The sequence below is a fragment of the Melospiza melodia genome, chromosome 24 (assembly GCF_035770615.1).
Source record: "Melospiza melodia melodia isolate bMelMel2 chromosome 24, bMelMel2.pri, whole genome shotgun sequence".
In the NCBI taxonomy this organism is placed as follows: Eukaryota; Metazoa; Chordata; class Aves; order Passeriformes; family Passerellidae; genus Melospiza; species Melospiza melodia.
Genome location: NC_086217.1, coordinates 10,397,470 through 10,536,870, shown reverse-complemented (window position 1 = coordinate 10,536,870; position 139,401 = coordinate 10,397,470). Strand labels below are relative to the sequence as shown.

The 139,401-nt window shown below is 51.4% G+C and overlaps 5 protein-coding genes and 3 long non-coding RNA genes across 12 annotated transcripts; 3 read left to right on the top strand and 5 right to left on the bottom strand.

Annotated features, from left to right (window-relative positions):
- Nucleotides 1-8,428: 8,428 nt before the first annotated feature.
- LOC134428966 (uncharacterized) lies at nucleotides 8,429-13,881 on the bottom strand. Its single transcript, XR_010030510.1, has 3 exons — nucleotides 12,916-13,881; nucleotides 9,205-9,843; nucleotides 8,429-9,102 (listed from the first exon to the last, which is right to left on the bottom strand). It is a non-coding gene; the product is annotated as an uncharacterized LOC134428966 (long non-coding RNA).
- Nucleotides 10,785-31,296, top strand: FAM20A (FAM20A golgi associated secretory pathway pseudokinase). The gene is given in 12 exon segments (XM_063176052.1): nucleotides 10,785-10,914; nucleotides 10,917-11,082; nucleotides 18,267-18,451; nucleotides 20,591-20,641; nucleotides 21,746-21,824; nucleotides 23,347-23,439; nucleotides 25,097-25,212; nucleotides 26,316-26,496; nucleotides 27,025-27,134; nucleotides 27,584-27,665; nucleotides 27,789-27,848; nucleotides 30,607-31,296. Coding segments are annotated over 12 exon segments (1,518 nt in total). The 3' UTR covers nucleotides 30,872-31,296.
- A 2,716-nt stretch (nucleotides 31,297-34,012) lies between these two features.
- On the bottom strand, nucleotides 34,013-51,448 carry PRKAR1A (protein kinase cAMP-dependent type I regulatory subunit alpha). Of its 2 annotated transcripts, XM_063176056.1 has the most exons (12): nucleotides 51,365-51,428; nucleotides 50,397-50,460; nucleotides 48,126-48,304; nucleotides 42,670-42,843; nucleotides 41,955-42,046; nucleotides 41,699-41,760; nucleotides 41,179-41,225; nucleotides 40,509-40,667; nucleotides 40,022-40,082; nucleotides 39,634-39,755; nucleotides 38,983-39,064; nucleotides 34,013-36,536 (listed from the first exon to the last, which is right to left on the bottom strand). In XM_063176056.1, the coding sequence occupies exons 3-12, from the start codon at nucleotides 48,300-48,302 to the stop codon at nucleotides 36,364-36,366; spliced, it is 1,149 nt and encodes a 382-aa protein (XP_063032126.1). In that variant the 5' UTR covers nucleotides 48,303-48,304; nucleotides 50,397-50,460; nucleotides 51,365-51,428; the 3' UTR covers nucleotides 34,013-36,363. The 2 variants fall into 2 exon arrangements, with proteins under 2 accessions (XP_063032126.1, XP_063032127.1); XM_063176057.1 differs by lacking the exon at nucleotides 50,397-50,460 and having other exon boundaries at nucleotides 51,365-51,448.
- A 9,337-nt stretch (nucleotides 51,449-60,785) lies between these two features.
- On the bottom strand, nucleotides 60,786-61,670 carry LOC134428726 (uncharacterized). Its single transcript, XR_010030445.1, has 2 exons — nucleotides 61,589-61,670; nucleotides 60,786-61,420 (listed from the first exon to the last, which is right to left on the bottom strand). It is a non-coding gene; the product is annotated as an uncharacterized LOC134428726 (long non-coding RNA).
- Nucleotides 61,671-61,876: 206 nt separating this feature from the next.
- Nucleotides 61,877-82,825, top strand: WIPI1 (WD repeat domain, phosphoinositide interacting 1). Its single transcript, XM_063175671.1, has 13 exons — nucleotides 61,877-61,968; nucleotides 63,679-63,761; nucleotides 65,341-65,510; nucleotides 69,134-69,230; nucleotides 72,894-72,991; nucleotides 73,983-74,075; nucleotides 74,321-74,391; nucleotides 75,065-75,172; nucleotides 75,529-75,693; nucleotides 75,811-75,918; nucleotides 77,286-77,407; nucleotides 78,110-78,210; nucleotides 82,296-82,825. Exons 1-13 carry the CDS (start codon nucleotides 61,898-61,900, stop codon nucleotides 82,341-82,343), a joined length of 1,335 nt encoding a protein of 444 aa, XP_063031741.1. The 5' UTR covers nucleotides 61,877-61,897; the 3' UTR covers nucleotides 82,344-82,825.
- LOC134428745 (uncharacterized) lies at nucleotides 78,552-81,043 on the bottom strand. The gene is made up of 3 exons (XR_010030449.1): nucleotides 80,506-81,043; nucleotides 79,185-79,307; nucleotides 78,552-78,991 (listed from the first exon to the last, which is right to left on the bottom strand). It is a non-coding gene; the product is annotated as an uncharacterized LOC134428745 (long non-coding RNA).
- Nucleotides 82,826-83,669: 844 nt separating the features above from the next.
- On the bottom strand, nucleotides 83,670-131,431 carry ARSG (arylsulfatase G). 3 transcript variants are annotated; one of them, XM_063175665.1, is made up of 14 exons: nucleotides 131,269-131,431; nucleotides 129,893-129,993; nucleotides 128,943-129,013; nucleotides 106,262-107,222; nucleotides 105,776-105,963; nucleotides 104,937-104,984; nucleotides 104,747-104,858; nucleotides 104,018-104,158; nucleotides 100,638-100,828; nucleotides 99,456-99,536; nucleotides 94,999-95,107; nucleotides 90,087-90,207; nucleotides 84,868-84,958; nucleotides 83,670-84,212 (listed from the first exon to the last, which is right to left on the bottom strand). In XM_063175665.1, the coding sequence occupies exons 4-14, from the start codon at nucleotides 106,462-106,464 to the stop codon at nucleotides 83,893-83,895; spliced, it is 1,605 nt and encodes a 534-aa protein (XP_063031735.1). In that variant the 5' UTR covers nucleotides 106,465-107,222; nucleotides 128,943-129,013; nucleotides 129,893-129,993; nucleotides 131,269-131,431; the 3' UTR covers nucleotides 83,670-83,892. The 3 variants fall into 3 exon arrangements, with proteins under 3 accessions (XP_063031735.1, XP_063031737.1, XP_063031736.1); XM_063175667.1 differs by having other exon boundaries at nucleotides 104,018-104,155; nucleotides 131,269-131,429; XM_063175666.1 differs by lacking the exons at nucleotides 128,943-129,013; nucleotides 129,893-129,993; nucleotides 131,269-131,431 and adding an exon at nucleotides 115,641-115,753.
- On the top strand, nucleotides 114,802-124,042 carry SLC16A6 (solute carrier family 16 member 6). 2 transcript variants are annotated; one of them, XM_063175668.1, is made up of 6 exons: nucleotides 114,802-114,889; nucleotides 117,208-117,449; nucleotides 118,347-118,490; nucleotides 119,137-119,265; nucleotides 120,124-120,945; nucleotides 121,487-124,042. In XM_063175668.1, exons 2-6 carry the CDS (start codon nucleotides 117,215-117,217, stop codon nucleotides 121,729-121,731), a joined length of 1,575 nt encoding a protein of 524 aa, XP_063031738.1. In that variant the 5' UTR covers nucleotides 114,802-114,889; nucleotides 117,208-117,214; the 3' UTR covers nucleotides 121,732-124,042. The 2 variants fall into 2 exon arrangements, with proteins under 2 accessions (XP_063031738.1, XP_063031740.1); XM_063175670.1 differs by lacking the exons at nucleotides 114,802-114,889; nucleotides 117,208-117,449 and having other exon boundaries at nucleotides 118,352-118,490; nucleotides 119,009-119,265.
- Nucleotides 131,432-139,401: the final 7,970 nt, after the last annotated feature.

Genomic DNA, 139,401 nt, shown 5'->3' with positions numbered 1-139,401 from the left:
ACCTGGGAGAGAGGAGGATGGTTTGGGTTTTTTTTGTCCCCAGGAATTAATATTGTTTGTTTGGAACATCTTAGAGTCTGGGAAGGCATCATTCTGGATCATAGCTTATTGAAAGACAAAGTTTATTTTTAAATTATATTTGGAATCAAACTCACCTTATGCCTTTCAAGAAGCTGCTGCTTTTCCTTTTAAACCTCTAACTTTGACCCTTTCTGTCAGAAAAGCTGCTGCTTTTCTTCTTAAACCTTTAAATTTGACCTTTTTTTGGGTTTAAAATCTGCCTGTTTGTGTCCCCAGCTCCTGAGTGCCCCTGCCAGTGCTTGTAGCACAGAGCTACAATTCTATAACTCCACAAAATGTTCTTTTAATGGTCCCACAGGGGCACATTAAAAATGGGCTTTAAAGTATGAATGTAATGACTTGGGATAAAATTGAGTTTGTGTGCAATATCTGACTCTGAAAGTGTGTAAATGTTTAATTAATTTGTGCAGGGGGAAGGGAAGGGAAAAGGGAAAAGGGAAAAGGGAAAAGGAAAAAGGAAAAAGAAAAAGGGGAAAGGGAAAAGGAAAAAGGAAAGAAAAAAGGAAAAGGGAAAAAAAGGAAAAAATGGAAAGGAAAGGAAAGGAAAGGAAAGGAAAGGAAAGGAAAGGAAAGGAAAGGAAAGGAAAGGAAAGGAAAGGAAAGGAAAGGAAAGGAAAGGAAAGGAAAGGAAAGGAAAGGAAAGGAAAGGAAAGGAAAGGAAAGGAAAGGAAAGGAAAGGAAAGGAAAGGAAAGGAAAGGAAAGGAAAGGAAAAAGGATTATAATGATGTAATAGGAAGATTATAAGAAGTATAAGAAATTATAAGAAATTATAAGAATTATAAGATATACTAGGAAAACTACAATAATTATAAGAATAAGTTATAAGAATTATAATGGCATCATAGGAGAATTAAAATAATTATTAAATTAACAGAATCCATGCTGATGTGAGATCCCACCAGGAGCAGAAGGGAAGGAGTTCCCAGCCTGGCACTCTGGCCATGCCCAGCCCTTCCTCCCCACCATGCCCACATCCCAGCAGGCTCCTGAGCACCAGCAGGGCTGTGCCCAAGCCCAGAGCTATTTTTGCTCTGCTGAAGCCCCTTGGAGCCTGTGCCAGCTCCCACAGGAATATCCAGAACATCACGGGACAAGCTCAGGCCAGGCAAAGAAAGAGCTCCCCTCTCACCTTGCTTTCAAGGGCATTTTGCAGCTTTCCCCTGCTTTCTGTGTCTCCTGAGCAAACAATGGCAGCCCTCAGGAGATGAGGATCCTCGGGGATCCAGCAGAGTGACGGCAACCTCGGCTGTAATTATGGCCCTGCAATCTGCATGTCATGAATAAATTGGGAGTTCAGCAATAGCTGCAATCACCACCCACGGTTTGATGGGCAAGATGGGCAGCGGTTGGGTAAATATTCATTTCTGATCTTTCCCTGACAACAAAAAGAGGGATGGAGTGCAGGGCCTGTCCCCTGAACCCCCAAAACTTCTGCACCCTTCAGCTGGGCTGGGAAGAAATGTGGATAATTTAGAAAATGAGGAAAACCTTTAACCACAGCTACAATTGAGGCTTTTCTCCTCCTGTTTTGGAGCCATTTGGTTCACAGATGTTTTTAGCAGCTCTCAGAGTGTGGCAGTCAGAGCCAACAGGGCACCCACACCATGGCCAAGGGGAAAACTTGCTGTTCTGAGCAAGCAATTTCCCTGACAGCTTCTTATATAAATATTATATTTAATATTCAATATTAAATAAACATTATATTAAATATAATATAATATAATATAATATAATATAATATAATATAATATAATATAATATAATATAATATAATATAATATAATATAATATAATATAATATAATATATATTATACATAATATAGTATATCGTAGATATAATATATAATATATAATATATAATATATAATATATAATATATAATATATAATATATAATATGTTATATATTCTATTCTATTCGTTTATATTATATTAGTTTATATTCGTTTATATTCGTTTATATTAATTTATATTAATTTATATTATATTATATTAGTTTATATTATATTAGTTTATATTAGTTTATATTATATATTTTAACATAAATATTAAATAAACATCCCCACATAACATCAACAGCTTCACCAGGCAGGACACAATGACTCCAAGTGCTCCTCAGCTTTTTGCTTCCCACCACCACAGAAGCCAAGGGCAGCAGGAACAAATCCTTCTCTGTGGTTACTGCGCCCAACAAATGAGCAAAGGTACCTCTCTGGATGAGCAGCAAGGGCAGGGGGATGAAAAACCCAAGGACAAGCACAAAACCCCCCAAGAGCCCTTGGAGCAGAAATGGGATTCTCTGGAAATGGCTCGAGCTGCAGCTGAATCCATGTGTGAACAGGAATTGAGTGGAATTATTCACTGTGCACTGACTTTCACCACGGGCCCTGGTGCTCAAACCCATGTTCTTTCCAAATGGCTGTAATTTCCAGCCCATCTCCTGTGATGAGGAACACAGCCAGCCTGAAATTCCCCCACGGCGCTTGAAGAAATACTTTAACCTGAGATATAATTTACTGAGATTTAAATGCGAGCTCGGCAAGATCTATTTCTGCTGCGGGAACTTGTGCTAAAATTGGCACCAGCTCTCTCCAAGGCTTTCTCCATCCAGCACACTGGGACTGGAAAATTCTACCTGTGTCCTTCTCCGTGGGCTGCAGAGGCTTGAAAATGTGGAGAGAAACAAGGTCGGAGGTGTTTCCCATCCCTGGAGGATGAACAGGGATTAAACACCCCCTGGTCTCACTGGTTGGTGGCAAAGGGTCAATAAGGAACGACAGAGCTGAAAAACAGCTGAATTTGCTGCTGGTAAGAGACCCGTCCTTCTGAGCCCCATTAAAACTTTCCTATTTTAATGCTTCAAAAGGAGTTTCCTGGTGTGAAATGAGATGAACCAAGCAGAACTGGAGGGCAGCTTCAGCCCAAGACCGTTGCTCTGGCACAGGAATTCATGTTTAAAGTGCTGGGGAGTTTTACACAGAGATATTTGAACCTCCATAGGGTCCCAGCACCCTAATTCAATTTAAATTTGATCTGGACACAGGACTGTGCTGAAAACAGATAGAGAACATTCCCAGGCTCAGCAGGAATTCTGTTACTGCAAGGGATTCATGGATTCTCCCTGGTTTATGTTCTACTGGTGATAAAAACCTCAACATTGGTGCTGCTTCCCAATGAAGTGAGAAAACAGGAAACAAAGCTGCTGAGCAGGTAAAATCCAAACAGTTTGGTTGTCAGAAGGGCAGAGGAGGTGGCAGTGACCAGTCTGGTGTGAGCAGCCCCATCCTGCACCACATCCAGCCCAGCTCCCTCAGGAATGGAGTTGAGCTCTCTCAAGGCCCTTCCCAGCCTCCTTTTTTTTTTTTTTTTATTGTTTTCTTTCTTAGTTAGTGCCACATTTATTGCAGAATAAGCTGCTGGACAAACCCCTACATGAGCACAGTGTTCCAAAATCATTACATTTATTACCCAATCCTGTGTGCACTGAGACACCCCCCCAGAAAAGTCATGGCCAACACAGGGCCAAGGCTGAGGTGACCCTGGTGGCAGCAGAGATTAATAGGGGCAGGAAAGGGAAAAACAAACACATACACTAAAATAAAAACCTCTGGAAAAGGTGAGCAGGGCAGTGATGTCCCAAAATCCCAAAAGCTGCCTGGGAAGTGGAAGGATCTTCCCCCCTGGCTGACATTGTGCTCACACACACCTGACCACTCTGCAGCTTGCTTTTGGCCATCCCAATTTATGTGTTAATTAACAATTTCCACTCTGGACTGAGGATGAAAATTTCCCTCTCCCTTCAGTACAACAAACACTGCAAAACAGTTTGGGATTAACACATTCACTCCCTTTCCTTTTCTTCCCCTGGCAGTTCTGATACAGGAGGGCATTTCCCAAAAATCAAGGTGTAGAGAGGTGCTGGAATGAAACAGCAGAGGAGGAGGAGGAGGAGGAAGAGGAAGAAAAATGGAAAAGGAAAAGGAAAAGGAAAAGGAAAAAGGAAAAGGAAAAGGAAAAGGAAAAGGAAAAGGAAAAGGAAAAGGAAAAGGAAAAGGAAAAGGAAAAGGAAAAGGAAAAGGAAAAGGAAAAGGAAAAGGAAGGTGCTTTCTCCTTCATCCCATAAATGACCCCTTGGCACTTCCAGTGCCATCCAAGGTCCTTCCCAAACCCTGATCTCACCCACAACATGTTCCCAGGATACACAACATCCATCCCCACCTCCTTCAGCAGTTCCACTTTATCTTCCCACCAAAACCTCATTTCCCAGCCTGTGCTTTTCCCTGGGATGAGATGGGACATTGCAAGAGCAAACAGCACCCAGGGTTGTAGAATTTCCCCCTCTAAATAGTTGAAATCAGTGTTCCTGCAGACACAGAGGGGTCAGGCAGCCTCCTCCATGGAGGGACACAATGTTCAATTAACTCCTGAGGCAGCTCATTAGCTACTGGAAATTGATGCTGCTCTTCTCTTTAGAGGATTTGCTTTTGAGGACAAAGGTTGTCCCAACGTCCATCACAGCCTGCCCTGCCCCACAACTGGAGCTTGGCTGTTTTCTTTTGTGGTCAGGATGAACTGGGGCTGGGCTGAGAGCTGGAGGTTTGGGATCCATCTGTGATTTCCCCATCGCTGGAAGGAAGCACAAAGCCCTTCATTTTCTCTGGTTTGTACACAATCCTTGCCTCATCCACTGTCCAGATTTCAAATTATTATACAGGGAGTCCCACCCCAGCCCTCAGTGGTTTTACTGAGAAAGTGCTGGGCCGAGGAGCCGTTTCAAGATTTGGAAAATGTTACAGCAGCTTCAGAGAGAGGTTCAAACCCTCTGCCCTGGGTTTGGGGCCTGGCCCAGCCAACAGCAAAGGGAACATCTGTGCCTCTCCCAGCCCTTCTGCCTGCTAACAATAGACAAATAAAACAATAAAAGCTCCTCTCTTCAAAAGCCATTAAAATAAAATAAAAACCCTCTGCAAACAATCTGCGTTTTATCTTCTTAATGGCCCCAAAGCCTCCACTTGTCTACAAAAACAATTTCACTCAGCAAGGGTTGAGGAATATTCCTTTCAAATGGTGCACCAGCTGTCCCACAGAGACCACTATGCAGTTAACTACCATTAAAAGCAATTCCACAAAGTAAATACTCATTAAATAACGCGTGCGCAGAGCCCGGCAGGCGAGGGATGGGATTTGCTGTGATTTAACCTTTAATGGCTCCAGCAGGCTGTTCCCATCTCCGTGGCAGGAGCCCATTGCAGAGGGACTGTTTTGTTTGTGCTATCTTGGAAATCAGATCCCATAAACTGAGCACAGGCTGAGCCCTGCCCGGCCGGACATACCCCGGGGTTGCTCAAGAGGTCGGCGCCGCTTTCGGGTCAATCCCAGCGTGTCCAAGACAAACAGCCCGGTGACATCTGGGCTCCACGTCACCCCAGCCCTCCAGGGACGTGCAGCTCGCCCTTCTCCACCAGCCCTGCCTGCACAGAGCTTCTCCAGGCTCCCAGGCTTGCTGCCCACTGTCGCAGACATCTTTTATGAAAAATCCTTTCCTTAGGATTTTTCCTCCTGAGAAGCTGAGAGGCCTCAGGAACAAAATGTAAACATTGATTATCTGCTGCTGTGGGATGCAACAGGTGCATCTGGGATTGGTCTCATGTGGTTGTTTCTAATTAATGGCCAATCACAGTCAGCTGGCTCAGACAGAGAGCCGAGCCACAAACCTTTGTTATCATTCTTTGCTATTCTCTTCTTAGCCAGCCTTCTGATGAAATCCTTTCTTCTATTCTTTGAGTACAGTTTTAATGTAATATATACCATAAAATAATCAATCAAGCCTTCTGAAACATGGAGTCAAATCCTTGTCTTTGATTTGAGCCTCATCCTCAGACCCCCGTGAACACGGTCACATTCCACCTGTTGGATTTCAGACAGGAGCACTGAGAGCCTTCCCAGCCCCACACACCACACAAGGGTTCATATCTCACCCCACCCTCCTGGAAGAGGATGGTTTGGTGTTGGGATTGACCATGGGTTTTGCTCTAAGCCAGCTGCAGGGATGCTCAGATGGAGGGAGGGAGGGGGGAAGCAAAGCTGTGCTGGAGGCCCCAGCACACAAGAGCAGCTCGCTCAGACCACGGAGGTGCTTTCCTCTTGTTTGTGCTTAGCTGTGCAAGTTCACTGCCAAGAGGGAGAGGATCCACCCAGATTCCCCAGCCCTGAGCAGCTGGGAGCTCGCTGAGGCCAAGGGATGAGCGTGGAGCAGCAGCCAGGAGAGCTGGATGGGAGGAGGGAAATGAAACCACGATGGGAGCTGCTGCCAGGGATGGGGAAGTGTTGGAGGTGTCATGTCTGGGGCACCTCTTCCCTTCTGCCTTCCCTGTCCTGTGGTGAAGGATGCTTCCGACTTATTCCTGCTTTTTGGGTTTCTAAATATTTCCTTTTATACCCTATAATCGCATTTTTGTACCAAAAGCCCTCTGGAGTGAACACGCTCCTTCCCTCCAGACTCCTCTGCAATGCGAGCAGAGAGGCACTGATTGCCCTGTCAGGGTCTCCAGGGCTCTCCTCAGTGTTGTTAGCTATCAAAAATGTATTCTTAATTTGAGCACTTGGCCCAAATATTTCATTTTTAATTACAAGCTGAGACAGAGCATGAGACAGCCCAGAGCAGAGCAAGAGCTCCTCCCAGCAAACCAGCAGAGACTGGGAGGGCTCCCACACCATCCTGGGGGGAAAAACCCAGCCCTGGGGGTGTCAGGCAGAGGGGAACCCCCTGTGAGAGACACCACCTTGGTGTGAGGCTGTGCCAGGGTGGGAGGTGCCCTTTGGGGACCATGAGGACAACGAAAACAACCACCACCATCAGCACCACCATCACCACCATCACCACCACCACCATCACCACCACCACCACCATCATCACCACCATCACCATCATCACCACCATCATCACTACCACCACCATCACCATCATCATCACCACCATCATCACCATGATGACCATCATCACCATGAGTACCACCATCATCACCATCACCATCATCATCACCCCATCACCACCATGAGCACCACCATCATCACCACCACCACCATCATCACCATCATCACCACCACCAGCACCACCACCACCGTCATCATCATCAGCACCATCACCATCATCTCCACCACCATCATCACCATCACAACATCACCAGCATCACCATTATCATCACTATCACCACCACCATCACCATCATCACCACCACCATCATCACCATCACCTGTTGTAAAAGCAGGGCAATGCCAACGAAGGCAGGAAATGTCAAGGAGGACTTTATTTTATTAGAAAGTTAATTAATGATTTTATTATACTATATTATTTTATATTACATTGCATTTAAACTGGATCGGTACAAATTTTTAATTTAACTCAACTGCTCAGAATTTTGTGACTCTCTGCTGACCTGCAGTCCGCACACACACCTGGGCCTGATACTGTGGGTAAACAATCTCCATATTGCACTTTACTGTGGCATTTACTTTGGCACAACACAGGAGCAGCCAACGAGATAAGAATTGTTTTGATCATTCTTTTCTCTGCTTCTCTCATGTTCAGAGAATGTGAATCCCACAACTACCATCACCATCATCATCACCATCATTACTATCACCACCATCATCATCAGCACCATCATCAGCACCATCACACCACCATCATCACCATCACTGCCATCACCATCATCACCACCATCATCACCATCATCAGCACCATCACACCACCATCACCATCACTGCCATCACCATCATCACCACCATCATCATCACCATCATCAGCACCATCACACCACCATCATCACCATCGCCGCCATCACCATCATCACCACCATCATCATCATCACCATCATCAGCACCATCACACCACCATCATCACCATCACTGCCATCACCATCATCACCACCATCATCATCATCACCATCATCAGCACCATCACACTCCCACCATCACCATTATCATCACCACCATCATCACCACCACCATCATTATGATCACCGCCACCAGCATCACCACCACCATCACCACCACCATCACCGCCACCACCATCACCATTATCACACCACCACCATCACCATCATCACACCATCACCACCACCATCACCACCATCACCACCGTCACACTCCCATCATCACCACTATCATCACCACCATCACCACCACCATCACCACCACCATCACCACCACCATCACCACCACGACCATCACCACTATCACCACCACCACCATCACCATCATCACACCACAACCACCACCACCATCACCACCAGCACCATGCAGGGAGAAGATGTCCCTGCTGCTCTGAGTCCCAGCTGGAGCAGGAGCAGGAGCAGAGCTGCAGGATTGCTCCTGGCACGTCTGTGCCCTTGTCAGTGAAGCAGCAAATGCAGAACTTGGCTCCCCCAGCTGATCTTTTCCTCTCCTTTGTGATGCTGTGTAGCTGCCTTGGTGTTTAATCCTCCTAATTAAGGGCAGTGAGAAAGGGATAATTCTCACCTGCTCCCTTTTGCAAACATGACAATCTGCAGGGTGGGACCAGGCAGCTCTGCAGCATTTCAAGTTAAAAAGACAAAAAGCAGCAGACAGAGGCATTTACCTTTTGGCAAGCCAAAGGCATCTCTAAGGAAGATGGGTTTTAAATCCATACTGTGTGAAAGAATTTAAATTACATACTTAAAACTCCAAATATTGTAAGCTGTGTGTCTGGAAAAACAAGAGGAATATCCGTTGTTTATTAAAAAATGACTTTGAAAAGGCCCTGGCTGGCTCCTATCTGAAATACAAAGGAAGTATTTCTTACTCTGAGATGTCATCATACATTTATTTAAAGCTTTAATTACATGTTTTGGGACATCATCTACGCCTGAACATTTCTCCACTGCAGTTGTCTGGAAGAAGGAGCTTTTTTTTCCCCCCTGTCTTTAAATAGTAAATGAGGCAAATTATCTCATGGTAATTCCAAATGGTAATTTGGTTCCGCTGGAGCTGTCAGTGGCCTATCAAAATAGAAATTCCAGGTTAATTTTAGGAACACATCCACGCTTTCCAGAGGGCTGGGATGAGTTCTGCTGAGCCCTGGGGTGGGGAGTGATGCTCACCTGGAGCCCAGGGACCCAGGCTGAGCAGGAGGAGCCACAAGCCAAGGAAGCAGAACACGAGGAGATGCCCAGGAATGCGTGTGGGACAAGCTCCAGCAGGATCCCCCTGCTCCAACAGGACACTGGAATTATGGAACCATCACTCTGGCAATATGGAAACATCACTGTGGTGTTATGGAGCACCACTGAGTTGTTCTAAATAACACCAACAGCAATTTTGCATTGCAGCCAGCTGGGAGCTGGCAGTCCCAACTGCTTTGGGAAGGACTGGAGCACTTCAGTTTATTACAGATTAATGGGATTGATTTATTATTTTTTTGTTTCTTTTTAATTAGCCTCATTAAAAGCCAAACAATCTTCCAAACAAACAGGGGCACGGGCCCAGGCACTGCTGGTTCCTGGTGCCTTTGTCCAGAATTAGTGTTGCAAACCAGGGAAGATTTATTAATGGTTCCTGGGAGAGATTGGCAACGGGGAAACAGCTCAGGGAGGATTAGGAGCCAAGCAGGTATCAGCCAGTTTTTGGTGGAGTGTTTGTCACAAGTTGTTCTTTGAGTTTGAAGAGGGTGTCCTTCAACAGGCTGGTAGCCACAGAGCAGGGCTGGGGATTCATCTGGGTTTGCTGAATCCTGGGGCAATCTTTTAAAAAATAAGTTTTAAAAATAGAAGAAGAAGAAGAATCCTATTGTTAGTCCCAGGCTGTTGCTTGATTTTGGGTTTATGATGTCACTGTCTGGGGGAGCTGCCAGGTCACCTGGCCTTGGAGGGCTGAGGAGCAGGGTGTCCCCAGGCAGAGAGTGCAGCAGCACACACCCTCTGCTGTCCCCTAAGGCACCTGGCAGGGAGCTGACACACACATCCCCCTGTTTACATCCAGCTTCATGTCCTGGAAGCTCCCTCTCTGCTCCTGAAAGTTCTTTCTCTCCTCCTGAGAAGGATCAGCTCTGTGCTTTCCCATCCTGCAGACCCCAGCCCAGCACCTCTGAGCAGAGCCCCTGCCTGCCCCACACCTTTCCAGTACAGCACCCTAAAACTTCCCCTCTCAACACCTCACGTCTGGTCTGGAGCCTGAAGGGATCCAAGTGCAATCATTTCACCATTTTTGCCCCCAAAGGGCACAGAAGTGGGGCACAGCTGGTGTCCCCAAAACCCAAGCAGTGTGGGGAGCACATCCTCTCCTCCCACTGACGGAGGAGCCATCTGCCAAAGCTCTCCCGGGCCGATTTTCCGCTTTGGGGAGAGGGGCCGAGGTGCCCGAAGGGGCTGGCGGGGGCCGCGGCACCTGCGCGGGGGCTGCGCGGGGCGGGCGGGCAGAGCCCGGGGGCGCTCGGTTCGGTCCGCGCCGTGTCCGTGTCCGTGTCCGTGTCCGTGTCCGTGTGCGGGGGAGGCTCCCCGGCCGCCGCGCCCCCACCCCCCGCTCCCCTCGCCGGGCCCCGAGCGCCCTGCCCGGTCCCCGCCCCGAGGTGCCCGCACCCCCGGCTCCGCCGCTCGAGCTCCCCCGTGCGCTCTGCCCCGGGAGCCGCCACCGCCGTCCCCGTCCCCATCCCCGTGCCCGTCCCCGTGCCCAGCCCGCCCCGGCCATGCCGGGCCCGCGGCGGGACCGCCCGGCCGTGCTGCTGCTGCTCGGGGCGCTGCTGGCCGCCGATCTCTACTTCCACCTCTGGCCGCGGGCGCGCCGGGAGCTGGGCAGGGTGTCCCCGGGCTGCCCGTGCCCCCCGGGCCCCGCCGCGCCGCGCCCGCCGCTGCCCGCGCCGCCCCCGCGCTGCGCCGCCTCTTCGCCCACCCGCTGTACCGCGCCGCCCCGCCGGGCCCCGCCGAGCCGCTGCTGGGCGCCCGCGAAGCCCTGCGCTACTACCGGCGGAAGGCGGCTCGATGGAACAGTGTGCGTCCCGCAGCCGCGCCGCGCCCGCAGCCCGCGCACCCCGCACCCGCAGCGCCGCGATGCCCCCTGCACGGGTATCTCCTGGGCACCCCCTTCCCGGGCACCCCTTTCCTGGCTATTTCCTCGGCATCTCCTCCTTGCCCGGCACCCCCTTCCTGGGCATCTCCTCCTTGCCCGGCACCCCCTTCGGGTATCTCCGGGGCACCTCCTTGCCTGGCATCCCCTTTCCGGACATGTCCTGGGCACCTCCTTGCCCGGCACCCTTTCCTGGCTGTTTCCTGGGCATCCCTTTCTTGGCACTCCAGTGGCTGCTGGCACTCCTTTCCCCTTCCCTTCCCTTCCCTTCCCTTCCCTTCCCTTCCCTTCCCTTCCCTTCCCTTCCCTTCCCTTCCCTTCCCTTCCCTTCCCTTCCTTCCCAGGTACCTCCTGGGCACCCCGTTCCCCAGCACCCCTCCCGAATTTCCCCTGGCCACTCTTCTCCTGGGCACTCCCTTCCCGGACAATCCCTGTGCCCGCAGCTTCTGGGCACCCTCCTACCAGGCACCCCTTGCATGATCCCTCATTCCCTGGGTACCTCCTGGGCACCCCATTCTTGAGCACCACTGCACGGGCATCTCCTGGACCACCCCTTCCCGGGGTCTTCTGAGCGCCCCTGCATGGGCACCCCTTTGCCGGGTATCTCCTGGACACCCCTTTTCTGGGCACCCCTTGCATGGGGACACATTTCTCTGGCATCTCCTGGGCACCCCTTTTTTAGACCTCCTATGCACTGGGATCTCTTGAGCACCCCCTTCCCAGGCACCCTCTGTGAGTGCACTCCTGCATGGGCATCCCTGGGCATTCCCTTTCTGGGCACCCCCTTTCTGGGCACCCCTGCCCTGGCATCCCCTGGGCACACTCTGGCCAAGCACTCCCTGCATGGGCACCCCCTCTCTGCACACCCCCTCTCAGGTACCCCTCCCTTTCTGGGCAGCTCTCCTGGGTGTCCCTTGGGTGCCCCCTGGCATCCCCAGCCCAGCTTGCCCCCCCATGCTGGCTCTGTGCCCTCACCCCTCCAGCCTGGAGGTGTCTCCCAGCCTGCCCCACTGCCAGAGCCCAGAGAAAGCAGAGAAGGCACCCCCAGCTCAGAGCCCTCTCCTGCTGCCTCTGCCAGCCCAGCAAGGAGGAAACTCCCTTTGCTCCTGGGGTGGGACTGTCCCTGCCCTGCGGTCACTGCCTGGGGGGGCACAGTGACCTCAGTGCCAGCTCCAAGCGTTGATCATCTGTACCCTGATCTAACCCCCCTTCCACGAGCACACAGCACCCCAGAGCTGCTCCCTGCACCCCCAAAACTCCTCCACTCATGCACAAACCTGGATGGAGCAGAGCACAGAGCTCCTCATGGCATCGCCTCACCCACTGTCCCCTCTGTGGGACAGGACACCTGCAAGGGAGGGTGACAGCACGTGGGCACACCCCAGGGACCCCTGTGCTGGCACTGCCCAGGTTTGGTTTCCCCACTCCTCCCATCCCCTGGGGCTGCACAGGCAGGATCCCCAAGTGCTCTCTGCACCTCCATCCTGCTCCTCCTGCTCCTGTGGGGCTCTCCCGGTGCTGGTTCCACGTGAGATTTGCTGCAGGAGATGATGGGAAGCGATAATGGAAAGGAACAGAGAAACCTTCATGGCCTGACAGCACCAGGGTCTGGAGCCACCTCAGTGCTCAGCCAGGGCCACCCCTGTGAAGCTCTTCCCTGTCTCCAGTCTGGATCCTGTTGAATCCTTTGTCCCAGCGCTTGAAGAATCCATGGCTGGTGGGTTTGAGTACCCCTGGATGTGCCACAGACCCACCTTGGGTGCATCTTCTCAGAGCTGAGCACTGCCTGCTGAAGCAACCAGGATTTGGGTACCAAGGTGGATGTTTCCCCAGCAAAATCCCAGTGGGAACTGGGGATTTCAACCAAAGCAGCTCGCAGCTTGGTGGCACCATCAGAAACCCTGGGCACTTGCTGTAACCTCTGCTGCAGGAGAGGGAGAAGTCTGCACTCCCCAGTTTTATTCACCACGCTGTTAAAAGATGGAATTTGTTAAAAGATGGAATTTGTGCTGCACTTTGCCTCCTGCCCCAGGGTTTGGCTGTGCTGTGACTGGGAGGAACACTGTGGTGCCATTTGTCCTTGACTGACTTCACTCTGCACCTCCAGGAAGGGAAGAAGGCGCAGTATTGATTATTCCTCACTCTGAAATAAAATATTTGATGCTTATAAGTGGGTGAAACCTCCAGAGAGCACAGGCTGAGGTGACACAACTGCTCCTGCAAAAACCTGCCAACAACCACCAGCACTGCAAGTTGAACATGGAACAAGTGGCACTCACCAGAGATGATGGATTTTATAAAATTGTCCGTTTGCTGTGGGCACAGAGGAATTCCTGCCTCACCTGCAGAGCTGTGTCCTCTCTGATGTGGCCAGGGCAGGGTCCTGGTGGGACTCAGGAATCATCCATGGCTTTTTCTCCCACTGCATGGGTTCGACCAAGCTGCTGCTGAGGATTGAAGAGCAAAAGCTCCACAGCAGCTCCACGTGCAGAGCCAGCAGCAGAGACTCAGGGCTGGGTGTCCGTGGGATGCTCTCCTCACCACAACAGGATAAACAGCACATTTCTCACCAGCCCTGGACGTGGGTGTTGGCAGAGCAGCTTTGGGAGCAGCAGGACTCTGCCCTGAGAGGAACAAGCTGCAGTTTCACCCCGTTCCTCCAGCGCAGTGTCTGCCTTCATTTCTGCAGGCAGCTGGACATCAGCTGGAGCTCTGTCTGTCTGCTCTGTCCAGGGGCTCTGCCAGCTGGAGCAGCCCCAGCACATCCTGTTGGGACACCCATGGCTCCCCCACTGTCCTCCTCCAAGCCAGCCCTGTGTGCTCCCAGCACCTCGGGATGTAGAACCAGCTGGAGAGACCGATGGGGATGCATGATGGAAACAGAAAAACAACAAAACATCCACACCTCTTCAAAACCCCTCCAAAAAAATCCCCCAAAACTCCAGAGCTTATTTTTATCCCTGAAGGAGCAGCTTCCAAAGCCCAAACTCAGGATGCTGGTGGCCTGAGCAGCGTCACCCCACGCTGTGCCTCCCTCCCAGCCCAGCACAGAGCTGAAAGCCAGGGCAACCCCAGGCCTGTTCATAGCAGGGCAGAAATGAACCCTGGTTTTATTTCATTATGCCTTTTGCAGAGATCTGGCTTTTTCCAGGGAAATATTTCAGGAATCCTGAAGGAAGCAGGGAGAGCTGTGTTTTGGGTTGAAAGGCTGGGAGGGGACTGGCTTGGGCTGGGCAGGGCCCATGTGGATGCAGGGCTGGGAGCTGCCTCCCCTTGCATAACCACTGCATTTTTTTCCCCCTCAGTAATGCCTTGCTCACCCTGGGGGAACAGCAGGCAGGAGAGCAAATATGGAAAAATATTTGGGCAGCTTCCCTGGGGAAAAACCCTGAGTCACCGCTGTCCATGGCACTGGGGTTAATTGCCATCCCTGGCTGTGGCAGGGTTAATAGCTCATTTATTAATTAAGGCTTTATTAATGCCTCACAACTCGTTAAGGTTGTGCCTCACTTACCCACAGGAAGGGCAGCAGGCTGGGGGTCAGGGCATTTCTGCTGGAGCTGATGGCATTCCAGGGCATTTCCAGGTGCACAGGGAATTTTCTGCCTCCTGTGCAGAAGGAGCTGATGGCATTCCAGGGTCATTTCCACGTGCACAAGGAATTTTCTGTCTATTTTCTCTCTGAATTTTCTGTCATTCCAGGTGCCATTTTCCACGTGCACAGGGAATTTTCTGTCTATTTTCTCTCTGAATTTTCTGTCATTCCAGGGCCATTTCCAGGTGCACAAGGAATTTTCTGTCTATTTTCTCTCTGAATTTTCTGTCATTCCAGGGCCATTTCCACGTGCACAGGGAATTTTCTGTCTATTTTTTCTCTGAATTTTCTGTCATTCCAGGGCCATTTCCACGTGCACAGGGAATTTTCTGTCTATTTTCTCCCTGAATTTTCTGTCATTCCAGGGCCATTTCCAGGTGCACAGGGAATTTTCTGCCTCCTGAGCAAAGCCCTGGTCAGGGAGGGCAGTGCCCCAGCTCCCTCTGACCATGCACACGTGGATTTTTTCCATGCTGTGGCTGGCCCAGTGCAATGGAAAGACAAACAGACTGGGAGAGGGAACAGGCACATCCAACCTGTCTCTCCAGCTCCCAGAGGGCTCCCAGGACATCACTGTGTAGGAAATGAATTTGTGGGAAATCCTCAAAGCCCGACAGAAGGCTCACATAGTATATATGTGTATGTAAGCCTTGAGATAAGAAATGCTGACTTAAAAATTCTGTGGAATAAGACATTGTTGAGAGAAAAATAGAACTAAAAACAATTTTCAAAGGATGGTATTGATACATTATGTTATAAATGTTTTAAAGCTAACCATCTAAAATTACTCTTCAGAATTCTTACTACAATGTATTTTTCATACTTCTATTTTTCTACACTATCTATTTTTAGTTGCAAGGCTATCCTTTAAAACTTTATTTTTCTGTCTTACTCCATAATATTTCTAAGTCAACATTTCTTATCTCAAGGTTTACATCCACACACATACTATGCAAACCTTGTATCAAACTTTAAGAATTTTCTCCAAATCCATTTCCTACACCACTGGAACCCCTCTGGGAGGGTTCAAGCCCTGCTCACAGCCAGGTTACCCACCCTGCTCAGCCTGCTTGGATGGAGGAGGGTGATGGAAAACTGATGGAAAAATCCCAACCAAGCCCCAGCTGCTGGGCTGAGCAGGGAAATAAAGGAACCCCCAGGAGCCCTTTGCAGCCCCCAGTGGAAATTATGATAAATTATCAAGGATTATCATTCATTGGCTGATAAATGTCCTGGGGCATGGTCAGCCCTCACTGCTCAGGCTCTGGATGGGCTCTGCCTGGGATTGTGGCATTTCCCCTGTCCAGCCTTGGTTAATGTCCTACTCCTTATCAGCCCTGTTTGCTTTCCTGCATGGATCCTGGCACTTTCAGTGCAAACTGAGCTTCATTTTCCCTTTATCAGGACTGGCCGCTGCACACACGGTCTGGACACTGTTAATGAGAAACCAAACTCTGTCCTCTGCTTTCAGTGACCTTTCATTTCCACAGCCCCAGCCTTGGAGTCTCTGTCACTGCTGAGCAAGAAATGACAGAGATTCACTCCAAGGCTGGTTTGCAGAAGAGCATTTAATTTCAAAAATCCTCTCTTTTACAGACAGATTCAACACATTCTGCTTGATTGGCTCATTAACAAAAACATCTTTCTCACAAGCAGCCCTTGAGAGGAACAGAAAAGCAGAGTAGGAAGACACCACCTGCAGGTTGTTTATACCAACAAGTTATCATCGTTTTTCTAGAAATCCCTAAAAAAGCCTCACAAGGCCACTGTGAGAAAACAAAGCCCATTTTCTCTCTCTCTGTTGCATCCACGGGTCTCTAGGTTGAAGAAAATGCTGATTCAGTGGTTTTAGGTTATTCCTGAGCTTGAGAGGCTCCTTCAGCTCCACCTGCCAAAAAAGGGGGGGGAATTGAACCTTGATTTTTTAGAGATCATGGGCAGGATGCTGCCACATGGCCTCGTAGCATCCCTGCTCACTGTGAATTTGGTCACAGAGGCAATTTATAGCTTTCAGTGATTTTTTCCCCCCAAATTCTGGGAAAAAACCTCTCTCAGAGACTCTGACCATCTCGGCCATTTTTAAGCCCTGCTCACAGCCAGATTAACCACACTGCTCAGCCTGCTTGGGTGGAGAAATGATGGAAAAATCCCAACCAAGCCCCAGCTGCTGGGCTGAGCAGGGAAATAAAGAAACCCCCAGGAGCCCTTTGCAGCCCCCAGTGCCACTCCTTGGCTGATAAAGTTTGATAGAAGGGTGGCATGGTATGGATGTGTATGTAAACCTTGAGATAAGAAATGTTGATTTAGACATATTACGGAATAAGACAGACGTGACTGAGAGAAAAATTGAGCTAAGAAGAAGTTTTAAAGGATAGCCTTGCAAATAAAAGTAGATAGTTTAGAAAAATAGAAGTGTAAAAGATACATTGTGGTAAGGCTTGTGAAGAGTAATTTTAGATTATTAGCTTTAAAACATTTATGACATAGTGTATCAATACTATCCTTTGAAACTTGATTTTAGTGATTTTTTTCCCCAGCTTCAAGAAGGTCAGAGACTCTGACAGTCTCCTGCCTCAGTTTCCCCTTACCCACCCCATGCTCTGCTCCTGGCACCCTCCAGGCTCGGAGAAGGGAACTTTTCCACATCCCCATCCCTCTTCTCCTGCAGGAGACGCAAGCTGTACTGAGAGGAGCTGACCCTCTCCCTTAACCCCATCCCCATCCCTTTCTTGTAGGAGACACAGGCTGTACCAGGAGGAGCTGAACCTGATCCTTTTCCACATCCTCATTCCCCATATCTCCTCTCTTGAAGGAGACACAAGCTGCTCCCACTTCCACATCCCCATCCCCAGAATGTCTCTCTTGCAGGAGGCACAAGCTGTACCAGGGGGAGCTGAACCTCACCCTTTTCCACATCCTCATCTCCATCCCTCCTCTCTTGCAGGAGGCACAAGCTGTACTGAGAGGAGCTGAACTTCCACATTCTCATCCCCATCCCTATCTCTCCTCTCTTGCAGGAGACACAAACCGCACCGGGAGAAGCTGAAACTCTCCCTTTTCCACATCCTCATCCTCATCCCTCCTCTCTGTGTCTTGCAGGAGGCACAAACTGTACCAGGAGGAGCTGAAACTCTCCCATTTCCACATCCCCATCCCTCCTCTCTTGCAGGAGACACGAGCTGTACCAGGAGCAGCTGAACCTCTCCCTTATCCTCATCCCCATAATGTCTCTGTTGCAGGAGGCACAAGGAGGATGCTGAACCTCTCCCATTTCCACATCCCCATCTTTCCTCTCTTGCAGGAGAGACAAGCTGTACCAAGAGAAGCTGAATCTCTCCCGTTTCCTCATCTCTCCTCTCTCTCTCCCTTGCAGGAGACACAAGCTGTACCAAGAGAAGCTGAACCTCTCCCTTTTCCCCATCTCTCCTCTCTCTCCCTTGCAGGACACACGAGCTGTACCAGGAGCAGCTGCACCTCTCCCTTATCCTCATGCCCGTAATGTCTCTGTTGCAGGAGGCACAAGCTGTACCGGCAGGAGCTGAACCTGACCCTGCCAGCCCCTCTCCCCCTGCGTGCCGAGGCCGCCTGGCTGCAGTTCCAGCTGGGCATCAGCCGGGACGGGCTCTACCCGCGCTCCAGCGCTGCCGTCAGCCGCCTGCTGCGGGACCTGCGCCACCTGCCCACCGTCAGCGCCGGTGAGACACGGGCATGGGCACGGGCATGGGCACGGGCACGGGCACGGGCACGGGCACAGGGATGGGCATGGGCACGGGGATGGGCACGGGCACGGGCATGGGCACGGGCACGGGCACGGGCACGGGCACAGGGATGGGCATGGGCACGGGGATGGGCACGGGCATGGGCATGGGCACGGGCACGGGCACGGGCATGGGCATGGGCATGGGGATGGGCACGGGCATGGGGATGGGCACAGGCACGGGCACGGGCACAGGGATGGGCATGGGCACGGGCATGGGCACGGGCATGGGGATGGGCACAGGCACGGGCACAGGGATGGGCACGGGCATGGGGATGGGCACGGGCACGGGCACGGGCATGGGCATGGGCATGGGCATGGGCACGGGCACAGGCATGGGCATGGGCACGGGCATGGGCACGGGCATGGGCACGGGCATGGGCATGGGCACGGGCACGGGCACGGGCATGGGCACGGGCATGGGCACGGGCATGGGCATGGGCATGGGCATGGGCACGGGCACGGGCATGGGCATGGGCATGGGCATGGGCACGGGCATGGGCATGGGCATGGGCACGGGCACGGGCATGGGCACGGGCATGGGCACGGGCATGGGCACGGGCATGGGCATGGGCACGGGCACGGGCACGGGCATGGGCATGGGCATGGGCACGGGCACGGGCATGGGCATGGGCATGGGCATGGGCACGGGCATGGGCACGGGCATGGGCATGGGCATGGGCACGGGCACGGGCATGGGCACAGGCACGGGCATGGGGATGGGCACGGGCACGGGCACGGGCACGGGCTCCTTGGAGCCTGCCAGGGGGGATGGCAAACAGCTTTAAACTCATGGAAATTTTAGGGAGATAGAAAGAAAGCTAATGCCAGGATTAGTAGGACCTGGGGTGTGACGGTGTTCACAGGGGTCCGAGGGTGAGGGAAGAGACGAGGATCTGACTCCATGTTTCAGAAGGCTTGATTTATTATTTTATGATATATATTATATTGAAACTATACTAAAAGAATAGAAGAAAGGATTTCAGCAGAAGGCTGGCTAAGAATAGAAAACGGAGGAATGATAACAAAAGCTTGTGTCTCAGACTCTCTGTCTGAGCCAGCTGTGATTGGCCATTAATTAGAAACAACCAACATGGGCCAATCACAGATGCACCTGTTGCATTACACAGCAGCAGATAATCAATGTTTGCATTTTGTTCCTGAGGCCTCTCAGCTTCTCAGGAGGAAAATCCTAAGGAAAGGATTTTTCCTAAAAGATGTCTGTGACTCTTGGGAAATGTTAAAAGTAGGCTCTGGGAAGTGTTAGGTCTTGTGTTTGCCAGATCATGTGAAATTGCACCTGTGTAGTCAGTATATGATAAATGATATAATTGTTAGATGTGATGATTGTTTAGTAATTAGATATAATTATTGTTTAATCATTAGAAGAATCATGAGAAACTGTGTTCAAGTGTTAGAGGGGGGATCACCAGAAACCCATGCTTGAATGAAATCAATGTGTAAAATAGAACAATGTAAGTTTAATAATTAATAATTAAAGATTATCTAGTGACATATTAGGAAGTTCTAAGCTTAATAATGGAGCTCTGTGTGTTGTGTTTTAAGGCTTACAAGCAGGTATTGTATTTGAAATAAGCAAGCATTGTTTAACCAAAGGTGCATGTGCTTATGGTGGTTGGATAGAACTACTGTCAGTGTGCTTTTGCTTTGTGTGATTGGTCAAAAACCTTTTAAAGTGAGTTGTAACATTGAGTACACGATGTGAGCTGGTGGCATCTTCCCATTGCCATAACCATGTAATGAGAATGATGCTGGAAAATCAAACAGCTCAAGGCTGTTCCCAGCAGTCCCATCCCATTGGGGATTTGTACAGAGCCCCCAGGCAGTGATGTGTCAGGACTGTGGGCTGACAGTCATGAGATTCGTGCATTTGTATGCAGTTGAGTGCTTGGCAGATTGAGTTTAGATGTAATGTAACACAACGTAATATAATATAGAATAATAAAGTAATTAATTAGCCTTAAGTGATAAGGTGGAGTCAGGTGCATCATTCTCTCCCCTCGCTGGGGATGCCTGTGGGTGCTGGTGGGGTCTCACTGCTGCTCCCGCCCTGCAGACTACAGCCAGGATGAGAAGGCCCTGCTGGGAGCCTGTGACTGCAGCCAGGGTGAGTGTGGCCCCTGGGGTCCCCATGTCCCATCCCCAGTGCTCCATCCCCAGCTGGGCCAGGGGAACGCCAAGCCAGGCTCTGCTCCCTCCCATTAACCCAGCACAGGCTGGGATCACACAGCATGGCATTATTCCGGTTTAAAAAGCCTCTGAAATGATGGAGCCCACCCCAAGGGCCATGTCCAGGCTTTTTTCAACGCCCAGGGGTGATGATTGCACCACTTCCATGAGCAGCCTGTCCAATGTGGGTGTCAGGACACCAGGACAGCACTGGTTTCTGCTGGAGAGGGAGGGAAAAGTCCCCAAGGGGATGTGACAGAGGGGCTGCAGGGAAATCTGCTCCGTGGCACACAGGGGAGAGGAAAATAAATGGGAAGAGAGAGAGGGGGGAGTTGCTGTAAGGAGTGAGGGGATGCACTCATGGGGCAAGAAAGCTGGCTTATGCTGGGGAGGTCACTGGGGTGTTTACAGGCAGTTAACACCCCATTTCCCAGTAATTAACACCCAATTTCCCAGCAATTAACACCCCATTTCCCAGTAGTTAACGCCCCATTTCCTGGCAGTTATCATCCCCTTTCCTAAGTGTTAACACCCCATTTTCCAGGAGTTAACACCCCATCTCCAAAAGTTAACACCCCCTTTCCAGGAGTTAAGATCCCCTTTCCAGACAGTTATCATCCCATTTCCCAAGAGTTAACATCACATTTCCAGGAGTTAACACCCCGTTTCCCAAAATTTAACACCCTCTTTCCCAGGAGTTAACACCCCATTTTCCACCGGTTAGCCCCCCATTTCCAGGAGTTATCATCCCATTTCCCAGGAGTTAGTACCCCCTTTCCAGGCAGTTATCATTCCATTTCCCAAGAGTTAACATCCCATTTCTGGGAGTAAACACCCCATTTCCAGGAGTTATCACCCCCTTTCCCAAAAGTTAACCCCCCATTTTCCAGCAGCTAACCCCCCATTTCCATGAGCTAACCCCCCATTTCCCAGGATTTAACCCCCATTTCCATGAGCTAACACCCCATTTCCCAGGAGCTAAGACCCCATTCCCGGGATTTAACCCCCATTTCCATGAGCTAACACCCCTTTCCTCCCCAAGTGGTGAAGCCCAGCGGTGTGCACCTGAAGCTGGTCCTCAGGTTCCAGGATTTTGGGAAAGCCATGTTCAAGCCCATGAGGTAAGGGCAGCAGAGCCCCCTGAGCCCCTGCAGGGCGGGCTGGGACCCTCCTTGGCATGGGAAGGTCCCAGCCACCCCTTCCCTCTCTGCCCTCCCTACCCGGGGAGTGAAATGTTCCATTATTTTCCATTTTTCTTGGCTGCTCACACCCCCCCAGGAGCACACTTGGGTAAACACCAGTGCTCCCACCCTGCTGTTGGTGTTGGAGATGTCTCAGTTTTGGGTGCCAGGTGCAGAAGGACCTTGGGCCACTTGTTCTCCTGATATCCTTGCCATGAGGGACTGCTCTTCCTCATCAGACTTTGCTTTTCCTTGGATTCCCCAGAGTGTTTCCAAGAAGCAGCCATCAAACAGGGGGTTTAAATTGCTGCTGCTTTATTTGCAGCCCCTTGGGACTCTTCACATCAATTCCCTCTCGCTTTAGTGTCCATGTGTGACAGAGCAGCTGGGATGATAAATCCTCACCCAGGAGGAGCCAGCTCCTCTCCCCTGGGTTTCCATCCACCTCTGCCCAGTGTCCACCAGGTCCTGGAGGGGAAGGAGAGCATTCATAGCCTAAGGGATTTCCTGTATCCTGTCCCCTTTCCCAGGAATTAACATCCCATTTCCCAAGAGTTATCATCCCATTCCCCAGGAATTAACATCCCATTTCCAGGAATTAACGCCCCCTTTCCCAGGAGTTAACATCCCAAGAGTTAACACTCCCTATTTCCAGGAGTTACCACCCCATTTCCCAGGAGTTAACTTCCCATTTTCCAAGGAGTTAAAGCTGAGCATCAAATTCCCGTGCTGCACTTACCGGGGCATGTTGTGCCAGCCAGAAAATGGAATTAAATGGAGCTCCCACCTCAGGGATAGGGGAGCATCAGCCCTGAGCCCTCCTCTGTCTCCAGAGGGATGTGACAAAAACCTCCTGAAGCTTCATCCTAGGGGGGTCTAAGCCTGTGTCCTGTCCCCTTTCCCAGGAGTTAACATCCCATTTCCCAGGAATTAACATCCCATTTCCAGCAGTTAACGCCCCATTTCCGAGGAGTTAAAACTCCATTTCTCAAGAGTAAACACCCCATTTCCAGGACTTAACATCCCAAGAGTTAACACTCCCTATTTCCAGGAGTTAACATCCCATTTCCCAGGAGTTACCACCCCATTTCCAGGAGTTAACACCCCCTTTCCCAAGAGTTAACACCCCTTTTCCCACTGCGTGCCAGCCACACAATGGAATTAAATGGAGCTCCCACCTCAGGGATAGGAGAGCATCAGCCCTGAGCCCTCCTCTGTCTCCATGAGGATGTGACAAAAACCTCCTGAAACTTCATCCTAGGGGGGGTCTAAGCTCTTGCTGGAGCAGATTTAAGCCCCAGCCAGCTCTTCTGCCTCCCCCAAGGTGCAGGTGCTGCTCCCTGGCTCCAGCTGGGCACGGAGCCCTTGGCTCTGACCCTGTCCCCATTGTGGCCCCCCAGCTGTCCCTGTGCCACCCCTCGGTGTCCCGGCTGCCCAGGGCTCACCCCCTGCTTCCTCCCAGGCAGAAACGTGAGGAGGAGACTCCTGAGGATTTCTTCTACTTCGTGGATTTCCAGCGGCACAACGCGGAGATCGCTGCCTTCCACCTGGACAGGTAGGGCTGGCACTGCCCTGGCACTGCCCTGGCACTGCCCTGCTGCTCTTCTGGCCACCAGGGTCTGGGGGAAGACCTGCAGGGCTCGGGGAAAGGAAATTTCCAGGAAATTTCAAGAAAAGGAAAGGAAGCTCCAGGAAATTTCCAGGAAAGGAAAGGAAATTTCAAGAAAATTTCAAGGACATGAAATTTCCAGGAAAGGAAATTTCAAGGAAATTTCAAGGAAAGGAAAGGAAATTCCAGGGAAAGGAAATTTCAAGGAAATTTCAAGGAAAGGAAATGGAAAGGAAAGGAAATTTAAAGAAAAGGAAATTTAAAGGAAATTTCAGGGAAAGAGGAAAGGGAAAGGGGGAAAGAAAAAGGGGAAAGGAAAAGGGGAAAAGTAAAGAGAAAGGAAAAAGGAAAAGGAAAGGGGAAAGGAATCCTCCAGTAGATCCTCCTGGCTCTCATCTGACACCCCAGAGCCAGCTTTGCCTTGGCCATTGCATGGGAGCAGGTGCAGTCCAGGTGGGAACAGGTCAGATTCTCCCCTGGCTGTCACACATTGTCCCTGCCCTGCATCCAGGTGCCAATCTGAGCTCTGGGCACAGCTTGGGTGCCCTGCTGGTGGGGGAGGCACACACTCCATCAGCAATCAAAGGTGTGCTTTGGGTTGATAAACTGCAGCAATGCAGTATTGAGCCCTCAGATAATGAGCAATTGACCTGGCACCTCTTCCCAGCAGAGTGTGTGTTTAATAAAATCAAAAATACCCTTCTGAAAAGATGAGGGCAGCAGCCTTTCCCTCCTCTGAACACCAGATCTCTGATGGTCAGGGTGGGTGGGGATCTCCAGTTTCCCTAGGATAAGCAGGACTAAATTAAGTCCTGCAGCTCAGACTCAGAGAAAGGGAACAAAGGGAGCTGAATTCCCTTCCCAGTTCTGTCCCAACATCCTCTCAGTGACTCTGCTTGACTCAGCCACCACCACCTCGCCCCTGCAGCTCCACTGCCACAAAAATGAGGCCAGACTGCTTTTCTGAAGTGCTTTGTGGTTTTCAGAGCTGAAAGATGCTGGATAAAAGCAAACATTTTCTTCTCTCTGAACATTGCTCAATAAGTAGCAGGCTAAATCCTGTTCTGTGCCCAATTCCCAGGAGCAGGGGGCATTACCCAAGGAGCCAAGCAGAGCCAGCTCTCCCCATTTACTGACTCAGCAATCAGCAGCAGCTTCCCATTGACTGCCAGGAATGCTTTCCTGCCCCAGGCCCTGAGGTTTTTAAGAATATTTTTGAGGAATGAGCTGGGCATGAGAGCCTCTGGAGGAGGGGGTGCCTCCTCAGCCACGTTGTACCAGGATCAACCTCTTTTCTCCATATCAAACCAACATTGTAGAGGGGCCTGAAGGGCTGCTCTGCCCCTGTTTGTGTGCAAAGGGTGGGGAGAAACCAAGGCAACGTTAGGGAAAGAGACAGGAATGCTGGAGAACATCCAGCTTGTTCCAGACAGCAGCTATTAAAATACCAAAATCTAAACAGAGCCACATTACATTTTGGCCCAGAGGGGTTTTTGCTGGAAAGAGTCTGGGTGCAGGGATCCAAAGGCTCCTGCTGGAAGGGGCAGGGGCAGCACCTGCCACCCCAGTGTGCAGCAGCAGCATCCCTGTGCCCTCTGTGCAGGATCCTGGACTTCAGGAGGGTGCCACCCACCGTGGGGAGGCTGATCAACGTCACCAAGGAGATCCTGGAGGTCACCAAGAACGAGGTCCTGCAGAGCGTCTTCTTCGTGTCACCAGGTGGGCAGGGGCTGGCTCAGGATGGGGCAAATCATGGCCCCAGTTGTCTCTAAGGTCCCTTCACAGCTGACCCAAACCTGTGGTGTTCCACGGTGGGAGGAAGGGACTGCAGGAAAAAGGGGATGCAGGACTCATGCTGTGGTGCAGAAATGAAATTCTTGGGCTAAATGTGCACAAAAACATGGTTACTGCAGAGGTTCCCTCCAGCTGGAATCACCTACCAGATCTTCTCATTTGGCCTTTTTTTCTCAACCTTTCCCTTAGCCCAGGAACCCAATCTGTCATTTGGCAGCTTGACATCTATGCCATGGATGCTTTGGGGTTTTCCTTCTTTTTTCTTGGATTCCCCAGAGTATTTCCATGAAACAGCCATCAAACGGGGGGCTCTAAACTGCTCTGCACTCATTTGCACCCCCTTGGGCCTCTTCCCATCTGTTCCCCCTCACTCCATCCCTCCCACAAGAAATAATCACTGTCCCACAGTGGGGAAATGTGGCAGCAGTTCTGTGGGCACAGAGAGAAACACAATTTTCCCAGGATTTTCCTGGGGAATGCTGTGAGAATGCTCAGAGAAGGAATTAAAACAGTTCTTATCTTCACTTGCTGCACCTGTTGTTGTGAACACGTGGAATGTGTTATGGAGATTATGCCTACAATCCCCAGATTCTATCCAGGCAGGAATGCTTGGCTGGTGTTCCAGAATCTCCAGATTCTATCCAGGTAGGAATGCTTGGCTGGTGTTCCAGAATCTCCAGATTATATCCAGGTAGGAATGCTTGGCTGGTGTTCCAGAATCTCCAGATTATATCCAGGTAGGAATGCTTGGCTCCTCCCTCTGGGCTCACATCTCCCAGTGGGATGCTGCAGTTCTTATCAGCTGTGCAGTGACATTCAATAGCTGTTATCAGCAGATGTTCTCCTCCCCAGAGGGAAGAATGATTGTGGAAGAGATAAGGAAAACTGCCCACTGAACAGAAAACAACTGCCATAGAATAGAATAGAATAGAATAGAATAGAATAGAATAGAATAGAATAGAATAGAACAGAACAGAACACACCTTGCCTCACAATCTGGCTCACCCTGTTTTCTGCTCTCCTCCCAGCCAGCAACGTCTGCTTCTTCGCCAAGTGCCCGTACATGTGCAAGACGGAGTACGCCGTGTGTGGGAGCCCCCATCTCCTGGAGGGCTCCCTCTCTGCCTTCCTGCCCTCCCTCAACCTGGCCCCCCGCCTCTCCATCCCCAACCCCTGGATCCGCTCCTACTCCTTCGAGGGAAAAGAGGAGTAAGTGGGTAAATGAGGCTGCTCCCCACATCTGCACTGCAGGGCATGGACACACAGACAGAGCTGCAGACATAACCCAGGCCAAGGTTCAGGGAGCCCATAATTAGTGTAATAATTAGTGTAATAACCCTTAAGGCCGTTTGCTGTGAGAAGATCAGAGAAAAGAATGAGAAACAATTCTTGTGAGCATGTAGAATGTGTTACGGAGATTTGTTTACCAAAGGGTGGTTTCTTAATTAGCCAATGGTGATGGTGTTTTAAGTAAAGGACCAGTCAAATACAGCCATGAAAAACATCCACTGTCACATCAGGAGATGCTGTCCAATGGATCAAACCCTTCCAGAAAATTCTAACAACCTTCCCCACATTTGCTGCTCCATTGGCTGTGTTTCAATTCCAGCCTCCTGCATGCACCAGGGGAGATTTATTTCCTCCTCCTGTACATCTTCACATGGAAGATGGGTTTGGGGTATTTTTGGGATGTGGTAGAAGCAGCTGAGGGCGTCTGCTTTTCTCCATCTCCTGCAGGTGGGAAGTGAATCCACACTACTGCAACACAGTGAGGGAGATCTACCCCTACAGCAACAGCAACCGGCTGCTCAACATCGTGGACATGGCCATATTTGACTTCTTGATAGGTAATGATGGAGGGAAAGGAGCTCCTTTCCTTCCCTTTTTTCTTTCCTTTCCTTTTTCCTTTCCTTTTTCCTTTCCTTTTTCCTTTCCTTGAAATTTCCTTTCCATTTCCTTTCCTTGAAATTTCCTTTCCATTTCCTTTCCTTGAAATTTCCTTTCCTTGAAATTTCCTTGAAATTTCCTTTCCTTGAAATTTCCTTTCCTGGAAATTTCCTGGAAATTTCCTAGAAATTTCCTTTTGTTTTTTAGAGGGGCTGCTGTCTCCCCACAGCCCCTCCAATGTGAGGGCACAGGGGAGCCCCCAGACCCACCCCAACAAAGGTAAAGCAGCACCTTGGGCACTTCCAGCCTTGCAACAAACACTCCGTGCAGATCTGAAAGAAACCTTGGGATAATTCAGTCAATTCCCTGGAAGGAAGGCAAGCTGTGTCCCTCTGTGTGGCCTTTGCAGGGAACATGGACAGGCACCACTACGAGATGTTCACCAAGTTTGGGGACGATGGCTTCCTCCTGCACCTGGACAACGCCAGAGGGTGAGGCAGCAGGGGGACGTGGGGGGGAGGAGGAGGAGGAGGAGGAGGAGGAGGAGGAGGAGGAGGAGGAGGAGGAGGAGGAGGAGGAGGAGGGCAGGCTCTGAACTCTGCTTCACCCCCCAGGTTTGGACGGCATTCCCACGATGAACTCTCCATCCTGGCCCCGCTCTCCCAGTGCTGTGTGTAAGTTCCAGCTGCAGGAGCATGGCAATCACGAGTGGAAAAACGTCCACTGCCACACCAGGAGATGCTGTCCAATGGATCAAACCCTTCCAGAAAGTTCCAACAGCCTTTCCCAGCCCATCAGCACGAGGAGCTTCCAGGAGGCGCAGAAATCTCCATCCAAAATCCTGGTGGAGCTTTGATGCACTTCTTCAAGCTTCCTCTTCTCGTGGCATGAAGGAGAAGCTCATGATTTTAACCCTTTGTTCCCCCTTCATTAATGCACATAAATCAGCAGCTGCAAGTTAAATTTAAGAGGTAGAAGCAGCTGCTGTTTCCTAGGGTTTGTCTTCAGGAGATGTGGAGCCTTTTTCCTTGCTCTCCCTGCTCCTTCTCCCCCTCAGGGTGGTAACTGCACTCTCCCCACACACCTTTAGTTTCAAGAGCTGTTATTTGCACTCAGCAAGTATTTTAATTTCTAATTGCAGGCTCGCAGGGAATCCTTCTCTTGAAATTTTGTGCAGCTTGAAATTAACTCTGCCTCTTAATTTGGCCTTCCTACCATAATATCCACAGGTCACAGCATTCCTATTCTTCCAGATCCACCTCCCAGAAACTCCTCTTAATTTAATAATTGTAAAAGGCAGGACTTGAACACCTTGTCATAAGCAAACAAGGGCCAGGAATGGCATAAAAACAACTTGTGCTACATGAAAGAGACACACAAACCCTCATTTCCCACAAGGGCTGATCCATTTGGAGTGGGAGAGCATCTGAAACCACTTGGGAAGGAAAGGAAGAGGTTTTGCTTAAGTAAGCACACGGAGGCCACAAATTTCAGGTGCCCTGACCAACAACCTGGACTCAGCCCACCAAGTTCCTCCTTGCTCTGACACCAAGTGGAGCCGTGAGAGCAGGGAAGCTCCTCCAGCCACTCCAACCGGGAGCACAGGGATGCTGGGAAGAGGCTGTTAAACACATTCCCAGCCGAGTTCTGCTCCAAGCCTGGCTTCCAGCAGATTTGAGTCTGTTTTGTCTGCCTCTCCCAGCTCCCAGCCTGTCCCACGCGTTGAGGCCTGCAGTCTCCTCTCCCAGACCACGAGTGGCACAAATACAGCCATGCCATGAAAGCCCTTTCCTGGAAGCATCCAAACCTTCCTGGAGGCACAGCCAGGCCTGAAGCAGCCCCAGGCAGGCTGCTGGAGTCCCTGGAAGGCTCGGAGTGAAAGGTTCAGCAGTCCAGCCCGGGCACAGGGTCACAGCCCCCGCGGGAGCAGAGCGGCAGCGCTTCCATCGCAGCCCTGTCTGTGCTGTGCTCTGTTTGTTTGTTGTGTAACTGTTCCAGCGCTCCATCAGCTGCTCCCCACGGGTCACAGCAGCCCTCTCTCCACCTCCAAGCACTGCTGGGACCAGAGCAAACACAGCTGGTGTTTACCCACAGCAGCTCCCGGGCCGAAGGACAGCGCACAGATCCTCGTTCACATCTGCTCTGGGCACAGCTTCCCCTGGCAGCAGCAGCAGCAGCACCTCACAGCTGGGCTTCAGAGCTTCCTTGTCAGCCCTCACACTTGATCAATTGATTATTTTAGGTTTTTCAGGGATATTAATGTGGGAAGGTGATGTCTGGCCCTGTGGCAGCAGCAATCCTCCTCCCCTTGTGCCGCTGCCCACGCACACCTCGTTCCACACACATTCCTGATTTAGATTGGATATTAGGAAAAGTTTTTCCTGGAAAGGGTAGTAAAACATACTAGTAGGGTAGTGAAACATTGGCACAGGCTGCTCAGGGAAATCATGGAGTCACCACCCCTGGAATTCTTCAGGTGATGTGTGGATGTGGCACTTGGGGTTTGATGGTGCTGGGACAGCAGCTGGGCTGGATGACCCTAAAGGTCCTTTCCAACCTTAGTGATTGTCCCCAGCACCTGGAACAGCTTTCCCAAACAGCACATGGCCTGTTGGAGCTGCAGAGATTCAGATCAACCTTCCCAATGGATGCCCTGGATTAACAACAGCCTAAAAATACAAATTCTTGAGCTGCCTAAAATGGATCTGACTTCACCTTTTTCCACCTGAAAATTCTGACTGGGCTGAATCCAAATGGTTCCATAAATATGGAGCACTTTGTTTCCAAGATTCAAAGGGCAATAACTACAGCCACTGATTTATTTCAGTATTATACATGCTGAAGTCAACACATTTCTGCTGAGGATTAAACAAATGATTTCAGAACACTTCATTTCATGCCCAGAAGCATTCCAAGACTGCAGCTTTTCATCCCATTTTCTGTCAAAGCAAATCACATTTGAACCTCAGTGCCCCCTAAGGTGAAAAGTCACAGTCACATCAGTTCCAGGAAATATTCCCTTTGTGCTCAGAGTTTTGACAGAAGATATTTTCTCATTCATGTCTTTTCATTTACCTCCCCCTCTGCTCCCATCTCATCAATGTCATCCTTGGGGAGGTGGCACCACCCTGCAGGAACCTGGGGAACTGGGTCATCTCTGACTCACTCACTACTGACAACTTCACTCATATTTTTCCTCTCTGCTGACAGAAATTTGCAGTACAAATACTCTGGGAAAACAAAGGGAGAATAAAGGTTTCTGCAAAAAAAAAAAAAAAAAACAAAAAAAACATTATCTTCCAAAATTAAAATTACAGAACTTCTATTCTAAAATTCTTTAAATTCCTTCCCCCGTCCCTGCCCTGCTGCTGTCAAGGAGCTCAGCTGCTCTTGCTGGGAGGCATTAAATCGTTGATTTTATTTTTTTTCCAGAATAAAGAGATCGACGTGGCTGCGCCTGCAGCTCCTGGCGGAGCCCGAGTACCGGCTGAGCGAGGTGATGAGGGAATCCCTCCTGCAGGACCCCCTGGCCCCCGTGCTCACCGAGCCCCACCTGCTGGCCCTGGACAGGCGCCTCCAGCTCGTCCTGGGTGCCGTGGGGCAGTGCATCGACACCTTTGGAGAGGCCACGGTGGTGGCCAACGACACCGCGCAGCCCCAGAGCCCCGCGGTGCACAGAGCCAAGCTGGACACTTAGAGCCAGGAGAGCCCTGCCCGGCAAGGGGCAGCTCCAGCACGGCTCATTTCCACCCACAGACGCTCACAGAGACCCGGAGGGGAAATGTCAGATCAAGAGTCACAGCAGGCTCCTCTGCTCGTGTTCACTCGGAGCTCCTGTGCTCAGGCAGCGGCTGTGGCTGCAGCAGATCTCTGCACACCTTTGGAGATTCTCTCCCAAATTTGCCCTAAACCAGGACAAAATTTGGCACCCAACGTGGGGTCCCTCCAGTAAGAAAACACAGCTCTGGGGTGGAAAAGCTGTGGTCTCCAGGTCTGGAGTTGGCCCTGCCCTTGGGGGCCTGAAGGAACACCTGACCTTGGTGTGCTCCACCTCCACAGGGGCTTGAGAAGGACATGGACTCGACCTGAGGGTGAGGGTTGAATAAAGAGATGCCAAGAACATTTTCCTCTTAGTCAGTCTTTGTTCTGTGGTCAGGAGTGTATATTTGAGATATACCTGCCCCTGGCACAAGAGAGGGCATGGGTCCATTCTGACTCTGTCAGTGTTGTTTTGGTTTACTGCATTGTTCATTTCATCCTGGTCAGACCAGAGGGCTTTGTGAGAAACACAGTAAAGGTCAGAATTTCAGAAAGCTGTGACAGCAGGCTCAGAAACAGAAAGAGCAGAGAACTCAGAGCTGGCTGCAGCTGCAGAGTCCGAAAGTAGAAAAGTTACAACAGTACAGCAAGCAAGGACATGAAACAATGGTTTGAGTTTTAGGCTCGGCTAAGTTAGACATTAAGGCACTAGACATGCTCAGTGTCAGGAGCAGTGTCACCCCAGCCCACACCGACCTGTGCAGGTCTCACTGAAACCACTTCCCTGCCCTGCCTGAAGGGCCAGTCTGGATACAGAACACAGGCAGGTCTGTGCTGCCTTAGATCCCAAGGGAAAAAACTCAAACTAAAAAAACCATGCTGAAAATCAAACCACTCTGAGACACAGGACTGTATTTACAATTCAGGAACCCACCCATTTCTGGGGAAAACATTTTGCCAAACTGGGGAGAATCTATCTGAGATCATCTCCTCATATATTTTAAAATAATTTTCTCCTCATATGTTTTAAAATCATTTAGGTTGTCGTAATTACCTGGAAAATACAAATAGTATCCCAGTGTCTCCCTCCTCTCCAAGTCTGTGCATTTTGAGGAGATGCAACAGAAACTGGGGACAAAAACAAAGCATGGGGAGGGAGTTTTCAGGGTTATTTCAGTTCCCAGCTGACCCTTCACGTCCCAACAGCAAGGTTTAAGAATAACTGGATTAGTGAAACTCTCCTTAATAGCTTTTTCCTTTAACTATTAGGAATTACTACACTGAGCCTTTTGGCAGACAGGAAAGCAGTTGAGGAGTTTGTTGATAATTTATCATCCTTAAGGGGGGAAAGCAAGCCAACAAAAAACCCCACACCATAACCAACCTACCATAAACTCATTCTAAAATAACCTTTAAGTTAAACAAAAGCCTCCTACAGCACTGCAGACCTTCCAGAGGATCCCAAACCCCTGCACAAAAGCTGCCAGGCAGGATCTGGACAGGATCCAGCACCACCAGCTCATTGTCCCACGGGCTGGAGCTCTGCCTGACCCAAAGGGAGCTCAGTGACACCAACAAGTGCCTGGATGATGCAAGGAAGGGACAAAGCTCATTTGGCCACTGCTGTTTGTCCAGGGGGTTGTGCTGGTGGCTTCATTTAACTCCAAAATATTCTGATAATGCACCTGGCTCCAAACTGCAAAGCCACAGGAGAGGGGCAGTTCTGCTCTGAGTGTGCCCTACAGGTGCCCATTTGTGTGTTTGAGGAAGGCTGGAGCGTTTCACAGTGAAGAAATTCCTCCAGTATTCTGAGATCACAGAGGCGAGCAAAAACCCCACATAAACCCCACCAAAAACCCCACATAAACCCCACCAAAAACCCCACATAAACCTCACCAAAAACCCCACATAAACCTACCAAAATCCCATATAAACCAAAACCTCACATAAACCCACCAAAATCTCATATAAACCCCACCAAAACCCCACATAAACCCCACTCCAGTTCCTTTAGTCTCTCCCAAATTGTGGTTCAGGCAAATCCTTGCATTTCCAACTTTTCAGCAGTCTCAAGGAGATTCTTGACCTTTTTACTCTTGGGGCTTACAGACGTTTTTGCTCTTGTGGACAGAGAACAGATGAAAATAAGAGGATTTGTCTCCCTCTCAGCACGTTTGCTCTGTTGGTTATTTCTGTCAGAACAGTGAATTCCCAAAGTTTTATCTCCCTCTACCGGTGACTTTTTGTGCTCTCCCCACACAGGACAAACCCAGAATTAATTCCATCTTTTGCCATGCAATGGTGACTGTTTGCTGCTTCAACAGGAAGCACATGGCAACAGAAGATAAGCTTAAATTTAAGTTGTAATTATAAATTGTGTATTTATAGTTGTAAGGCTGGAAGTGGAGGGTTTAAAGTTTCATTTTAGGTTATAAAAGTTCTGGTTTCAGCCTGGTTTTTTTCAGTGGAGGGGATTGGGAAAGGGAGGGCAGGTGAAGGAAATACCCATGGATATTTAAATGGCTGGTACAGGGTTCTTCTCACTTTTATTCTCCTGGACATGACAGATAAATTTTTACTGGACCTTCCAAGCTGGCTGACTCAGCTTCCTTGGGGCTGGCTGTAAAACACATCCAAGTCTGAGCTGCTTCAGGTCACTCTTCAAATTGTTTTCCTGCTCCATCACAGCTGAAAATCCCCCTTTCCCCTTTCCCACCACAACTTACTCATGATTACCCACCACACGCTCATGAAGGGGTTGCAGAGATGGGAGCAGCCAACTTAGAAATCCCAAAATCACGGCTGGGCTGGGAATGAACACCCTGGGAGAGATCAGAGTTGCCAGGAGCCAAACAGGACACAGGTCCAAGAGCAGAGGAATTCCCAGGCTGGCACGTGGAGGCTGAGCTCTCTCCAGGCTCCAGGGAAAAGCCAGGACCTGAACTCACCCCTCTGGACTTTACACCAAGATAATCCATTAAGCTGCTTATTTTCTGCTGCCTCATTCACAACACATCCTCTAAAGCCAAAGGAAAACACCATGCAGGGGCAGGGAATAAAATAAAAGAGGCTGATTGCATTTAAGAATTTAAATCATTTTATTGCTTTACCTGCCATTAGGACAATCTATAACAAAAGGAATATAATATAATATATTAGCACATACAGTAAATCAGACTTATAGAGTCAGGTAACAATACAAAAATGGTCCTCTGGTTGACTATAGCTTCCTAGGGCAATAGACTTCATCAATTTGCTGAAGATAGACTAGCAAAAAATTACTTCTAAAGCCCTGAATGTTAGCTAAGGCAAAACTATGCCAATTGTGGTTTCAAACATATTGAAATTGCACACAAAGGTAAAGCTATAACTGTGTTTAATATTTAACTCAGACTTAGCTGATTTATCTTAAAATCTTGTAGGTAAAACTACAAAAGGGAGTAAACAGCAAGCTAAAAAGATGCAGTAGTGAAACTTGATTAGAAAGCCTTATATAAAAAAAATGTGCATTTTTTTGTGGAGCTCTAACTGGTTTACACAGTTTTTGGTGCTTTAATGTAACACAAAACACATATGAAGAAAAAAACCTGCAGAGTCAAAACTTAACAAAAAAGTTTTACCCAAAAAAAGGAGGAAAAAAAAAAAAAGAACCAAAAAAAGGTAGCATTTGCTAATTCCTTAAGGACTCTGGCAGAAATCCTCTATTCAACATCTCTTGAATAGAGAACTCAAACCACAAGCATTTCAATCCCCTTCCTGGGATTTCAGTTTCAGAAATACCCTGAAACCTTTTGTAAAGGCTTGATACCTTCAGTATTACTCTGCATGAATTAGCAGACTCTTCCTGATTCTGTCCATGCCTGGGAAAACGTTGCATTTGCATCCACTCCACCTCAGAAAGGAAATAAAACGAGGGCTCCATCGTTAAAGTAGTTGCACAACAAATGCCAAACTGCTTGCTGTCACTCCCAAATACAAACCTATGCTACTTGATATAAATTACAGTTTAAAGGAAACCTTAAAAATTGCCTACAATTATTGAACCGTGGAATTCAGTAAAAACTTTTGGGAAGTCTTGGTGAGCACAGAGTAATGGAACACAAAGCTGGGAAATACTGAAATACATTTAAGACTCCGCAACAGATTGAACTGGGGGGGAAAATAAAATAGATTAAATAAGTGTGGTGGAAATTCCATAAGCAAGAAAAGAGAATGCACCTTTTGGCTTTGAACTAGAATTATGGTGAACCATTTTTAAAATGATGAACTGACAGCTCTAAAAACTTGAAACAACTGAGTGTTGCAGGTAAGTTCAAATATTCAGTTTTTTTGCCACACATTCTCTACTAAGAATAATGGAGCTCTACAGATCAGCAATCTTGTCACCTGCAACTGATACTGGCCAAAACACTCAGCATTTATTTTCCCTGGTAACAAAGGGTCACTTGAAGTGATGGTGATTTTTTAAAAGTCAACTGAGGATTAACAAAACAATTCACAGGGAAAATCAAATGTTTGCTTTCGACTTCTACACCAATCTAAGCACTCCAACAGTACTAACAGCTGGACAGCTGCACCATTCTTACACCAATCTATGTACTAGAGATCACAGTCAGGCATTTCATGGAGCATTTGGTTCTTGCCACTTGGAACAGGAAGAGTTTTAAAAGGCAAATCTATGGCTGGAGAAAGAACAAGTGGAAAAGATCAGTTGCGGCAAGTCAGCAAATGGATCAACAGCTGTAGTTCACCAGAACTATTAACCTGGAAAGCTTTTGATTTACACTTGACAAGAACAGAACTAAGCAATCTTAAACCAGCAGACACAGGAACAATTATACTGGTAAATTCCAACTGTGGCTTTCTTAGCAGCTGATGCCTCACGATTGAGCCTAGGATTACAGTACCCAGAAAATGAAAACAAAACCCAGGAAACCCCAAGCCCCAAGAAGCTCAATTACAAGGGTAGCTCTCATGTGAAAAGAAATACAGCAGGTGATGACCACAGCCTTAAAATCTGTCCAATAATTTGAGAAACACCTTTAAAAGAACTGTCTTCCCCCCCCTTTTACTGTCACCTCCTCACTCTATGGCAATGGCGTGGTGCCAGGAGGTCTCTCCCTCGCTGAGCACCGGCCTGAGTTGGACACTGGTGCACAGAGAGAAGCAAACATCTCCACTGAACTTTTTCTATTAATTTAATGGGACAGAGAGCACAGAAATAATATGCTCTAAATTAATGACAGTGCCATGATAAGCAGTTTATTTTTTTCCTTTTTTTTTTCCTTTTTTTTTTTTTTTCTTTTTCTTTTTCTTTTTTTTGTTTTTACCCGGACAGGAAGCTGCAAATGCCAGTGGCGATGTGGCTCTGCACAAGGGGAAGGAAGCAGTCTGCATTTGTGAAGCATGGCTTGGACAGGGAGGAAGGTTTCAGACAGACAGTGATACAAAACTGTTGTACTGCTGGATGTTCCTCTTGAGGATATCCGAGCAGGGGCCCAGCACGCGCTCGAAGCGGGGCCGGTCCAGCTTCACACATTTCAAGGGGCCACGAGCCACGACGGTGGCAGCACGAGGACGGTTCATCAGCAGAGCAATCTCACCTGGGACAGCAGAAACAGACAGCAGAGTTACCAATCAATGGGGAAAAAAAAAAAGGCAAAGAAATGACCCTTCTCTGTGGTATTCACGTTTTTGAAAAATTCCTTCGCCCAGGATTTTACTCCTCGGAAGCTGAGAAGCCTCAGAGAAAAATGACAACAATTCTTATCTCATTTGCTTCTCCTGTGTTGTGCTCATGTGGAACGTGTTTGGAGATTGTTCCATTGGGTTCTGCTGTGAGTTGTTTTGACTCTTTGGCCAATCAGGGCCAAGCTGTGTCAGGACTCTGGAGAGAGTCACAAGTTTTCATTATTATCTTTTTAGCATTCTCTAAGTATCTTTTCTGTATTCTTTAGTGTAGTTTAGTTCATTTCACACAGAATCAGCTGCTTTGCACAAATAACTGTTAGGATGCCTCAGTTCAAAAGCCACTTAGTCCTTGCAGAGTTCACTTAACTGCTGTATAAGAAGAACTGCTCCTCTCCTCTCTAAGCATTAAACATCTTGAACATTTAATTTACATATCTACAGCATTCTTTAATATATTATAGTATCATAAAATAATAAATTTAATATATTATAGTATCATAAAATAATAAATTAATCTTCTGAGCACCTGGAGTCAGATTCTTGGGAGGACTCCATGGGAGGACCTGCAAATATACATATATGTGTATTTGTGTTTATATATATATATGTAATATGTATATACCCTGCAAATAACAACACTTCTCCCCTTGAAATTGCAGAGTGGGTAATTCAGGCTTTAGCACTGCTCAGAACAAGTACCTAAGTAATTACACTAAAAGCAGCTCTGAGGGTAGTTTAAAAAAAACCCTACTTGTTGATTTTGTTATTAAAAAGCCTGTCCACATTCAAGTCTCTCTGAAAAAAGCCTAAAAATTTTCAAGGTGTCTCTGTGAGGAAAGGTCATGTTTCAATTCACAGTGTAATTTTCCTAGCCAACATGTAGTTATTTTTCTAATAGAACTGCTCAATTCTGATGTTTCTAGGAAACTTAGGAGATGGTTTTGAAGTAAACAAACAAATGAAACATTCATGCACCAGACAGAAGCTTGTGACCCATTGCTGGCCAGAATCAAAACTCTGACTTTGTCATGGGGCTGTGGAAAAGGAGCATTTTGAAGTCCCACTGGATCCCATTTCTGAAGTTTTGCACAAATATGCCAAAAGCTTTGTTTCAACTGCTGAACAACATGTTTGGAAATGAAATTTTCAACAAACCCCTGTTATCAGCAACAGAAACAACCCCTAACATTCCTACAACAAGCATGGAAGAAACCAGAGCAGCAGCTCTGGGGTTTGTTTGCTTGGTTTTGGACTTGAGCTCTTTCCATGTTCAGGACTGAGGAAAGAACTCAGTGTTCCTTGGAGAACGCTTTTGTCTGCATTATCAGAAGGGATGTTCCAAAGAAATGAGGAAAACTTTTCTTCTGTGCCCAATTAAAACTCCTGAACTCAGCAGCCTCCAAAAGAGAAGCTTGCTGAAGAATAAGGAGGTTCTAAGGGAGAGTTAAACCCCTGAAGGAAAGGTCTGCAGCACCTGAACACAATGACTGTGATAATATTTAGAGTGGGAAACTCAAGAGAACACAGAGAGAAATATTAGAAAATATGAAATGACATGGAATGAAGTCTGGTCCGAGATCCTGAGCCAAGCAGACCTTTGGGCAGAGCCCAAGCACTCAAGTCCATCCCAATTCAGGCCTTGCAACAGAGGATTTGCTGCTTACATCATCTACAGGGCTGAAAACCTGGACAACCAAAAGGTTTTAGCAAGAGGAAAGAGAGGAACTACCCAAACCATGAGAAAAATGTTAGGGGTTTTGAGAGGGAGAGGGCTGTGCTTAACCATTAAAGAGCAGGTTCTGACCAGGTTCTGACCAGCTTCCTGTCTGACCTGGAGAACAGAAGGCCAAGGAAGGAATTTTCCTATTTACTGCTGTCTTCAGCTGTGTAGTGAGTGACTACAAAGACAAACCCAGGCTGCACAGGGAAAGACAGAGAGAAAGCAACAGGCTGCAGAACAGGAAATTCTTGTCAGGCACGAAGGAAAAAACCTCCGCACAACAAGGCTGGTTAGACAGAGAATGAAATTGCCCAGAGAGGCTGTGGGATCTCCATCCCTGGAGACACAGGAAACTCAACTGGACACAGCCCTGAGGAATACAATGTCATTTAAAATTTAGCTCTGCTCAGGGCAGAGAGGTCAAGCCAAATAATTTTTTACAGTAAATTAGTGTGGAACAATCACATCCTGTGTGCACACCTGAGTGCCAAATGACTCTGATACTCACCCAGCACTGAGAGCAACCACAGCAGCCCAAAACAGTAATTAAGCAAATCCATCTCATCTCCACCACTGACACAGCACAGACAAAATGGTGACAGTGTGTCTGCAGCCACAGTTGTCACAACAGAACTCACCAAAGTAATCAGAAGGTCCCAGTCTGCCCACTTCAACAAATTCCTCATTTTCTGACCGGCGCTGTAACACTGCAGCTGTGCCCTTCAATAAATGACAGCAGTCAAACAACTGCAATTTCCACTCCAAACACTGAATTTCACACAGAATCAGCTGCTTTGCACAAATAACTGTTAGCATGCCTCAGTTCAAAAGCCACTTCACAGTCCTTGCACAGTTCACCTAACTGCTATTCAAGAACAATTGCTCCTCTCCTCTCTAAGCATTAAACATCTTGAACATTTACACATCTACAGCAGTGAATTCTTCCTGGTTTTCCTCAGAATAGTACAAATATTATAGTATGACAAGCAAAAAACCCAGAATAAACACAAATCACCAGACAGAACACAAGTAAGGCATTAGCAGCTCTCCAGAACAGGTCTCTACTCTCAGAAAGATAAACTGCTTTCAGTCAGAAACTTGTTACTTTTTTCCTGAAGTACCATTTGTGAAAACAGCAAAACTAAATCCAAGTTACTGCATGTCCAGCAATATGATGTTTCTTTAGTGATTCTCTGGAAGTACATTCTCATGTTTTGTTCTTGTCCAAGTGCTTAGGGACACAACCAAGAAAAGTCAAGTTCTGAGCCTGTAATTTTGAGCTTGCTTACCTCCAAGATAATGAAGAATTCATCTCCTGGCTCTCCCTGGACCACAATCTTCTGCCCATCCTCAAATTGTACCGGTTCCAAGGCATCAGCCACAGTGAGACGCTCCCACTTGTCCAGAGATTCTGCAGATATTTAAGAGTTCATTACTGGAGTGTCTTCTCAAGGCACAAATTACACCTTCTGCTCTGTATTTATACAGAGGTCAGTGTATTTCTGCCTGCATTTGTGCATCAGTGATCAAGACCTGAATTAGGGTTATTTTGGATTGATGCAGAGAAGCAGTTGTGATGAGTTCCCACAACAGCCTGTAATCATCATAATGCTGGGTAACAGCTTCATTACAATGTGCCAACTGATTCCACTCCAGAACAAAAATCTGCTCACTTACCCAATATAGATACTTTACTAAGGAATTTCTCATACATATTTCTCTTTCTCAAAGTATTTCCCTATAAAAAAAAGGAAAGGACACAAAGTAAGTGCTCTGTCTACTCTAAATAAAACTCCAGACACAAACAAATTTAACCAGACACACAGTGTTCTGTCTCACAGACCCCAAACCCACAAGATGAAATGTTTTGAAATTGAGTTCTCTCAGTAATATTCCAGTTGAGCAACATTCCTAAAGTACTCAGCAGTTCTTGCAGCCTTATTTCACCCTCAGCTCAGTTTAATACTGGCATTGTTTTGCTCACTAATGCAAGATTCCCCCTTGCCCTGTGCCGGAGAGATGCACGTTGAGTAATCAGCTTTCTGATTACCGAAGAGACAGCAGGATTTGGAATAAACAACTCCAGCAAAGGACAGGCAGAAGGACAGACACCCAGGATACATAACCCCCCAAAGCACAAACCCAGGTTTTGAGGGCTACTTGCCATCAGGATCCTTCTGTAGCTGTCCCTGTCAATGCCCCACAACTTGACGTTGGTCTTGGCTTTGACGGTGGCAGCTCGGGGGGTGCCGTAGATGAGGGCGAGCTCTCCAAAGCTGCCACCCTCACCCACACTGGTGGCCCACTCACTGTTCACGTAAACCTGCAAGGCAGAGCATGGTCAGACAGCCCTCAGCTTCCTGCTGCCCTCTGCTCCCTTGGGAGGACAAGGAAATTCTCACATCTGTACTAAGGTTGATTATTTCAGGGTTTTGCCAATGCTTCCGAACCCAGCACAATTTGAATTTTTGTTGACAAAGGGATTCTCTTCTATATCTCATGCACAGACTCCTGAGAAACAACACCTCAACAAGGTCTGTCAGCTATGAATGAGCTGGGCTGGAAAATAAAAGTCTGGTTGTTCTTAAAGACAGCCCCACACCTCAACTCCACCCTGCATGCTTAAAACATCTGTATCATGTCCAAATCATTAATTTTTAAACTCAGTCTGTGCAACCAGACTGAGCTCTTAAGGAGCAAAACAAACTTATAGAAGTAAGAACATAAAATGAGCAAAGCTGCTAAAGGCAGGGTCTGTAGAAGAGGCCTATAAATATCAGAGTATTCTTCTCCTAGGAATGAAGAGATCATAATAAACTACCAGGAATGCTTACATCCATTTCTCCTTGATCAACAACATAGAAGTTATCACCTTCATCACCTAAAGAAGAGAAAAAAAAATTTAATATACATATAATAAGAAAGAATTGGCATCTCTGCCAACTTTGATGTTTAGACTCCAACAACGTTGGCAAATTTTCCCACAGTTTGCAGGGTGAAACATCACATTTTGCTGATTTCACACTCCTCAGTCCCATGAAAGGGGGCATCTACTGGTACCCAGGAGATCAGCAGCAATTCCAGGATTACTGGGAAGGCCAGCCAGATCCATAAACTGACATAACATTTCTCCAGAGTCATCAAGGGACAATATTCCCAACTATAATCTCTGCAAGGAAGCCTCATCCTCCTCCAGCGGCTCCAACTCCTCACTTCAGTATCAAGTGCTTCAGGGAACACAACAAGAAATTGTGTGGCTGCAGTGAGCCTGCTTTTATATTAAAAAATAAACACAATCTAAGAGCACTAGGCCAGAGCCAGCTCCCCATCCCCAGAGCACACAGTGTCACTTGCCTTGCTGGATGACAGTCTCTCCTGCGATGTAAGTGACAGGGAACATCGCATCGAAGATGTCACTGCAGGACAGGACACCACAATCAGACAAAAACCTGCACAACTCCACACATCTGTACCCTCAAACCCATCCACACTGCTCCTGGAGCTGTGTGTCCCACTGACCACTGCAGAGTCACTGCAGATTTGTGACACATTTAGCTCTTCTGAACTCTGCCCTTCCACACACCTTAACCCCACCAAGACTTCCTCCTACCTCCTCTCATTATCATCAAGATGGGTAAACAGCACATTCTTCTCAATTGCTTTTGCCAAAGCAGCCATGGTTTTATAATCTTTTGGAATAACCTAGGAGAGGATCAGAGAAAGCAAATGGTTAATTTTTCTCATGAAACATTTCTTTATTTCCCATGGTAAATAAACAACTTAAATTGCTACAAAACACTGGCGGAGTTTTTCCATTTTTCTTTCAAACACTATAAATATAACCCCAAATATAGTAAATGTTTACAGACAGTTTGAACACAAGGAAAATATAATCTTGTATTATTTTATGCAACTGAAAAGCATAATTCCATGCTCAGTTTGTCAGTTTTTTTGCAGGAGGATGAGTATCAGTTCAACCTGTGTTTTCCTGGGAACAGCAGCAAGCCTGCTCTGCCATTAGGCCAAACGTTGTTGCAGCTGCCAAATAACTGGAAGCACATTCTATATATCTAAATATATGCACATCTAAATATACATGGCTTCAAAGGGAACAGGTCTAAGTAATGCATGAATGGTTTAATTGCATGATGGGTTATTCTGTCCTCCAGTTACACAGCCACACACACAGGTCTGCTTTTTACAGCAATTAGGACATAACAGGCTCCAGGAGCTCGGTGTTATTTAATGCCCTGGACAGAAGGTAGGTTCAGATAAACTCTTGGATTCTGGGTGTAATTTTGAGCAGGGTTTTAGAGTCAGAGCACCTTTCTAACATAAGAGGCAGCATCCTCTTCTGTGTAGACTTCTGCACTGATGGCCCCACGTCGTGATCTGTATTTAACCACGGGGTTCAGGGGGGGAGGAGGGGAGATCTCGTCCTCCCGGGAGTCGGAGCGAGAACCAGACTTCAGCTGATTCAACAACTGCTTTGTTTCCTCCTAAACAGGAAGGAAGACATGTCTGTGTCACATAATCCAAAGGGAAAAATAACCAAGCAGAGATGTATCATGTTCCAGCCCAGCCTGCCAACACCAGGCAGCTTCCTGTGTACCATTATTCCCACATTAAGGCAAACAGGAGACTGCAGCATCCGAGATCAAAGCCCTTTCAAAACCACGTGGTAGATGTGCCTTTCATTCCTACCACTCACATCACAATGGGGTTTATTTTATTGAGTTATTCTTCATTTATTAAACTATTGGTGTGAACAAGTTGATTCTGGTTTCTGCCAGTGTATTCAACAGGTGATGAGGACATTCCTCAAATGCTGAAGGAACTTCCCCAGCTGCAAACCCCCCATTCCTCCCCTCAGCTGCGAGGTGTTAAAGCTTTTTTGGAGTTGAAAGACAGAGGAGCAATTCCTCAGAAATCCGTGCTACATGAGAAGCTTATCAAAGAGGTTGAGTCATGGACCAACTTGATACTCACTAACCAGCATTTATTTTGGGAGAAAGAAACATGAACACTGCTTTCAATAGAGCTGCAGGAAGGATGCTGGAGGCCAAAGTGGGATTTTTTTATGCAAACCACATGCAAACCTTGCATAAGGTTACTTGTTTTCCTTATTTCCTTCAGTTACTTATTGTGTTGGAGTGATACTCTAGAAGAGCAGGGTACCTACAATAACACAATTTCTAATTAACTCAACACACAGAAATTTGATTCTTCGAAAGATTCACTCAATCAACTACAATCAGATTCAAAACAAAACAGCCAACCCTGGACTCAGAGCACTGACATCAGAGCAGCTCAAATGACTTTCCCAGCACTAGGAAACAGGGGTTTGGGACATTCTGTAAAAGAACAAGGACTCATCTGTTCTCGCAGAGCTCCAGCCCTTGTAAAGCTGGGTCTGTCCCAGTGTCCTTGATCCCAGCTGGGCAGAGGCTGTGGATCACAGCACCAGCCCCAGGGAAGGGCCATGGGACACCCATTCATTCCTGGGAGTTTCCACTGCCCCTCTCCTCTCCCAGAGCCAAGGAGCTGCACAGCCTCACGTTTCACTTCCTGCTCTCTGCCCATTGATCAAATGGTGCCACATTTCCCAGCCATGGGAGCAAAATGTATTTAAAACTCGTTTCTGTCCTCTGATTTTATCTCAACAGAGATGAAATTAAAAATAGCTTGAGCAGTAATAAATGTTTGGTGTAAAGTGTCCCACCATCAACCACAGAACATGTTTGTTCATATACAAAATACTTAACCATTAAAAAAGACATTTTTTTAATAAGTGAACACCAGCTGCTGGGTTTTTTCCAGTATCACATAAAATATTAAATATTGTGATCAGAGACTGAAGCACTCAGCAGCATTTAGTGAGGGAGTTGTTATCAAAACACTCTTCAAGAGACTCCTCAGGGCAATGCCCCACTCAGGGAGAAGGAAACTGCACTAACACAAAAAATTATAACTGGTAACTTCTGTCTGACCCAAAATTAATATTAACATTTTTTAGAATAGTAAGTAGGGGATGGACACAGAAACAAGTTACATACAGGTAAAATAATGTATTAATTTAAAATACACCACTTTCTCTGAACAGTCCATACACACATTCATCAATAAGATTCTCCCTGAGACAAATCATAGAACAGAACCATAGAATGAGGGTAAAAGAGACCTCCAAGATCATCAGCTACAAACATCACTGTAGCAACTAAACTATAAATCTCCAGATATTCCTATTACACTGACAGACACCCCTGTGCCATACATCCTATAATCTGTTTCATCTTTTTGATAGACACCTTTTACAATTTCTGACACTAACCCCCATTTCTTACACCAATAGATCAGAGAATAATTACAGTAGGACCTAAAGAAAGAGTGGCAGTTGTTATTCCCAGCTACCTTTGGATTTAGCCAGTTTATGAGGAAAACCTGTTTGTTCAAGTCTAGAAGCTCCTCACATTAAACAGGTCATGGATAAAGAAACTCAGTTTGCTCTGCACTCATCAGTATAAATATTCCCAGGATCTGAGAAAGATTATGGAATAATTTATTTATTCCATCCAAGTGTTGATCTGGTCTTTCAGCTGATGAAGCAGTTCACAATTTTCAGTGTCAGTCATGAACTGCAAGCATTATTTTTCCTGAAAAATAACCAATGTTTTTAATTCCATTTCAATTATTCCAAGTAATACTGAAGTGATGACACTTCACATACTCAGATTTAAGTCTATCAGCTACTGAAGGAGACCTTCACAATTTCAGAATTATGTACACTGTAAAACCTGCTAATTGCCATTGCACCAGACACAGTCTCAACTTCCTCTGGTAATTAGTATTTCATTTATATTATACTTTAAAAACCCCAACCATTCAGAAGCTATAAAAGCATTTTTAAAAAAGCTCTGCCAGAAATTCACAACTGCAGAGTATATCCTCATAAACTAGCTTGTTTTGCAAAAGAAATACTTAGGAAAATGCGAAAATATTCAGATATATATATAATATTATGTGTGTGTATATATATATATATATATATATATATATATATATATATATATATATATATATATATATAATTTTGAATATAATATATATAATAATTTTGAATATAATATATATAATATTTTTTGAATATAATATATATAATATTTTTTGAATATAATATATATAATATTTTTTGAATATAATATATATAGTATTTTTTGAATATAATATATATAGTATCTGGGCAGGCCAGGTGGTGGGGAACAGGGGCAGTGACTGCATGTCCACCACACTTCCAGCTCTCTGTAAAGCCTGATGTGCACATAACTGCATCACACACAGTATTTCAATGCACTTATTCCAGAGGACAGGCATGTCCAAGAGCCAGGATTCAGCGGGCAGGCTGCAATAATGATCTCTACACTGAATTTCCACAGCTCAAGCAGCCCTACACAGCCCAGCCCAGCACTGGAGAGCCATTACAGCTTTTAGCAGGTATTGCTATTACCACACATGTTTGCACAGCAAAGAGAACAGAGGCCTTAGCACACCACAAACAGATACAATAAACCATTTATACAATCAATGAGCAGTAATTAGATTCACCTAACAGCTTTCATAACCCAGAGGAGGACATTTGAATTCCTGTAGTAGCTGTAACCATCTCGGAGGCAGCAATTTTAATGTTTCTGAACAGAAATTCTAAAGCATGTTTAAATTTCTTCAGCATATTTTAATAACATGCCAGTGAATCAGCTCTGTTTGTGTGCAGTGGAAGAGATGACTTGTCAAGAGAATGAGAGAGAAAATAGCAAGCTCACTTCAATCTTCAATGGTGTTCCTTCAAAAATCAATCTTATTTAAAATAACTCAGATTGAGATTCAGTCAGAGAGAGAAAAATTCAGAAAGCACATTGAAAAGCTGCTGTGCTTTATTACAGGTGTAACAGACATGATTTGGGAGGTGAAGCAGAGTGATTTCAGGCATTTTTGCTGTAGCAGAGCTGAAGACTGGTTAATAAAGTCAGTGACAATTTGTGCTCTGCAGACAGGGATGTCAGGAGTTTCCTGCCCAGCACAGGATGCTCACAGCTCACCTGAGAGCTGGGCAGGTACCACAGCATCAAGTTACATATGGCTAAAATAATATATTCATTTAAAATACACCAGTTACTGGGGAAACAGCCCAGCTGAGTGGGGAAAGCACCCAGGGGAAGCTGCAGAAAGTTTAAACCAAAGGAGGAAACAAAAAAATGCTCCAGTTTCTGTAGCTACAGCTGCACTAGAGGGCACTTGGAAACCATGAGAAAAGACCCTGACCAAAATTCAGAGCAATTTAAGGGGAAAAAACATCTCCTAACCAGTTTTATTTTCAGCTCCAGTGTAGGCTGACCAAGTACACAAAGAGCCAATGTGCACCAGAATAAAATCATCAACTTACTCAATTCCAACATGTCATTAAATTCAGAGCTGGACTTGTTATCTTGCTAAAAAAAAAATTAAGTTCCCAAATACTGCATGCTGATCATAAATCCACTGCACAAAAGCACCCAAATAATCCCATTTTATATCCCCACATACGGATTGGTTGAGGATTTATTCTAAGCACAGTAATATGGTTTACTCGGTAAAATTTTGTCTATAGATACCTGTGGTGATGCTTTAAAATTCCCAACCTAGCAGTGCCTCAAAACTCAAGAATCCAAGGAGTGGAAAGAGTCATTGTAACAGGCACAAGGGATTTTTAAGAAACTCATTATTCACTGGTTTGTTGCTGATACACACAACCAAAAAAGTCAGAGCTCTTAATTTCATAAGCAAAATGTTCCCCAAATAAATTAAGAATTATAGCAGGTAGCCTGCATCCCTTGGTGATTTTCTAGTACTTATCCTGAACACTTCCATTAAAATACAATTTCTACAAGACATATTTATGATCTGCAGTGTTAATTTCCTTCTTCTTTATAGCAGCAATTAGAAACTCACTAGGAAAAAAAAAACCATCAATATCTAACTGCCCTATACAAGCACTGAGAGCAGCACCTGCAAACAAGAGCTGCACAAGGTCACAGCTGCATTATTTACTAATTCCATCTTCTGAGCACAGTTGCATCCAACCTTTCCTCTGCACAAGCCTTTAATCTTCCTATTTCCACTGCAGCTCCTTCTCCTACCTGCTTAGTGATCAATATACAAAATTACCAGGTCAGAAGAGTGTGAAATCACTGTTTCAATGCTTTCTATTCCCAAGATCCCAGAATGCTTCCAGCAACAACAAAAACACCAAAGGGAGCTCAGGGCAAACACAAGAGGGACAGCAACACTGAACTCCCAAGAGAAGGCACAAACAGGCTTGCTCTTGCAGAGATCTGCAATGCAAATATTCATTTATCTTCAACCAGGCCTGGATAATACCACTGGCACCACTCCTGTGCTCTGCCCACATTACTGGAAATCAATAGAAGAATCCAAATGCCCTCAGCAGCATCCAGCAAGGTCAATCCCCAGAGCTCTCCAGCTCCAGACACACCCATGTATGCTGTGTATCCTCCATGAGTAAGCACTGGGCTGGGATCACACCTGGGTAAGTCTGCTTGTCACCTTATGGTCTGTCCTACAGGCTTTGGTGTGACAGAGGTGCACAACTACTGGAAAACAGGATCTGCTTTCCAAAAGCACCACTTCCAATTTCAAACAGTCAACACAACTGGTCAAATCTGCAGCTCAGCCCCTAAGTGACAAAAATACATCTCAATGTAATTTGTTCCACCCTCTGTGTTTTTACCTTCTCCAATCTCTCAAAGTACTCCCTGATGAAGCCCATGGGTCGCTCAGGTCTCACAGTGCACAGCTGCACGATGCAATCCTTCAGCAGCTGCTGGATGTTGTGTTTTTGGATGTAAAGCTCACACTCCCGAAGGCTCCGCTCCTCCTCGCTGCTGCTGCTGCTGGAAGCTGCCATGGCTGAAGGGAACAGAAGGAGGAGGTTAAATAATACATAACTACTGGAAACTGCTTTGGAAACAAAGATGGTGCAGCCTAAAATAAAGTTATGCTGCATTATCTTACTGATACCACAGCAAAAAAATACCTTTACCAAACTAAGCTAAAGAAAATGCTGGGAACTTATTTAGCACCTGGAAAGAAATCAGAAATCAGAACTCTGGGGGTTCTACAGCCACAGGCAGAAAAGGAAAAGCTGAGAAAGCTTCAACAACTCAAGTCCTGTGTGAGGGAAGATCCCACCTGAACTGAGGGTTTTGTAGGACTGGAGGCTCCTGTCAGGAGCTGTGCGGGGTCATGGGGCTGGGTGAGGGCCAGGAGAGAGGTGGGTGGGAGCTGGAAATGTGAGAGGCCAGGCACGAGCAGCATTCGGAAGTGGAACATGCTCAGGTCGAAGCCAAAATGCCAGGGCAGGGTTGGCTGTCGGAAGTTATGGATTACAGACACAGCTCCTAAAAAGCTCCTGTGTAACTGAAACCTGCTCATAGCTCATCACTTATTTCATGGATACACTGCAATCCCAAAATACCTCTGCAACTGTAAGTAATGAAGAGTGCAGCTTTAAACATCTGTCATGAGGCCAGGTGTTCTAAAGACTTCGGCTATGACACTTTCAGAAATGTTCTTAAGGAGATTTTTCTCCCCTTTCAAGTTTGTACTGGGTTTCTACTTCCAGATTTTGGGGTACAGGGGGTTTCTGTGAGAAGCTGCTGGCTGCGTTCTCCATGTCAAACAGAGCCAGTGCCACTCAGCTCCAACATGAAACTGCCACTGGCTGAGCCTGGGCCCACCAGTGACACTGACACAGCCTTGGGGACAATGGATCTAAGCAGGGAGGAGAGATGGCAACTCCAGCCAGATAGAGGAGGGCGAATAAATGGGAAAAACTGGGAAAAACAGCCCTGCAGCCCCCAGGGTCAGAGCACGAGGGGCTCCAGGCTGTATGGATTCCCTGGCAGCCTGTGATGCAGCCCAGGGACCAGAGATCCACCCAGAGCCCCTGGAGATCCAGGGGGGAACAGAGATCCACCTGCAGGCCCTGGAGATGCACAGGGGAGCAGAGATCCATCCCCAGCCCCTGGAGATGCACAGGGCAGCAGAAATCCATCCCCAGCCCCTGGAGATCCACAGGGGAGCAGAGATCCATCCCCAGCCCCTGGAGATCCACAGGGGAGCAGAGATCCATCCCCAGCCCCTGGAGATCCACAGGGGAGCAGAGATCCATCCACAGCCCCTGGAGGTCCAAAGGGGAACAGAAATCCATCCCCAGCCCCTGGAGATGCACAGGGGAGCAGAGATCCATCCCCAGCCCCTGGAGATCCACAGGGGAGCAGAGATCCACCTACACCCTGTGGAGGACTGGAGCAGAGGAAATCACAGTGTGACCCACAGGAATCCTGTGCTGAGGTGGTTTTCTGGCAGGAGCTGTGACCATGGGAGGGAAAGCAGGCTGGAGAGCAGCCTGCAGGAAGGATTTATGTTGGAGAAGCCCATGGAGGACTGTCTCCCATGGGGAAGGTGTCAGACCTTCCCCTGAGCAGGATGGAGCAGCAGAGACAGCGTGCAAGGAACTGACTGCAATCCCCATCCTCTGAGGGGAGGCAAAGAACATCAGGAGTAAAGTTAAGGTTGGAAAGAAGGGAGAGGGCCAGGAAGATGTTTGTAAGATCTGGCTTTATTTCTCATTATCCTACTCAAATTTAATTAGTTTAATTTATTACCAATTTCCCCCGGTGGAGTCTGTTTTGCCCATGATGGCAAATGGTGAGTGATCTCTCCCTTATCTCAGTCCAGGAACCTTTCCTTATATTTCCCTTCTGTTGTTGAGTTAAAGAGGGCAGTGATGGAGCAGTTTTGGTGGGTGCTTAGCATCTAGCCTGGCTCAGCCCACCACAAGTTAATAAAACAATTTTCAAATACATTTTTTAAGTATACATGTATATAGACACACATTTCATGTCATTTTTTTCGTAAGAAAATTAACACAGTGAGAATTAAAGAAACAGGGAAGAATTTCTCAGGGCATTTTTGGATGAAATATAAAGAAAGTTACCTGGTACAGGGAGTGTGGCAACAGCTTATTTATATGCAGTAAGATATGTTGATCCCAGGATCAGCTTTTGAAAGGGAAAAAACGGATTCAGTCAAAATAATTTTGAGAAATGACAAGTCACTGAAGTCACACCATGGGGTTTATCCTGCTGATGCAGCAGCAGAAAAACCCAGGGCAAAGAGGCAACACAACGTGCCCCTATGAATTCTGCTGCTGGAGATTACAAAGGCTTCGAGTTAATAAGGAATTACCAACACTTCACGCAGGTGTTGTGACTGTCACACCTAATCCCTGCTCAAGGACGGACACACACACACACACACGTGTATTGTGCATTGCATAAACACAAAGCGTGGCCTCCCCACGGGCTGACAGAGCGCCCAGAAGTTCCCCAGTCGCTCCTTTCGTTCTGGCAGCCCGCACTGAAGGTCAGCGCTCACCGAGCGGCCCCGTGAGCGGCCCCGGGCCACGCCAGAAGGGCAGAGCGGGGCAGGAAATGCGGCATCACGGGCAAAATGAAAACCCCGCTATTTATCTCTACGAGCCATTTTTTCTGCACAATCCCAAAGCTTCCCCGAGCTGCCCAAGGCGTGGCTGCCCCGCCCAGCCCAGCCCATCACGCAGCGCTCAAGGGGCTGCGGCCGCTTCGCACCCGGGGCCACCGGGACGGCACCGAGCCGGTACCCCGGGGCGGGGTACGGAGCCGCGGGGGCAAACCGGCCCAAAGGCCCTGAAGCGCCTCTGGACCCGGCCCCACAGCCCGCGGGGCTCTCTCGGACACCGACCCGAGAAGGCGCCGCTGTCCCCGCAGCACCCCCGGAGCCGCGGCCCCGCTCCCTCAGCCGGGCCGGGCCGGCCCCGCCCCAAGGCCGCAGCCGCCCGCTCCGCGCCCGTCCCGCGCGGTTCTCGCCGCCCCCGGCCCCGCCGCCGCCCCGGGGCCGCCCGGCCGCTGCCCCCGCCCCGCTCACCTGCGGCGGCTCCGCCGGGACCCCCCGCCCGTCCCGGCCCGGCCGCGGCCTCGCTGCAGCGGCGGCACCGGAAACCGACCGGCCGGACGGGCCCCGCCCGCCCTGACGTCAATGCGCCTCGCTCTCGCCCGGGCCCGTCGCCGCGGTAACCTTAAAGGGGCAATGGTGGGCGCGGCGCGGGCACAGGCAGGGGAGCGGCGCGGGAGGAGCCTGCGGCTTTAAGGCGCGCCGGGCTGGCGGGAACGGGGTGGGGGTCCGCTGAGGGGAGTGGGATCCCCTGAGGGGAGCGGGAATGGCGGGAGGAGCGGGAAAACCTGAGGGGAGCGAGAATAGCGAGATGGGAATGGGGAACGCTGAGGGGAGCGGGAATGGCGAGAGGAGTGGGTTCTCCTGGGGTTAGTGGGATCCGTCGGGGCATCAACTCCACACCGACACGGCTGCAGCAGTCCCCGGTCTGAAAAGGACCCGGTTAAAAGATCAGAGATTATTATAGGTGGAGGAAAATAAATGATATTCAAGTTTGGCAAAGATTTCACTATAATTGATGTAAATCCATCTGGGAATTATTTCATGTGTCTTTATGCTGAGATGAGCCCTTTGACTCCATTCACTTTGTCTACTCCAAGCCATAAGAAATAGTTTACATTATTTTTATATCTGGGCTGTGCTGGCACGGGCAGAACTCATCTATGGGCTTGGGGAGGAGAAATGAGCCCTAAAAATGAACCCTGAACTGTGCATCTGCTGATCTTGCAACACAGAACATAACTCAGCTTTTTCCTCTAATGTTACATCACTTCAGCCGGCACTCACTTGTGCTTAACCCATATGGGAGAATCACATAATGTACAGTGACAATTATTCTCAACAACAGCAGTTCAATGTATATTTTGATATAAGAAGATAGTGTTGTTTGTGCTGTGATACACAATCCATCAGGAACTACCTGCTGAGGGGTTTCTTGTTTATTAGCTCCTATATTAAAGACATAAAGGGTAATAACTTGGGTGTAGATCTTGGACCTGCAGTTCTGACAGACCCAGTCCAGCCCCTGAGCTCACATTCCCCAAATCTTTGATAATTTCTGCCTAATCTGGGTTGATTAGAAGCGAGGGTCCAGGATTTTCTGGCATTCTGCTCAAAGCTAGTACTTTTACGAAAAATATAAAGAAGGATAATTAATATTTGTGAAATTGTCAGAGTACAGCATCGAAATACCAAATTACTTGCTCAGCTGGTTATAGAACAGTTCCTTCTGTAACTCAAAACTACTGGAAGTTTCTGAACACCACAAAAAGTCATCTGCATTCCCACCTACACATTTCTTCCTCAGCTTTTTACCTCCCCTTTTCTCTTTATGCTAGTGTCACATCTCACTCCTTGTTTGGACAAGTCCTAGTGCTGTTTTGGGATGGATCCCATCTGGAACAAAGCTCTGCCCCTGTGTAAAACCTGTTCTGCAACGTCCTCTTTCTTAGGGAAACAAGTATTCCCTTGTGCTTGTTGCAATCCCTGCTGGAGTCCTGCAGCCAGGAGAATGGGAACAGAAGCAGCTTCCAGGAGGAGTTTTGTGAGGCCACTGGACACAGCGAGTGAGTCAGCACTGGTTATCTCTCAAAGTTAAATCACACTTCTCAAAGTTAAATCTCACTTCCATGAGCCGATGCTCCCACGTCCCCACGTGTTAATTCTCACACTGCCAAAGACGTAAGGGAAATTAAAAACAAACAAAGCCCTGTTTCATTTGGTCTGGTCTGAATTAAAGTCAGATCCTGGTCTTAACCACCTAATTAAGCATTCCTGAGTAAATAACTGGCATTACCGTCAGCGCTGTTCCCACAACTTTGATTTCAAACTACTTCATGCATCAGTTTCTCATGGAGCAATCTGTGGCTGCTGGAGAGCAGAGGAGAGCTCAGGGGGAAGGAGGGTGAGAGCCAAGGTGGGAAATAAGAGCACAGACGTCACCCAGCCCTGCTGTGTGCGTGGGACAGAAAGAGCTGCCTGAAAGGTCAGTGACAGCCCAATTAACAGTGACAGCCCAATTAACAGTGACAGCCCAATTAACAGTGACAGCCAAATACACAGTGGGGAGCTGGGGTGCTGCACAGGAGCTGCAGTGCCAGGGGCTTCTACTGAAGGTACCACCCGACTCAGGACCCTCTTCTGTGAGCAGAGAGTCCTGGAGCAGCCTCTGGGATGAAATCAAATTGAAGCAGCCAGTGGTTTTGTCACACGCACGCAGATTTAGGTGTTAAATCAGGCATGCTCATCACCCATGAGGTACAAATAGGGTTTCACAAGGGCAGAGCACAACTTGGAACACGCCTGGTCAGTGACTGCAGCATGTGTGCTGTCTTGGGGTGGAGTGAATGGGGAAGGAAGAAGTTTTAGTGGCACAGAAAGGTTTCATCCACAAACAGAAGCTGTCATTATCCCAAACAGCCCTGAAATCTACATCAGAAAATCGGGAATTAAAAACTGTGAGCTCTCTGTGGACCATGAGGTGCCAGAGGTAGAGTTCACAGTGTATCCTTTGGCCATAGCTCCTTGTGTTCTGTTTGAGCTTTAACTAGCACTGAAAACAACCCTCTCTTATGCTGCACACCTTGGCTCACAGCACCACACAGTGATTCATAGGAAGATCCATAGATTAGAAACCCAAACACACAAAAATCTATTCTCTTTTAACAATATTGAGGATGCCTGGGTAGCAGGTCAAGCTCTGGATGTTGGCAGCTTTCAGTGTGACACTTCAGTGTCCTGCATGCAGGGACACAAGGACACTTGTCCCTCAGCAATGCAGTGTTTGCCAGGGAGTCTGAGCCTCTGGATGAGTTTTGCAGTGTAAAATCTGTCATTTTGCCACATGAAAGTGATAAAGAAACAGAGCAAGGAATTGATATGATCCAAAAAGAGCCTGCAAGGCAGTGCTTGAACTTCCTGCTGTGATCCCAGCATGAGTCATGGGCCCAGAACCCCCGTGGACCCTGAGAGGTGCTGTGTGCTTTGGTCTGCTTGACGTCAGCTCTGTGGAACAGTCCCCAGCGCAGAACCAGTTTGCCATGGGCACATCCCAAACCATTTCCATATGTTACTTTGAAGAAGAAAATGACTGCTAAGACTCAAAACAGAGCAAGAAAGTGCCAAGAAAAAAAAAATGCCCTGAAGTGGCCAGATCTAACAGATAAACCAGTGGGGGAATCCATCTCCATGTGCCAGACGTGCCTGCTGCAGCACAGCCCTTCAGAGTCCCAGCTGGAAGGCTCCCAACACCCAAGGGGCAACACTGGGAACATTTCACCTCCTGAGTCAGTGCTGACGAGCCCAGCGTGAGGGAGGCTGTGATTAGCTCAGCTCTGTCACACAGCTCTCCTGTGTTGGCTGAACCACAGGCTCCACATTTTGGAAAAGCCAGGATACCCTGGTTAAACTCTGACATTGGTAACGGTGCTCTTCCTGCCACCCTGCCAGGCTCAACTTGAACTCAGCATTCTCTTTTCTAGCGTTGAGGAGTTCTGTCCTAGAACAATGATTAACTTCCAGCTCAACAGCAGGCCAAGAAGTCTTTAGGCACCCTCCTGACAATATTTATTGGGAATTCCTTGCTCAGGTGTCTCTGCACTTCAAGGGCTCTCCCTCTCCTCAGCTCCAATGAGGACAGGCATTAATGCAGTGGGAAACAGTTCACAAGACATGGGAGATAGAAAACAGCACCTCAAGTGGGGCCCAAAAAGGCTCTTGCCTCCAGAGAGAAGGAAGGAGATGGGAGAGCAGCAGGTCTGTGCCTCCTGCAGTTTGGATGTCAGCAGGCTTTGTTCTGCATCATTAACTTTACACAACCTCTGGGCAGCCTCAGCAGTTCATGAACTGCCCAAGCATCTGCAAATGTGATTCTTGACTTTGAGATCTCCCTGGCACAAACCAAATTAAAGAGCACTGAGATAGTGTGCAGCTACTGCCCACTTCTTTTCCGGGAATGCCTGGGAAATACTCCCAGTGTTTCTTTTGTAACAGAATGTAAATACCCCCATTGAAAAGAATGCTCAGTTCTTGTGCTTTTAACACAGTCTGGGAGAGCTCCCTCTCCCAGTATCATCTGAGACACAGTTCTCCTGCAAGATAAATGCACACATGAAAGCATTCAAAACATTTGAATTTGCTTACGTGCTTTTCTCTGAAAGCAGGTGGCAAAGTAAACACATTGGTCAGATGCACTCTCCTTGGTCTGGACTGACATCCAAGCAATGTCTGGCCTGACATCTAACAAACTGGCTACAGAATCAAGTCATTTCTGCAAGTTGCTGCTTCCCTCCCCCCAAGATAATAGAGCATTTTCCCAGATGGAAGGAACCCACTTGAAAAACAAAAGGTCTTTGAAATGTCAGCTCAGGCTTGCTTGGCCGCGCTGTGTGCCCACAGGAAAACGATAGAGCCTTTTTTCACTCTCCAGCTGTAACACTCACATCTGAAGCAGCAAGATGGTTAAGAATTGCAGCTCTAGATTCCTGCTCTCCTACTGATTTCCAGCCTCTCATTTAGCCATTTAGCCCCACTCTATCTCCAGCACAATGAGGATAAAAGCGCTTTCTGGGCTGAGCATGGATCCAAGCTCATGAGAGGTTTTCATGCTCCTGTAATGGGGATCAGCAATTGAACTGCTTGAAAAAGCTTCAAGCCAGGCACAGGAGAACTGATCCAGTGAGGTTGGCTAAAGAAGTCAGGGCATGGCATCCACATGGACGGGGGCTCCCTTGGCTCTGTGGGCACCAGAGTGCTGTGGGCAGTGTGGGTGCTGTCCTGCATTCTCTGTTTGAACTCTGCTGTTAGTCCAGTGTGGTTGGCAAAGGAAGTCAGGACATGGCATCCACATGGACGGGGGCTCCCTTGGCTCTGTGGGCACCACAGTGTAGGTGCTGTCCTGCTGTTTATGCATTTATTACACCAGCATTTTGTGCCACTTCTCCTCCGAACCCCTCCTTGTCTCCTCTAGCATGGAAGAGGAGAAAGTCCCCCAGGTGATAAATCTTCCATGCTAAGAGCTTGGGCAGTGAGCGTGCCTCTCCCAAAGTTCTCCCTCTCCCTGCTCTGCTCACTCCAGGCTGAGGGAACCCAGCGCTCCTCTGGCTGTTGGGACCTCCATGTGTTCCCAGTCCCCCTCTCACAATGCAGCTTGTTCTCATCTCTCACGTCTGAACATTTTTTTGATCTTTTGATAATTACAGAGGAGTTACAATTCGTGCTGTATCCAAGAGTTAAAGGGAAGGTAAAAGTTCCTCTCTCCCAGCTTTAACCCCTTTGCTCTCTGTGGTCCAAGTCTCATGATTCTCAGCTGGAATCACTCCAGTGTGTCCCCCAGAGAGCCAGGAACATGAGCCACCCTTGGCCTGTGTCAGCCCTGTGAGCAGTGTCAGGCCCCCAGAGAGATAATCCGTGACCAGGGCATGTGTGATGTCCTAATGCTACTTAGGGAGATGGAGCATTTCCAGAGTGAGGACAAGATAAGGGGCATTAATCCAACTGACAAGGAAATGCAACATGCAGTTGTGAGCTCTCCCCTGACCTCATCAGGCACATCTGCAAGGGCTGCTCCCAAGCACCCGGCCTGGCAGGATCAGGGACAGGCTCAGCACCTAAAACAGAGAAGGAAAAGCATCAAAAGCAAAGCTCACAAAGCCTTGGTGACTCCAGACTGGCTGCGGAGTGTGCCGTGACTGCTCCTGTTCCTCCCTCACCCTGGATGATGCCAGTGCACACACAGCTCTCAGGGTCCCCATGAATCTTTCCCAGTTTCTGAACCTTAACCAGAGGGCAATGAATTCCATGTGCTCATGGCACACACATCTCCCCTGTGTGCCCCTTCCCCTCCCCACTCCATGTTAGAACCTGCCCAGACAATTTAGCAAGACAAGTTAGTCTGCTGGTGACTCTCCCAAATGTGTTCTGTCCATTGGTTTTTACTCTCCCACATTTTTATATTTAATACAGGAATGACAATATTTTTAAAAACTGCTTTGAATCCTGATCACAAGAAGCAGGTACCAGGCTTCTGTGGTACCTGCATCTTGTGATCAGGATTCTTCCAAACTCAGAATGGCCTCTGACAACCAACCCATCTCTCTGTTGTCTTCTTATTTTTTCATTGCATAAGAGGAAAAATCTCCTTTCCTGCCCTGACAGAAACAACGAATAAACTCATCAAAGCATGAGGAGAGTGCAGGTGGAAATTCCACTCTCCCTTCTCCAGCACTCCATTAGCAGGGCTGCTCAACTCCCTCTGTCAGTGCTTCTTCCTGCAGTGGAGGGGCAGGGAGCCCACTGGGTAATCCAGAGAGCAGGATTGAACAAGCCCGGTGTAACCCACTGGATACTCCAAGGAGCAGGACTGAACCAACCTGGTGTAACCCCTTGGATAATCCAAGGAGCAGATTTAACAAACTCGGTGTAACCCATTGGATATTCCAAGGAGCAGGATTGAACAAGCCTGGTGTAACCCATTGGATAATCCAAGGAGCAGGATTGAACAAACCCAGTGTAACCCACTGGATACTCCAAGGAGCAGGACTGAACAAACCCGGTGTAACCCATGGATACTCCAAGGAGCAGGATCTAACGAGCCCGGTGTAACCCATGGATACTCCAAGGAGCAGGGTTTAACGAGCCCAGTGTAACCCATGGATACTCCAAGGAGCAGGATTGAACAAGCCCGGTGTAACCCATGGATACTCCAAGGAGCAGGACTGAACAAACCCGGTGTAACCCATGGATACTCCAAGGAGCAGGGTTTAACGAGCCCGGTGTAACCCATGGATACTCCAAGGAGCAGGATCTAACGAGCCCGGTGTAACCCATGGATACTCCAAGGAGCAGGGTTTAACGAGCCCGGTGTAACCCATGGATACTCCAAGGAGCAGGGTTTAACGAGCCCAGTGTAACCCACAGGATACTCCAAGGAGCAGGATCTAGCGAGCCCGGTGTAACCCATGGATACTCCAAGGAGCAGGATCTAACGAGCCCGGTGTAACCCATGGATACTCCAAGGAGCAGGGTTTAACGAGCCCGGTGTAACCCATGGATACTCCAAGGAGCAGGGTTTAACGAGCCCGGTGTAACCCATGGATACTCCAAGGAGCAGGATCTAACGAGCCCGGTGCGGAGGCGCTGCCGTGCGCGGTGCGATGCCGGCCCGCTGAGCGCAGCCTGCTCGGGGCACCAGAGGGCAGCATTGATTGTCTGTGAGAGCCTGCAGCAGCACCGCTGGCACTTCAGCGCTCCACACTTCGCGCTTTAAAGCTCCTAAAGGTCGGGGTGCAGCCCCTTCTTCCTCCTCCACCTGCTCGATGCACTCGGGAAGGGTGACAAAAAAGAGCAAAGCAATGTCTGTGCCACCTCTTCCTGCTCCTTCCACAGGAAAAAAAAGTGGTTTCCTTGCTCTTACAAACACTTGCTCACCTCATTACACATTCACCTTTTGCCTGTTTATCCCCTACATGGCTGTAGTGCCTGAACGGGCTTCTGGTTATCAGGAATTCCAGTGAAGGATATAAAGATATTTAACAGATTTAGCTCTGCCAAGGCCTTTTTATTTCCCTGCAGCAGATTTAAAATACCAGACCTATCAGTGGGAGCAAGCAGGCTTTATCTGAGAGGGAAGAACTGAGCTGGAATTTCAACTCTAAGCCATGGAAAAGCCTAAAAGCTCTCAAAACCCCTTTCCCATGTGGAATGGCAGCACACAGGATGGCTGGGACAGGCCCTCTGGGTACAGCACTGGTTTCCCAGCTTCTTCACCTCTGTTTCCTCTTTAAGGCTTCAGTGCAAACACCCAGGGTGGAGATCACAAACCAACATCCCTCACACCATGCCCTCTGCACTGGAAAACATCTAAGATCAAATGGTCCCACTCTGGACTGGGTTTGGAGTTAATGACTGAGTTGAGGTTGTTACTGTCAGTAGTTACGGCAGTCACAGGATTGTCAGGAAAGGGAGGCCAAATCCTGATATATTCTTCCCAGCAAACACATGCAGCAGCACAGGGACTGTCCTGGTGCCTGGCAGGGCTCTGCTGGCCTTGTCAGACCATTTTCCCAGGTGTGACATACACTCAGATCCCAGGAAATATCTTGGGATTTAACTACTACCCTAATTACCACCTCCCTCCAAAGCTGAATTCCTGAAAAATCATTTCAGCTATTTCTTTGTGTTTGGGGCACCTGACACACCTCATCTCTTACCAGAAATGATGCCTTGAGAAGGCTGAGCTGGAGCAGAGGCTGGGCAGAGTTACAGAATAAAGCAGGGATTTATTCAAAGCATCTCCTCCATGGAGCCACCTTGGGCAGCACAAGAGCCCAGCCAGGGCTGCACCCAAAATGAACAAAAATGGTCACAAAATGAACCCAAAATGAGCCAAAATGTTCCCAAGATGAACCAAGGTGGTCACAAAATGAACCCAAGATGAACCAAAATGGTCCCAAAATGAACCCAAGATGAACCAAAATGGCCCCAAAATGCACAACCAAGCACGGGGTCTCTCCCTTGGATCAGCTCTGCTCCATTTGCACCTTGCAGTTCATTGTCCCATCCCAGCTTTAGCCCATCCAGTCCCACCCTGCTTGTTTTTCTCTCTCCAGCCCACGGTGTTTGTGCTCCTGGGCTGAGATTTGGATCATTTGTCCTTGGTGCCCAGCTGGAGCAGGAATTGTTTTGTCTCCCTGCTCTGTGCACAGAGCTCAGCACGCCCTGATGTGAGCCCAGCCCCACACACTGAAGCAGCGCAGAGCCTGAAACACAGAAAAGCTCAAACCTGAGGCATCAGACTCAGTTCCCACCCAGAGCACCCCAGCACCCAACTGCTCCAACATTCCAGAGCACAGATCCTGACATTTCCAAGGGTTTCACCAACACACAGCAGCTTTCCCAGCCTGAGGAGCAACTTGTCCTGACCTCACCCCCACCATGGTGACACAGCTGTACCCAACCTGCTCCAAAGGCCACCCACACTTTTTTAATGCTGCAGCAGAGGACAAGAAGTCCCTGTTTCTCCCAGTCCTGCTGATCAAACAGCCTTTGCAGGCAGTGAGCTCAAAGGAGGATTGACCAACATGGTTGCATCAGTCAAACTGCAAAAATAATTGTTACCCAAGTCTGGGGTGCTTTATCAAGGTTTCATTTTAAAACCATGGTGATTGCCCAAGCAGCAAACATGCAGCTGCTGCTGTTGCTCAGAAACTGTTTTGGGTTTTTTTTTTTTTTTTTTTTGAAACACAAGGCAATGTCTCCCTGGTTTTGTTTATTGGAGGGCTTTGTTTTGTTTTCAAATTTTTTTCTGCTCCACAACCCCACTTCCTGTCTGACATCCCTGTTTCAAAATCAAACTTTGCTGATCCACAGGGACAGTTTCAGGACATTCAAAACCAGCTTTTCCAGTTCAAGTTTGGGTTTTATTAGAACTTCCCACTAGGCCCCTTGGAAAAGATTATGTTTTCCCCCCAAACATGATATCCTGAAAATTATTCCCCTGCAGCGTCACTTGTGTGTTTTGAGTCCTAGGGATGATGCACCATCCACCTCCCTCCAAAATGGTGTTTTGAAGATGTGTCTTTTCCTACTTCCTCCCCAAAATCAATCTGTCTTCACTGCTGCAGGCTTCCAGCTCCCTCACAAGGGAACATTACAGGCACTCCAGGTCCCCATGGAGCAGAGGGGGATTAATACAGGCAGATAAATGTGTCCACACGGACTCTGCCTCACAGGGATGGTATTGCATGGGGCTCCTTTTCCAAAAGTCCTGTGGTGCACACATCAAGTGATCCGGGCCCAATGACTTCAGCACTCACATGAGGATTACTCATCTAATTATGGGGTTTGCAGGCTCTGCCCCGGCAGAGTTTCTGTGCGCCGGTAATGTCATTGCACTGACTCCTGGAATGTCTATATCTGACTCGGAGCTTTGTTTTCCTTTGTGTTTTCCCCGGCAGATCTGACCCCCCACGGCAGCAGCGGTGTTAAGCACAGGAACGATGCACAAACGCCGTTAGCTTTAGGATAGCAATGCTGTAAAAAGACAAAAACAACTCTTCAAAGCACTCTTTAGCCAAGGAAGCGGAGAGGCGAACTGACTTGTTTTCCAGTCAGCGGTGCCACCATCACTTTTCCCCGCCCCATGCCCTCGCCCACGCCTTCCCTAGGGCCATCCCCGGCCCTCCAGCAGCCCCTTGTCACCGTGTCCCCCTCGCAGCCCCGCCGCAGCCGCGCTCCGCCAGATGCGCTCCAACATCTGTCCGCGCCCGTCTGATGCAACCACAACATCACCACGTGGCCACGCGCAGCTGTTCCGCGCCGCCAGCCAATGGCAGCCCGTTCCGCCACTCCGGGGGGCGGGCCCGCCCCGCCTGCTCCTCACCCCATAGGTCACTCCGCGCGTCCATCAGCTGCGAGCGAGCCAATGGGCGGCGGCACCGCCCGTGCGGCGGCGGAGCGGGGCCGGGGCGGGCGCGGGGGCCGCAGCGGCCGAGGCGCCGCGCCCGCTCCATGGAGGCCGCGGCCGAGGCCCCGGGGGCGCCCGCGGCGCTCAGCTGCTTCTCCTACAACCAGGACTGCACGTAAGCGGGGCGGCCGCCGCGGGGCGGGGGGGACGGCGGCCGGACCGCGCCGGGCGGGGTCGGTCCGGCCCCGCGGCCCGGAGCGGGGCGGGTGCCCATAGGGATGGCCCGGCGGAGCGCCCCCTTCACCGAGCGCTCACGGGCCGGGGCCCGGCGGAACCCCCCGTTCACCGCGCACTGACGGGCCGGGGTCGGGCTGCTCCAGCCCGGGGGAGCGGCCCCGGCCCCGCCGGCTCCCAGTGGAGGTGAATCGAGGGCTGTGGCCGGGCTTTGCCTCCCCCGCAGCCCGGGGAGCGCCCGGGGCCGGGCAGGGCGGCGGCGCTCCCCGGCTTTGTCTGTGCGGGCACGGGGAGGCGGCGGCGTTGCCCTGGGCCACCGGCACCCCCCGGAGGCTCCCGGTGAGCAGCGGTGCCAGAGCGCCGCCCCAGCTCGGGATAAATTACAGCCGCGCTCCCGTTTCTGAACCGTTCCCAGCCGGGACAGCAAATCCCGCCCGGAGCAGCGAGGCACACACGGATGTGGGAGCCCGGAGCCAGGATCGGCCCGGAGATAAGAATCAGAGATAGCGGCCTCACTCACACCTGGAAATGCCCTTTCCTTTGCAGCCCTGCTTTGCATTGGTGTGCCCGAACAAAGGGTGCTTTCAGGGATGTGGATGCGCTGCTGACGTGAACCTGCTGCTCGCTGTTCCCACTGCAAACGCTGTGCGTTGCTGTTACGCGCTGGCTGCTGGTTCAAGACTTAGATCTCGCTGCTTACTGCATCTGGAACTGGGCAGAAACAGCGCTTGGCAGGACTCTGCCCACCACCCTTAACAGTGAGAGCAGAGCTTCCCCAGCCAGGATAAACCTCTGTGTCAGTACAGGTGGATCAGCCCCCGGCTGAGGAAACAGCCCCTTCTGTGTCCCACAGCTCCTGTGTGCATCCTCCCAGGCAGATCTGGACCTGTTTGTTCCTCCAGCAGCCACAGAGAGGAGAGGATGAGTTTGCTCTCTCAGAGGGATGCTTGCCTTCTGTAGGCTGCAACAGGCTGAGATGGAGAGCTGCATTCCTCAGTTTGTTACTCTGTATTATTTAGGTTGGAATCTGAAGTTGTGCCTTCACAGAGCACTGTGCCAGGAACTATAATTTCCTCAATGTCAGGGTTTAACCCCAGCCATCTCCTCACTCAGTGAGGTGGAAAGAGAACCAAAAGGGTGAAAGTGAGAAAACTTACAGGCTGAGATAAAGACAGATTAATAATTAAAGCAAGAGCTACACATGCAAACAAAGCAGAACAAGGAATTCATTCCACACTTCCCATGGCAGGCAGGAGCTCAGCCATCCCCAGGACAGCAGGAAGGACAAAGGCCACCACTCCAAATGTCATTCTCTTCTTCCTCCTTCATCCCCTGAGCCTGACATGGGTGGCTTGGGGTGTCCCTGGGGTCAGCTGTCCTGGCTGTGTCCCTTCACAGCTCCTTGTGCCCTCACTGGAGGGGTGAGGAGCAGGAAAAGCCTTGACTGTGCAAGCACAGCTCAACAATAACAAAAACACCCCCAGGTTATCAACCCTGTGCTCAGCACAAACCCCAAACCCAGCCCTGTATGAGGTAATAAGGCAAAACATCCCCATCCCAGTCCAAACCAGTACACCATCCCTGCAGGGACTCTTGCTGCCACCTGGAGGGTTCCAGCTCTGAACCAGCAGGTTTTGCTTTGTCTCTGCAGCTCCCTGGCCATTGGAACCACAACTGGATACAGACTCTTCTCCTTAAGTTCTGTGGAGCAACTGGACCAGGTCCATGAAAGCAGTAAGTCTCCTGTTTCCCTGGGAGGAACATTGACCAGCAGCACCTTAAATCCACGAGAGTCCCTCACCTTTGTTAGAGCCCAGTTCTCTTCCACTGCTGCCACCCTGACAGCAGCAGTGTGTGCTGCAGCCCAGCACTCACAGCAGTTCCCCACTGGAATGTTTCAGGTACATGAGCAGCAGCCCACAGGCTTCCAGCACAGCTGCTGGAGAGCTCCCAGGCCTTTAATCCACTGTGGTATTTACAAGCAAGATGCTTTTAACAGGTTTTCCATGTGGAGAAGGTCACTCCCAGCAGGCCTGCAGCTCTTAGCTGTGCTCACAGCAGCATGTGGCACTCCCTGAGCAGCCCAAAACAAGGCTGGCCCCGTGGAGCAGGGACCCCAGGCTGCCTCAGCACTGAGGATAACACTTCCCAGCTGGGCCTGCTCATCACTGGGTATGTTCAGTGGCTGCAGGAGGAGCCTCAGCAATCACACACAGCTGCCTCATCTGGAGCAGGGTCCAGGCTCCTTCCCCAGAGCCAGGGAAAGGGAAACAGGTCCCTGTGATGGTGTTCTCAGGGGTCTGAGAATGAGGGAAGAAACAAGGATCTGACTCCATGTTTCAGAGGGCTGATTTATTATTTTATGATATATATTATATTAAAACTATACTAAAAGAAAAGAAGAAAGGATTTCATCAGAAGGCTGGCTAAGAATAGAAAAAGAAGGAATGATAGCAAAGGCTTGTTATCAGAAAGTCTGAGCCAGCTATGATTGGCCATTAATGGAAACAACAAACATGGGCCAATCCCAGATGCACCTGTTGCATCCCACAGCAGCAGATAATCAATGTTTACATTTTGTTCCTGAGGCCTCTCACCTTCTCAGGAGGAAAAACCTTAAGGAAAAGATTTTTCATAAAAGATGTCTGAGATAGGTCCCTGCTGGTGACACACTCACAGCTGTGGGGCAGCCTTTGCCCCTCCAGTGCAGCCCAGCCCACACTGAGCATCACTCAGGGCTGGCAGGCTGGAGATTGCAGCCCCTGGGGATTTGGGTGCAGGGCCACCATTGCCATTCTCCACACAGCAGGAGCCATCCCAAACACAGTCACTGCACTGTTTGATTCCCCAGGGAGGCACCAGACACCACACAGAGGAAATACCAAGCCACAGCCAGCTCCTGCCTTACCTCAGCACACCTCTCACACCCCCTGAGAACTCCCCTGACCAAAGGCAGGCAGCTCCTCCCTTTATATCCCCTTCCCAAGGATCTAGTGCAGCTGGGGGGCCTGGGGATTGGCTTCAGCTGGGCCCTGCCCAGGAGAGAGAGGCACAGCAGCCCTGTCAAAGAGAGCTGAGTATGATGTTCCAGTGGATATGTTCTCTGGTGCTCCATTTCTGCCTTCAGGGGAAGGCTTTTTAACCTCTTCCTACTCCCACCTAATTGCTTTGTGCCAGGCATGGGGAATTTTTCACCAAAATGATGTTGAACACCTTAGCACAGAGCTCCCAAGCCCATCCCCTCCTGAGCTGAGTGTTGTTGCTGCAGTTCTGCCCGGCTGAGGGCTCTGCCTTGCTCTCCCTGTGTGCCCAGATGAAATCCCAGATGTTTACATCGTGGAGCGTCTGTTCTCCAGCAGCCTTGTGGTCGTGGTCAGCCATGCCAAGCCACAGCAGATGAATGTGTACCACTTCAAGAAAGGGACAGAGATCTGCAACTACAGCTATTCCAGTAAAATCCTGTCCATCCGCCTGAACCGGCAGGTGAGAGGGGCTCCCACACTGTGCCCACTCTGGCTCTGTGCTGCCTTTGCTTTTCCAGCTGGGAGGGTTGTCAGTGGGATTTTAGGGGTGGATTTAGCCTGTGCTCTCCTCCCAGCCCCACATGAGAGGCTCTGGCAGGAGCTGCAGGGCTGTGCTGTCAGCTGCCCCCGCTGCTTCCTTCAGGAACATGAAGCCAAGGCCTTGGGTTGGTGGCAGTCACACAAAGGCTTTTTGTCATCTCCCTTCTTGCCTGTTCAGGACACAGCTCTGCCAAAAAAACACCTTTCCATGTTCCTCCCTCCCTTGGATTCCACATCCTGACTCCAGGCCCACCTCTGCCATCCTGGGTGCAAATGAGACCTTCAAAGTTGCTTACAAAAACCCAGGAGTAACTTATCTGTAACCCAGGAGTAACTTTTCCACACTTATCTGTGGATAAGGCAAAAAGCTGCTTTCCAAGTGCTGCCAGCAGCCTTGGTTTTGTTTTAAAGGCATAAAACCCACTCAGGCCACTTACAATGAGAGTTTTAGTGTGTTATTCTCTACAATGAGAGTTTTAGAGTGTTATTCTCTACAATGAGAGTTTTAGAGTGTTATTCTCTACAATGAGAGTTTTAGTGTGTTATTCTCTACAATGAGAGTTTTAGAGTGTTATTCTCTACAATGAGAGTTTTAGAGTGTTATTCTCTACAATGAGAGTTTTAGAGTGTTATTCTCTGATGTGAGACAGCCTTGTGCAGCCCTGAGCTCTTTTAGAGGATTTTAAGTGATCTTTTCCTTTTTGTCCATAATTATTTTCCAAGTATATGCCCTAAGAAGCAGAGGACACTTTACAATGAAGAAATAAGCAGTCTGGGTAATTGTATATAATCAGCCTCTCCTCAGTTAGCAACAGTGAGACCTGCAGTGAGCTCTCTGGGCTGAGCTTCCAGTAAAGCTGTCTTTGACCAGGAGTTCCTGCTCTACAATTAAATCTGTCCTAAATTGATTTTTTTCACTTCAGCTCACAGTGAAACTGGCAAAAGAGAGACTTCCTTTGAATTGCAGATAGCTGTGTGTGTATAAAAATAAACTGGGAGGTTCTGCTGAGCAGCTCTAGGAGATTGGTGTGAATAAAATACATTCAGGCTACTCCCCTTGTGCTGCCTGAAGGTGATGCACAGTCCCAGCCTTGAATCCACATTTCTTGGCTGCATTATAAGCTGGGTTCAAATTCCTGGGCTGAGCTCATCCTCTGGCTGTGCCACAGACACACCTGGAGGGATTTGGAGATATTACAGATGTTTAGAAATACAGAATCACATTTAGGTTGGAAAAGACCAATAAAACATCAAGTCCAACCATTCCCCAGCACTGCCAAGGCTAAACCCTGTTCTAAAATACCCCATCCACACATTTTTTAAATCCCTCCAGGGATGGTGACCCCACCACTGCCCTGAGCATGTTCAGTGCTTAATAACCCTTTTCACAAAGAATGTTTTCCTCAAATCCCATCTAAACCTTCCCAGTTTGGGTAGGTTGGAGAGGAATCGTTATTTCAGTGTACATTCAGGAGTTAAACTGGTGCCCACCAGGCTCTGCATGTGACACTTGAACTCTTGCCTGAGCTCCTGCAGGAAAGCTGCACTCCCCTGGAAGTTCACAGGAGGACAAATCCCAGCCAAGGCATTAACTCAGGGGAATGGTGACAAATTAACCAGGAGCAGGTCTCAAACAAAAGGTGCATGTTTCAATCTGTTCTCTCTGTGAAAAACTCCTCATTGTGCAAACAAGCAAACCCCTCTGTTGTTGTTGTGGGAATTCTTAGTTCCAAGCTCCATGATAACTAAACGTGTGGAGATAAATCCTGATTTGTCTCAGAGTGGGCAATCAGGCTGGGCTCTGGGACTGCTGGGAAGCTGCTGGGTTTTCATTCACTGCTGGAACCCTGCTGAGCTCTTTGGAGAGTTTTCAGGTGTTTATTTGGCCATTTCAGCCCCCAGACACAGCTCAGCTATCTGACCTGATCCATCCAAACTACAGAATGAGCTGGTGGGCACTGACATTTTGGACAATTAGCAATGCCTTGACCTCGTGTAGCAATCACAGCACCTTCCTGAGGCTCTGTCTGTGTGCACAGAGAGGATAAACCCCATCCCAGTGCCCCTCACACGGCCACAGGGCTGCATGGAGGCCAGCAGGGGTGAACCAGCCCTCTCCAGCTCCTGCTGAGCTTGTCCAGACCTCCTCTGCCTCTTCACATCCCAAACTTTCCTGGATTTTGTCCCTGTGGGTACCAGCATCTCTGGAAACATCTGGAAAGCTCCCTTTTTTCACCTGGACATCAAGAGCAGCCCGTTCTGGGAAAGCTCATGGTGGCTTTGCCCAAATCAGCTGTATAAATATTCCTCTGCTTGCAAGTGGATGGCTCTTACTGTAGAAAAGGCAAAGTCTTCCTGGAAATGCAAAATGGCTCTGACACAGCCGCAGATGCTGTGGTTAGCAGGAATAGAAGTGGGAAAGAGTTTGATCTGAGAGTAATGGTGGAGCAAGGCAGAGATTTTTAATGTGGGTGTTTGAAGTTAGTGACTAAGCTCCACATTTAGATGCTAAATAAGTGGCCTCATTTCTGAAGAGGTGGAGGCTTCCTGGACATGGATTTGGGTGCTCCAGCTTCAGGATGGATGGGGCCTGGCCTTAGGCTTTTATTGGGATGTTTGTAGTGCTTCTGGACTCTTGGCACCAAGGGAGGTGAAGCTGTGCACTTGCTGGACTCACAAAGCTCAGCCCTTCAGCCAGACCCAAAGCCTGGTCCCAAAAAAGCCTCTGTGGTGACACAAAGCTGAGTGGCCTCAGAGGTGGTGGCCCAGGGCTGAGGTCACAGCATCAGGCTTCCCTTTGCCTCTCTGCCCTGCCTCCTCCTGGCTGGCTGGATGCTCCTGCCAGGGTCAGCAGAAGAGGTACAAGCACCTGAACTTGGCAAATCCCAGCTCCTCAGCCAAGATGGTGCAAAGGTGACTGTCCCCAACAAATGTGCCTCAGCTCTGTGTTTGTGCAGTTCTGCAGGGCACAGAAAGCAGAGTTTTCAGTTCACAGAAAGCAGAGTTTTCCCTGCTGAGAAACATTGATGTGCTGGGCAGGTGCATTAGGTTTGGCAGCAGTGCAGACCCAGCAGCTCCATTTGTGTCCCAAACCAGGAAGCAGTCAGGGCGAAGGGCTGCACTCCCACCTGGAGGCACTGACAAGCAGGACTGCAGCCTCTCTTTTGTGATCAAAACGTAATTTGTGAAGAACTGCAGGGAAAAGTTGGGGTAGGGATGGATGGCAGTCAAGGCCTGAGGTGGGGTGTGACCCTGGTGGGTCCTTCTTGTCGCTGGGGGTGTGGAAGATGCAGAGGAACAGAGAAGTCATGGTGTTTTGTCTTCTCTCTAAAGCAAGACTGGATGCAAAAACTCTCAGAACAAGAGTTGTACAAACCCAGATGTGAGGAGATGGAGAAGCACAAGAGATCACATTGCTGTTCTGTTTCAGTGTGTGGGAAACTCCTGTTGGGTTTGTCTGGCAGCAAAGGTTTGGGTCTGGGAGTGTGGGAGCAGCAGCCAGAGGCACTGCTGGCTCTGTGCATGTCCCCTGTGTCCTTGCAGAGGCTGGTGGTGTGCCTGGAAGAGTCCATCTACATCCATAACATCAAGGACATGAAGCTTCTGAAGACTATTATGGATACACCTCCCAACACAACAGGTGAGCATGGCAGAACTGTGTGAAGGGGAGCTTTGGAGAGCCGCAGCTTTGTTGGAATTTAAACCAGCATTGTTAGAATTTAAGCCAGCCTGTGGCCTGTGCATGCTCCCCCAGCCCTGGGCAGTCAGAAATGCATGGAGCAGAGTGTGAAGGGACCCACAAGGATCACTGAATGCAACTCCTTGCCCTGCACAGCAGCATCTCAACATCCCAGAGCATTGTCCAGACTCTCCTTGAGCTCTGCCAGGCCTGGGCTGTGGCCCAGCTCTGTCCTGAGCAAAGCCCTGCCCTGTCTGGAGCAAACCCCTGCTCTGGCCAGAGCAGATGCATCAAAGGAGAGCCGAGATGGGCAGAAGGGTCTGAGTTCCCTTTGGGGCCAGCTGCCAAAGAGATCCCTGGGGACAGAGCACACAGCCAGGCCCAGCCCCAGTGCCTGCCAGGGAGTTCCCAGGAGCTGCCACCTGCTGTCACTGCAAAGCCCAGGGCAGGGCAGGGCAGGGCAGGTGGCTGCAGCACAGATCCTGTGGGTGTGGCACAGGGGGAATCCGGCTTTCCTGCTGCTGGCAGAGGCTATTTTCTATTTTTAGCAGCAGAGAGGGAAGCTTGGCTGGGTGCCCACAGTGCTGTGCTGTCCTGCAGCATCCTTTCATGGCTGGGTGCTTGGGAAGCTGCTGATGTGCTCACGCTTGGCCTCGGGGCTTTCAAGGGATGCTCTGCCAGCAGCTCCCCTGACCTACTTCAGGTCTCAGCAGATGGGCTCTCTGTGTGGATTAAGCATGCTGAATGCTGCAAATATAATTAAAGTTTAAAGCCTTCCTGAGAAGGCCCAGCAGCAGGGTGGGCAGGGATGCCCAGGCCTGGAGCTGTTCTGCAGAGGGGCTGGAGGATCAGCTCATGGTTTAAGAGCAGCAGGGCAGGACTGGGATGCTGCAGATCACAGGCTTCATATGGGCTTAGTGTTTTAAACCCCTTTTACTGCAGCAGCTGTCACTGAAATGAGCTCAGTGACAAGTGCAGTGTCCCTCTTGTGCCTGGGCCACCTGCTTTGGTCCCAAGCTTGACCCCAGTGATGGTGTGTCCAGTAGGTCAGGGCAGTCCAGCCTCAGTGCTCTTTGTGCAGCTTGTTTAGGAGTGGAAATCTGTGCTGGGGGGTTTAGGAGCACATGGGAAATGTGCCACCCTCCTGAAGTGAGTGCCCTGGGCATGGTGACAGCAGCACAGGCAGGACCAGGGTCTGCTGCAGCCACCCTGGCCAGTCACAGTGAGATCTCTGCCTGTTCCTGGCCAGCACCTGGCTCCTGATCCAGCCTCCTCCACGTAGGAGAGGAAAATGCCCACGGTGTCCAAGGCAGTTGTTTTTCGTGTGATTCACATCAAAACAGGGGCAGGATTTGAACCAAGGAGGTCACAGTGCTCGGGGTGACTTGTGTGCTGTGTGGGTACACCTTGGGAGTGACTGCAGCTTTGGAAACCACCTTGTGGCTCCCCCCAAGCCCTGGATGTGCCTGGACCTGCTGGCCTGAGGGCAGGGCCAGGCTCCCTGGGCACAGAGGCGTTTTCCCATGCCGCTTGAGGAAGCCACCTGTGACGTGGCACTCCCAGAGGTGCCATCTGAGCAGTGCCAGCCTGCCTGAGCCCACCACTGCAGCACCAACCCTCACCATGGCTGGGGGGCTGCTGCTGAGGGGAGAGCAGCGTCTTCAAAGGCTGCCCGTGGCCCCGTGATCCCAGTTCTTTGTGTGTCCCCGAGGTCAGCCCAGTACACTCACATCTGTGTTTTCCCCTGGCCTGGTTTTCCGGCGGCTCTGCCGGCCAGAGGAGCAGAGGGAGCGGGTGACTCACCCGGCTCAGAGCTCGCTTTGTTCAGCTCCAGCCTGCCCTGATCCTGTCTGAAAGGGCTCTGCTCATCTCCCTGGGCTGGGGGATCACCGTGCAGAGGGGGCAGGATGCTCATCACAGCCGCTGTCTCTGGGCCATCTTTGCCTTCCTCCCATCCCTCCCTCCTTAATTGCCTTTTAATTGCGTGCCTTTGCTGCTGCCGTGCGTGCTCCTCATGCTCCTCGTGCCTCTCCCGTGCGCCATTCCTGGATGATGTGCGCGCCTCTGGATGGATGGGGAGCGGATCCCTGGGGCCTCTGGCCGATCCTGCAGCTCCTGGCTGTGCTGAGCTCTCTTTGTTTGGTTATAAACAATGACCTAAAACGAGAGCTCCGGCCGATCCTTCCCCGCTGCTGCTGGGCGGGGGCCAGGGCCGTGTCCTGACACGGGGCTTGCACGGCACAGCACGGCACGTCCTGTCCCTTCTACGTGCTGTGTGTGGCTGTCCTGCTGCTGTGTGGCTGTCCTGCTGGCCCCTTCAGTCCCATCCCATCTACGTGCTGTGTGTGGCTGTCCCACTGCTGTGGCTGTCCTACGTGCTGTGTGTGGCTGTCCTGTCCTGCTGCTGTGTGGCTGTCCTGTGTGGCTGTCCTGTGTGGCTGTCCTGCTGGCCCCTTCTGTCCTGTCCCATTACATGCAGTGTGTGGCTGTCCTTCTGGCCCCTTCAGTCCCATCCCATCCCATCCCATCCCATCCCATCCCATCCCATCCCATCCCATCCCATCCCATCCCATCCCATCCCATCCCATCCCATCCCATCTACATGCAGTGTATGGCTGTCCTACTGGTTTGTGGCTGCTCTGCTGTCCCCTTCAATCCCATCCCATCTACGTGCAGTGTGTGACTGCCCTGCTGGCCCTTTCAGTCCCATCCCATCTACGTGCAGTGCGTGGCTGTCCTGCCTGCCCCTTTGGGGTGTCCCCACTGCCTTTAACCCTGCTGTTTCCTCCGCACGTGGGATTAGGTGGGATTCCCGCCACGGGTCAGGAAGCTCAGGTCGTGCTGGAGCATGGAGTTGGGTTTGGGGGGGCTGTGAGCACACGGATGTGGGGCAGGAAGCGAGTGAGGCACGTTTGGTGTGTGACAGGATTCACTGGGCTGCGGGACGAGAGGCAGGAAGAGATGCTCTTTTCCGAGGTCACCTGGGGGACAGCGGATGGATGTACCCACACTCACGTATCCATCTGTCCCTGTCTCATCCTGCAATTCTTGCCCACTTTGAAAGGAGCATTTGGGAACCTTTGTGCTCGTGTTGGCACAAAACCACATGGTTCTTATGGGGAAGGATTCCCCCTGTGCTTGAGATTTCGCTGTGTTCAAGTTCCTTGTCGTCCGGAAACTCCCTGCACGGCTGGCGCATTTCCTTTGTCTTTCTCTGCTTCCCTTTTCCATTCGGAGCAGAAGGAAATGGCACTGCCTTCAGCCAGGCTGCACCCACTCTGTGCTGCTCCTCTGAGCTTCCAGCCCAGCGCCTACACTCTGTGCACAGCTGGACGTGTCCAGATGTGGCTGGACAGGAGTGCTGTGAGCCCTCAGACCCACATGTGCTGTTTCGTGCACCTTCTCCGGGGCGTTAGTGCTGAAGAGCCGGGTGTGGGTTGCCGTGCCCGGGCAGGGTGGCAGGGCACAGCCGCCGTTCTGTCCCGTACCAGCAGATGTCCCCACGGCCGAGCTGTTCCCAGCGCGGGCCCGAGCGGTGCCAGGAGCCCGAGCCCGAACCCCCGGCGTGCCCCGTGCTGAGCTCCCCCGGCCACAGCCTCAGCCGTGTCCCTGTCCCCCTGCCAGGTCTGTGTGCTCTCTCCATCAACCACGCCAACTCCTACTTGGCTTATCCCGGCAGCGCGACCAGCGGGGAGATCGCGCTTTACGACGGAAATACTTTGGTAAGTGCGAGGCTCAGCCTTTGGATACCGGCAGGGGCTGAAAACAAACAGAGCCACAGCAAAGCCAACGGGGCCCTTGGGAAGGATGAATAAATCCACTGCACCGAGCTGGAGTGCGAGGGAATTGCCTGGCAGGCACATCTGGACAGATCCCCCTTGCTCGGAGCTGACAGCTCTGGGATCAGGACGTGCATGTCCCAGCACAGGATATTCAGGGAAACGTGACCCACTGCCCTGCAGCCCCAGGGCCACTGCCAGGCTCACGCTGGGGTTGCTGTGGGAGCGTCAGCAGCAGATCCCCGGGGAATGATGTGGCCGGCGTGGGTCAGGGGGGTTGGAGCTGCTCCAGGCACGGCACAGGACCTGGAGCAGCTTTGCCTCACCGTGAGCTGGAAGGGATGCCTGACCCAAAGTCACAGAGAGGGCAGAGTGTCCAAAGTCCCCTTAGGAAATCTGTCCCTGGCTGGATGCAGGGTCATGATTATCTGCTGTTTATGCCAAGGCTTTGAGTTACATAAGGCTGGTGGCTCCGTGCGTGCAGCCAGAGCTGAGGATCTGCAGCAGGGGAGGAGCAGAGCACAGGGAAATGCTGCTGCTCCAGGAGGTGCTGCAAGGGCTGGGGCTCCCTGCAGGTACCAGGGTGGTGCCACTGCAGCAGGAATTGCAGGGAAGGGCCAGGCTTTGGAGAGGGTGCTGAGCCCTGGAGAGGCGGGGAGCTGAGGTTCTCTGCCCCTGGGGTGAGTGTCCTGTAATCACAACGGCCATAACAGCAGAGGAATGAGCTCAAGGCAGGGCAGAGGTGAAGTGCTGAGGATGTTGAAGGGATCCCGTCAGCACACGATGATCCTGTGAATCCATATCAGCAGGTGTGGGTAGCTGCAGGGCAGGAACGCCCTGCCCTCACACAGTCCAAGGCCCAGCGTGTCCCTCTGCCCACACAGTCCAAGGAGCAGTGTGTGCCTTTGCTCTCACGTTCCCTTGTGCCCTACAGAAAACAGCCTGCACCATTCCTGCCCACGAGGGGCCTCTGGCTGCTCTCACCTTCAACTCCACCGGCTCCAAGCTGGCCAGTGCTTCTGAAAAAGTGAGTGAGTGTGCCTGAAAGTACCCTCCCTCTGCCCAGGGCTGCATCAGCACCCCTGAGCTGCCCCTTCTTAATCACAGCCAGCACAGAAGGGCCGCTGACTGGTCAGTGTGTGGGATCAGATTGAGCCCAGCTGGCAAACAGGAGGAGCCTCTGCACATCCTGAGTTTCCTGGGTGTGTCAGGGAAAGGGCTTGGGTTCCTTGGCCTGCTCCTACGTGGTATTTCCATTTGCATTTTTTGCAGGGCACAGTCATTCGTGTATTTTCCATTCCTGGGGGGCAAAAACTCTATGAATTCCGGCGAGGGATGAAAAGGTCAGTTCATTCTTCTGCAGTGACAAGTACACAGAGGCTCCCGGAGCCAGAGTGTAAACACAGGGACACAGGGCAGCGTCAGATCCTGGTGGCTTTGGCATCTTTTGCAGAAGGAAAACAAGAGCAAACGTATCAGCTGGAAATGTCACTGTGCCAGGCTGTGCCCAGCTCATTGATTCCTTGCAGTGTGTCACAGAACAGGGTGAGGGCAGGGAACAGACATGGGATCACTCCATTTACTCCGTCCTTTCTTTTTTCTTACGTGAAATAATGAACTCCCTAAAATTGTCAGAGGTCTCATTCCTGCTGGACCTGTGCAGGAGATGCTGTTTGTGTCCCACTGTTCAGCACTTTGGCCATCCTCCCTGGTCTCTGCAGCACCAGAAGCTGCAGTGAGGCTGGCACAGATGTTCCCTCCACAGGCAGCTCTGTGAGCAAGGACATTTCCACCTCTCTGGCTGTTTGTCACTAGCTGGAGGCTACCCCCAGCCCTGCTGAGCGAAGGGATTAGGGAATGGCTCACCAGTGAGCCCACAGGCTCAGCAGCAGCTGTGCAGGGTGATCCTCACCATGGATGGGTCTCCTTTGTGCCCATGGACTCCTCTGTGAGGCAAAGCCAGCAGTTCCCCTTGAGTGGGTGGCTGTGGGAGTGACAGTGCTCTCGTTGCTCTAGGTATGTGAACATCAGCTCCCTGGTGTTCAGCATGGATTCCCAGTTCCTCTGTGCTTCCAGCAACACTGAAACCGTGCACATCTTCAAACTGGAGCATCTCACAGACAGGTGAGGGCTTAGCCTGGCTTAGCATGCCTGCCCCAGGGCTGGGTCTGCTTCAGAGCTCTGTGTTTACACAGCTGCTGTCCACGTCCTCACCATGTACTCTCCATGAGCAATTCCAGGTGCACAGTGTCCTTGTGTCCCCAGGGACTCACTCTTTGGAAAGCCACACACTGCACCCCTGCTGGGCAGGGCTCTCTGGCTTTATTAGGTGCTGCTGTCCCCTATGATCTCCAGCCAGGCTGGTGCACAGTGTGAAGGTGCTCCAGAAAACCCTTCACCCGTGTGAGATCAGGCCTGTTCCTGACATTCTGTCCCACTGGCCATGCTAACCCCACTGACCCTGCTTTGTGACCCCTCAGCCGGCCAGAGGAGCCTCCAACGTGGAGTGGTTACATGGGGAAGATGTTCCAGGCTGCCACCAACTACCTCCCTGCGCAGGTGTCCGGCATGATGAGCCAGGACCGGGCCTTTGCCACCGTCCGGCTGAACATCTCCGGGCAGAGGAACATCTGTGCCCTGTCCACGTACGTGCCGAGCCTGCTGAGCCCTGGCCAGCCCAGCCTGGCCTCGTCCCCTGTGCTGTGGGTGCTGCTGTGTCTGTGTGGGGGAGGATTTTGGCCTCAGGATGCTTTTCCCAGCAGGATTCAGAAGCTGCCTCGGCTGCTGGTGACGACGTCGGATGGACACCTCTACATCTATAACCTGGACCCCCAGGATGGAGGGGAGTGTGTCCTCATTAAAAATCACAGGTAACTCTGATTCCACTCACACCTCATACAGAAGCTGATATTTTAAGACATGAAGGGAAATCTCACCTGGCAGCACAAAATGGAGTTGTAGCAGCAAGAAAGTTATAATGAGTTTGTGATTGGAGCTCCCTGACCTGACAGGCGTGGCTGGGAAGCACAGCAGACAGGGCTTCTTGCAGGAGAAACCTGAGACATCTCAGATGCCATGGCAGCTCTGGGACATCCCAGCAGGGCTGTGCTTTAGGAGATGCCCCAGCAGCAGAGCTCTGACCATTGTGGTGGCAGGAGAGCAGAGCACCTTCTCCAGCTTGGAGTGGGTGCTGGAGAGCTGACTGGGGGTGGGATGGTGTGGAGTGACACTGTGAGCTTCTGTGAACAAAGCCCAGTGCCAAAGCACAGGAATTTCTTCGTGGAAGGGGTTGTTAAGCACTGGAAGGGGCTGCCCAGGCAGGTGGTGGGGAGCCCCAGAGCACTGAGGGCCACATCCAGTCGTTCACTGAACAGCTCACCATTCCTGGAATCGTTCAAGGAGTGACTGGATGTGGCCCTCAGTGCCCTGCTCTGGTGACAGGCTGGTGGTGATCAGCCACAGGTTGGGCTCAGTGATCTCAGAGGTCTTTTCCAACCTAAATCACTCTGGGATTCTGTGCAAACAGAGCCTCCCCCGCCGCTCTCCAGGCCATATGCAAATCCCATTAAGCACAGAACCCCCCCCCGCACACATCTGGGCTGCTTGGCTCCAGATGTGAAGCCTTTGGGGTGGGGTGAGATGTAACATGTGCTCCAGGCCGGGAGGTGGCTGCCAGCCAGGAAAGTGCCAGCAGCTTTTGGAAAAGCCACAAAACAAAAGCACTTCAAAGCTGCGCTGTCCAGCGCGCGCCGCCCGCAGCCCCGGCCTCGTCATGTGGGCTCCTCTGAGCAGCAGAGGGCTGAAAAGGGCCCTTGGGTCATGAGTTACATTACATCATACGATATCTCTGCTCAAACTCCGTCCTAAACTAGCCAGGGCTGCTTTTCCCATCTAGTCTGCTCCTGTTGGAAGCCCTTTGGAGCCCCCTCTGTGATTAGAAACACTGTTTGCCTTTGTAACCTAAAGCTTTTGTGGTCAGTCTGTTCCCTTCTGTTCCCATGCCAGCATTGTCCTCCAGCTGAAGTGGTGCTTCCCCTATCTCCTTCTTCACCCCCTGCTTTCCTTGTGGAGCACAATGCTCCCCTGTCCACAGCACTGCTGGGGCTGCTGCATGCAGTGATGGGGATGGGTGATGTGCTTCAAGATGTGGATGCATGGGCTTGTCTTAGCTGGAGCTGGGGAGGGACAGCCAGGATCAGAACTAACTCTTCTCCTCTCTCTTGATCTGTACAATTAGTCTGCTTGGCTCAGGAAAGATGGAGGAGAACAAAGAAAACGACCTTCAGCCTCCAGTACCTCAATCTTATGCAGCAACCGTAGCCAGACAAAGTACAGTGCCTTCAACTTCGACCATGCCAGGTGAGCACCACATGTGCCCTTCCTCAGGCAGAAGCCACAAAACCACCTGGGGCAAAGTGGGAAGTGTCCCACATTCCAAGGGCTCATCCAGGATCAGCACGGGTGCACTGCCCTCTGGGGCAGCAGGACTTTGGAGCTCACTGGGTTCATCCTCTGCCACAAAAACAGGGCACGAGTTTTCTGCTCTGCTTCCTGTGCCAGCTCTGCTCCCAGGGCTGAGCAGGAACCACTCTTTGGCAGACAGCAGCTGCTGCCAGGTGGTTTCCAGGGGTTGTGACCATGGGTGTAGGAGTCAGGGCTCACTGGTTTTGTGTCAGTCACTGACAGTCAGTCACTGTTTTTGTGGTGAGATTGCCACAGAGTCTCTGAAGCTGGTACACCTTGCACTAAACTGCTGCAGGAAAAGACTGAGTGATGGTGACTGTCTCATTATATTCTCAAATGTAAGGTCCACATCCAAATGCAGATCTTACTCTGAAATTGGTGCTTGGGTTCATGGCAGGAGGAGGAAAGCTGCTGCCATAGGAGCTGGCCATGTAGTTCATCCATAACCCATACTGTCCATGGAAACACCTTCCTCTTCCCCAGTCCCTGAAGGCAGAGGAAGCAGCTCAGTGCTGCAGAGGTGGTGACAGTGTGTGCTGCTGTGTGCAGCCTCCCCCTCCCTTCCTGCAGTAACCCTTGGTGTTTTCCCCTGGCCAGGTTACTCGGAGGACGGCGGAGCCCTGCGGGGCGAGGTGATCCCAGAGCACGAGTTTGCAACTGGACCAGTCTGTCTGGATGATGAGAATGAGTTTCCTCCTGTGAGCATTCGGGACCCCTAAACCCGCAGTGCAGCCCTCATGCTGAGAAGGAAGTAGTAACCTCTCCCAGAAGAGATTCCATGGCCCCTTCCTTGTCCCAGCTCACTGGGAAAACTAAAATAACTGGATGGGTTCTAGGGACAGTGCCAGGAAAGTGACACCCCACTAAACAGCAGCTGGGGATGGGGCAGAAATGATCAAACCTAAGTAGAGATAGATCCGAACAAACCTGCTGAATGGTGTTCAGATCCAGACTTAACCTTTGTGCCTTGAGCAGATTTCTAATATTACCAGGGATAGTTTTAATTGGAACAATTTAGAAATAAAAACATAATACCCTGTTGCATTTTCAGTCAGTTGTGTTAGTTCATGGAATGCAACTGGAACATACCTGAACCTCACCAGTCTCTTCATTTCCAAGGTAACTGAGAAGGAAACTCCTTTTCCAAGTACAAACATGAAAGGAATAACAGAGTTTTAAACCATTTTATGATTTTTATGTGGCACTTTCTCAGTTACCATTGGAAGGAGCTAGTGGATTTTTCAATCTGACTTCAGCCTGGCAGTGTCTTTCTGGCTCCTTTTCCTATTCCACACTCATTAATTAAGTATCTAACCCCTAATTGGACAAATGTTGCTCTGTGCTGTGGTCTGGTTGTAATCAGCGGTGTCTTCATAGCAGTAATGCAGCAGAATACTGTAATGGATTTCAGGTTGCAGCCTTGGCAGGCTTCTGGAATTCCTTACTTCATTTTTACATATCCTGCTGCTGGAGTTTTGCCTGAAAAGGAGGAAGTACAAACCTTATTCCAGGATTCATTCCATGTGCTGAGCTGACCTCTGTGAGGCACCTTCCTCTAAGCTGAGGCAAAGTGTTACTTAGATAAAAGGAGCCTGGCTCATGACTCCCTTTGAGCCAGCACCACCTAAACCCAGCTCAACTCACACAGCCCTCAGATTATTTCTTTCCTTACCTGCACCATTCCCTGCTGCAAACGGGGAGCAGGAATTTCCCACTTGTCCAACTCCATTACTCAAGAAGGATATTTCAAATGTCTCCCTCGCTGTGCCCACAGAGAAGGTGATGGCCCAGGCCCCTGGAAGAAGCAGCAGGGACAGAGAGAAATCCTTTGTTTCCTTCTGCTAAACCTGCTCTTGAACTCATGGTTTGGGGACAAGCAAATGCCAGCAGGCAGGGATCACGCTGCTCCTGAATGAGGCTTCCTGCTGGGGCTGTGCTGGATGAAAGCAGCCCCAAACCCCTGCTGCAGCACAGCAGGTGCTTTGTGAAATGAACTTTGATCCCTCCAAATCCTGTCATTAACCTGACAGAGCAGTGACATGTGTATTGTTAGGGAGGAGGAGGAGGTGTGGGAAGGGAAGGTGCTTTCCAAAAATACTCCCTGATAACGGTGCCTGAGCAAATGGAGCTTCCAGATAAAGCCCCCGCTCCTGCTTTGGGGTTTGCCCTCGCAGTGGGAGCACTCAGGATGTTTGGATGCTCTGGATTTCACTGAACTTGGCTGTTTTCTCAGCACTTGAGATCTCCAGTCTCAGTCAAGGGGGTTTCAGGCCTCGGTCACTCCTGTGCAGAGGAGGAGGGGGAGAAAAACCTGACCTTATCCAACAAAAATGTTTTGACAGCGTTCAGCTTTGCGGAAACATGGGAAGGGTTTTGTTTGTTTTCCAGTGTGCAACAAAAAGACTTTTCAAAACCTCAAAACTTGTGACAAAATGGAATATTCACCCGCAGCCCACGGTATGGCTTTGAACTCAGACATGGTTCTGGAGAAACAGCAGTGCTCAAACCCCACAGTTTCTCCCCGTTTTGAAACCTCTTGTCTTCCCTTGACCTCAAGCAAGACTTCAGAGGCTCTGCTGTTAAAGACTGAGGAAAACCAGCTTCAGCCTGACATAAAATCTGTCAAACACTGCCTGTTCATTAAGTGGAAGGAGGGACACATCAGAGAGGAGATGAGGAGCCCAAGGAGGACTCGTAAAAAGTGGCCTCACTAGAGGGGACGTGGATGTTGCTGCTGCTGGTGCCAGGATTGCAGAAGGAGGTTAAACCAGTTCAGTGACAATCCCTGCATGGTTGGGGTGGATTAAGCACTCCCAAGTCACTGCTGATGCTGGGCAGGAAGGACCCAGGTGTTGCTGAGGGGGACAGGGGGCTGGAGCCATGGGTGCTGTGCTGGATGTGCGGGGAGGAGGCTGCAGAGATTTTACAGGGTAGGAAAAGCAAAACCAGCCCTGGCTGCAAAACTTTGGCGATTTGAGCTGTTTCCTGCTCACCTGCCTGAGCAGCCACCCCTGTTCTGTGGGTGTAGCAGGCAGTGAGGTTTCCAGTGGTGCAGGGAGATGCTGGCGTGTGTTTTGGGCCAGGCAGGGCACTGCAGTGAGGTTTGGCAAAAGAAATCCTACAGGATTCTGCAAGCAGCTGGGGAGTGCAGCCAGGAGATCTGCCCAGAACTCCTGGGGTTCAGTAGGAAGGATGGTTTCTTCCAGCAGGTTGGTCAGTGCTTTCCAGACAGAGGTGATCCATCCTGCATTTGCCTGCAGGGCCCAGAGGTGAAGCTTTTATCAGGAGAGCCATTTCATTAAGTCAAGTGAGACAGCAATCAGCTCTTCAAAGGCAGCTCCCCCTCACTGACACTCCATCGCTGTTAAAAGCCATCACTTTCCCATCAGTTTTTGGCTGCTCCAGAACAGTTTGGGCACTTTCCTGTGCTGCCAAAGATTGCTGCTGCCTGTTGGAGGGCAAAAATCTACAACAGGGCAGAAATCAGTGCCCTGTCATGGGGTCCCCACACCCCTCTGCTGCTCCAGACCACAGATCGTGATACAACCAGGCTGCAGATACATCTCTGGCTCTGTGGAAGCAGTATTGGCCCAGATTCCTCCTGGCTCTTTGCTGCATGGTGTTTCCCTCATTCTGTTGCATGGATATGGACACTTAATTATTTTAAGTGATTATTTTTTAACAGCTGGCTGGTAGCAGAGGAAAGGCCACAGACTTTGCACTGAGGCTCTGCTTGTGATTATGTGTCACAGGGCATGAGGGAGCTTGGCAGAGCCTGGCTCCTGCCCTTGTAGCTCAGAGTGGCATTTTGGGCAGCTGGGCCTTGCAGGATTAAGCCCAGCTTATCAGTACATTATCTGAGGTCCCCTGGGAGTTGTGCCATCCAGTGTCAATGCCTGTGCCTGGAAACCTGGCCAGTGATGGTCCTGCAGCTGGTGGAGAGGCAGACCTGGGAGGAGGAGCTGGCAGAGGAGAGCCTGTGCAGCAGGAGCTGTGGGTTCACATCCCTTCCAGAGACCTGCAGCAGGAGCTGTGGGTTCACATCCCTTCCATGTCTGTGAGCTTGTGGGGTTCACATCCCTTCCAGAGAGCCTGTGCAGCAGGAGCTGTGGGTTCACATCCCTTCCAGAGAGCCTGTGCAGCAGGATTGTGGGGTTCTCATCCCTTCCAGGTCATGTCTGGCAGGGCTGGAGCTGGGACAGGTCTGTGCCAGGGCTGTCCGTGCCCCATCAGAAGCAGGGGCACATTTCACCAGGATCTCTGTGGCAGGAGTAGCTGATGGAGGTGAATCAGGATCTGCTGCTGCCTCTTCTTCTCTGCTCCTGCTTTACTCTTCCACTCAGAGGCTTTGCTGGTGTTTAGGCTGAGCTTTCCCTCCCCTAATCCTGTCTGACATGTTGGAGTTGAACTCTGGGATCCATCCAGAGACCCCAGAGCAATGCAGGGCTGCCCAGCACAAACCTTTCCCTCCAGCCACACCAGAGCTGAGCTTTTTGGGATCACTTAGTGAGGCAAATGCACTCCCCAAAGCCTGGCTCTGCTGAGCCCAGCGCCAGCCAGAGGCCAGACCCCCTTATCACTGATCCAGATGGTTCCTGTTCCCAGGACTGTCAATTTGGGGAGGGGGAGAGCAAATAAATAAACCTCTCCCCAATGTGCCTTTGGATGGAAAGTAAAACACTGCGGGACATCCCTCCCCCTGCTCCTCCCATGTGCGTAAAAGCAACTGGAAAAGCTCCCTGGTGCTGGGAAAAGTAAGGCCCTTGTGTTTTGATTTTGGTAGATAATCCTGTGCCGTGGAGGTCAGCCGGGCAAGGCCAAGAGGTCGTGAGGAGAAGCAAAACAGCCACGCTTGGGACAGCTGCTGGAAAAGCCAGGAGTTTCCAAGAACAGATCTGTGAGTCCCCGAGATGAGAAAAAAATATATAGAAATTAAGGTTGGGCCAGGCTTTTTGCTCTGTGTAAGTGAACACCTGGCCCTGTTAGCCCCTGTTTTAATTTGTGTCTGGGTGGGGTGTCAATGTACTGTATGCACATGGCTCTATTTAACAAACTCTATGTTAGAACCACAGTGTAAATGCTAATTTAATCAGATTTGTATGTAACCAGAATTTTATATACCCATTTGTCCCTTTTCTAATTTATGCTGTTTTATGTGTATAAATGTACTTATAGGAAGAGATATTAAACTTATGTCTTTGTACAGTATATACAGACTATTTTAACCCAGGCAAAGTATTTTTGCAGTGATATTAGAGAAGATGCCATTTGCTATGTTGAAAGACAGAATAAAGTCACAGTCTGTCCCTGGCAGCTCCTGCTGTTCTTTTTGGGGCCCTAAAGGTGTCAGTCTGGATTAAGTTTGGGGAGTGGGAGGGGTGTTGGGGGCTGGGGTGAGGGCAGCACACCTGGGTGAGTCCACACAAGTCCTCTTGGTGCCAAAGAAAGATCTGGGTGTGTAAATCAGAATCCAGAATGGTTTCAGAACACCCTCACTCAGCTGCTGAGAAATCCCAGTGGTTTCTCAGGTTTCAGTTGCACCTTCATCTCTGCCTTTGCAGCTCCCCAGGCCTTTGCACCTGCCCAGGAATGGCCCCACAGGAGCTGTTCCACTCCATCTGTGCCTGCACTGGGATGGGCAGCAGCTCCTCTGCCTGGAGCCCTGATCTGCTGGGAGACCCCAGAGCAGGAACCCTGACTTCCCAAAACCCCCCAAACCCCCCAGTTGCGCCCCTCTCTTTGCTGAGAGCTGCTGGGGACAGCCCCAGTTCCCTCCCAAACCCTTGGATGTCCCAGCACAGTCCTGAGCTCCCCCCTGGCAGCACAAGCTGAGCATCCTTCCCACATGGATGGCAGCCCCCAAGGACAGCCCAGGACCCCCTTCCTTCCCTCCAGAGCCAGCTGGGTCCTGCCATGAGCCCTCTGAAGAACCCCAGCGGGCAGCTGAGGGGCAGCTGCTCCCTTCCCAGAGCATTCCCCTCGTGCCAGCCAGGAATTTTCCCTCTGCAGCCACCAAGCTTGCAGGGTCTGTGCAGCAGAAGGGCTGATTGTCCATCCTCCCCTGCCTTGTGCTCCACAGCTGCTCCTGTAACGTTCCTGTTTCTGTTTAGAGGAAAACCAAGCAAATTTCCCAGAGGAATCCTCTCCCAAAGCCAACTCTCACAGAAGGTAATTTTAATCCAAGAGTTCTCCCTTTCCCAGATACAGAGCCCTACAAAAAGCCTTCAAAGGGGACCCTCTGTGTGCTCCCCCAGACCCACACCCAGCTCACCTCCCTCCGCCCAGCACGGAGCAAAGGGAGCCACAGCCTCCATCCCACCTCCAGCCTGGATTTCACAGACACCACCCTTGGGAAAGGAGCAGCCTGAGCAATTATTTGCCTAAAGACAAAGCCGGGGTGTTGTGCTCTCCACGTGGGGATCCCGCGTGGCCCCGTGGCACCGGCAGCCCACGTGCTGCACGTTGCAGCAGGGAATTGCAGCTGGATCCTGGGAATAGTCTGCAACTGAGACGTTGTCTGCTGCAATGTCCTGCAGGGCTTGGGCATAAGCCCTGCTGATGGCAGGCAGCACTGCCTGGTACTCCCTGGAGGCCACGTCCAGAGGCTCCTGCTCCTGGATGTCTCGGGCCAGGTTGAAAATGAGGGGTGGGTGGTGCTGCTGTGCCGGCCCAGTGCTGCCATCACAGGCCAAGGCCCCTCCTGGGGAGGAAATGGGAGAAAAACCTGGAGTCACAGAGGTCCAGGGATCACCTCTGTATTCCTCACCCACCACCCAGGATGGCCCATTCATTCCCACCCCATCCCAGCTCCTATTCCCGAGACCAATCCTGTCACAGACATCTTTTCATGAAAAATCCTTTCCTTAGGATTTTTCCTCCTGAGAAGCTGAGAGGCCTCAGGAACAAAATGTAAACAATGATTATCTGCTGCTGTGGAATGCAACAGGTGCATCTGTGATTGGCCTCATGTGGTTGTTTCTAATTAATGGCCAATCACAGTCAGCTGGCTTGAGCACAGGGCCTGAACCACAAACCTTTGTTATCATTCTTTCCTTTCTAACCTTCTGATGAAATCCTTTCTTCTATTCTTTTAGTATAGCTTTAATGTAATATATGTAATAAAATAATAAATCAGCCTTGTGAAACATGGAGTCAGATCCTCATCTCTTCCCTCACCCTCAGACCCCTGTGAGCACGGTCACACTGCCCCAGGCTGCAGCACCGCCCTGCAGACACAGCTCGGCACATCCTCGGGTCTGAATCAACCTGAGCTGGTTTTCACCTGCATCTGCAGGGATCTGAGAATTCCAGAAGCCTTTCCCTACACTCCAGACCCTCTGGCAGGGATGCAGTACCTGTGGTGTAGAAGGCCTTGTACTGATGCAGCCGCAGCGCCTCGACCTCGCCCACCTTCCCCGCCGCGCCGCTGTTGGGGTGCAGCAGAACCTGCAGGAGGGACAGGGCAAGGACAGCTCCTGTCAGCCCATGGCAGGGAACACGTGCCCCGTGAAATCCACTCCCTGCCCACATGAGCCACATCCCGCCCCTGGACACATTCACAGCCATCACTGAGGCCCTGGACTCTGAGCAACAGCAGAGCTGTGAGTGCTGAAGCTGCTTTGCCTTCTCCTGATTCTGTGTCGCAGCAAGAAAATGAGTAAATAATGCTGAATTTAGCCAACATTGAACCCACCACATTAATTGGTGCATTGACTGGGAAATCTCAAACTGGTGAACTGAAACCACTACAGGAAATTGGTGTTTCTGCCCAGTTTCGAACTGAAACCACCACAGTGGGATGATGGCAGAAGGGCCCCAGGAAACACCAACATCTCCCTTGGACTTTCCTGGCCCTGCAGGACCCTCTGAATTTACCTCCCAGTTTTGTGGCAGGAAAGGGATCACAAAGGCTCTGGGGCTTTCAGCAGAGCAGGGTAGATTATCATAAAATCACAGAATGGTTTGGGTTGGAAGGGACCCCCAAAGCCCATGGGCAGGGACACTTTCCACCGTCCTGGGCTGCTCCAAGCTCCATCCAACCTGGCCTTGGACACTTCCAGGGATGGGGCAGCCACAGCTTCTTGGCATAACCTGTGCCAGGGCCTCCCCACCCTTAAAATTAAGAATTTCTTCCTAACACCCAATCTAAATCTCCATCTTTTACTCCAAAACCATTCCCCCTTGTCCAACCATCACTAAATTATTTGTTAACCAGGGTGGTCTCAGGTGCACCCAGCGCCTCCCTGGGTGCTCACAGCTCAGCCAGCAGTGGGGACATCCAAGGGAGCCGAGCCCCAGGCTGGAGCCAGCAGGCAGCCACGAGCTGAGGGTGAGCTCATGGAGCAGAGGGGAAGGTGAGGTGCTGGAACATCCCTCCCACATCCCTCCGTCCGTCTGACTCACCCCGCTGTGCAGGGGCTCCCTTCCCTGGCAACAGCCAGGAACGGGGTGAGCAGCGAGGGAAGGAGGGAGGGGAGGCTCAGATCTCTCCCCTTTGGTATTTAGGACACTTGATCCACACAGGAGGGCTGCTCTGGCGCTGGGGAGTGAGGAGACAAGTGAGCTGGACGCTCCAGCAGCTCCTCTCTCCGATAACATCTGCCGCGGAGCCAGAGCTTCGCTGAGGGATGAGTCACTTGAGGTTTCCTCCCTGGGATTTGAGTTTAAAAAGTGATTCAAGAAATTTCCACTGTGCTGAAAAATTAGAAACATCTGCTGGAGTTGTAGGCAGCTGCAGTGCCAAGTTTAGTAACAGCGCTCACAGCTGATGAGTGCAGCAGTGCCTGAGCAGGTGCCCGGCGCGGAGCCCTGCCCCTCAGGGAGCACCCTGGGCACCCCGAGGTGTGGCACAGGGAATTCCTGGCACCCTGGGCACCCCAAAATGTCCATCCCAGGCATCCCAGGCACCCCAAGGTGTCCATCCCAGGCACCCCAAGGTGTCCATCCCATGCTGCCTGGTCTGGATGTAGCCACTGTCTCACATGGGGCTGGTTGGAACCTCATCCAAGAAATGCCAGGATTCAGGGTAGGGGGTAATCTCCAAATGCTCTCACTTTCTTTTATTGCTCTCAGTTGTAAGGTAAATTATTTGTTATAAAATCATCTTTTGTAATTTGGTTGGATCTTTTTGTGCTTTTTGGGGAAAAGTAAGAAGGGTGTGAAGAGGAGGAGGTGGTGCAGTGTGAGCCTGGTGCAAGGAGGAAGCTCTGCTGCAGAGTGCCCTTCTGCTGACACTCCTTGGGCAGGATAAAAGAGCTCCAAAGCAGGAATCAGCAAATATTCAAGGCCCTGTGAAGCCAAGGGACCAGGAGCTGAACCAATTAATCTGTCTCCAGCCTCAAAGCTTTGCCTGCACCTTTAACAGCACAGCTGGGATGCTGCCAAGGGCACTCAAATCTCCCTTCCTACAAACAACCACGTTGCTAAACCTCTTAAAACCCCACACTTAGAAAATCTGTTATAATTTACTGCATAATTAAGGAGCTTGTTTTGATTCAAGAAATATTCCCAGATCTGGAATTCTTCCAATAATCCATGTCTATTATTTTAATAAATAAAAAATAGAGAAGCAGGGGTGGGGGAGGAAGCCTTTTCTCTGCTGTAAATTCATTGCTTGAACTTGGTGCTCTGGGCTATTCACACTGAGCTGATGGACAGGGGGATTTACAGCCCTGGTACCCTCGGTGCTCCTTGGAGGATGTGGTTTATTTCTCCTGCCAACAGCCCTTGCTCTCAGCAGGACCTCGGTGTCACCCCAGCCCCATTGCCGCCCGTGCCAGCAGCAGGCACAGGCTGGGACACTGGGACAGCCCACACGGGGAGCTCCAGCCACCCCAATTAGCAAAGTGTGGAAATTGGGCATTGGAGTGAGCACGGAGCTGCTTTCAGGAGGATTTGTGTCAGGGCAAGCCCTGCACGGGGTCACTGCCGGCCGCTCACGGGCAGGGGAGGGGACACGAGGGGACACGAGGGGGACACGGCTGCTCCCCCACCCCACGGGGCTCTGGGACCCTCTGAGGGCAGCCCACCCCATGGCAGGGTGATCCCAGCCCTTGGGGGGAGACCCACACAGCAATGGCTGCACACTGACACCCAGTAAACCACTGCTCCCAGCAAACCATCATTCCCAATAAACCACTGCTCCCAGCAAACCATCATTCCCAGTAAACCACTGCTCCCAGCAAACCATCATTCCCAGTAAACCACTGCTCCCAGCAAACCATCATTCCCAGTAAACCAGTGCTCCCAGCAAACCATCATTCCCAGTAAACCACTGCTCCCAGCAAACCATCATTCCCAGTAAACCACTGCTCCCAGAAAACCATCATTCCCAAAAAACCATCACTATCAGCAAAGCATCGTTCCCAGCAAACTATTGCTCCCAAAAAAACCATCATTCCTGAAAACAACACCACTATCAGCAAAGCATCATTCCCAGCAAACCATTGCTCTCAGGAAAGTCTTGTTCCCAGCAAACCATTGCACCCAGCAAACCATCATACCCAAAACAACACCACTATCAGCAAACCATCATTCCCAAAAAAACCACCACTATCAGCAAGCCATTGCTCCCAGGAAAACCTCATTCCCAGTAAGCCATTGCTCCCAGCAAACAATCATTCCCAATAAGCCACCACTATCAGCAAACCATTGCTCCCATTGCTCCCAACAAACCATTACTCCCAGGAAAACCTCATTCCCAGCAAAACCATCATTCCCAGTAAACCATTGCTCCCAGCAAACCATCACTCCCAAAAAAACACTACTACCAGCAAACCATCATTCCCAGCAAACCATTGCTCCCAGTAAGCCATTGCTCCCAGGAAAACCTCATTCTCAGCAAACCATTGCTCCCAGTAAGCCATTGCTCCCAGGAAAATCTCATTCCCAGGAAAGGCTCATTCCCAGCAAGTCATTGCTCCCAGCAGCCCCAGTGCCCTGCTCCCAGCAGGGTTAATCTGAAGAGCAGAGCAGAGCAGAGCGTGCTGGCCCCATCCTATCCCCTTCCCTGCTCCATCTCCCAGTTCAGCAGAGGGTTCCATAAATACAAAGCAAATACCAAACCCCTGATGGACACCGAAACGAATCCAGGATCCCGCTGGGAGCTGGCTCACAGCGCTTGCAGAGGGTGTACTTTAAAAGCAAAATCAGGGTTTATCCACGGGACTGCTATTGAAGCCGCTTTTCTTTTTTCTTTTTGGTTGGTTCTGCAGAAATCCCGTGAGCTCCGAGACAAATGTGCGGTCACCCTGCTTGTCCTGCAAACTGCGTTTTTTGGGGTGAAAGGAGCTGTGGGATATGGGGTGGGCTGTCCTGATGGAACGAATTTTGTGTTTGTTTGTGTTTGATCTGTTTGATCAACACACAAGTTTGTTGTGTCTTTTTGCGGTGCAATAAATAAATGGGGATAACCAAGTTTGAAGCCCTGAAGCTGCCCTTGCCCACCCTGATGCTCCTTTTGGGGTCAGGCAGGTGCTGAGCTGGGCACTGCAGGCTGCCATGAGCCTGAGCATCCCAGCTGGAGTCCCTGGGTCCTTTTTTGTCTAGGGGCATTATTAGTTGTTTTGTAACTAGGTTAATAAACCATAGCTGGAGGGTTGAGAGTCAGTCAGTAATTCATCAGTTGTCTAGGGATGGTAGTAGGAGAGCTGGGAATGTCATTGAGATGAGGATTAGTGAGATTCCTAGGAGGGATGGGCTTGAAAATTGGTCAAAGAAGTTTAAGTTCATGGTCAGGTTCAGGGGGCAGTGCTTGGGGCAGTGGGTGGTTTGCTAGAGGGGGGATTTATTGATACAAATGACAGAATTGTGTGTGCATTGTCAGGTCACAGACACAGCTCTGAGGCACAGGAAGGCGCCAAGCTGCAGGCAGAGGCATTTCCACCTCTGATGCCAGGTTTGTGAACAAAGCACAAAACAATTTTCATTAACCCAAAGCCCTTTTGGGCCACTGAGTGTCCCTGCATGGCTGATCCAATCCCAGCATCCCATGGGGAGATGCTCCGCCCAGGGGAGGAGCCAAGCATTCCTACCTGGATCCAATCTGAGCTTTGGGACACCCCAGCAGCCTCTGCCCCCTGCATTGCCAGAGGAGCAGCTTTCTGCTGCCCTGCATGGCCAGAGGGAGCCCAGGCCCATCTGCAGCAGCCCTGGAGCTGCAGAGGAAAACTCCCCCCTTGTGCAGGATCCCTGCTGCAGCAGAGCCACAGCTGGCACTGCAGGAGGGCTGAGCCCCCGTGGAATGGGACTGGGACACCTCCCTGACACACAGTGGGCAGGGCATGGTCTGACTCTGTCAGTGGTTTGTTTTCTCTTTTTTGTACTATTACATTTGTATTTTTGATTTCCCTAATAAAGAACTGTTATTCCTGCTGCCATATCTTTGCCCGAGAGCCCCTTAATTTCAAAATTATCATAATTCAGAGGGATGGGTTTTGCATTTTCCATTTCAAAGAAGTGGAAATTTCCATTTCTGCCCTCCTCAGCACACACCTGGCTGTTCAAACCAAGGCACCACTCACCTGTTTCACCTGCTGCCAGGAGGGGGGTGACACCAGGGGTGGCTCTGCCTTACCTTGTGCCCCACATCTGACCAGCCAAAGAGAACTGGGGACACATCCAAGCCATCAAAGCGCCTGTTTGGAGGCAGTGCTGCCCCAGCCAGGGCCACCAGCGTGGGGAAGATGTCCAGGATGCTGGGGACAGAGGGGACAGCCATCAGAGCGAGGAGGGAGCATCCCTGGAGGGTCCCCCCAACCTCATCCCTCCCAGGAGAGATCCCAGCAGCTGGAAAGGCTGAACCCAGCCCTGGCCCTGGCTCCACAGCCCTGCCAGCCCCAGACTGAGCCAGGCTGCGGGCAGGGGCAGGAGGGCACTGAAGCCCTGGGCAGTAGGAAGGCAGCAGCAGGTCGGTCACCCTCTGCAGAAAGTGCCACCCTGGCGTCTCCAGGCCAGTGCCAGCAGCCCCTGGTGCCCAGGTCTCGGGTTTTGGTTGTTAATTGCTGCCCTGAGATGTGCAGGATGTCTCTGCTCCAGCCCGTGCAACTGCAGAACAAGTCTGGACTCTTCGCTTTTCGGTCTTGAGGTTGTTTATTAATTCTTATCTATAAAATTTTCTTTCTGCCCAGACGAGATCTGCTCAGCAGGGCAGCCACAGGCACTCTGTGTTGTCCTTTTATACTACAAACTACGTATAACATATTTACACTTAATTCCCAATACCTATCACCTGTGTTAGACAGTGCACTTCTGCTCTAGACCAATCCCAAAGTGCCAACATCACTGCAGAAAATGGAGAACAAGAAGAAGAAGGAGAAAGGCTGGACACGCCAAGATCCCTCCATCTTGTCCCCATAACCCCCATACCAAAAATCCTAAAATGTACATTTTCACCCTGTGATCATTTTGTTATTACACCATTCAAGCCTGTGTGACTTTCACGTCCTCATACAAAGGTGGTAACTTGCTCCAGGGGCCAAAATCAAATCCCCAGGTGTTCTGGGCAGCGTGCCGGGGTCTCTGAGCCCCCCAACTCTGGACACCCCGAGGGATGTGCTGAGCTCCAGCAGAACCCTGCCCTGCCTGGCCTGCAGCAGCTCTGCCCACACCCCAGCCCAGCCCAGCTGCCAGCACAGCCAGGATGGTGCAATCTCCTCCTCAGCACCCTCCTGACCTACTTCTTCCCTGCCCTACTTCGGGCCGGGGCAGGGCAGGAGCGCGCTGGGTGGCTCTGACCATAATTAACCATCATTAAGAAGAGCAGACGAGGCAGTTTTGGGGCAGTTTTGTGCGGAGCCCAGCGTGCAGGTGCTGGTCCGGGCTGAGGCATCAGCGTTGCTGCGCTGGCTGCAGCTCCCCGGCCCCGGGGCACGCTCACCCTCGCTCACCCCTGTGCTCATGGAGCCACGGAGCAGCCTCTGTGCCCCAGCCAGGTGTTTCCATAACCCCGGGGGAGGAGGAGATCCCTGCAGATGGGAGAGGCCCTGCCCTGCCCCGCCCTGGTTTTTCCTGGGGATCCCTCTGAGAGCTCAGGGCTCCCGGCCCCTCGTGCTTCACTCGCTGCCCATCAGCTGGGGGGGATCAGTGTCCCTGTGGGGCTGTGCCCAGGGAAAAGCCACCAGTCCTGCGGGCACCTCTGTGTCCCTGCACACTCCCTGTCCCACCTCATGGTGACACTTTGCTGAGCACGACCCGTCACTCTCACATGCCCTAATCTGGTTCTGTGCTGCTTCCTGATGGCAGAGCAGCCCCCTGCACAGCTGGGCATGGCCCCATGGCAGTGCCACAGCATCACCCTGCACAGCTGGGCATGGCCCCACAGTGCCACAGCATCACCCTGCACAGCTGGCATGGCTCTATGGCAATGCCACAGCCCTGTGCACAGCTGGGCATGGCCCCGTGGCAGTGCCACAGCATCACCCTGCACAGCTGGGCATGGCCCCACAGTGCCACAGCACCCCCCTGCACAGCTGGCATGGCTCTATGGCAGTGCTGGCATGGCCCCATAGCAGTGCCACAGCATCACCCTGCACAGCTGGCATGGCCCTATGGCAATGCCACAGCATCACCCTGCACAGCTGGCATGGCTCTATGGCAGTGCCACAGCATCACCCTGCACATCTGGGCATGGCCCCGTGGCAGTGCCACAGCATCACCCTGCACAGCTGGGCATGGCCCCATGGCAGTGCCAGCCTCCTGAATGTGACTCCTGTGACTCCCACAGAGCCTGGAGTGACTGGCCCAAGCACCCGGAGTGCTGCACCTGCCTCTGCTGCATTTCCAGATTCCCAGCTGCCCAACCTGCCCGACTGGAGCTGGGAAATGCAGCAGATCAGATCTTGGAGCAGATAACCACAATTCCTGGGCTTGGAGGCAGGGCCAGGGGGATGGGACATGACGGGCACTGATCCTGCACACACTGCCCCACGGCTCTGCCCCACAGCATAGGGGTTTGGAGATGAGGCCACGGGTGCCACGTGCTCCCCATCCCCTCACCAGGCTCCAGTGACTCAGTTGTGGCTCAGAGCTTCCCCTGCCTGCAAACAGCAGCTCCGGAGCTGCCCTGTGGCTGTGGAACGAGTGAGTGAGCGTCTGCAGCTCATCCCAGGGAGCTGGGAACACCCAGCACTGCCCCAGGGCCCACCAGCCAGGACCTGCTCCCAGCAGCTGGGACGTTCTTGGGACGTTCTTTCCCAACAGCCAGCAAGCCCTCAGCCCCAGCGCTCTGTGATTCAGGGATGAAAGGGGACGGGACATCCCCATTCCCAAACCCTCCCAGTGTGACCCCAGCCCCACGGGGACCCATCAGGGATGAATGGGGGCAGGACATCCCAATTCCCAGTGACCCCAAAGCTCACCACCCTGTGTGCCTCAAGGGTGAAAGGGGACAGGACATCCCAATGCCCACTAACCCCAAACCCACCCAGCCTGGCCCCAGCACCGTGGGCACCCATCGGGGATGTGCAGGGACATTCCCCCCACCCTGCCCCACACATTCCCCCAGGCTGTGCCCACACCTGCGGCCCAGGAGGGCTGTAAGGATGGGTGCAGCTGGCACATGGAGAGGAGCAGATGCTGGGCACGTGAAGGGGTGCAGATGCTGGGCACATGGAGGGGAGCAGATGCTGGGCACAGGAAGGGTGCAGACGCTGGGCACATGACGGGGTGCAGCTGGCACGTGAAGGGGAGCAGCTGGCACATGGAGGGGTGCAGATGCTGGGCACATGAAGGGGTGCAGATGCTGGGCACATGGAGGGGTGCAGCTGGCACATGGAGGGGTGCAGCTGGCACATGAAGAGGTGCAGCTGGCACATGGAGGGGTGCAGATGCTGGGCACAGGAAGGGTGCAGATGCTGGGCACAGGAAGGGTGCAGATGCTGGGCACATGAAGGGGTGCAGATGCTGGGCACATGAAGGGGAGCAGCTGGCACATGGAGGGGTGCAGATGCTGGGCACATGAAGGGGTGCAGCTGGCACATGGAGGGGAGCAGCTGGCACATGGAGGGGAGCAGCTGGCACATGGAGGGGTGCAGATGCTGGGCACATGAAGGGGAGCAGCTGGCACATGGAGGGGTGCAGATGCTGCAGGGAGAGGGGCAGCACTGACCCTCCCCTGCCCCCCTGCAGGGACTCCTCTCCTCACAGTCACTCCCTTCTCGCACAAAACCATTCACAGACCGCAGAGCCGCCCCTGCTCCGTGCTGGGCAGCGAGAACATCATCATCATCATCATCGTCATTTGTTAATTATCCAGGAGCACACGGAGCCCTGGTGGCTGCGAGCCCCAGCCCTCCAGCCTCACAAAAAGCCCTTTCAGCTCCTCTCAGCTGAGGCATTCAGGCTTGGAGAGGACAAAAGTACAGCCTGGCACGAGGGAGGGCATAACCAGAGCTGCCAAAGTCCAGGTGATGGCCTGGGGGGCAGCGTGGGGATGGGGGGTCCCTCCTTTTGGGTTGGCTGTTGACATTTGCTGCTCTGAGATGTGCAGGGTGTCTCTGCTTCAGTCTGTGCAAGTGAAGAACGAGTTTGGACTCTTCACTTTTCAGTCTTCAGGTTGTTTATAAATTCTTAGCTATAAAATTTTCTTTCTGCCCAGCTGAGATCTGCTCAGCAAGGAAGCCACGAGCACTTTGACTGCTTCTGAGGCAGAATTGTCTTTTTGTACTACAAACTACCTATAACATATTTACACTTCATTCCCAATACCCATCACCTATGTTAGGCAGCGAGCTTCTATTCTAAATATAACATAATTACAACGACTTCCCAATACCCATCACCTGTGTTAGACAGTGCACTTCTGCTCTAAACCAGTCCCAAAGTGCCAACATCACTGCAGAAAATGGAGAACAAGAAGAAGAAGAAGAAGAAAGAAGAAAGAAAAAGAAGAAGAAGAAGAAGAAGAAGAAGAAGAAGAAGAAGAAGAAGAAGAAGAAGAAGAAGAAGAAGAAGAAAGAAGAAGAAGAAGAAGAAGAAAGAAGAAAGAAGAAGAAAGAAGAAGAAGAAGAAGAAGAAGAAGAAGAAGAAGAAGAAGAAGAAGAAGAAGAAGAAGAAGAAGAAAGAAGAAGAAGAAGAAGAAGAAGAAGAAAGAAGAAGAAGAAGAAGAAGAAGAAGAAGAAAGAAGAAAGAAGAAGAAAGAAGAAGAAGAAGAAGAAGAAGAAGAAGAAGAAGAAGAAGAAGAAGAAGAAGAAGAAGAAAGGACTAGACACGCCCTGATTGCTCCATCTTGTCCCCATAACCCCCATACCAAAAATCCCAAAATCTACATTTTCACCCTGTGAATATCTTATTATTACACCATCCAAACCTGTCTGACTTTCAGGTCTTCATACAAGCTGGTAATTTGATCCATGGGCCAAAATCAAATCCCCAGGTGTTCTGGGCTGTGTGCCAGGGTCTCTGAGTCCCCCAGCTCTGGACACCCAGAGGGATGTGCTGAGCTCCCACTCCTCCAAATGGGGCCACCCTGTTCCCAGAGGGGCTCTTACCTGAGGAGAGCCTGGCTGGTCCTCCCAGCAGGGACACGGCCAGGCCAGTACGCCAGGGCTGGCACCCTGTGCCCTCCTTCCCAGGTGGTTTGCTTGGCTGAGCTCCCACCTGCAGGAGAACAGGGCAGTGCTCAGCATCCTGCTGAGCTGCCCATGGAGAGGAGCTGCTCGGAGGCTGGGACGGTGTGAACCACCCCAAAGGAGGGTGAATGCACTGGGTTAGGGAAGGGAGGAGGAGCAGGGGGTCCTCAAAGGGGTCCCAGCTGGGCACTGGGTTGTGTTGGCTCCAGCGAGTGATGGGAAATGCAGCAGCAGCCAGAGCCGTGGCATTCCCATCCCCTTTGGTGCCAGGTGAGAGAATGGAGCAGGCAGGAAATGCAGGAATTTATTCCAGGGGCTTCTGTGCCTTGCAGGGCTCAGCACCAACAGCTCCCCATCCCCTGGCTGCTGGAAACCTCATTAGAAACGCCATCCTGCTAATAACCCTCAGTTAATGAACCTGATCCATCCTCTCCCCGACAGCACCCAAAGCTCTGCCCTGCCCTTGGGTTTGAGATGCTGCCCAGTGCCTCCCTCCACCTGCAGTGCTGAGCACCAAAACTGGGGTGCTGAGCACCAAAATTGGGGTTCTGAGCACCAAAATCGGGGTGATGAGCATCAAAATTGGGGTGCTGAGCACAAAAATCGGGGTGCAGAGCACAAAAATCGGGGTTCTGAGCACCAAAATCGGGGTGATGAGCATCAAAATTGGGGTGCTGAGCACAAAAATTGGGGTGCTGAGCACAAAAATCGGGGTGCAGAGCACAAGAATCGGGGTGCTGAGCACCAAAATTGGGGTGATGAGCATCAAAATTGGGGTGCTGAGCACAAAAATCGGGGTGCTGAGCACAAAAATCGGGGTGCAGAGCACAAGAATCGGGGTGCTGAGCACCAAAATTGGGGTGATGAGCACCAAAACTGAGGGTGCTGAGCCCCAAAATCAGGGTGCTGAGCCCAGAAATGGGAGCACCAATATCAAAAGGGCTGCAATGGGGTTGCAGAGCCTCAGCCCTGGCTGCAGCCCAAAGGGCCCCAGGCAGCTGGAGGGGGAAGGGGTTGGGAATGGGGCAAAGAGAAAATCCCAAGGCGATTCACAAACGTCCCAGGAGCAGCCTTTGTGCGCTGCCTTTCAGCGTGCACATGGCAACGGCGCCTGGCCCGAGCCATTTCCTGGGGGCACGGCCAAGAGAGCCCCTGGGCTGTCCCCAGAGCTGTCCCCAACCCTGCTGGCCTCCCCATCCCTGCCCGATGCCGGTCCATGCCCCCAGGCAACGCTGCCTTGCACACCAATGGCACAGGTGCCCCAAAACCGGGGTGCTGAGCCCCAAAATCGGGGTGCTGAGCACCAAAATCGGGGTGCTGAGCACCAAAATAGGAGTGCTGAGCCCCAAAATCGGGGTTCTGAGCACCACAATGGGGGTGCTGAGCACAAAAATTGGGGTGCTAAGCACAATAATCGGGGTGCTAAGCACAAAAATCGGGGTGCTGAGCCCCAAAATCGGGGTGCTGAGCACCAAAACCGGAGTTTTGAGAAACAAAATTGGGGTGCTGAGCACAAAAATCGGGGTGCTGAGCCCCAAAATCGGGGTGCTAAGCACCAAAACCGGAGTTTTGAGCACCAAAATTGGGGCGCTGAGCAGCCAATCGGACCAGCCCAGGACAGCACACTCCCAAATTCCCCACCCAAATTTTGGTGTTTCCCGCAGACACCCCCGGAAACCACAGCCATTAATATCCAGCCCCATCTCTGCCCATAAATGAAGGGGCTCGTGCTCCTGGGTGCATCTGCAGGGATTTTCCAGGCGTGGTCAGGGGGCTCTGGAAGGACATCAGACGGATGTGTCCTGACCAAGCCACCCCAGCACCTCTGGTCAGGGCAGGGCAGCCTGGGATGAGGTCACATCAACGCTCGGGGAAGCCAACAGGGCTGGAACACCCAAAGCCAAGCAGGGAATTTTCTGCAGAGCGGGGATGATGCAGCCCTGCCGCCGCTGTGGGGACTTTCCAGGCTCTCCAGGAAAGCCGAACCGCGCATTCCCGTGGTGGGACGGAGACCTTGGTGCCACCACACGCACAGCAGGTCCTCAGCACGGGGACACCCAACCTGCCCCAAAACATCACATCCCCTCAATGTTCTCCTGCCTCCCGGTATCCCTCCCCTTGCTGGATTTTTGACCCCAAAAATGGGGTGGGAGAGGAGTTTTGGGGGTTGTGGGAAGCGCAGAGAAAGGGGCAGCACACACGGATCTGCTGCTCCCTCCCAGCTCCAGGGACCAGCTGAAATCAGTGGAAAACACCCCTGGGATTTAGGGCTGGACCCCTGAAACAAAGGATGGAGCTACAGGAAACACATAGAAACACGCAGAAACATATTAACATGTAGAAACATGTAGGAACATGCAGAAATGTTGGAAATGTATAGAAACATGCTGGAAACGTATAGAAACGTGTTAGAAACATATAGAAACATGTTAGAAACACAAAAACGTCTAGAAACACATAAACACGTAGAAACATATAGAAACATGTAGAAATATGATAGAAACATATTTAAACCTGTAGGAACACATAGAAACGTGCAGAAACGTGTTGGAAAGGTATATAAACATGTTGGAAATGTATGTTAGAAACATATAAACATGTAGAAATGCATAAACATGTAGAAACATATAGAAACATGTTAGAAACACATAGAAGCGTGTTAGCAACTTATAGAAACCTGTAGGAACATATAGAAACGTGCAGAAAACGTGGAAACATATAGAAACATGTTAGAAACACATAGAAGCATGTTAGCAACTTATAGAAACCTGTAGGAACATATAGAAACGTGCAGAAAACGTGGAAACATATAGAAACATGTTAGAAACATGATAGAAATGTGCAGAAATATGTTAGAAACATGTAGAAACATGTTAGAAGTATAAAAAATGTAGAAATATAGAGAAACATGTTAGAAACTTATAGAAACATGTAGTAACGTGTTGGAAATGTATAGAAACATGTTAGAAACATATAGAAACATGTTAGAAAAATAAAGAAATATGTAGGAATGTATAGGAACATAGAAACATGTAGAGACATATAGAAACAAATGGAAACACATGAAAAATATAGAAATAAATAGATTTTGATTAGTTGATGATTTGTATCATGTTTTGTATTTTTGTTTGGGTTTTTTTTTTTGGGGGGGAAGGGTAAGTTCTGGGGTAAATTCTATGTTTGTTTGGGGGTGGTTGTGGAAACCTGCCTCATTAAAAACACCATCCTGACAGATGACAACAGCTGGGTTTTGATAATAGGAAATATAGAGGAAGGTTAATTGAAAGTATTGGTGATAAGTGATTTGGATAATGTAGGGATACGTGGTTTAATTATTTGACAAAAAAAAAAAAAAAAAAAAAAAAAAAAAAAGTCAAGATTAGAAAATGGATGCGTAAAATGGAATTTAAATTTAAATCCCAGTTCCTCCCTGCGTGCCGGGGGCTCTGCAGGGCACAGGGGCTGCAAGGGGCCGTGCTCTGAGTTCTGCTCGTCCTGTTCTGCACCATCTGCTCGGGCTTGTGACCGGGGCTTGCTCAAGAGCAGCAGCCCGGGGCCGGCAGCGGGGTTTGTTGGGTTTGTTTACTACAAAACTGAGGTTACGGCTCCATCCCCGGGGCCGGGAGAAGGAAAGGCTCCGGGAATGGGACAGAGCCAGCGCTGTTTGCCCGGGGAATGGCCAGGGTGTCAGGAAGAGGAGGAGGAGGAGGAGGAGGATGAGCCTCGGTGCTGACCCCGGGACTGGCACGGTAACACCGCGTAACACAAGCAGAAGTGGGAAGCGCCTGACTCATGGATGTTTCTGGCTGCCCCGGCTGAAATAAACCCACCGAGCAGATGGCTTGGCCGGAAAAGGAGGAAAGAGTGAAAAAAAAAAACAAAACAAAACAAAACAAAATTTAAACCAAACAAAACGGTGGAGTGAAAGAAAAGCCAAGTCCCGGCGTGCGGGCAGGGTAGGGTGGTGGGTGCTCTGCCCTGGGGGCTGTGAGACCCTGATGGGGCAGATCCCAACATCCCATCAGCAAACCAGCACACCCACCCCAAGCTCCGGGGTTATGGGGGCCCAACCCACTCTCCACGGCAGTTTTGGGGGAAATTTTGGCTGTTTGAAAGAAATAAAAGAGTGCTGGGGTGTGTTCAAGCCAAGGGCAGCAGCCAGGGAGAGGCTGGCATGGACGGAATGATGCCCGTGTCCCCTTGGTGGGCACTGAGGGCTTTGTGGAGCACCCAGGGAGAGGCTGGCATGGATGGAATGATGCCCGTGTCCCCTTGGTGGGCACTGTGGGCTTTGTGGAGCAGCTCCCCCTGTGCCCCTGCATTTGGGACCCCCCTGTGCCCCTGGCACTGGGAACCCCCCCACGCTGCCAGGTTACCTCTCTGCCTCTGCCAGGCACCCACGAATGGCCCCAGGCGTCCTGCCAGCTCACACTTCTGTGCCCAGGGGCCATTGTCACCTGCAAGAGAAAGAAATGTCCCCATGAGCGACACCAGGACCGCAGGGGACACCCACAGTGTGGGGCAGGCAAGGACAAGTGACCCTGGCATCCATCTCTGCCACCCCTGTGATGCCTCCCCACGGGGAGTTGAAGGATTTTGGTGTTTTGCAGTTTGTCTGCAGGGCTGATGGGTTTTGGTTATTGCAGTTTGTCTGCAGGGCTGATGGGTTTTGGTGTTTTTGCAGTTTGTCTGCAGGGTTGATGGGTTTTGGTTATTGCAGTTTGTTTGCAGGGCTGATGGGTTTTGGTGTTTTTGCAGTTTGTCTGCAGGGTTGATGGGTTTTGGTTATTGCAGTTTGTTTGCAGGGCTGATGGGTTTTGGTGTTTTTGCAGTTTGTCTGCAGGGTTGATGGGTTTTGGTTATTGCAGTTTGTTTGCAGGGCTGATGGGTTTTGGTGTTTTTGCAGTTTGTTTGCAGGGGCTGGAGGGCAGCCAGGGCAGGGCAGGGCAGGGCAGGGCAGGACAGGGGGGGCTCGGTGCCACCAGCTCCGGGTGTTAATGAGCGGCCGAGCGGTTCCTGTCATCAGCAGCGAGACATCCTCATTAGGGAGGCTGCTCGGGACTCAGAGCGGATTTGGGCTTCTTAACGAACGAGGATTTGTGCCTTAATTAGTCACGGCCCTGCCACTGCAGCCCCGCAGGCGGAGGGGGGTGGCAGGGTGGGCACCGTGGCAGGGTGGGCACCGTGGCGGGGTGGGCACGGCAGCCTGGGACCCCCACCCAGCCCCACGGTGGGACCACTCCCCACCCAGAGAGCAGTGGGAGCATCCAGGGCAGGGGGACATTGAGGGCAGGGGGCATCAAGGGTGGGGGACATCAGGAGGAGGAGACATCGAGGGCAGGGGGACATTGAGGGCAGAGGACACCAAGGGCAGGGGACACGGAGGGCAGGGGACAAACACATTTCCTGCCCCCACCTCCAGGTGCAGCCCCCAGTGTCACCCCCCTTTGGCACAGCACAGGAGCAGCGAGTGAGATCAGAATTGTCTCCGTCATTCTTTTCTCTGCTCCTCTCAGGCCCAGCGAGCCCCACAGCCCCCAGCCCATTCCCCTCGGTACCTGTGAACCAGAGCAGCGTGCTGCCCCTGCCCAGGCTGTCTGCCGCCTCCTTCACCCGTGCCACCAGCGCGTCCATCTCCCCCAGAGAGGCTCCATAGATGCCCCTGCCCGGGCCGGGGGGCGGCGGGGGCACCAGCGGGACGTGCATGTGGGCCAGGGCCAGGTACAGGAAGAAGGGCTGTCCTTTGGCACTGCACAGGGCACAGACACAGAGCCTTCAGCCTTTAGGGTCACTGGAGTGGTGGCACTGCTGAGCCTGGGGACACAAACCCTTCCACTCCTGCTCCTTGGGGGAAAACCACCCCATGTACATCACCCAGCTCCAGGCATCCATCTCCTTACAGGGAGGGAGCTGAGCTGAGCCATTTCTCCCCTGCTGCTGCTTAAACCTCTCCCCACTGTCCCCCTGCTGTCAACTGTGCCCCCATTTGGGGTGGATTTTCCTCCATCTCCAAACGCTCCTCGCTGCTGCACCCACACACCTCCCTCCCCTCTCTGAGGGCCCATTTTGTCCCTTTTCCCCCCTCCCCAGCAGGTGCCCGGCCTGGTGGCACTGTGGGCACAGGATGTGGCACAGCAGGGCCCCCACGCAGCCCAGCACGGCCTGGGCAGTGCCACCATCCTGCAGCACGTCCACCGCCACGCACTGCCCTGCAGCAGCACAGGACACGTCCTGTTTGCTTGTTTACAGCTATATTTATCTGCTACAACGAGCCTGCTCTTCCTCAGGGAGCTCGGAGGGGAAGGGTGGGATGGCAGCAGCCAGGAGGGGCCGGATCCAGGGCTGTGCACGGGCCCGGCCCCATCTCTGCCTCCTGCCAGCCCTGCCCAGTGCGTGGCTGCGCTTCCTTCCTCTGCCCGGCACCCACCTGGTCTGCAAAATGAGCAAAAAAATAAAAAACTCCATCCTGCCTGGAGCTGAGGGGGCTGGAGCCCCAGGAAGGGTTTTCTCAAAATCCCCACTCCGACTTCCCTCAAAAATTATGGTTTTAAAAATATACACCCCTTTAGAGGACACCAGAAGAGCCTCAGTGCCTCCTCCAGCAGGAAGCCAAGCCATGGACACCAAGCCAAGCCCCCATCCTGCCTGGAGCTGCTGGGGACTGGAGCCCCATGAAGGGTTTTCTCAAAACCCCCACTCCAACTTTCCCCAAAATTGATATTTTAAAAACACACAACCCTTTAAAGGACACCAGAAGAGCCTCAGTGCCTCCTCCAGCAGGACGCCAAGCCATGGATGCCAAGCGCCCATCCTGCCTGGAGCTGCTGGGGGCTGGAGCCCCAGGAAGGGTTTCCTCAAAAGCCCCACTCCAACTTTCCCCAAAATTGATATTTTAAAAACACACGACCCCTTTAGAGGACACCAGAAGAGCCTCAGTGCCTCCTCCAGCAGGACGCCAAGCCATGGATGCCAAGCCCCCATCCTGCCTGGAGCTGCTGGGGGCTGGAGCCCCAGGAAGGGTTTTCTCAAAATCCCCACCTTGAACTTTCCCCAAAAACGATGGTTTAAAAACACACGACCCCTTTAGAGGGCACCAGGAGAGCCTCAGGGCCTCCTCCTCCAGCAGGACGCCAAGCCATGGACACCCCAAATGTGAGCCATGGGGTTCAGATTGGGGGTGTCCATGGTGTTCACACCCATCTCCCCTGTGTCCCCCTGGCACCCTGCCCATCCCTGCAGGTCAGGAGAGCTCATGTGCCCCTGGCAAACAGCCACTGTGATTGCTCTTCCCAAGGGGTGCCAGAGCCCCCGGAGCAGGGAAAGCTGCTTCTCCCGGCTCCAGCATCCAGAGGGACTCGTGGCTGTGGTGCTCATCCCCCCCGTTTGCCACTCAGACACCTCAGAATTATCCTGGAGATCAGGCAAACGTTTAATCAATAACTGAAGACAGCAGTCCCTGACTTTTGCTCCCACGCTCGCCTGTGCCACGTCTCACTGTCACAAATTGCTCAACCTCGGCTGGTTAAAAAAACACCCAGATGGCAAATCCGGAGTTCTTTTGTTGCCCTGTAATGAATGAGTCAGGCAGGGGAAAACTGGAATCAGCCATCAAAGGGAAGGGAAGAAAAGGCAGGCACCTGCCTAATCCTGTTCTCCATGAGCACAGATAACCCCAACACACTTCTGGGAGTTTAAAGGTTTTCTCTATTAACCCGGAGCTTACACACGTGGTTTCACAGCCACAGAGAGCCGAGGCAGCCCAGAGGGTGGGGGTTTGGCAGGAGAAGAGGTTGGTGCTGCCCCACAGCCCAAAGCCTGCGTATCCTCAGCATCCCAAACGTGGCCAAGCAGGCAGGGGAAAACTGGAATAAGCAGGGGCAGGGGAAAACTGAAATAAGCCATCAGGGAAGAGAAGAAAAGGCAGGCACCTGCCTAATCCTGTTCTCCATGAACACAGATAACCCCTCAGCACTTCTGGGAGTTTTCCTATTAACCCAGAGCTTACACACTCGGTTTCACAGCCACAGAGAGGGCTGGGGTTTGGCAGGAGAAGGGGTTGGTGCTGCCCCACAGCCCAGAGCCTGGGTACCCTCAGCATCCCAAACGTGGCCAAGCCACCCCACAGCCAATCCTCGCTATCCAAAGGGATGAATACAGGTTTTATGCCACAAAACAGCGCCCAGTTTTATAGAGAGCCGTTTTCCCCTGTGCTGCTCCCTGTCCAGCCCCTGTTTCACACAAACCTTTCGGGCAGGGATGGGCTGGGGCAGGGCTGCCCGGCAGCGCTTCCTCTCCTCGCTCTGCAGGGAGGCGTTTTGCAAAGTCACAGCTCGTAATCCGCCAATAATGGGGATTAAAGTTACACAATCCGTCAGCAGGGCTCGGGGGCCTCGCTGGAGGAGCCACTCGGCTCCTCGGGGACCATCAGAGGCGGGCACCTCCTGTGCTCGGAGCCGGGGGAGGCAGATCCGGGAGCCCCGGGGGCTTTATCCCCCAAATGGATCCAATCTCTCACACAGGGAGTGTTCGAACACCTCTGGGTGCTGTTCTGGTCCCACCCTGACACCGCTCAGCGCCTGCCAGCGCTTCACACCCACGGAGGCACCTCCAGCACCCCATTGCCACCCCACCCACAGGGATGCAGGCATGGACAGACCTTGACATCCTTCACATTTCCCCCAGGAAGGAGGCACAGCCCCACTCAAAGCTTCGACTTTCCCCAAAAACGACGTTTTAAAAACACACAACCCTTTAGAGGACACCAAAGAGCCTGAGTGCCTCCTCCAGCAGGAAGCCAAGCCACGGGCACCCCAAATCTGAACCACGGGGCAGCACCCATCTCCCCTGGCACTGCACCAGGGTGATGCAGAGGAGCCCTGCAGTGCCCCATGAGCTCTCCTAGGTAAGGGGACACACAGGGGACAGTGGGTGGCCTCACCTGGCCCTCTGGATGAACCTCTCTGCCTGCTCTGCATAGCGCCTGGCCAGGCTGCCAAGCTCCACGGGCTGCTGGACGATGGTGATGTTCTCCATGAGAGGCAGGGCAACCTCTGTGTAACAGTCCTTCCTCACCACCCTGCTGGGAAAAACCACCCCAGGCTCGTCACAGAGCCGGGCTGATCCCCTGGCTTCAAGGCAGGGAGAGCAAGGGGAGTGATGCCAATGTCCCCGTGGCATGGGGGGCTCCCAGACTGCAGGGGGAAACTGGGGGCACAGAGTGTGAGGGGAGGTGACCACAAGGGCAGCCCTCAGGGCTGGGGACACTGCTGCAGACACCCAGCTCCCCGTGCCAGCCCTGGAGCCCTGTGCCCATACCTGGAGCCCCATGCCAGCCCTGGAGCCCCGTGCCAGCCCTGGAGCCCCGTGCCCGTACCTGGAGCCCCGTGCCCATACCTGGAGCCCCATGCCAGCCCTGGAGCCCCGTGCCAGCCCTGGAGCCCCGTGCCCGTACCTGGAGCCCCGTGCCCGTACCTGGAGCCCCATGCCAGCCCTGGAGCCCCGTGCCAGCCCTGGAGCCCCGTGCCCATACCTGGAGCCCCGTGCCCGTACCTGGAGCCCCGTGCCAGCCCTGGAGCCCCGTGCCCGTACCTGGAGCCCCGTGCCAGCCCTGGAGCCCCGTGCCCGTACCTGGAGCCCCGTGCCCATACCTGGAGCCCCGTGCCCGTACCTGGCAGCGGCTCTGTGCCCTGGGCAGGGCGGGCAGGGGGGCAGGTTGTAGCCAGGGGTGTCTGTGCAGCCCATGTCGTGGCTGTAGGGGATCCCATAGTAGTAGTCGAAGCCTGAGAGGACAGTGAGAGGGTCAGCAGGGTCCAGGTGGCCACAGGGCCCTCAGCCCGTGCCCCTGGCACAGCCCTTACCACGGGAGGTGGGGTGATGGTGGCCGTGGTGTCCCAGGTGCCACTTGCCTGCAGGAAAGCCACAGAGCATCATTTCAGGGGTGACACAGCCCTGGCCACCAGCAGCCCTCACCCACAAGGTGCCCACAGCGCTTTAATCAAGCTACAAGGAAGGTCCCTCGTTTGTGCTGGCTGCCATTCCAGAACGCCGTCTATTTTTTGCAGAAAACCCAGAAAAAATGCATAAGGTATCTCATGGCTGTGCAAAGCGAGTGTTTCCAGCCTTAAAAGGCTCTTTCATGCGTTTGTGTTCTGAGCAGACAGCTCCCTCAGCCCTCCCTAAACCCAGCTTCATCCTCTGACCTCCAGCACGTGCTTGCTCCCACCAAACGTGCTGATCCAAGAGGGAAAACTGCAAAACCTGGGGGGGAATGAAGAAACAGAGGGAATTTCTGCCAGCACAACAGCAGGAGCTGCAGATGCAAAGGGTTGGTGCAGGCTGAGGGGGACCCACAGTGACAGGAGGGCGCCCAAAGCCACCAGGCCAGCAGCACTGCCCATGGTGTGGGATGCAGGATGGCAGAGCCAATCCTGTTTGCTAAGGAACACCCAGCACATTCCTGGGGAGATAAAGCAACGAGAGATTAAACGGAGAAGTCTGGATTTCCGGCAGCACCCTTGAAAAGGAAGATTTTAAGCCTGGCATTGCAAAATGCAAGGGGGATGTGTGAAATCTCCCTCACGTGATCCTTTAGGTTTCCCTTTCACTGCCACCATTTCACCCTGGCACCCCCTGGCACTCTGGGTGCCACCATTTCACCCTGGCACCTCCCCAGTGCCCCTGGCACTCTGGGCATTACCTATGGCCCCTGTGCTGTAGCCAGCCTCCCTCAGGACCTCGGCCAGGGTGGTCTCGTTGCGGGGGAGGCCCCCGAGAGAGGAGATGGCGAAGTTGTGGGTGACCCCGTTGCGCAGCCCCAGGCGCCCCGTGAGCAGCGAGGCGCGGGACGGGGAGCACGTGGAGGCGGCCGAGTGGAAATCCACGAACCTGCAAAACGAAAAACCCTTCAGCTCACGAGGTCCTGGGTGCCCTGCCCCTCCCTGCTCCCCTGGACGCTCCCCCTTTTGCTCTGGGGATGAGGGTGAGGAGTGGCAGAGGAAGGCTCCAGCAGGGATGGATGGATCCGCACCCCGATGTGCCAGGCTCTGGCTGCCCTCCCCATGCGCCCAAACCCACAGCAACAAAACCCCCTCACCTGCCAGTCCCACAGGGCTGAATCCCCCTGTGCTGCAGGGCAGAGTAACCAGGGGTGCAGGGTGAGGGCGGGGAGGGGGACAGACATTACCTTGTTCCTTCAGCAGCCAACTGATCCAAATGCGGCGTCTCCTTCGTCTCTGCCCAGTTGGCGCCCAGATCCCCCCAGCCCACATCATCAGCCAGGATGACGATGAAGTTGGGCTGCCTGCTCACCACACAGGGAGCCCAGAGTCCCACCAGCACCAGGGTGGGCAGCAGCACTGCCCACAGGGACAGGAGTGGTGACCCCATGGTGCCACACGTTCCCTCCCGCCCGCGCTGGTCTTCCCCAAACTGCCCCTGCTGTGTCCCTGTGGATGCAGCTGAGCCTTCCAGGGGCTCTGCCCCTTCCTCAGCTGCTCTGTGGGGCTGGAGCAGGGCTGGGGTCTGGGTTTGGAGCAGGGCTGGGTCTGGGTTTGGAGCAGGGCTGGGTCTGGGTTTGGAGCAGGGCTGGGGTCTGGGTTGGGAGTGGGGTTGGGGTCTGGGTTTGGAGCAGGGCTGGGGTCTGGGTTTGGAGCAGGGCTGGGGTCTGGGTTGGGAGCGGGGCTGGGGTCTGGGTTTGGAGCAGGGCTGGGGTCTGGGTTTGGAGCAGGGCTGGGGTCTGGGTTGGGAGCGGGGCTGGGGTCTGGGTTTGCTCCCTTGGCTGCCGGCCGAGCTGCGACACCTCCTCCGCCTTTCACACCCCGGCACAGCCGATATTCCCGAAAGCGGCGCCAGCAAAGGTGTTATTCTTAGAAGTCAAAAAACACCCTTTGAAGTCACTGTCACCCTATTTATATCTTTCCTTCCTTCCTGGTAAATATCTAATTAGACACCAAACCGAAGCGGCATTTTCCCCTCCAGGAGCGGGTTCGATCCGCGGCAGCTCCTCGCAGCTCCTCTCCCCTCGCCGCAGCCAGAGCGATGTTTGTGTCCAAAATTGGCTCCCTCCCTGCAGGCTGAGCCCCTCAGCCTTGGGTGGGGCCTGCTGGGGCTCTCTCAGTCCATCCTTCACCTGGCTACAGCATCCCCTGTGCAAGGGAAATGAAATAGTCAGGACAGGGGAGTGAGTGCTCCTGCAGCCCAGCCCGGGGCAGAGCAGCTTCTGCAGAGACCAGGGCAAAAAGCCTCCAGAGACCAGGACAAAGCAGCTCCAGACACCTGGGCAAAGCAGTTCCTCCAGACACCAAGGCTTTGTCTTTGAAGTTGTTCTGCTGCCTGGTTCACAATGGCTCAGCTGGAAAGGATGGGAATGCAGAGTGCCCCTTCCCTAAACCCACTGCTCAGGCCAGGATGGTTTCCTGTGCTCCTGCCATCCCCTGTTCCTCCCATCTCATTCCTGCCATCCCCAGCTCCTGCCATCCCCAGCTCCTGCCATCCCCAGCTCCTGCCATCCCTTGTCCCCGCCATCCCCAGTTCCTGCCATCCCCTGTTCCTCCCATCTCATTCCTGCCATCCCCAGTTCCTGCCATCCCCTGTTCCTGCCATCCCCAGCTCCTGCCATCCCTTGTCCCCACCATCCCCTGTTCCTTTCCCCCAAGTGCTGCAGCCCCACAAAGGGTTCACACAGGGCCCTGCCCTCGTTTGTGACAGCTGGCACGTGTCTGAAGCTCACTGTCTGAATTTAGTTCTGCTCCCTCTGCCCCACAGCTGCCAGAGCAGGAGCACAGCCCGGCTGCTGGAGGGAGCAGCCCCAGAGGTGAGGAGGCAGGAATCCATACAGACCCAGAGGGCAAAACCCACCCTTTTTTTGGGTGAATTAAGCACATCCAGCTGCTTAGGGCAGGATTTGGCCTCCAGAGATGGGAAAGTTCAAGGACAAAGCCTCCAAGGAGCAATGGCAGAGCTCCATGGAGCAGATGGGGATGTGGAATAGGATGTCTTGAACACAAAGTTATGGCCAAAGGGGGATGGAGCTGCACAGATCTGCCAAAAATCCTGCTGGGTCCTGCACCAGGAGCTCTGCAGTGGCTGTGGGGTCTGTGCTGGGCTGGGATGGCCACGACCTGCTGTCCCCAGAGGTACCAGGGATGTGGCACGAGGGATGCAGCTCCCATGGGTGGCCAAGCAGGACAACACCCATTAACAGAGAGGGAGAGCAGGGAAGCCAAAACTGGGAAACAAAAGAGAAGAACAGGACAGGAGGAGGCAGGAGAGGGAATAGGATGAGCCCCATCTGTAGGCCAAGCTGTTTGTAGCTTGCAAAGTGAATTATTCCCAGGTTTTGCTGTTCACATCTTTAAAAGCTTTGGGCTGTCACTTGGATCAGCAGCTCCTGGGCTGCCAGCAGAGCAGTGCAGTGATCAGAGATGCGGCTCCATTCATAATTCATAGCCCAGAGTGATAATTTATGGAGGCTGGAGGCTCTCAGTGCATCAGCTGATGGGGGTGGGATGTGGGGCTGAGCTGTGGGAGGGGGCTCAGCCCTGGGAAACCCTGCCCAGCCCTGCCCCAACAAAGCCCATGGAGCTCAGGTCCTGTTCTGCACCCTCTGCATCCCCACAGCTCCAACAACCCAGAGGAGGTCTCTGGACATGTTTGATGGCAGCCAAGCTGCCTTCGCTTCCAAAATGAAAATTCCTTTGCAATTTCCTTGGATTTCCTCATGAATGGGGACTTGAAAGGAGCAGCAGCTCTGCTTGGGTCCAGCACCCCCTGCCCAGGGCTGAGCCCAGCTGGGCCAGGGACAGCACAGAGCTGAGCCACGGACCTCACAGTGGGCAGGGAGGCCTCAGCCCATCCCAGCCCCATCCCAACCTCATCCCAATCCCATCCCATCCCAATCCCATCCCAACCCCTTCCCAGCCCCTTCCCAACCCCACCCTAGCCCCTTCCCAGCCCCATCCCATCCCCTTCCCAACCCCATCCCAATCCCTTCCCATCCCCATCCCAGCCCCATCCCAGTTCCCTGCCTGGTTCTCTCCACCACAGAGCAGGATATCAATCACCCTGTGCCAGATCTGAGGTTTGGGAAAAAACAAAGCCCCAGAACTGAGCTGATTTCCTCAGGCAGGTGGTGTTCAGCTTTCTGGGAAGACGCACCAGCTAATCCTGCCCTCTGGCACCTCCACTGGCACCCAGCAGCTCCCAGCCCCTCCCAGGCCGAGCTGCTCTCTGTGCCAAGTCCCAGCCTCTCCAAACGCCCTTCCCAAACCCAGACCCAGCTCCTGAGGGGCTGCCCTGCACCCCCAGAGTGGGCCAGGCTCCCCCAGCTGCACCTGCAGCCCCACAGAGAACCCCAGCCCACCTCAAAGCAGCCGAACCCACAAACCCCAGTCCCCTCCTTTGGCTCTGGGCAGGGATGCCAGGATGACACAGCTAACAAAAACAACCCAAACCATTTTCAAAGGACACTCTCTCCTCCCTAAATTACAGGGAAAGTATTTCAGGGCTCAAATTCATGCATTAGCATCAAACAAAACTTGCTGATCCCTGATGCCCAGAGCTGTTTGAAGGCGAGGTGGAACACAGCCCGTGGGATGCCCACATCCAGACCACATCCATGAGTGTGAGGCCGTCCCTGGCATCAGCTCTGCCCCCTGAGCCCTCCCTGACCCTTTCCAGCTCAGATTCCTGGTTCAGGCCGTGCAGGGTGGGAGCCCCCTGGGATCCCCCCTGCACCAGGACCTGCACCCCTCCGCAGAGCTATCCCCATTGACTTTCAGCTCTTTCTGCAAAAAGCAGAATGACTCAGGAGAGATTCCCCAGGCTGGCAGGAGCGCCGTGGCACCTGTGCCAAGCAGGAAACGCTGCCCAGGTGGCTGCAGCCGCAGGAGGGGCAGGGAGGGATCGCCGGCTTGGGGATGAGCAGGGCTGGCAGCTGGACGTGGCACACCTGGTGTGTGGCACAGCACGCACCTTGGACCAGGGCAGCCCTGAACAAACAAAGAACCTGCCTTCTGCAAGCCAGGCACGCAGCTCACAGCAGCCTGCAGGAGTCCAAACCAGATAAACCAGTTTAGAACAGCCCCAAAGCCTCTCCAAGCAGGACTGGTCCCTGTGTAGATGCCTCCCTGGGATGTCACCCCTGGCAGTGGCACCACAGAGGGGTCACCCTCACTGTGCTGGCATTATCTGTCGTGTATTTATTACACATTAACCAGAAAGTTTACAAATCTTGGGGCCAGCATGATCATTTTCACATTTTTCACATTCTTTCACATTTTCACGCCTGCCTGGAGAGCAAAGCAGTGGCTGGAGCCCAGAAAAACCTGCGGCCCTTTGAAGCACACCCAGCTGTGCCGAGTTACCCTCCTGCCATCCCCTGGGGCTCACAACCCACCCTGGGGCTCCCAGCTCTGATCTCCAGCCCAAACCCACCTAGAGACCCTGCCCAAAGTCCCAGCAGGATCCCCCATCCCAACCACGAGGAGCAGGGAGAAAAGGACACAGCAAAGGATGAGAAATTCAGACTGAATTCCTGCTGTTACCCAGGAGCTCCCAGTGCCACCCCTTGTGCCAGCCGGGGCCAGGGAAACTGAGGCAGGCAAGCAGGAGTGATGGCTCAGCTGTGCTGAGGGATGTGGGATGGGGACACGTCCCCATGGTGCTGACCCCACTGGGGGATGTCCAGCCACAGCCTGGGGGGGATGGATGGCAGGGCAGAAAAACAAATCTATGGGTTTTTTGGTTTTTTTTTTTTTGGGCAATTTAGGATTCCAGAGATTTTGATTTGAGCAGAGAAGGACAGCAGGTACCTGGCGAGGGGTCTGCCCATGGGGCAGAGGGGCGGGAGCTCTGTGTCTGCCCCCTTGGGCCTCCCTGGTGCTGACATGTTTACCAGCAGAGCTCCGTTCCCAGCACAAGCGTGCTGACAATGCTCTGAACACAGTCAGGACTTCATTCCAGGAAAAAAGGTTTTCTGCTGGCATAGTTTACACTAGTTCTCCTCACAGAACAAGCAGCACCGACAAAAACATACTTCTGCAGATTTACCAGGATTTCTGCCAGCTCCTGGGACAGGAGAATGTTTTTCACCCCTCTCACTGCTGGGTCTTTCAGAGAAAACATTTCACATGCCGAGCAGGGCTGGGCAAACCCCGGCAGAATAAATGAGCTGCAAGTGCCGGAGCCACCCGGCCAGGGGCCCGCGCTCCCCTCTCTGCCCAGCCCGCCCTCTTTCCCAGCTCCTGGCTCATTTGTCTCATTTATGCCCTCAGCCAGCACTCTGCTCTGCTTCCCTGTGGGTTACAGAGCCCCCAGCCCTGCTGCTGGAGCTGCTGGGGTGATGGAGAGGCACGTCCCACTGTGAGCGCTGCCAGGCATGGGTCTGACCCATGGTGGATGTGCCAGGGAAAAAGATCCCAGCCAAGCCTAGCAGCAAATCAGGGAATTTGGGATATTACCCCAAAAATATGGGGGGAAAAGGGTTTTACCCCAGCCCTGCTGCTGGAGCTGCTGGGGTGATGGAGAGGCACGTCCCGCTGTGAGCGCTGCCAGGCATGGGATGGACCCAGGATGGAAAAGGATCCCAGCCAAGCCAGCAGCAGGGAAAATCCCAAAAAATATGGGGGGAAAAAGGGTTTTACAGTGGGGCTGGAGAGGCTGTAGCCACCATCCCTGTGGATTATAGAGCCCCCAGCCCTGCTGCTGGAGCTGCTGGGGTGATGGAGAGGCACGTCCTGCTGTGAGCGCTGCCAGGCATGGGATGGACCCAGGATGGAAAAGGATCCCAGCCAAGGCAAGCAGCAAATTGGGAAATTCCCCCAAAAATATGGGGGGAAAAGGGTTTTACCCCAGCCCTGCTGCTGGAGTTGCTGGGGTGGTGGAAGTCCTACAGCGAGCACTGCCAGGCACAGGACAGACCCATGGTGGATGTGCCAGGGAAAAGGATGCCAACCAAGCCGAGCAGCAGATTGGGAAATTTGGGAAATTACCCCAAAAATATGGGGGGAAAAGGGTTCTACAGTGGGGCTGGAGAGGCTGCAGCCACCATCCCTGTCCCCCCACAGGGCCCCTGCAGCCCCCTTGGCTCCCCAGAGCCTTATTGCTCTTGGAGAGCCCAAAGGGAAGGAATGGGAAGGTGAGGCAGAGAACAGATGCAGAGCACTGACAAGAAATACCGAGGAGCAAATCGCTCTGGGGTTTTTCATGCCAGAGATATTTGCGTTCTTATTTCTGCCCTGGAGGCACAAACCTCTTTTGTTGTCCCACAAGCACTTGCAGTGTCGTTACCAGGAAGAATTTCAGCACAGGGAGGGTGCCCCATTCCCAGGGAAAAGCTTGGATAACGGGATTTCGGCTCTGCAGGGCCTGATAAAAGGTGCTCACCCTTTATCTGCACCCCTGAAAGGCAGGGCAGGGGTAAAGGACAGCACCTCAAAGGCTCCCCCAGAGGAAGGGGTTTCCTGTGGGACAGGGAGATGGGAGATTCTCAAGGACACACAGGGTCCTCCCATGGCTGAGGACCCGGATTTCTGGTGGATTTCTGGTGGATTTCAGAAGGATTTCAGCAGGATTTCAGCTTGTTCAGGAGGGGAGCTGCTGAAGCCTCCCTGAGAGCACCAGCACTTGCTGTTGGGCCAGCACTGCCGAGAGAAACCAGCAGCAGATTTCCCAAAGTTCCCCAAAAAAAAAAAAAAAAAAAAAAAACGCAACAATTTGCCTCATTTTGGGCAATCTGGAGAATTTTGCCCCAGCTACCTGCTGCCCTTGGCTGTGCTGTCCCACCAGCAATCCCGTTGGGAAAAAGGAAGGGAAAAGCAGCAGAAGGGGCTGTGGCCAAGCCAAACACAGCAGCGCTTGCAGGGCAGGGACATTGGAACCTGGCTGCTTTTTCCAGGATCAGGAAAAAGGATCGGGATCAGAACCAGATCAGGAGGTTCCACATTAACCCAGCACTCTGTGGTGGGCTCCAGGGGGCAGAACCCGGTGGCCCACAAGTCACAAGGAATGGTGCAAGGCTCCAAATCCATCAGTGCCCAGCACGCTGAGAGCAGCAGCAGCAGCAGCTCTGAGGCTGCCAGAGCTCCAAGAGAGCTTGGACAACCCTCTCGAGGACAATGTGGGATTTTTGGGGTGTCTGTGCACAGCCAGGCGTTGGACTCAATGATCCCTTCCAGCTCAGGATGTTCTGTGATTTTAGGATGACAGAACCCCTGCTCCTTCCCTCCTCATGCCTGTAAGTGGTGAGTTGGTCTCTCCTGCTCTGCTCGACTCACAAATCCCTACTTTTTAAGCTTCCTGCATAAAGGACATGTTTTCCCTTAAAAATCCTACTAAGGAGTTGGTTTTCCCTAGGAAATGCAACCAATGGAAATGTTTTCCCCTTATAACTCAACCAAGGGACATGTTTTCCTCTTATAATTCAACCAAGGGACATGTTTTTCCCTTAAAAAATGCAACTAAATGAGATGTTTTTCCCTAAAAGTCCATGACAGTCCAGGTAAAGGAGATGATTTCCCAAAAAAAAAATACAGGCAAGGGAGATGTTTCCCCAAAAATGCAATTGACAGAGACATCTCCCCTTAAAAATTTAACTGAGGGAAACTGAGATGTTTTTCCCTAGGAATGCAAGTAAAGGAAATGTATTCCATAAAAATACAACTAAGGGATGGGGTTTTCCCTAAAAAAAGGGAAAAGGCAAATAAGGGAGATGTTTTCCCCTAAAAATACAACCACGAGAGATGGTTCCCCCTAAAAATTCAAGCAAGGAAAATGTTTGCCCTAAAAACACAACCAAGGGAGATATTTCCCCCTAAAATTGCTAGAAAACAAGATTTTCCCTAAAGGAAAGGAGGTTTTCCCTAAAGATGCAACTAAAGGAAGTGGCTTCCCCTAAAAACACAACTAAAGGAGATGTTTTGTCCTGGAAAATACAAACAAGGGGCATATTTCCCCGTTAGGGAAAATATGGGCAGCGCCCAAACCTCGGAGGGGACAAAAATAACAGGGGGCAGGGGGGCTCTGGCGTGTGCTCCCTGCATCCCACCCGCACCTGGGGATGCTGTGGACCCCGGGAACGCTCCAGACCCCGAATTGCAGGGATGATGAGGACCCTGCACCCGGGGATGCTCTGGACCCCGAATCGTGGGGATGACGCGGACCCCAAATTGCGGGGATGCTCCAGACCCCGCACCCGGGGGGTGCTCCGGACCCCGAATTGCGGGGATGCTCCGGACCCTGCACCCCGGGAATGCTCCGGACCCCGAATTGCAGGGATGATGCGGATTCCGAATCGTGGGGATGTTCCAGACCCCGCACCTGGGGATGCTCTGGACCCCGGGAACACCCCGGACCCCGCACCCGGAGATGCTCCGGACCCCGAATTGCGGGGATGCTCCAGCTCCCGCACCCTGGGCGGGCTCCGGCCGCCGCACCCCGGGAATGCCCCGGACCCCGCACCTGCCGGAGCGCCCCGTGCGGGGCAGGTGGGGGCTGAGGGTGCCGCGGGAGCCGCCGGGGATGCTCGGGACCCCGCGGGGCCGCCCCTGCACCGCCCCTCCCGCACACGCGGTGCCGCCGCTGGGCGAGCCGGGCCCGGCGCGGCGCACATGGGCGCTGCGGAGCCGCCGGCGGAGACCGGCTCCAGCCGGTATAAAAGGGCTGCGAGCGAGCACCGAGCAGCAGCAGCCGCCGCCGCGGGCAGCGGGAGCAGCAGCGGCCGGAGGCCGGCGGGCAGCGGGGCCGCCTCCTCGCCGAGGGTCGCCCGCTCGCCCTCCCGGGCCATGGGCAGCCCCTGACCCCGCCGCAGCACCGGGTGAGTGGGGCTCCCGCCCGGCCGTTCCGGGGGAGCTGGGTGGGGGAGGGCTTTGTTTCCCTTTTTTTAAAAAATTTTTTCCCCGTTTTTTTGGGGCGCTTTTTAACGTTATTTTTTCGTTTTTTTTCCAGCGTTTTCCTTCCCCACCTCCCCTCGCCCGCATCCCTGTATTTTTAGCCCGCGGCCCCGGCGATGCAGGAATCAGGGCTGAAATGTTGGGAAAGTGATGCAGGGAAGGGGGGGCCACGCCGGGCCCCTGCGCTCCGGCTTCTTCATTTGCAATTTTCCCCCCGACCACCATTATTTCTTTTAATCTTTAAATGTACAAAACACACGCCCAGGTTTGCGGTTTCGCTGGGTTGTTTTTCCTTCCCTTATCATTATTTTTTTTTTTTTTCTGCTCCCTAAGCGTGCTTCCTCCCGATCTGCTTTTCCCCCCCTTGCAGTGACACAGGAATTGGTGGAAATCTCTCGGGGGGGGTCTCCCGGCACTTCCCGCAAAGTTCGGGGGTCCCGCCCGCGCCCCTCGCCCTGCGCGGCTGCGGCAGAGCCGAGCGCGGGCGGCAGCGCAGGGAGGGATGCGGAGCCCCCGCCTCGCTCCATCCATCCCCGGCGGAGCGGAGCGGAGCGGATCCCCCGGGAGCCATGCGGCACCGCACGGGGGGCTGCGGGGTTTGGGGACCCCCCCTCCTGCCCCGCTCGGGGACCCCCGGCGTGGGCTCGCAGCCCGGCCCGGCTCCCGTGCACTCACTCGCCTGCTGCGCCGGGCCAAGTTCCGCGGTGGGCTCGGAGCGCGGGGCCGAGGAGCCGAGTCTAAAATGGAGGAGGGAAATGCCGGTGGCTGCCGGGCACGGCGGCGGCGCGGGGGGAGCCGCAGGTCCGGGCGGGACGGGGCGGCCACCGCGGGCACCGCTCCGTGCACGGCCGGGAACCGGCGGGGCTGGTCCGCGCTGTGTCCCGCGGGGCTGGCTCCGGCACTGGCACCACCACGCGGGTGGGGCCGTGACCCCGGCACTGTCCCCAGCAGCGCGCGTGAGGCGGTGACCCCGGCACTGTCCCCTGTACAGGTGTGGCGGTGACCCCAGCACTGTCCCCTGCACAGGTGTGGCAGTGATCTGTCCCCTGCACAGGTGTGGCGGTGACCCCGGCACTGTCCCCTGCACAGGTGTGGCGGTGATCTGTCCCCCTGTACAGGTGTGGCGGTGATCTGTCCCCCTGTACAGGTGTGGCGGTGACCCCAGCACTGTCCCCTGCACAGGTGTGGCAGTGATCTGTCCCCCTGTACAGGTGTGGCGGTGACCCCGGCACTGTCCCCTGTACAGGTGTGACGGTGATCCCCCGCACAGGTTTGGCGGTGACCCCGGCACTGTGCCCTGCACAGGCGTGGCAGTAACCCCAGGACTGTCCCCTGTGCAGGTGTGGTGGTGACAGTGGCACAGCAGACCCCCCTGCAGGTGTGGCAGTGAGCCAGGACCGACCCCCCCACTGCAGGTGATCCTGTCGCTGTCCCCCTGCCCAGGCGTGGTGCTGCAGTGGCCTCGGCCCCGTGCTCCCCCCCACCCCATGCAGGTGTGGCAGTGACCTGGCCCTTGTCCCCCTGCCCAGGTGAGGTGCTGGCCCCGGCACAGTGGGACCCTCTGCAGGTGTGGCAGAGCCCAGGACTGTAACCCTGACATTGTCCCCGCTGTGTGGCTGTGGCAGTGAGCCCAGCACAGTGACCTCCCCCGGTGTGTGACACTGGGGGGGTGCTGTCCCCCCTGTGCAGTGCTGGGGTTCCATGGGGAGCTCCACGTGGGACCCTCACCCCTGGGTGACACGGGGCAGGGCTGAGGACACCCCATATCTTATGGGGTGATCCCGTCCAGCGGGGTGGCAGTGGTGCCAAGGGCTGCAGGGGACCTGGCGATAGCGGGGCTGTCCCCACTCCCCATTTTGGGTTGTGGGCAGCCCTGTGCTGCTGTTGTGGGGCCAGCCAGGCTGGGGACGATGGGTGCCCGGTGCTCCTGCGGCTCCACCAGCCCGCGGTGGATCTTTCACGAACTGCATCCATCCGCCCCCCTGCACCACAGGCAGATGACAGCTCCCAGCTCCGGGCTTGGCTGCTGGGAACAGCCAGCCCGGGTGCTGAGCTGGGAGTTTCTGGTGCTGGGCTCACAGCGCAGCAGCAGCAAGGAGGGACAGAGGCAGAAACACCAGCCCAGCTCCCACTCTTGGTCTGGCTCACGGTGCCTTAGGGGTGCTACAGCTCTCAGGCTGTGCCTCTCCCAGCAAAATTCAGCTTCAACTGATGCCTGGCTGCCTGTCCTCTCTTTTCCCAGATCCAAAATGACGGTCAAAGCTGTAAAGATGCCATGCACCTCTGCAAACGTTTATACTAAAGTGCCTGACGGAGGATGGGGCTGGACGGTCGCCTTTGCGTTCTTTGTTGTGGAAGCCCTGACATACGGCATCATAAAATCCTTTGGAGTCTTCTTCAACGACCTGATGGACAGCTTTGACGAAACCAACAGCAGGATATCCTGGATAATATCCATATGTGTGTTTGTACAGACCTTCACAGGTAAGAGGAGCGGGCGCTCGGCCCAGGTGCAAGGGGCAGCCCTGTTGCTGACTCAGCACGCAAGGACCTGGCACCTGTGACTTTTGTGCCTCTAATGGCTCCCTTATAAATTAAATCACAGCCATAAAGCTCAGAGGCTGCTCCTCAAATGCCAAGAAATGTCTGTCTCAGCCTGGCAGTCCCTTTGAGCCCTTTGAGTCTGTGGGTGGTGCAGGGACATGGTCCATGTCACTGAGCCTGACCCAGTTGTTCAGGTCCCACCAGCAAGGGGCAACACCCAGAGTGTTCAAACCAAACTCTGCTGTGAAAAGGATTAGAAATAACTTGAGCTTTGCTAAAATCCAGTGGTATCCGGGCATGTGGCTGGAGATTTGTCCCAGGCTGCCAGCAAGGGGCAAAACCCAGAGTTTTCAAACCAAACTCTGCAGCGAAAATAACTTGAGCCTTGCTAAAATCCGGTGGTATCCGGGCATGTGGCTGGAGATTTGTCCTAGGCTGCCACGTGTGTTCTGGTGACTTTGTAGCACGTCTTAAACGCTGTGAGCTGTTATAGGGTAGTTATAGGGTAGTTATATCAACTCCTGAGTCTATGGACTCGATTGAGGTGCATGTTTGTTCGTTTTCAAGCATGTACTTTGTCTCTGTGGACTCCTGGAGGCTGTGCTTTCACTTCTTCCTGCTCTCTGATGACGATGGGGCGCAGCAGCGAGCCGCAGGCGGTGATGCCCAGCTGCAGCACCCCGACAGCACGAGGGTGGCTCCAGGGTGATGCTGTGCTGCTGTGCAGGGAGGTGGCACCTCAGGGAAGCCGGGCAGGAGCATGAGGAGAGCTCTGCAGGAGATGGTGGCTGTGAAGTTGCTGAGGTGGGTGCTGACCACAGCTCTCTCCCTCTGCAGCTCCTCTGTCGACGGTCCTGAGCAACCGCTTCGGCCACCGGCTGGTGGTGATGGCCGGGGGGCTGCTGGTCAGCGCTGGCATGGTCATCGCGTCCTTCGCCCGCAGCGTGGTGCACATGTACGTCACCATCGGCATCGTCTCCGGTGAGCCACCCTCCTGTCCCCTGTGCTGCTGCCCCTCCCGAGCCGATCCCGCGGCGAGGATGGGCCCCAGGCTCAGCTTTGTGCCTGTGCCACCCCGGGCACCGCCCTGGGCACCGCCCTGGGCTCGGCCCTGAGCTCGTGCAGCGGCACCGGTGGCTGCTGGTGAGCTGAGCAAAGCTGCACCCGGGATCAAATCCTCTAACGCTGCCTCTGTCTCTGGTTTCTTCTCCTGATGCTTTTCCCCCTCTCCAGCCTGCCCTGGGTGTTCTGTTCATGTCCATGGCCAGGAGCTTGCCTTGCTTAGGGGAACAGTTGCTAGAGGCTCAAATACTTTAAGCAGATGAGATCCTCAAAGTGGACCCCACTGGAGGTCCATTTGCATTATCTAGCAGGTTTGGGAGGCTGGGTCTCTTGGTTTGGGTTTTTGCTCTCCTTTTTTTCTTTTTTTCTTCTTTTCTTTCCCCCCTTCCAAATTACAAAAAAATAACATTCTGGTTTCCCCAATGATTTTCTTCCAGGGTGACTTGCTGAGTTGGCCGAAATGATTCTGTAATGACCGCCGGGAAAGCCGACTTAACGTGTTCTTGCATCGGTGTTTCCCCCTCCTTTACTTGTTGTTATGGCAATTTTTGGCATTTATTCACAGGCCTGGGATACTGCCTCTCCTTCCTCCCGACTGTCACCATTTTATCACAGTATTTTGACAAAAGGCGCTCGCTGGTCACAGCGGTGGCATCCACAGGGGAATGTTTCGCCGTCTTCTCCTTCGCACCAGGTACGGTGCCCACGTGCTGGGAGGGCCAAAGGCACAAATCCTTTCCCCAAGCAAACAGCCAGAGGCCAACTCAGTGCCCACGAGTGGCACCCAGCAGGCAGAGTGACAGCAGTGCCAGGCACGGGTGTGACACTCCCTGAGCACCCCCAGTGCCGTGTGCCAGTGCAGGACATGCCTGGCTGATATGCAGCCCGCCAGGCTCCCTATATAGATCTGGCAGGGCTAAAAATAAGCCCGAGAAACTTCAGCTATTTAAAAACACACAGTGCCCAGAACTGCTCCTAAAGGTTACTGGGCTTGCGCTCAGCACGGGCTGCCAAAGAGCTGCAGCCTTTTGGGGAGCTGTGCCCAGGCGTCACAGCCCCGTCACCTCTGCCCGTGGAGCTTTATGTGGTGTGCTGTGCTCGTGTGCTCTGGGCTAATCCTCGCTGCAAAGCTGCTTTGGGTGCAAAGGAGGGCTGGTAATTAGGCAGTGACGTGCACCTTTGAGCAGGGCTGAGAGACTTCCTCTGCTGGCTGGTTTCAGGGTGGGGGCAGCTGAGGAAGGACACTCAAGCGCTGAGTTTGCCCTCCTTAACTGGAAACAACAGCCCCTTTGTCCCCAGACCTCAGAAAAGGTCATCTAGAGGGTGGTATCTGCTCGCAGGTGGTAAAAGCCACAGCTTTTAGCTTCTGGCTGCTGCAGCAGAGGGGAGGAATTTGGGTGCCACACCCCAGGGTGGAGGGACCCCTACTCAGCCTTTTCGAGAGGCACCCAGAACCCTCCAGTGAGGAATCTCCACTCCCTTCCCTGGCTGTAAATTCAGTTCCTTGGTGTGACTACAGGCTTTCCCAGTTACACTTCTCCTCTTCCCCCAGCAATCACGGCCCTGAAGGAGCAGATTGGCTGGAGGTACAGCATGCTTTCTGTCGGGGTGCTGCAGCTGGGCATCACTGCCTGCGGCTCGCTGCTGCGCCCCATCGTCATCAGAGAGCAGGAAGAAGTGAAAGCACAGCCTCCAGAGGAGTCCACAGAGACAAAGTACATGCTTGAAAACGAACAAACATGCACCTCAATCGAGTCCATAGACTCAGGAGTCGATATAACTACCTCACCCAGCAACGTGCCTGGAAAAACCAAAGCAGAGCCGAAAAGTGAAGAACCAAAGCAACACGGACAGAACCCCGTTGACAATAGCAGCACCCCTCCAGCACCAAAAACCAAACTACTGGACTTCTCTGTGATGAGAGACTATAGCTTTATCTGTTATGCATTCTTTGGCCTGTTTGCAACCCTGGGCTTCTTCGCTCCCTCCCTCTACATCATCCCCCTGAGCCGCAGCCTGGGCATCGGCAAGGACCACTCTGCCTACATCCTGTCGGCCATGGCCATCGCCGAGGTCTTCGGCAGGATTTTTGCAGGCTGGATCCTCAACAAGAAGCCCATCCGCAAGATCTACATCGAGCTCATCTGTGTCATCCTGCTGTCTGTAGCCTTGGTTGCCTTCCCTTTTGCCTCTGGATTCTGGGGCTTGATGATATGTAGCGTTTATTTTGGGTTCATGCTCGGCACGGTGGCGGGCACACATATTCCCCTCCTGGCTGAAGACGACGTGGTTGGCATTGAGAGGATGTCCTCTGCAGCTGGAGTCTATGTCTTCATTCAAAGCTTAGCTGGGTTGGCTGGACCACCCCTTGCAGGTAACAAACTTTGGTCTTGGTTTTGTTTTGGAGGTGTTTGACAGCTGTGGGTGCTGATCGCTGCCTAGAAGGTGCTCTGGCAGCACTAATCACAGGCCCTGCAACCACTACTGGGAGTCTCCCAGAGCCAGAGACTGCAATGCAGCTCTGCAGAGTCCCACGGATGAGGCACTGAGGAACCTCGGAGGGAAGGGAAATACTGCAGAGCTCCCCTGATCCTGTCAGAAACCCAGAGCTGGCACCACTTCAGGCAGCAGCAGAGGCGAGTCCCTCTCGCTGTGCCTGTGCCACGCGCTGCAGGAAGGTGAGGGCTGGCAGAACAAACAGATGCCTGCTGCATCTCGGGCTCAGCATCCCTGCAGTGCCTAGGGGAGCGCTGCAGGTGACACCGTGTACCCCAGAACACAATGGGGTTTGCTTTTTAACATAGCATCCGACTGTCACCGAGCTTTGGCCGCAGATAAAATGCAGATTAAAGCCCTACAGGAGGGCAGGGGGGGGAGTGGGCTGTGGCTAACTGCTGTAAATGTTTATTTTCCAGGTGTCTTAGTGGATACGACAAAGAACTACAGCTCAGCCTTCTACTCCTGTGCTGCTGGCATGGTCCTGGGGGCCGTGTTCCTGGCCCTGGTGAGGCCGTGCAAGACTGGGCTCTGCCACCAGCAGCAGCAGCAGCAGGTGGAGGAGAGCACGGCAGGGCCACCACCAGAACTGCCAGATGACTTTATAGACATGGATATTGGAAAAGCAGAAAATTCAGGAAAAGGCTCTGACAGCGTGGTATAAAAAACCCCGTTCCTTCTCCATCTAATGCACTCAGTGTAAGGCTGGGGGAAATGTCAGCTCTGCTCCACGTTTTAAAACTCCATTCTAAAGGGAATGTGAAATTTTAAATGTGAACAGTTGCTACCAACAATTTATTTTTTTTTAATATTAGACAGAATTTTTTTTAACCAACAATGGAAAGCTCCATAGAAAATACGGATAGCCACATAAGAATAACTTCTGTCTAGCATGAAGATGTGATGCACACTTGCTTTCCTGATAACAAGCATAGGTAAAGGTCCAACTGATCCATAAATACTGACAACAGCAACAGCAGAAGCAGCTCAGCCTCTGACTGTCACCCATCCCCTACCACAAATTCCACACAGACCCGGTGATACGAACTGGAGCATCTCATACACCACCAGTAGCCAACTGAATCTTCTTCTGGAGGGACACAGACTCACCCTTTAGCTTGGAGGAGGAGGAGGCCAGGCTAGATAGCTGACAATTAGAAACCATTGCTAATGATCTTAACTTGAATGTCACATAATGCTGGGAAATCCAAGGCTCCGTGTGTCTTCATGGCCAGTTATTACTGCACATTTTTCATAAGATCATTTTTCTTCTCCCAACTGGGATCCTTAGAACTGTTTTCTGTTGATAGTCAGACCTGATGTACTGTTTCTAATTTAACTAGTATTTATTAATTTATTCTGAGATTGTTAAAAGGAGGTTAGCTTAAATAACCGGAGAGGAAAAATGATCTTCTGAATAACAGAAAGCTGTCTTTACATCAACCTCTCTAATGCCTATCTTGTATTGCTTGTGAAATTGTTGGGAAAATTACTCTTACAGCATAAAGTGTAGCTGTTTTTAATAGGTAAGTCGTAAGTAACCCAGTTATTTTAAAAGGAAAAAAAAACAAAACAAAACAAACAAAAAGAATTACAGGTCCAGCCTCGTTTCCCATGGCAAAGGCTCAGCTGGAACCAGCCCACCCCACAGGGAGGATTTGGATGTCTTAATGTACCCCAACCTTGGCTCACAGTGCACGAGGGGATCTCTGCTGCAGCCCCAGACCCTTCCCCTGTCTGTGCCCCCCAGCTCTGCCCTCACATCAGCCAAAGGGGCTTTTATGTTTTTGCTGCTGACTTCAGTGGGAGGTGAAGCGGAGCCTGTGCGTGAAGGGGAGGATGGAAGGCAGCGCTGGAGCTGCTCGTTCATTAACGGGAGAGGTTCCTGCTCACGGCGACACGAGCTTGCTTACCCCACCTATATGCATCTTCTCGCCTCTAGGCAACTCAGGGGGACAAATCAAACAAGTCTGTTCTGGTTTGGGGGGGGGAAAATCCACCCCAAACCACCATTTCTCTGTACTTTAAGTGGAAGTGGCATCATCCATTAACTGCTACACTGACCTGTCTGTGTTTTACCAGCCATAGAAATGTGGGACAATCTGTACAAGGAAAAAAAAAAAAAAAGAAAAAAAAAAGAACAACCTCTTTTTTGGGAAGGTGCTTGGTTTGGTTTTTTTTTCTGTCTTAGATGTCCAAAAAAAAAAAAAAAAAAAAAAAAAGAAGAAAAATTAAAAAAAAAAAAAGAAAAAGAAGAAAAAAGAAGGAAAAATAATAATAAATAAAAAAAGCAACAGGCACTCTTGCAACCAAGTGGCTGGAGCAAATTCATCCTCACTGCCCGGGACCTGCGGTCTCGTGTCCTTCCTCTGCCTCAGCACTTTATCACGGCCAGCAGAACCTCGCTGTGTTGCACCCAGGACTGGAAGATCCCTACAGAGAACCAGAGTTGTGTGAATCGCCGATCAGTGAACAAATAGCCACGTTGCATTACGATGTACCTTTAATTTATTGTTAATTTATGATACTTCAAGCGTTTTGGTAAATGTTCTGTAGCCTATCCTCGTCAGGTTGTTGAAGTCTTTGTGAAATGAGACCTCACTACAGCACTTTGCTATTACAACTGCTTGGAAGTGGAATTAAGGCCTGCAGGTTTTGCGTGTGTGTGGAAGCTCCCTGTTCTGCAGATTTGCGAGGTTCTACTGTATTTAGTTTGGGTTTTTTTTTTTTGTTTTTTTTTTTCTCTCTCTTTTTTTTTAATTTGAATTACCAAGTTTCCAATCCAGATCAAACGCTCCGTTTGTCACTGACCTCACAGTCCGTGTCTGTTCCTGTCACGAGCAGGGGAGCGAGTGGTGAGTGTGTGTGTGTGAGGGCACAGCACAAGCAGGATTTACTGATTTGTTTGTAACTAAGCGGACTCTGGAAATACTCTTAAAAAACACTGAGATTTGCAATAAACTTTTTCCTTTTTTTTTGGTGTTTTTTTTTTTTTTCCTTTTTATTTTTAAATAATTTCTTCTCCTCCTCTCGCTGGGTTGCAGTGGGAGCTGTCACATGCCATTCCTGCAGCCTGGAGTGGCTCTCCCTGGGGTTGGGCAATCCCAGCTCTCTGGAGCAGAAAGCACCAACCCAACCCTGCTATTGGTGCTGAGCTCAGGGGTGCTCCTGTGAGCCCTCACCCCTGATTTAGAGGGAGATTTTTCCTCTCCTGGTGCCTGAATTGTGGCACTTGGGAGCATTCCCCCACAGGGCACGCAATCATGGAATTATTTCATCATTGAATAAATCATAAAATTTATAATTTTATCATTTGCTCAACGATAAAATTGAATTCGGCTGAATGAATTGCTGAATGCTTTCTCCATGCTAGGCTGAACAACTTGTGTATCATAAAAAATCTACTTAACCCCCCCCTCCAAAAGCCACTAAATAGCAGATTAGTCCTGCTAAAGAGCAATTTTCAGTCCCTTAAAGCTAATTTATTGATTTGCCTTTCCCTGCTCACCCTGTCCAGCATCCCAAACCCTAATGGGAGCAGAGCTGCCACGTCCCAAATCCCTCTGCCTGCATTAGGTTTGCAAATGCCGAGGGAATCATCACCACGCTGATGTGCATTAGGTACAGGCTGTTTCCATTCTGCATGCAAACAGGCTGGAACACCAGCACCAAAGTCCAGGGAAGATAATCTGCCTCCAAATTCGACTCTGGCTCGCTTACAGCACTGAGCAAACATTATTTGCAACACTTCCCTCCAAAACAACCCCCCAAAAAGAGGCATTGCAAAGCCTGCACACAGCTCACGTAAATTTAAAATAAAAGCACATTTAACTGGAGCACTATCAGATGTCTCCCTGCGCAGAAAGATTTTTAAGAGTTATTTTTCCCACCTGGTTTAAATTAATTGCCCGTGACCTTCTCTTTTGTGCTGGCACAAAGGCATTAAAGCAAGAACAAAACAGGATAAGGAGATATTTGTTCAGCAGCTCTGTACATCTCTTCAGCAGCACAGCGAAGAGGGGAATGTGGGCAGGACGTGCCTCAGCAATCCCTGGTATTCCTCTCCAAAGGGCTTGTATAAACTCTTGTAGTCAATGAGGCCAGCGCTGGCCAAATGTAAATAGAGGAAATTACACAAGGGCAGTAGCCTTCAGACCATAGGTATCTGTCCTTGAAGCAGAAAGGAAGCTGGGCTATTAAACCAGTTATTTATATACATTTATATACATTTTATGTATACATATATACATATTTATATGCAGTTTGCTATTTTGGGGCCTTAAAAAAAAAAAAAATCAAAACAAAAAAAAACCCCCAAGAACAAAAGACTAAAAAACCCTAAACCCCCCCCCCCAAAAAAAAAACAAAAAAGCCCCAACAAAACAAAACAAACAAACAAACAAACAAACAAAACCGCATAAAAAACCCCAAAACACAAAAAAACTCAAAAAAAACCCAACAAAACACCCCCCCAAAACTAACAAACAAACAAACAAAAAAAAAAAAATCCCCACAATCCCAGCCAAACAAAAAAAAAAAAGACAAACCCATTTTTTCCATTTGAAATTAAAAGGGAGGGGAAAGCTCTTGCCCTTTTTCTCTTATTTCAGCAAGATGACACCAGGTTCTTGAGGGGGACAAACGAATCCTTTGCAAAATGGCCAAACTGGGCCTGGAAAGAAGGCAAAGTAGGTGCTTCCAAAAGAGCTGGGATGTTTTAACTCCCCTCAGATGTTACTTGTTACCGCCTGAGATCATCGTGTTCCAGCTGCCCGTAGTAAACATGACCTGGATTCTCACAGTGATGCAAGCCCGGCTGCAGCCGGCCCTGCTCACCTCCTTCCTCCTCAAAACCCCAGCTGAGGATGCTGCACGGGCTGGGTTTAGGAAAAGGGTTGGGTTTAGGAACAGTATTTGGTTTAGGAAGAGTTTTGGGTTTAGGAAAAGTATGGGGTTTCGGAAAAGTTTCAGGCTTAGGAAAAGTTTCAGGTTTAGGAAAAGCCTTGGGTTTAGGAAAAGTACTGGGTGTAGGGAAAAAGTCTTGGGTTTAGGAAAAGTTTCAGGTTTAGGAAAAGTCTTGGGTTTAGGAAAAGTTTCGGGTTTAGGAAAAGTTTCATGTTTAGGAAAAGTTTCAGGTTTAGGAAAAGTCTTGGGTTTAGGAAAAGTACTGGGTGTAGGAAAAAAGTCTTGGGTTTAGGAAAAGTCTCAGGTTTAGAAAAAGGCTCAGGTTTAGGAAAAGTCTTGGGTTGGGAAAAGCCTTGGGTTTAGGAAAAGTATTGGGTTTAGGAAGTCTCTGGTTTAGGAAAAGTTGTGTTTAGGAAAAGGCTCAGGTTTAAGAAAAGTCTTTGGTTTAGGAAAAGCCTTGGGTTTAGGAAATGTTTTGGGTTTAGGAAAAGCTTTGGGTTTAGGAAAAGTCTTGGGTTTATAAAAAGGCTCAGGTTTAGGAAAAGCCTTGGGTTTAGGAAAAGTTTCGGGTTTAGGAAAAGTCTTGGGTTTAGGAAAAGTCTCAGGTTTAGGAAAAGCCTTGGGTTTTAGGAAAAATCTTGGGTTTAGGATAAGTCTCAAGTTTAAGAAAGCATCCCTTGGATTGTGGCTGGGTTTGAAGGCTGAGGGAGCCCAGAGGGGCTGGTTTACACCTGATGCTAAAAAGGCAGGAAGAAATTCAGGAAGGATTTCTCCCTGGAAAGGGTGGTCAGGCGTGGGAAGGGGAGATTTGCAGTCCCTGGGGGTGTCCAAGGAGCACCAGGACATGACACTCAATGCTCTGTTTAGCTGATAAGGTGGTGTTTGAACAAAGGCTATGTTCAATTTTGGAGTTTTTCCAACCTTAATGTCTCCATTCTGTGACTCCATGTTCACACACACACTCTGTTGGTCCCCAAAGCTGGCTGGCAGCCCCCTGCATGTCCAGGCCTCCTCCTCTGGACCTGGCAGCAGCAAACCACAGAGTTTTCCCTTCCCCAGCCCCATCCCATGGACTTTTACTTGCTGGATTTGCACATCCATGGCCACACCAGCACAAAGCTCCCTCTGCACATGGCACTAAGTCATCCAATAAATCAAACACAGCCCTCCCCTCCTTCCCAGCGCAGTCGTCGAGCTCCAGTTACAACAATTTGTGGTAAAATATTACTCAGCAGCACTTTGGGCCGTGTGAGCAGCTCTGCCTCGCAGCAGACAGCCCTTAAATCACGGCTTTGTCACAGAAGCCACAAGCATAACCAAAAGTCTCATTACGCGCAGACGCCGCGAGGAGAAGGCCAAGGAGACAATGGCTCCCCTCATTCCCTTTGTCAGAGCTTTCATTCATGTCGTGAAGGCTTCTCCTGCTGCAGCCACTGCTGGGGGCTGGCACAGGAGCAGCCCCGGGCACCCCAAAGAGCCTGGGAGCAGCAAAGTGGGGCGAGAGCATCACCCTGTGCTCCTCCAGCAGGGCTGGGGCTCCCCTCTGCCCCTCTGGTTCACTTTAATCCCCACCAGTGTGGGAAATTATCACAATTTGGGGTTTTAAACACTTCTGGGCTCTTTCCTTCTGCTGTGATAGGACAGGTGGTTTTATTTTTCACATGTTGCAAAATGAGACAAAGACCCAAATTCTGCAGTGAAGAGCAAAGGGCTTTTGTGAAATTACACCTGAGGATGGCAGGGGACAGGCACTGCTGAAGGGTTTGCCATTCCCACCATTTCCATTCAATTTCCATGTGCAGGACGGGATGAAGCCCTGTGGACACAGGACAGGACGAATCTCTGTGGGTGCAGGATGGGATGAATCCCTGGAAATGCAGGATGGAACGAATCCCTTGGGTTACAGGATGAGATGGGGCTCTGGATGCAGGAAAGGATGAATTCCTGGGGGTGCAGGAAGGGATGAATCCCCGGGGATACAGGATAGGATGAATTCCTGGGGATGCAGGAAGGGATGAAGCCCTGTGGACACAGGACAGGACGAATCTCTGTGGGTGCAGGATGGGATGAATCCCTGGAAATGCAGGATGGAATGAGTCCCTTGGGTTACAGGATGAGATGGAGCTCTGTGGATGCAGGAAAGGATGAATTCCTGGGGGTGCAGGAAGGGATGAATCCCCGGGGATACAGGATAGGATGAATTCCTGGGGGGGGCAGGATGGGATGAATCCCCAGGGATACAGGAAAGGATGAATTCCTGGGGGTGCAGGAAGGGATGAATCCCCGGGGATACAGGAAAGGATGAATTCCTGGGGGGGGCAGGATGGGATGAATCCCCAGGGATACAGGAAAGGATGAATTCCTGGGGATGCAGGATGGGATGAATCCCCGGGGATACAGGATAGGATGAATTCCTGGGGGGGGCAGGATGGGATGTGCCTCGGCTGCTCCTACAAAAGCAGTGCAGGGGGACAAGCCAGCCTTTCCCAAGCACTGCAACGCTGGGAAATTGGGAGCAGGGAGCAGCAGCTTGGAGAGGAGCCCCAGCAGGGCCATCCCCTTCCACAGGCGGTGTCTCCCTGCCTGCCCTGAAATCTCTCCCTTCCCCTCGGGTGCTGCCAGCCCCAGCTCAGCCTCCCTGCACCAGCACAGCCCCAGAGCCTCCCTGGGCAGCGCCATCCTCACCCCCAGCGCTCTGCCTCAGCCTTATCAGCCTTATCAGCCTTATCAGCCCCGGGCAGGCACAGCCCTGCCCTGTCCCAGGGCTATCGGGGCCACAAACCCTGCAGGGCTGGCCCCACCAGGGTGACAGGGGTGACACTGGGGACAAACTCTCTTTATTGGCCCTTTTCTGCCCAATGCCAGCTGCTCCCAGCCCAGCCAGGGCTCGCAGAGACTCACCGGCCCTGCACAGCTCCCCCTTCTCTGCAATTCCCCACACAGACTGAAAATATATTAAACAAACTGTACCTGCAAAGGGAATTTCGCTGTTTCTTCTCCCTTTTGCTGCCTCCAGTGACAGAGGTCAGAGCCCTTCCCAGCTTTGGCCAATATATAATATAATATAATATAATATAATATAATATAATATAATATAATATAATATAATATAATATAATATAATATAATATAATATAATATAATATAATATAATATAATATAATATAATATAATATAATATAATATAATATAATATAACATAACATAACATAACATAACATAACATAATATAATATAATATAATATAATATAATGTATAATATAATAATATATAATATATAATACACAATACATTATATATTATGTATTATATGATATATAATATATAATATATGATATATGATATATGATATATAATATATAATATATAATATGTTATATATATTATATAATATATTATATTTTATATATTATATATTATATATAATATATTATATATTATATATAATATATAATATATAATATATAATATATGATATATGATATATTATATATTATATATTATATATTATATATCATATATTATATATTATATATTATATATTATATATTATATATTATATATTATATATTATATATTATATATTATATTATACAATATATATAATATAAATATAAAGTTGGACTCAATGATCTTAGAGATCCCTTCCAACCTCATTATTCTGCGATTCTGTGAATATCACAAAGAGCCCAGCAGCTGAATCCAACCCCCCAATCAGCACTTACAGCAAACCCAGGTGCAAACCCAAATAACCAAACCCAGATCACCCAAAAAAAATTAAACACAAACCCCCTTCAAGCTTTAGCTCACTAAGTGTTTTCATGGAGACATCCCCAGAGCTACACAGGCAGTGTCACATCTCAAAGGGTTTTATTCATATTTTTTATTTATTTTATTTCTTTGCACCGCTCTGACCCACCTGTGAGCTCTCCTTGGTTCAAAGCCCCTGGGGCAGAGCAGAGAGGCCAAACTGCTCAGTTTGCAAGTGGGGACTGCACACAAACCTTGCCAAATTCTACTCTGTGGACCAAGGAAACAACAGCAGTAAATATCAAAATGCATAAGAGGTTCCATTTCAAAGGCGTGATTTTTAAAACGCATCTAGACGTGCTCTGGTGTGGACTCTTAATAGCAAAATTCAGGTGTTTTAGAGGAGTTAATTGCTCACAGTGTGCGAGGGCAGGAAGGGAGGACAAAAGCTGAGAGCAAAAATTACCCTGAAAATTGTGCACAGTGGGAAATGTGCCCTGGCAGCCTGAGCTGGGGCCAGGGACAGGGGGGACAATCTGCCAGCACAGGGCAGGAAATGTCCTACCTGGGAGAGGTAAAGGGCAGAAACTGCCCAAATCCTGAATCCAGGAATTACAGGTAAGGTAAAGAACAGAAACCTGCCCAAATCCTGAATACAGGAATTACAAATAAGGTAAAGAACAGAAACCTGCCCAAATCCTGAATACAGGAATTACAAATAAGGTAAAGAATGGAAACCTGCCCAAATCCTGGCTACAGGAATTAAAAATAAGTTAAAAGAGAGAAACCTGCCCAAATCCTGGTGACAGGAATTACAAATAAGTTAAAAGAGAGAAACCTGCCCAAATCCTGGTGACAGGAATTACAAATAAGGTAAAGAACAGAAACCTGCCCAAATCCTGGGCACAGTAATTGCAAACAACATCCTGACACAGGAAATTAAACCTCTCACACAAAGCACCCACTAAAAATGTGAACCTGATTTTAATAATTTAAATAATTATATTCAGATTATAGTTATATAAATTATTTATATATCAATATGCAAAATAATTTATGTAAATATATTATATTTGTTATATAATATATAATATATTATAATAGATATTAGAATATATAATATTATATAATTATTATAAATATTATATAAATATATAAATACTATTTATATAATAAATATTTATATACTATTTACATAAAATTACTGGTTGCAGTAATTACATAAATAAAATACAATAGATTAAAAAAGAGAAACCTGCCCAAATCCTGGTTGCTGTAATTACAAATAAGTTAAAGAACAGAAACCTGCCCAAATCCTGGTTACAGGATTACAAATAAATTAAAGAACAGAAACCTGCCCAAATCCTGGTTACAGGATTACAAATAAGTTAAAGAACAGAAACCTGCCCAAATCCTGGTCGCAGTAATTACAAACAACATCCTGACACAGGAAATTAAACCTCTCACGCAAAGCACCCGTTAAAAATGTGAACCTGATTAAAAAAAAAAAAAAAAAAAAAAGGAGAGAGAAAGTATGTAAATAACCTGGATTAAATCCAAGGCATTTTCTCCTGAACATCGTGAAATATCTGAGATGCAGCCAGACTCGTCTGCTGTCGCTGGGCAGGTCCCAGAGCGCTCCCCAGCCTGGATTTGGGAGCGTTCAAGGGTGATGAAGACAGAGATTCCTGGACCCAGGCAGCCTCAGCACACCCCAAACACTGAGCATCGTGCTAGCAACCAGTGGCAGCCAAGGCACACAAACATTAGCTTTCCAGAGAAGAATTTTTAGTGCACTGGTAGTTCCCTGTCAGACAGTAAATTTTAAAATAGTCCACGGTCAATGGCAGAGAGTAACCCTTGAAATGCACAAAGTTTCCTGCATAAATTGTGATTCAAACCTGCAGCAGCACCCTGAGGCATTTTAACAACCTCTCATGGTTCTCCTTGAGCACCTTTAGGGGTTTTGGTGAACACATTTGGGGTTTCTGTCGCTGCTTCACTGTCACCTCTGTGCAGTCCCTGATAATAAGGTTGTCAAGTTGTAACACCCAAAGTGAAAATGAAAGGAGAAAGCTGAAAGGTTTTAATCTGTGAAAGACTGAAGGAAAATCCTTCTCTCTGTTGCCTGCATTGTGCTGCCTGTGTCTGAAAACAACAGCTAGCACTGGTGAGAGGTTTTCAACGCTCTGAGAAGCACAGCCCTTCTCCTCTTTCCCCAAATACCCTCTCTGTGACACCTGCTTCTACTTAGCAAAACAAATAAACAGCCACCAACCACAAGTGTAACTCTCCACCACTGACATTTCTTTGCATGTCTCAGACCACAGCTTCCTTTGGAAACCCTGAACTTGTGTGCTGCTACAGTTCTTGTGCCTGCGAGGCCGCTCAGAGATGAGAAAAACAAGCAAACACACCGAGGCAGAAGCTGCTGGTATCTACAGCAACAGAGACACAAACCAGGCAGGGTTGTGAAACTCATCCTGTGCCAGGGGCTCGGAGCCCAGGGCCGGCTCAGGGGGCTGAAATGCAGGTGACAGGGGATGGTTTGAGACACAGGTGACACCAGCAGGGCCAGCAGGTGTGGGGACAGCACAACCCAGGCAGGTGTGGGGCTGCAGGGAGGCAGAGGGACCAAAACCCTGCCCAGAGCATCCTGCTGCTCCCGGTGTGCTGCAGGACACCCTCAGGAGGCCTGAGGGACGGTGAAGGTGTTGGAAAACACTCTGAGATGTGCTCCTCACACCATGGCACTGGTTCCTGCAGGGGCTGGGCTCTGCCCTGGCTGCCCCCAGCACTGCACAAGGGAGGAAGGAAGAGGTTGGTGCAGCTCCTGTCACTGCCCAGGCTCCCTGCCCTGGCGTTTCTGTCACCTCGCTGTGCCAGCAGAGGCTCAGGATGGATATCAGGAATGGTTCTACCCCCAGAGGGTGCTGGGCACTGCCCAGGTCACCAGGAACAGCCCCGAGGCTGCCAGAGCTCCAGGAGGGTTTGGAGAGAGCTGCCAGGGTGGGATTGTTGGCTCTGTGCTGGACTTGAATGATCCTTGTGGTTCTTCTCTTCTTCCCTTCCCTTCCCTTCCCTTCCCTTCCCTTCCCTTCCCTTCCCTTCCCTTCCCTTCCCTTCCCTTCCCTTCCCTTCCCTTCCCTTCCCTTCCCTTCCCTTCCCTTCCCTTCCCTTCCCTTCCCTTCCCTTCCCTTCCCTTCCCTTCCCTTCCCTTCCCTTCCCGGGCGTTCGGAGGTGACAGCGGCGGAGGGACCGGGGAAGGTGATGTGTCCCCTGTCCCGTGTCCATGTCCCCTCCGTGTCCCCTGGCCGTGTCCCTGCCTGTGTCCCCTCCCTGTCCCCTGTCCGTGTATGCCCATGTCCCCCTGTCCCCTGTCCGTGTGTCCGTCTGTCGGTGTGACCCTGCCCCTGTCTCCTCCCTGTCCCTGTCCGTCTGTCCGTGTGTCCGTGTGTCCCTGCCCCTGTCTCCTCCCTGTCCCTGTCCGTGTGTCCGTGTGTCCGTCTGTCTGTGTGTCCCTGTCCCTGTCCGTGTGTCCGTCTGTCCGTGTGTCCCTGCCCCTGTCTCCTCCCTGTCCCTCTCCCTGTCCGTCTGTCCGTGTGTCCGTGTGTCCCTACCCCTGTCTCCTCCCTGTCCCTGTCCGTGTGTCCGTGTGTCCGTCTGTCTGTGTGTCCCTGTCCCTGTCCGTGTGTCCGTCTGTCCGTGTGTCCCTGCCCCTGTCTCCTCCCTGTCCCCTGTCCCCTGTCCGTGTGTCCGTCTGTCCGTGTGTCCCTGCCCCTGTCTCCTCCCTGTCCCCTGTCCGTGTGTCCGTCTGTCCGTGTGTCCCTGCCCCTGTCTCCTCCCTGTCCCCTGTCCGTGTGTCCGTCTGTCCGTGTGTCCGTCTGTCCGTGTGTCCCCGTGTGCCCCCCCCGTTCCCGCAGCACCCCCCGGCTGCGCGGCCCGCGCGCGCCCCCTGCCGGCCCCCCTGGGGGCTGCGGGACCGGACAGACGGACAGGGACACACGGACAGGGACACACGGACAGCAGGGACAGGGGGACATGGAGACACCCAGGACAGGGATAGGAACACATGGACAGGGACAGGAGGGACAGGGACAGGGACACACGGACAGGGACACACGGACAGGGACACACGGACAGCAGGGACAGGGGGACATGGAGACACCCAGGACAGGGACAGGAACACATGGACAGGGACACACGGACAGAGACAGGGACACACGGACAGGGAGCGGGACACACGGGCAGGGACACACGGACAGCAGGGACAGGGGGACATGGTCAGGGACACACGGACAGGGATAGGGACACACGGACAGGAGGGACAGAGACATGGACAGGCGGGATATGGGGACAACAGGGAGAGAGACATGGGGGACAGGGACAGGCGGGGCATGGGGACACACGGGACAGGGACAGGGACAGGGACACACGGGACACGAGGACAGGAGGGACAGGGACAGGCGGGGCATGGGGACACAGGGGGCAGGGACAGGGACAGGGACACACGGGACATGGGGACACACGGGACAGGGACAAGGACAGGGACAAACGGGACATGAGGACAGGAGGGACAGGACAGGCGGGGCATGGGGACAGGAGGGACAGGGACAGGGACAAGCGGGGCATGAGGACAGGAGGGACAGGGACAAGGACAGGGACAGGGACAGGGACAGGGACAGGGACAGGGACAGGGACATGGGGACACACGGTACAAGGACAGGAGGGACAGGACAGGCGGGACAGGGACACACGGGACGGGGACAGGCGGGGCATGGGGACACACGGGACAGGGACACACGGGGACATACAGGATGGGACATATGGGGTGGGGACACACAGGACAGGGACACACGGGCTGGGGACACGAGGACTGGCTGTGCTGCACTGGTTCGTTCCAGCTTGAGCTGCCAGCAGGATTGCCGTGATTAATTTACAATGTGGGCACGAGAGAGATGGAGCATATTTTATTAATCCAGCCCAGTTAAAAGCTTTAAGAGACCTGCAGGAAGCAGCAGCGAGGGAAGGAGAACTTTGAGGTCTTGGTAATGAGGGTGTCACCCTTTCTGGAGGAGATTTTGGGTAGAATTTGCAAAAAAAACCCCAAAAAGCATTGTGAGTGGCAATACACCATGACCACACTCTGAACCCCGAGCTGAAGCCCCTCAGGGATTTTCCTGCCTCCATGCATTTTTCCCAGAAACATTTTCCAGAAACATTTTCCCTCTCTTTTCCTTCTGACCAGAGGCATTCTGGCTTGGTTTGTGCAGGTGTCTCAGGAGCAACATTTCCTCCATACACCCCACAGCTCTTTGGGGTTTTTATTGAATCCAAGCAAATAAAACTCCAATATTTACCCTGTGTGAGGCTTTTTGTGTTTGGGAGCTTTTACAAGCACTGGTGAGGTTTGCTGGGAGGCAGAGGAGGAGCTCAGCCCATGGTTCCTATAGCCAAGTGTAAATGTTCTATTTTTCCCCCTGATAATTTGATTTTCTCCAGCATTTCAGAGACATAAACCAGGGGAGAACACAGCTGCTGTATTCAGTGCTCTGATGCTCCTGGGATCCATCCTGTGCTCAGACCATGGCACAGAACCACCAGCATTGGTCCTGGTCCTTCCTCTGCCCCTCCACGAATTGAAATTCAACCTGAGCTGGCTGCAGACAATGATCTTGCCATGCCAGTCAAGCCAAGATCTGTTTCTGCCACAATTTCTGAATTATTTCCCACAAACATTGCATGAGCAGCTCTTCCCAAACTGCCTGGCACAAAAGGATGGGGTGACATTCGTGTCCCATCAACAGGAATCCCATCTGAGCAAAAGATGGAGGGAAAAATTCAGCCTGTGCTAAAGAAATGTGAGATCCAAAGAGCCATGGAAATGGGAAATTGGGTTCAGTTTTTGGTTTCGTTTCAGATGTTTTGGTTGTTCTTTTGCTTTACAGGAACTGTAAATATCTGGGGTTGTGTCCCACAGCACTGCCAGGAGCTGTTCAGAGGAGGAGGAGTTATTTCAATGCAAACAAACAGCAAGGTTTAGGTTTAAATGCAAAAGTTTAAATTTAGGTTTAAATTTTGGTTTAAATGCAAAAGTTTAAATTTAGGTTTAAATTTTGGTTTAAATGCAAAGGTTTGCATTTAGGTTTAAATGCAAAGGTTTAAATTTAATAATATTTCACCTTGAGTATTGCAGAAGTGAGAGGAGCAGCAGAAGGGATTCCTGCTGGGGAAGAAGATGTATTAAGTAAGAAGAACAAGAAAAATAAACTTTAATAACAACTTAATAATTACTTTAATAACAAGAAAAATAAAATTTTATAAAAAGAAATATCCCCTTTTCTCCTCAAGTTTTGTAAGTGGGCATGGGAAAGAGAGGCAAGGAGACTCTGTGCGGGTCGTCTGCAAGAACAAAAGAGGAAGTTCTGCCCTTAATTTTAGACAAATTTTCAGCAAATGCCAGACATGATGTAAGAAGGCTGGTGCTGCTGAAGCCTTGCTCAACTTGTACCCCTGCAAATCCTGGTGTTAGCGGCACTCTGGAAATGCTGATTTCACTGAAGTTCTTTCGTTTGCTTCCCTTCTCTTCAGGGAAATTGGAGGCTGCAGCAGGAACCAGCCATCAGTTCCCAGCTGCTCCCACTGCTGGATTCTGGATCAATAAAAGAGAATCGGCTCATCCAGCAGAAATGCAAAATATTCTGTCTAGGCAACGCAAGGAGGACCTGTACCACTGATGGATGCTGGGTTTTCTTGCAAGAAAAGCTGAAAACAGCAACAAGGGACAGACCGGGGGTGCTGAAGCTCCCGTGGGTGGTGGTGGCACTGCAGGGACAGTTTGAGGGGTCACTGCCTGCAGGTGAGTTACTCACAGCTGCTGTCACTCCCCAAACTCCCCTGGCTGGGATACGAGCTGGAATATGAATTTCACTGAGCTTGGAAGCAGCCACTCAGCACAAAGGCTGCCTGGCAATGGGGATGTTAAATTAAATGTCCTTCTCCTTTTTCCCCCACTCTGGATGTGACAGAGGTGGCTTTTTGCTATGTCAGAGAGGTTGGTTGTGTTCCAGGCTGCAGGTGACAACAAAGGGGACAGGACAGCACCTGCAGCCTGGCCCAGAGCCACCAAAGCTGGTGCTGGGCAGAACAGAGGTTTGGGCATCAGCAGATTTGGGCTCTAAGATGCTCCTGACAACGGGCAGGGTGCTGGGAAGGGCATCAGCATCTTTTATACAGATAATATCCACTACTGAATGCTGGGAGTGGGAAAAACTCACTTTGGGAACTGTTGGGTGCGCAGGATCTCGTGCTTCCTCCTGCTCTGCAAGTCCTGAATTAATAAAAACCAGTCTGCACTCATCAGCATCATCTTAACGGGTCACAACATTTCCAGCCATGCAGGCAGGGAAATGGGATTTATTCAGGTGCTGGATCTGCTGACAAACATCTCCTGCATGTCCTGGGAGCCCTCCCTGCCCCAGGAGCAGCAAACACAACCTGCTGCTCACAGCTTGGGAGTGCTCAGCCTTCAAACATTCACTGTGTGGAGCTGCAAGCAGGGCCCAAGCCCAGGTTTGTCAGATCCAGTGCTCAGAATTCACCAAAGCCAGAGCTGGGCAGAGGCAGCAGCTCAGGGCAGGGACTGCTCTCCCCTCACCTCTCACTGGGGATGTTTGGATTCTTCATCTCATTCTTCATCTTCATCTGCGGCCTGTTTGCTGAGCAAGGCTGAGCACTGATCTGCCATGGAGCAGCTTGGGAAGGGCAGGAGCTGCTCTGAGCCTTTTCCCAGTGGTACCTGGACAGAACAGTCCTGGACAAAACAAGCAAACCCACCCCAAACTTCTGCCTTCTCATCAGATCCCAGCTGGGATCTGACACAGCATCTCCCAGGATTAGCAGGCAGATTAAGCAGCCCCTGGATCTGCCCTTCCTTGGGGCAAGGATGGGATTTAATGGGATTTTGTGGGATTTCCACAGAATTCCCAGAATCCCCAGGTTGTCAGAGCCCTCCAAGCCCATCGAGCCCAGCCCAGCCCCAGCCCCTCACCCAAGCCCTGGCCCCCAGTGCCCATCCACGCTTTGTCAAACACACCCAGGGATGGGGACTGCACCACCTCCCCGGGCAGAACATTCCAGAACTTTATCCCCCTTTCTGTCAAACACTTTTCCCTGCTCTCCAGCCTGTATTTCCCTTGGTGCAGCTGGAGCTGTGTGCTCTGGCTGTGTCAGTGCTGCTGCAGACAGAGCCCAGCCCCAGCTGAGCACAGGCACCTTTCAGGAGCTGTGCACAGTGACAAGATCCTTCTTATAATTTAATCAAGCCATTTCCATTTCACACACACTGAGAACAGTTCAGCTGGTGTCAAGACAAGTGGACAATCAGGTGGAGGGGCCAGAGGTACCTCCTGCCATCACCTGTCCTGTTTTAGAGGGCAAACCCAGCAGGGGCTGTCCCAGAGCAGATCCCCACCCCATTTCCAGCCAGAGCAGATCCCCACCCCATTTCCAGCCAGAGCAGATTCCTGCCCCATTTCCAGCTGGATTCCCCATGGGATCTCTCTCCCGGCACCTTCTCCTCAGCACTTTGCCCTCCACGGTCACCTCTGCTCCCCAGGGAAGGGACCAAGGTCAGCTCTGAACCCAGCTCCTGCGTTTTTAACCCCTCCTGTCAGTTATTGTGCAATCACCGAGTTACTCTAACAGGAAGGAAGAGGCTTGAGCACCCAGCCTACATTCAGCACTGCAACGAGGTGTTCTGGTAAATCAAAAGTGTTGCAAATGTGAAGAAACTTCATTTCCTCCTGGAAATAAATCCTGGAATGTGCTTTTCCCCCCACTTCTGCTCTTCCCAGCACTTCAGCCCCCACCACATCAGTGTGGGGAGGTGATCAGAGCCCAGGATGGTCCAACACCACTGAGCCATTCCTAAGAAGAAATTATTAGTTATTTATAGGTTATTAATTATTTAATAGAATTATAATGGAATCATGGAATGGTTTGGGTCAGAAGGGACCTTAAAGCTCATCCAGTTCCACGGGCAGGGATATTTTCCACTAGAGCAGTTTGCTCCAGGCTTGAGTCCCCAAAAGCTTCCCCAGCAGCCCAGGTGAAGGCAATGCAGTCACACCTGTGATATTTGGATTATAAACCCCAACAAACATCACTTGTTAAGCTGAGTTCTAGATGGGCTTGGTTTTACCCCTCAGGTGGCACCTCAGGAAATGGGATGCAAAAACAAAAAGGAAAAAAAGGCTGAAAAAAACCCCTGGATTTTCAAGTCAGAGGAACATTACAGCATTCAGCTGGTGTGACTTCCCCAGAGTGAAAAAGGGACAGGCAGGGCCTGGAGTGCACACAGAGCTGAGCCCAGGGCATCCAGCAGGTTTGGAACCGGTTTCAGAGATCAGAGGTGGCTCTGGGAGCCTCCAGACCCCAACTCACCCACACAGAGAATTCTGCACTCCTGTGTCCGTCAGCAGGCCCTGCACCAATGCTGAGCTGGGCTCAGCATTCTGGGGATTGAGTGCCCACAGCCAGCCAAACCCAAGGAATCTTGTGGAAAATGAAGCATTTCAGGCCCATAAAAACTGATGAGAAATCGATGTTTTGCTGCAAATCCTCCTTCATACTGCAGCCAGTGAGCCTCTTCTCCAGGAGGCTGGCTTAGTCAGAAAG

Bases quoted from the DNA above. Each gene is read 5' to 3' on its own strand.
- PRKAR1A (XM_063176057.1), bottom strand. From the start codon at position 48,302: ATGGCAGCTTCCAGCAGCAGCAGCAGCGAGGAGGAGCGGAGCCTTCGG. The intron at 42,047-42,669 runs GTGCTCTGACTC...ATCCTCTCCTAG, and splicing joins CTGCCTCTTATGTTAGAAAG to GTTATTCCAAAAGATTATAA. The intron at 40,668-41,178 runs GTAAGCATTCCT...TCTGCCTTGCAG, and splicing joins TTGATCAAGGAGAAATGGAT to GTTTACGTGAACAGTGAGTG.
- WIPI1 (XM_063175671.1), top strand. From the start codon at position 61,898: ATGGAGGCCGCGGCCGAGGCCCCGGGGGCGCCCGCGGCGCTCAGCTGC. The intron at 72,992-73,982 runs GTAAGTGCGAGG...TGTGCCCTACAG, and splicing joins TTTACGACGGAAATACTTTG to AAAACAGCCTGCACCATTCC. The intron at 74,076-74,320 runs GTGAGTGAGTGT...CATTTTTTGCAG, and splicing joins TGGCCAGTGCTTCTGAAAAA to GGCACAGTCATTCGTGTATT.
- ARSG (XM_063175665.1), bottom strand. From the start codon at position 106,464: ATGGGGTCACCACTCCTGTCCCTGTGGGCAGTGCTGCTGCCCACCCTG. The intron at 95,108-99,455 runs GTAACCTGGCAG...GTTCTCCTGCAG, and splicing joins TGCCTGGCAGAGGCAGAGAG to GTGGGAGCTCAGCCAAGCAA. The intron at 84,213-84,867 runs GTACTGCATCCC...TTTCCTCCCCAG, and splicing joins CAAGGCCTTCTACACCACAG to GAGGGGCCTTGGCCTGTGAT.
- SLC16A6 (XM_063175668.1), top strand. From the start codon at position 117,215: ATGACGGTCAAAGCTGTAAAGATGCCATGCACCTCTGCAAACGTTTAT. The intron at 117,450-118,346 runs GTAAGAGGAGCG...CTCCCTCTGCAG, and splicing joins GTTTGTACAGACCTTCACAG to CTCCTCTGTCGACGGTCCTG. The intron at 118,491-119,136 runs GTGAGCCACCCT...ATTTATTCACAG, and splicing joins CACCATCGGCATCGTCTCCG to GCCTGGGATACTGCCTCTCC.